Source organism: Apodemus sylvaticus, chromosome 10, assembly GCF_947179515.1.
Source record: "Apodemus sylvaticus chromosome 10, mApoSyl1.1, whole genome shotgun sequence".
Classification (NCBI taxonomy): Eukaryota; Metazoa; Chordata; class Mammalia; order Rodentia; family Muridae; genus Apodemus; species Apodemus sylvaticus.
In genome coordinates this window covers 57,366,929-57,509,940 of record NC_067481.1, presented here as the reverse complement: position 1 = coordinate 57,509,940, position 143,012 = coordinate 57,366,929, and the positions used below count along the sequence as shown (strand labels likewise).

Here is a 143,012-nt window from a genome sequence, read left to right as displayed (position 1 = left end):
CACACGGTTTTACAACCATGGGCTGGCCAGCAGCTGGTGGGAAGTCATAATAATTCTCACCGTACCACAGAATAGAATCAGGATTAAAAAGACCCAGAAACCTGCTCAAGGTCAAAGGTGACAGGATGATAGAACTAAGTGCTAAACCCCCTAGAGTCCAAGGTTAGGGCAATTTTCCTTAATTCCCAGTAAAATGCCTCGATCTTCACAAATACTCTGCTGCACAGCCCCAGCTGCAGTTCATCACCCGCAGGATCTCTCAAGCATACTGATGCTCTGATTCCATGTCCAGACTCACACTTAGCCACTGTGGGGGAAATGCTTGCACACCAGCCTTTTATGAAGGTCTCCTGGGAGGCTAATGTGCAGGTGAGGTTGAATACCAGTGCTATCAGAGAAATAAAATAGAAGAGCATGAGAAGTTATGCTTACATTTTAGAGAACTTTACAGCCATTAAAACCCGGGGGCACACCAGGGACTGCCTGTAATGTCACAGGGGAAGAACTCAGTCCCTTTTCCTCAACAGAGAGAGAGGGGGGGAAAGGGAGGGAGGGAGACTCTCAATACACAGTGCTTTTCTGAGCTGGACACCCCCCTCTTTTGTAACTAATCCATACCATACCTAAGCAGGAGATTACTGGGTCCCAGGATTACTGGATCTCCTGGACATTGCTCACAACCTTTTCTGCTGTCAGGACTCAAAAGGACATTGAGGACTATAAAGTTCAGAAAGTCCTAAATCAGCCAGCCAGAAAGCTGGAGCAACTGAATTTCAAGTTCCTTTTGTACAAGTTGTGGCACATTTTTTTTGAGCAATGCATTTTATTGATTGTGTTAAAATCAAGGCTACAGCCATACACCTGATGCACTCCCCAGACCTGGGTGGCAGAGCCCTGGTCCACTCGAGCCAAAGACGGCCACACTTGTACTGATAGCAACAACGCTGGAGTTAATGAAGGCAGCTGTATGCTCATGTTCACCTAGCAGGGTTTCAGGTCTCCTGGGCATGAATTCTGAGCAGTCATTCATTCCCTCAACATTCATCAAATATTCTGTGCCAGGTACTGGGTACATAGCAGTGGACTACACAGACAAAGTCATAGACCTGTCATTCCAGTTAGTGAAGAACAAGATGGCTGCTCATTTGAATATGAACACACACACACACACACAATTGATACTCAAGAAAAGACAAGTTAATGAAAGGGTGGCAGAAAGTGTTAGAATCTGAGAGTGGAAGAGACAATAACGACTAAAGTCAATGAGGGGGCAGCATGGAAATTTCTGGATGCAGGATGGGAACAGCAGGTGCAATGACCTTGTGGTAGCCATGAACCCAAGGCATTCAAGAAAGAACAATGAGATGAGATCAGAGGAGGAATAAATACAGGAGAACCTCTGAGGCCTTAGCTTTACTCTGAGTGCCATGAGCCACTTGGAGGAAGCATGTGGAAACAGGGAGAGACGAAAAGGAAGCAGGAAGACTGAGCACAGCCTGGAATGACATGGTGCCAGGTTTCCCACTCACAGCAACCGTATAACAAAACTCTGAGAGCTTATAACAATAACGGAAATCACTTGACACAGATTTGCCTTTTGCGTAGGGTTCAGCTGGAGTACCTCATCTCTGTTGCACACAGCCTGGAGAGTGTGGGCTGGAATCATCTGGACACTTACTCTCTCGCACTGCCGGGGCATGATGCTGGCGTCTGGCTCAGGCCCACGTCAGTGCATCTGCAGGTCACGAATGTGCAACGTGAGCTTCCTTACAATACGGCAGCAGTGTCAGAGTCAGCTGGCAGCTCTCCTGGCAAGTCATTCATTGAGGTGGTCTCAGGGAGCAAGCACGTAACCAACCAAGGAAGTGGTAACGTTCCAGGCCTTGGGGACATTTGGAAAGCCCAGCACCTACAGGTGAAGAAAATCTGTCAGGAGCCAAAGTGTGCACACACTGCACAAAGGTACATCTTTGAGAGATCAATAACCTAAGATGTCACTTTCCCAACAGGCCACATTGTAGAGAGCCAGAATCCCTCTAATTTCTTCTGTGCTGTGGAGAATGAATGTTGATTCTCTAGCAACATTCTCTAGCATGATCCCTGACACATGATCTGGTACTGTCTCAGAAGAATGGACATTGTAGAAACATATTGAAGACACATCTTGATACTTCCAAACTCTTTCAAAAGAGTCAGTCCAGGCAGGCTTAGAATCCAGTCGTGTGTGTGTGTGTGTGTGTGTGTGTGTATGTTTGGAAATGCTACCTGAAGACTCTGCCTCCATTTTCTTAGTCTGGGCATGTGGCCATATAGAACTGTTCACAGGTACAGTGCCTTGCACAAAGCCCTCAGGTGGCCAAATATGGCCCGGAGAAGGAGAGTCAGGTAGGACTTGGACTAACAGGAAGCCTAGTACCACCAAAGCTTCAGTCCTGAAACCTTCTATCCAGAAAGACTGTAGAGACTAACAGGACTCTATCAGGAAGGTCAAAGCCAGGCTGTCTGCCTGGTCCTGGGACAGCTGCTTTCTCTGGCTGGTGACTAAGAGGCAGGACTGCAGGACTCAGCTCTTCCTGTGTAATTGAATTTCCTCCCAGAGCCAGCGAAGACATGGGGAGGTTAACACCAGTCTCCAGATGACACAGCCACAGGCTGTCCTCTGGGCCCCTCAGAGACAGTAACACTAACAGAAGCTGCTTCTGCCAACTGCTAGTGGTCCCAGTAGCCTACTCAATGATGACAGCTGACATCCCACTCTCTTCTTCCCCATATCCACGATGGCCCACCCACAGGAGAGGCCTGTTGGGGGTTACAGAAGGAATCCTGGAAGTTGGGGAGAGGGTCTCAGTCTCTGATATTTTTAACCAGATGTTGTTGCTGTTCTGAGGAACTATATCACACATCATAAAATATTTAGCAACATCCTGATCTCTGATCAATAGATACAGGTTAAAACATACTTTCCTTCCCGCTGCCCAATGTTTCTTGGAGAGCAAAGTCCAAAGTAGCTAAGACCACCATACTAAGTGTGGTGTGTGTGTGTGTGTGTGTATGTGTGTGTGTGTGCATAGTTAGAGGTACATGTATGCACCTGTGCATGGAGGTGAAGCAAAGAAATACAGCCCTGTGAGAATTGACTCCACACATTCAAGAAAAATAAGAAAAATGTTTTTTAATAATAATGATATTATTATTGTTGCTGTTGTTATTATTTTCACTCCCAAACAGAAATTTTTGCTGACTTTTATAGACCTTGGACTTATGCATTCTACACACACTGCCATCCTTAAATCTCTTTCACATTTCATTTAGAACAATTTAAACAGTGACAGGAGACTTCGAGTCTGGCCACTTCGGCAGATGGGAGAATTATACAGCAAAGGTATCACCAAAGCTGTCCTTAAGTACACCAGGGTTGTTCTTTTCAAGCAGTTGTTACCCAGAGTCATCTTGCCCACCTGCTTTACTTAAGAAAAGAACCAGGGGGAGTGCTTTATGATAGGCCAGGAGTTAACAATGGTCATCACTCTGTGCTGCCCCTGGAGCTGTCCATTATAGACACTTGCAGAAGCTTTGTCCTTGGTAGCATCCTAAACTTCATTTGTATTTTTTGGTTACCAGGAAAATGCAAATTAAAACGATTACAATGTACCTTTGCATATGCGACTGTCAAAGATTGTCTTCAAATAGTAGTGTCTAATTGTGGGAAGAACTCGTACCAACTCAGCCATCTTCCCAATACTACACTGTGCAACATTTTAAGACTGTTCTAAGTTTTAGCCACTGCCATCAGATAAGAAAATGAATGGAGTTCATTGGTACCACATTGACTTTCAGATGGAGTAAGGAATTAAAAGTTTAGAAGGCTCAAAGGATTAAAAGATACAAATAAAAAATTTCCATGTGTAAAAGATAAAGTCCACACGAACATTTGTGACTAATGACCTAGACTACATTCTAAACGGCATATAAAGGATCCATAACTGTGTAGTACTAACTTTCATCTATACATAGTAAAAGACTACTACCCCAATTGAAGACAAGAATAGATATGACATGGTATGTACAAAATAAGGAAAGTAAGAAATTGATATGGTTTAAAATCAGATAGTTTTGATTACCAGGAAAATGCAAATTAAAATGATTAAATGTAACTTTGCATACGAAACTGTCAAAGACTAGCTTTAAATAATAATGTTTAATTGTGGGAAGAATGTGAAAAACCTGACACTGGAGATGAGAACTGATGTGGTTCAGGAGAGTCTGGTGTTAAAAAGTACAAAGATAACAGACATTTTTCATCAAGACCTAGAACACTGGACATTGCTACACACACCTGTAACCCCAGCTCTGGAGAGATGGAGGCAGGAAGACCGGGAGTTCAAGACCGGCCTTGATCAGATCCAGCCTGGGCTACATGAGACCCTATCTTAAAAAGCAAAACAAATGAACAAAAAATGTAGCAAGCCTCTCACAGCAAGAGATGCCAGTGGCATTAAAGATGCAAAGTCCACATCGGTGTGGCATTTGCTGAAGTGTGGCCCTGTTTGTCACTCTAAGCCCAGTGGGCTTTGTGGTTCCAATGATAGGAGAATCAATGACGGGGCAAGAAGGAATGAAACAGAGAGCTTCCCATCCCCCACTGCAGTGTACCCAGCACCACCTTCTTCTTTCTCCCTTAGGCCTCTGTAAAGTCTCCCTGCATATATCCCAGAACTAAAAGCAGTTTATAAAATATTGTGAGACAGAGTCACAGCAGCACAATCTGTCTGTTGCTGCTTCTTCTTCTTCTTCCTTCTTCTTCTTCTTCTTCTTCTTCTTCTTCTTCTTCTTCTTCTTCTTCTTCTTCTTCTTCTTCTCCTTCTCCTTCTCCTTCTCCTTCTCCTTCTCCTTCTCCTTCTCCTTCTCCTTCTCCTTCTCCTTCTCCTTCTCCTTCTCCTTCTCCTTTTTTGTACTCTGACCCTCAGGCCTGTAGCCACTTTGTTCTTTTATTTATTTATTTATTTATTTATTTATTTATTATTAAAAAACTCCACCAGAGAACTCCTACAGCTGATAAACTTCAGCAAAGTGGCAGGTTATAAAAGCAACTCAAGCAAATCAGTAGCCTTCCTATACTCTAAGGATAAACAGGCTGAGAAAGAAATTAGGGAAATGACATCCTTCACAATAGCCGCAAATAATATAAAGTATCTTGGGGTGACTCTAACCAATCAAGTGAAAGATCTGTATGACAAGAACTTCAGGTCTCTGAAGAAGGAAATCAAAGAAAACCTCAGAAAATGGAAAAATCTTCCATGCTTGTGGATTGGCAGGATTAATATAGTAAAAGTGGCCATCTTGCCAAAAGCAATATACAGATTCAATGCTATCACCATAAAAATCCCAACTCAGTGTCTGGTGCTTCTAAGTCCACTAAACCAGCTGTATGACTTTAGGCAAGACACTTGTGTTTCTACGCTTCTACGCTTTGGCTATCGGTAGGTTAGGAGGAATGGTGGTTCTTGCCTTACAGTTACTGTGTAAGAGTTGAGACAAGGCAGCGATGAAGGTTACTTATCCTTAGGTTTGCAACAAGATGCACAACGTTCACAGATAACATTGGACAAGAGCCAAGCACTTTGCAACCATGGATGTGGCAATGCACACACATGGACCACATGCAAGCCAGTGAATATTGGGGCTCGGAGAGATCACAGAGAGGTCAGAGACACTTATTGGTCTCTCTTCGAAATTGCTTTTCTAGATAGGTTCACCTGTACCTCTTCACCTGCAGAGACCATCTGATACAGACCACATTCCATTCTGCATGGTTCCTCCTACAGGCTACTCAGAGCTGGTCTTCACCTCTGGCCTATCTGATGGGTAGAACAGATATCATTTTCAGACACTTACAGGATGCCATATTGGTGTCAATGTGAAGTGTTTGGGGTCAATTAAATCCAGCTGAGAATGTTCTCTTTGAGGTTAATGTAGCACAGCGTGCCAGAATCTCATAAACTTTGAGGACACACAGTTCTGAAGCAGGACAGAGATGAGATTGCTACCTGTCCAGCCACCTCTCCTGACTCCTGGTATAAATGGATCTGTTTGTTATGGAATGTCCGTGGTATTATAATTTTATTTATTAGGGTTTTGTGTGTGTGTGTGTGTGTGTGTGTGTGTGTGTGTGTGTGTGTGTGTGTGTGTTTAAGACAGTCTTGCTATACAGTCCAGGCCATCTGTGAACTGAAGCCCTCCTCCTGCCTCAGACACAAATGCTAGGATAACGAAAGAGAACCAGCACATCTGTCTGTTGCTGCTGTTTTGAAACAGGGGTCTCCCTTATGTATCCCGGGATAGCCTTGAATTCACAACCCTCCTACTTCGGCTTCTCAAGTTTTGGAATTGCAGATGTGTGCCACGGTGCCCAGCCAGAAAGGGTGTGGCCCATCTGAACATAACTCAGGTCTCTCTCTTGAGATATATTCAAGGCCACTTTATCTGGCAACCATCAAGAGGGCAAATGGAAAGGACTTCTAAATCCATCTGACCTCTGACCTCCCCACTCCAACAACAACATAACCATTGGCAGATGTGTTCTGTGGGGAGTTAGGGGATTACAGGGCTGGGGTCCGGCATCCAGGACAGAGCTGTCCAATGGCAGCCCTTGGGAGCATTAGTGTGCTGTGTCCCTATGCAATAATGGTAGCCAACAACCAAAAGGAATGGGGGTTCGTGGGCCCAGTGGATTTATCTTCTTTAATTTTAGCTAGTTTGTATTTAAATGGCCACGTGTAGCTTGTGATGACCTTGTTGGGCCACTCACTGTAGGTAAGGACACAGTCTCTGGACCTAGGTTGCCTAGGTCTGAATCACAGCTGCTCTCCCAGTTACTCTGAATATTGGACAACCCCATGCCTCAGTTTCCAAAACCTATGGAATGGGTATACTCTTAGCACAGAGCTTCTTGGGAGGATTGCGTGTGAGCACTGCGCTCAGCACAGTCAGTGGGAGGTCTCTGCTGCTCTGCAGGATTCCCACCCCCACTCCCTTTCCTTCTTCATTATCCTGCTCTCCCCTCTGCCCAGGTCTGCTCTAGGAGACTGGCCTGGACAAGTCAGGTTAGTGCATCTGTCTCTCAGGTTTCTGTTTAGGTATAGCCCCTGAGAGGCCCTGACAGAGTTCAAAGCTGGTTGGTAAGTCTGGCTCTTTCTCTGCTCTCCTTGCCTGGCAGCCATGCTGTCCTCTCCCTTTGCCTCTGAGTTTAGGCTCCGCCTTCCTGCTGCTCGGTCTAAAGTTGGTAGTAATCAACTCCTGGCATGTTAGGCGTGATTTCTTGCCATCCTGCCCCACTGTGTTTGTCAGTACCTTTCCCGGACCTCCAGGTCTCAGCCTTAGAGTGCATTCTGATCAGTCACTCTCAGGGAGTTACTGCTACACTGTTGGCATCACCTCCTCTACATCCATGCCAGCATCCAAACAAACTGCTGGCTGCACTGGCTGTCTCTTCTTGATGTCTTAAGTCTTATCCACTGGCCCTAGTTGGCTGGCTCAGGGCTTGTAGAAGTGGGAAGATGATTGGCAGAGAAGACAAAAGTATCTTCTCCACAAAAATCCTTGTCCTTGCCCTATAGGAGGAACAATAATATGTACCAACCAGTACCCCCAGAGCTCCCAGGGACTAAACCACCAACCGAAGAGTACACATGGAGGGACCCATGGCTCCAACTTCATATGTAGCAGAGGATGGCCTTTTCAGACATCAGTGAGAGGAGAGGCCCTTGGTCCTGTGAAGGCTCGATGTCCCAGTGTAGGGGAATGCCAGGTGAGGAAAGTGGGAGTGGGTGGATTGGTGAGAAGGGGGAGGGGAAATGGGATAGGGGGTTTTCAGAGGGGTAATGAGGAAAGGGAATACCATTTGAAATGTAAATAAAGCAAATATCTAAGAAAATTACATTAAAAAAAAAGAATCTTTACCCTCTGGAAACAAGCTCACTCACATCCTTAGCAAACCTATGCCAGAGAACTTTTCTGCCGTGCCTTGTACCATGAAAATAAAACCCTGAATGTACCTTCTTTGCTCCAGCAGGAGCATCGTACTCAGCCCCTACGCACTCACCCCTCCCACCCCTAGAGTCAGCCAGGGATTGACTAGATCTCCCTAGTGAATGAACACCAGCTGTGTCTCTGCCAGTATTAGGTTTCCCTGGTGGAAAAGATGACCAAGATCAAGGGCTTGTTGCTAGGTGCCTGGGGTGGAGGCAAGGGTGGAATTAAAGATGGTTAAGGGAAAGCCAGAAGAGAAGATTTGGGACATAGAGTGACTGATCCTCCGTGTCAGCAAATATTTATTCTGCAAAGAGCTTTTGTGAGGATTTGTACCTGTGAGTGGCAAAGGAGTCAGCTTTGGTAGGTTTAAGGAGAAAGCAACTAATTCAAAGTATATTTAGAGAGGCCCCTAATAACCAGAAACACTGGGGAGCCATTTTCTGAACACAGAAAGCAAACAGGGAAGCTAAGCCAAGTTACAGCAATGATCTTGCCAGGAAACCCTTGGGTGCCCTCTCACTCCACTCACTGGTCTGCAGATGTCACTAGGAATGAGTCCTCAACTCTTCCACTTCTCTTAACTAGGTCCCACTTCAAAATCCCAGGCATGTACATCAGCTTGGCTGACACTGGGACACGTGCCTGAGTTCCCTGTCCCAGAGAAATGGAAAAGCAGTACCTCTGGACCTTTGGGTATCTATGGGCATCTATGGATAATGGACAATGGTTTCCATTAAGATGCTTGGCAGGGGCCAGTAAGATGGTTCAGCAGGTAAAGGCATTTATCATCAAGCCTGATAACCTGAATTTAAGTCCTAGGACCCACATACTGGAAAGAGATCACAGAGGGGGTAGGGGAAGAGAGAGAGAGAGAGAGAGAGAGAGAGAGAGAGAGAGAGAGAGAGAGAGAGAGAGAGAATGAATGCAATTTTTAAATTGTTTTAAGTTACATGGCAGGACTCCGAAGCACATCAATAGGAAACAAAGTCAGAATTCTACAGAGATGCTTGCACATCCATGTTTATTGTAGGTAATCTTATTTACAATAGTTAAGTGATGGAATCAGACTTTGTATTCAACAGGTAAATGAATAAGAAAAATATAAGATATATGCATGCACACATGCGCACTTGGGTGTCCATGCATGTGCACACACACACACATACACACACACAGTTTGTTTAGCTCTAAAGAACAAAATCATAAAATTTACAGCAAAGTGAATGTAACTGGAGATCATCACATTGAGTAAAATATCCCAGAAAGACATATATTACATATTTCTCAGTTTTTTTCATATATGGAATCTAGATTACTCTCTCTCTCTCTCTGTCTCTCTCTGTCTCTGTCTCTGTCTCTGTCTCTGTCTCTCTCTCTCTCTCTGTGTGTGTGTGTGTGTTTAATATATTGTGAACATATGGGAAATATCATAATGAATTCTGCTCTTTTACACAAATATACAGGAAAAACAGTCTAGAGATCACCGAGAATGAACTTCCACCATCATGGTCACTTCAGGTAACAGCAAATAGGCAGACATCAGCTTTGCTGCTCATTAGGATTGAAGTGGGAAGATGAAGGTGTCTGAGCTTTGGTGGAGCTCATTAAGAAGAAGCTACTTCTCACAAGTCGTGGTAGTGCACACCTTTGATCCCAGCAATTGAGAAGCAGAGGCAGGCAGATCTCTGAGTTTGAGGTCAACCTTGTCTACAGAGCAAGTTTCTGGACAGCCAGGGCTACAGACAGAAATCTTGTCTCAAAGAGAGAGAGAGAGAGAGAGAGAGAGAGAGAGAGAGAGAGAGAGAGAGAGAGAGAGAGAGAGAGATGGGGTAAGGAGGAGGAGGAAAAAGAAGAGGAGGAAGAGGAGGAGGAGGAAGGAGAGAAGGAGGAAAAGGAGGAGGAAAAGGAGGAGGGAGGAGGAGGAAGAAGAGGAGGAGGAGGAGGAGAAAGAGGAGGAAGAGGAAGAGGAGGAGGAGGAGGAAGAGGAGGAGGAGGAGGAGGAGGAGGAGGAGGAGGAGGAGGAGGAGGAGGAGGAGAAGGAGGAGGAAAAGCAGCAGCTAGAAGCTGCTACTGCTTGGTCGAAAAACTAGAATCTAAGTTCTACCTTTGGTCCTGGATAGACACTTGGCATTCTAAGCTACCCAAAACATTACTATTATCTCCTCTTTTATATTAACTCTTTATTTAAGTTATGTTTTTCCTCAATCACAAATTTGTCCCAAGCCTATTTCTCTTCTTAGTGTAGTTTATGAAAGCTCATTGTATTCCTTATTATGCAGTCTTTACTTACTATTCTATGAGGAAAGGGCACATTCTATTCTTCCTCATCCTTTACTTACTATTCTACGAGGAGTGGGCACATTCTATTTTTGATTCTTTAGCAAAACATCTAAGGCCATTTCCTTAAACTTTCTTCCTAAAATTATTTTAATCAAATCAGGAATTCTATTAAGTTATTAATTCATCTAAACAGCATTAATTTGTGAAGGTTCATTTTCATGTTGATCTGCAGGAAATTTGCCCAATAGGGTGGGAGATGCCCAGGAATCATTAGGCTATGTAATGGTGGCAGGAAAGGCACATCAGTAGTGAGAAGCAGTCCTAGGATGAAGTCTCTAGGGTTGTGCCTTTCCACAGCGCACCCATTGCAGCCATGTAAAATGGTGGGCCATTTCCAGAAAACTCACTTGCTTGCCATAGCCTTTTCTAGATGGCTTCTGTCAACTGAGATAATGTTCATATCCTTACAGAAGCCCCTCCACTGAGGCAGGAACTCACAGTATTTCTATGAAGTAGCATTGCAGGGCCTGTCCATGTTTATGACCAGTAAGTTTTCAATGCTAATGTTCATGTGCATTGACAGGTAAAGGTCAATTGGTGTCATAAAGTAAAACCACACCATTTCAAAGTCTGGTTTCAGAGGCTCTGATAGGCCTAGGAATACCCATGAATCTAATTCCCTGGTCTATAAACACCTAAGCAGACTCCAGCACTGCACAGAAGCTACCCTGGGGACATAAAGATGCTGCAACTTACATCATGGAGGTGAGCTAAGACTTGAAGGAAGTAAAGCAGAGGGAAAGGGGTTGACGTAAGCCAGCTCCCACTGTGAGATCTGGTGTGAACACTACACAGAGGAACCAGAGAAACAGATGGCAGGAGCTCACAACAGGAGCTCAGGTGAGCACAGGAGGTGGACAGGATTGTCTCCGTCATTCCAAGGAAACTCATCTTGATTCCTTGAATCAATATTTTTCAAACAGATGACTCACTAGCATTTTGTGAAATCAATATAGTGGATTCTGACAGGTAGCTCTCAAAAGTGATATAGACCAGAAATGCAGGTTTAGTATTGATTCATATAAATTGTCGCTTCCTTTATATAAATAAAAGCATTAGAAAACTCAACTTCAATCTTTGAAAAGACTTTGACAGTAGGCTAAGGTCTTGGGAAGTTGAGAGCATTGTCACTGGTGGCACCGAGCTGTTTGAAGCTGTTCAAGAAGTGTTTGGACAAGGATAGGATGGGATTCGCAGCAGGCAGCCCTCAGGGTGCTGCTGAATACATGGACAGACCCGGAGGATCAGCAGAAGACTGGGAATTAACAGGGGGATGAATTCCACTGATGCTCACATTGAGAAGAGTGGGGAGCTAGAAGCCAAGCAAATGAAAGGGGACACATCTACACTGAAGACTCAGAGGAAGAGGACAAAGAGGAAAAGACTCTGATCCCATTATGGCCAGGAGGAGCTGCCTGACCTGAGCTGGGCCCTGGAGGACATGTATATTTACCTGTGGGGAAAACAGAGCTGACATATACATACACATATACATATACACATACACATACACATACACATGCACATGCACATGCACATGTACATACACATACACATATACATATACACATGCACATGCACATACACATACATATACATCATATACATATACATACACATACATACACATACACAGACACAGACACATATACAGACACACATACACAGACACAGACACATACACAGATACAGACACATACACATACACATACACATACACATATACATGAGCAGACATGGTACCCAGGAACATCTCCAGGGCTCTATCCATTGGGCACAGTGCACCTACCCTAAACCAAGTCCATCCAGTACTGACCCCCAAAATGAAGCCTTGAGTAGAGAGGCCCAGGACCAATCCAGGACCAATCCCCCTGGTAAAGTGACCCTGACAAGTTGCTTCCCTTGTCTGGGACCTAAGGCTCTTCAGTCCTCATTGAATCTGTGAGCCTCCCTCTGCCTTTCCTCACAAGTCCTTTGGCTAAATTTCCATTTCCTTACTCCCAAAATGCAAAAGGTATTTTCTCAGCACCCAAGAACACCTGACTGATAAGCAGCATCCACTCGGTTGGCCTCATGAAGTTCTTGTGTTGGGATTCAGGAGGTAGTTTCAAACTGCTATGGAAACTACTAAGCACTGGACAGGTGTGAATTATAGGAGCTTGGCACCACCACCCTCACCTCTAGGCCCTTCAGGAACCATGCATCCATGTCCTCTTATGAAATGCACAATCTGGTGCTAAAGGCAGCTGCCTGCAGAACAACCATGCATTATACGCGACAATCACCCCAGCAGAGTGAGTGGGCACACGTGAAGGCTGAAGCAAATGGTGGTGAGTTTATATTGAGTCCCTCCAGAAGGCAGAAGGATGCTGACCACATTGAGGGCCCAGCATGAGCCACATCCAAAAGCAACTGCTCTGCTGGGCTATGGGGTCATTGTAAACAGCCTGGCATGAGCTGGTTTGTAGAAAAGAGATGGGGATGGCTGAAGCCCTTCCTAGGGACTTGGGTCTTAACTAGGGGATATGAAAACCAAAGGACAGATTTCAATGACAGAGAGCTGAAAAGTATTTATCTGGGGACTTCCAGGCTATCCAGCTAGAGCAAGAAGACCATAGACTTGGTGCTCATACATGGGCACAACGTGTCCTAGCTCAAAGCCTCTCTGACGTCTAACAAGGATAGGCAGGTCACCCTGCATGTTCCCATCCCCTTATCCTTCCTCAGGGTACTCATTCCTTCCCTGCCTGTCTCCCAAAACCTTATCAAACCTGAAAGGACAAGGACAGCATCTTGTTTCCTTTGTTCTTCCTATAGAACCCATCGGCTGCTCTGTCACTGCGGAATGAATGAATGAACAACAGTCTTCCTTCCTGTCCATCGCCCCTTCCTCTCTCCCCACTGGCAGGTCAGACTCAGATATTCTGTACTCTCTGCCACACTGCTGAGCCTGGCTCCTCCCGGGACTCTGTGTAGGGCATTTGTTTACCCTGGAGATAAGTAGAGCCTGGGACTGGTCAAGTGAGCTGGGCACAACTTGGCTAGGAGCCAGGCAGCAGTGGAAAATTCCACTGGCTCCAAGCCTGCTGGGCCACAGCACATGCAGGAAGCTACTGAGGGTGGAAGTGGAGAAAACCTACATTTTTCTTTTCCATGGGTCTGCATCTTCCCGCCCCAGCCCATCTTTCCTGACCCTTTTAAAAACAAAAGAGAGGACCCTGAATGTCTTTTTTTTTTATAACGCACCAGAAAGTATCCCCTTCAGACCTCATAAAACAGATGGTCTCTGTCACAGTCACTCAGCTCTGTCCCTTGTAGCAGAAATGCAGTGGGTGAAACACATCAGTGCATAGGCTGTGGGTTTTAACTAACTCAATTAGATTCTGGGGTGTCCGCTTCAGAACATAGTTAGAAGCCTGCCAAGCCTCTGGGAACTGTCCACCCTAAGCCTCCCCCCACCAACACAGACACCTTAGATCCCCAGCAATGGCTCTCAACCAGGGTGATTTTTGCCACCCCTTTGGTGGACATTTGGCAGCTTTTTCTAGTCCCTACACATCATGGAAGACTATTGCTGGCATCTAGTGGGTAGAATCTATTACTGAAGGTTTCAGGGTACAAGTCTGGTCTGTAGCAGTCTTAAAAAGATAGTTTCACTCACACCTCCTCAGAATGACAATTAACAAACCAAGTACCAATAAATTGGGGCGGGAGGGGGGATGGTTGATTTGATATGGTTACATTTGGGAAGAAGAGTCAACAAAGAGGTCCACGGGTCCAGTGCTGACACTTGAAAGAAAGGAGATGTGTGTAACTAAGCAGTTCTAGTCAAGGAATGCCCCTGCCCATTGCTGACCCGTCATTGTCTGGATTCCTGTAGGTCTTACAAGGTGGAACAAAGATGGAGGGAAAAGTTTATTGTAGACAAAAGGGAGAGCATAGCCAGAGGCAAGAACATCTGGGAGTCCAGAGTGAGCATAACCAGACTGAGTTAGGCCATGTGAACAGAATGGGGAGAGAAAGGGAAAGGGAAGAGAAGGGAGCCAGGTTCAGCATCCAGGAGGCCCAAAAGGAAGACAGGTAACCAAAATGGCCAGACTATTTAGGGAAGAGCATCTGGGAAAAGGGCAGCCTAGCCCCTGGACTGGATAAGTTTGAGGTTAGAAACAATGCCAGCCAGGGGGGCTCTGTAACAGTTAAGGACTGAGGGATTCTGGGAGCCAGCATCTGCTTTGATATAGTAAATAGGCACCTAAGCTATTTGTCCTGGGATTGAGACCTAACAGGTTGGGTGGACCATCACCTCCACATAATGAGGAAAACTAAAACTCAGAAAGATTAAGTAACTTAGCCAAGGCACACAGCAAAGTTTAGATTCAGAGTCCTCAGAAACAGGAACCTATGCCTCTTACTGAAACATGGAAGTATTTGAAATCAGGAGAGACCTCAGCAATATCTTTCATCTACAGGAGAGAATTTGTAGCTGACAGGGAGCATTTGTAGCAGTGACCATGGTGTCTCCAGCACCCCTACATTTGGTGTCCTCTCTGTCCATCTCCTCTCTCCATTCCTATAATTTCTCTTTGAGATCATCCAGCTGGAACAAACCCTCTTTGATCCAGGTTGCAGAGACCCCACCCTACATGTTGGAGCTCCTTACAAGTCTTTGCTTTTGCAAGGCTGTAACAGGATTTTCAAGATGACCCCTCTCCTTCCAAGCCATCCCTGCCCACTCATATTCACTCTCCAGACTAGAAAATACTCCCATCTTAAGCATCCTTCCTCTGCAAATACACTGATCTGTCCTGCTTTCTGTTAGACTGCAAGATTGTTATCTTCAGGACTCCATCAATGTGTTTGTTGGCTGATTAATAAGAAGGGCTTCACCACCAGTCACAGCCTTACCAAGGATCCCCTTTATGACCCCACTGTTCTGCCCTACCAGGAGGCAGGTATCCAGAAAGCCTCCCCACTGCCTGAATGATGACAGCATCCTAGCTTGGGACTCATTTAATAACAAATAAGGCCATATTGGATTAACTACAAATAAGGCTGTGTTGGGTTGGCAGGAAACAAGGTTGTATTGGATGCTAGTTGCCTGAATATCATTGTTTGCTTTCTTGGTAGAAGGAAATTGTCTCAGCAGGGCTGGCTTCCTTAATGGGTAGCTTTTTGCTCATGGGAGAATTAAGTGCCAAGTGTGTGCTGCTGATTGTTCAGACAGCCCCAACCTGGCCAGCTGCACAGGGAAAAAAAAAAAATCACACGTTCTCAGACAGAAGAATTGGTACATTTGATAGGGGACAAAGAGGATCTGAAAACAGAGGTCTATGTCCTGAAGCAGATCCTCTCTAACTTTTTTTTTCTAAGAAGACTCACATATCTTCAGCCAGCACCACCCACGCCAAGAGGTCAGCCTGCAAGTGTGAGGAAGATACAGCACATCTAGCATGGCCTGAATGAGCCCATCAGCCCCAAGTTTAAGTGCAACACTGACTCCAAACCCTGATACTGGGACCTACAAGCATGAGGTGGGGCCAGAGGCCATTTGCAGCCAGCCAGTGAGGAGAGGATAGAGAGGTGACTGAACCCTGAATTCATCCATGTTCTTTTCACCTTCAGCATTGGAAATACACACTTTTCATGTGTAAATGGGACAATTACAGATGCTAAATGGATCCCACATCGCATGTTAGAGGCACTGCCTTCTGTGTCCCAGCCCACATGGAAGGGGGCCTTGTAATTTCCTATGCACTTTCTGAAAGAAATCACTAGCTTTCCTGTGTGTGGTTTTCACAGCCAGGCTAAAAGACTCTTGGGAGTCAAGGTCTGTGTTTTCAAATCCTCACAGGAGGTGACAGGATGGAAGAGCTAGAGAGATGGGTGAAGAATGCATACTTCGTGAGGACCTGAGGATACTCCTTGCCCCCTTATCAGTGGCTTTCAAGTACCTAGTATCAGAGTGATCAAAGATCAACTCTAGTATCAGAGTGATCAAAGATCTCTGGCCTTCATGAGTACCTGCATGAAGGTTCACATTCACACCCTGACACACAATTTACATATAAACACATAACTAATAAAAATAAAATAAATCTTTTTTAAAATATAAAGAAATAAAATTAAATCCTCACCATTGCAGAGTATTGAATTATGTCTCAGCCACCCCAGCATTTTTACAAACACACACACACACACACACACACACACACACACACGTACAGTGTCCTAAAAACACAGAACCAAGGCACAAGATTTATCTGCTGAACGAGTAATTGGGTAAGTGGATAAATAAATTAATTCCATCTGCATGGAGCATATGCTGGAGAGGAGACCCAGACAAACCTCCCCTGGATTCTTTCTCAGGGCTGAGTCCAGAGCTCAGGCTAACGTTCTGTGAAGGGCACAAAGATCAGGGTAACCAGGGGTGGGAAAGGGGCCAGGAGATCATGAGTGCAAATACTTCATACAAAGCCTGCAAAGAGCAGGTCCCAACTCTTTGTTTCCTCTGCTCTTTGTCCACAGTTTGTACACCCTGGAGCTGCTGTGGGCCTGTGCTGTTGCTAGGCAACTGCCATTACCAGAAAGAAGAGTTTCTCCTTGATCTGAACGTATTTCTGCTCCCTGCTGTGGAGAACACCTGAAAGGGTTGTGAGGGGACCAGACACACCTCACCTGGGTGGTCTCTTAACTAAGGATTCCTTCTGATCCCTTGCATATATGCATATGCCAGAGGTTGATGAAATGAACCATCTTTAATCACTCTTCTGCCCTATTCAATGAGGTAGGATGCTCAATCCAAATCAAGGTCACCTACGTAGGTAATTTCCCCAACCAGTTTCCTCTGGGGAACCCTCAGTCTCTACCCTGTGAAGCTGGTTTAATGGAGAAAATAGATATAGATTTACATGGTGAGTTTTATGCCAAGTTTACACAAGTTAGAGTCCTCATAGAGGAGTGACCCTCAATTGAAAAAAATGTCTCCATAAGATCATGCTATAGGCAAATTAATAAAGCATAAGCCAAATAAACCTTCTACTCCCACAGTTGCTTTGGTCATGGTGTTTCATCACAACAGTATAGACACATTGGTTCTAGAGATCTAAGCTCTGGTCTTCACTGGCCTTCACACGTGTGCAGTAAGTACTTAACCACTAAGCAGTTTGTCCAGCCCACAAAAAAAAAAAAACAAAAAACTTTCTACATGACCATCCCACATGCTTGCAATTCTCACAACCTAAGGCATGGGGGCTTTAATATTCCTTTTCTGCAAGTCTGTGAGTCCAAGAGTAAATGTTTGGACAGTTACTAAAGGCCGCTGTGGCAGGTTAGCATCCCAGAAAGGTAGATATAAGCCAAGTATGTGTGTAGTATAGGATTGTTAGGTAAAGAGAAGGGAGCCACAGTGTATGTTTTAGGATATAGATAGATATAGATACAGATTAGATATAGATGATAGATATATATATAGATAGATAGATAGATAGAGATAGAGATAGATATGTATACCCTATGGAAAGCATGACCTCAGGCTAGGCACATAAAACAATTCAAGGCTGACTGCTGAGAGCCAACTGTGATATAGTACAGGAAGGCAAACAGCTTCTGTGTCTCTGAAGAGGAATCTTGATACAGGCTGTAGCATTTGGCAGCCACTCGCTTATAGAGAACAGAACAGGAAATGCCCCATTTCTGACCCTGATGCTTCAGCATAACCCATTCCCCGCCACCAAGTCTTAGTCTTCAAGTCAAATGGAAAGATTTGAATGGTCTCAGTATTGGAGTTTCAAGACACCTTAGAGTAACCTAGAAAACTACAGGAGCAAGGAATAGAGAAAGAAAAAAATAAAGAAAGGAAAGAAAGAGAGAAAGAGAGAAAGAAAGAAAGAAAGAAAGAAAGAAAGAAAGAAAGAAAGAAAGAAAGAAAGAAAGAAAGAAAGAAAGAAAGAAAGAAAGAAAGAAAGAAAGCCCCCACCATAGTGTACAGACCTGCCCTGTAAGGTCTGCAATAACAGAACTCACTACTCATGGTCATGGGTCGGGTCGCCCTGAACTTTATACCTGAACCTTGTAATCTAATTTGGCTTCCCTTCACCCTCTGTCCCAATCCAGAGCCTTGAAGTCATATCACAGCTACATCTTTCCTTTACAACCAGCGGTTGAAATCCTAGGGGTGAACTGGATGCTTCAGCTGCTACCAGTCTTGAGCTTAGTTGTTCCTTCACAGAATCCTTAGCTAAACAGGAGTTATGTGATTTACAGGTGTCTCATTCACACAGTCCTGGTAGTATTTTGTCTCTGAGCCTTAGCACTAGTTCTACTTTGTCTTGCACTTCCTGGGGCAGCCATATTTGCCACGGGTCAGTTTCTGAAGGTGATAGACCACACCTATCTGAAGGTGCAGCCACAGTGTGATGTAATGTGGGTGTGCTGTGGGGATGCTTTCAAATAGTAACACTCCCACCAACATCTTGCTTCCTCCACCATGTTAAAAGAGGCCGGAAGAGAAGGCATATCTGCAATTTATTTTACATACTAGAATGTTAAAGAGCTGAAACAGGTGTTGAGAGTCAAACAGACAAAATGGGGATCTTCAGTGTTGCATAGTATCCTGTCCAGCAAGGCAAAGCTAAGGACAGAAAGATGGGCCTGAACCCCAATCTCCTTGGGAGTCTCCTGACTCCTGGCCTTGGGCACATCTGGCAATGAGGCAGGAAAATGGCCCTCCCAGCCTTGTCTTGTACAAGAAGCCTCCCCATGTCCTCCAGCAGTTGCAATCTTTCCTTCAGCCTTCCAGGTCCCTTCTCCCCCTGGATGCTCACCCCTGCTCAGTGCTCACTTATCTCCCTTAGAAAGCTTTTCTAGACTCCCAGACTAGAAAATGTACAAGCCCTATCCTCTTAGTCCCAAGAAGAGAGCAGACACCCTGAAGACAAACACTCGTGACTTTCCTGTAGCTATCAGACTGTTGAAGCAAGGAGCCTGAAATGGCGCCATTTCCCCAGGAATTTTATGCTAAAGGGAAAAAGAGCTGAAGACCTGGTGCAAACCAGAGGAGGGACATGTCTTCTGAGATACCAACAGTCCCAAAGACACTCCAGATGTCATTAACCTCTCAGAACCACCACCACCCTCCTCAAACCTAAGTCCAAAGCGATGGTGGCATGATGGCTGTCCTTCCTAAACTTCCTGTGCCCAACAAGGGAATGTGGGTTTTTTGAGCTTCTGTCAAGCTGAAGGAAGGGCAGAGACCTAAGACAGTTCTGGCTTCGGCCCCAGGCAGTGGGAGGGAAGGAGCACAAATCGCATTAGCACGGTGCTCAGCTGCTGAATTAGAGGTTGCAGCCTGCTCAGCGGCTCTTCCTAATAGGACATTAATGTTCATTCTGAGCAATTACTGTATTTGCAACGGTTTCTTAATGTCTGGCTTCTGGAGCCTCAGAGCAAAGGGCGGTGTGTTTCCGGTAACCAGCTCTCCTCTAGGGTGGAGGGTGAGCTTCAGAAATGCTCTGCCCAGCTGGATCTTGAAAGTTAAGCAGCTGGCAGATGCTAAACCTGGCTTCCCTGACCCGATCACACCCTACAGACTTTCAAGGGTCTGTCTGGGCAGACAGACAGAGGCAGGTAGGTCTGTAGACACACACACACACACACACACCAGGTGCCTTCTCTGCAGGTGCTCCCTGCAGTCACACCCTGCCTAGTGCTCCTAGCAGCATCCAGTCTCCAGCATCCCACTACGGTGCTTACCATTTTTATTTTAATATCATCTCCCCTCTTGATCGTTAGCATAATTAAGATTCCATTGCAGAAGTAGAGCACAGTGTAGCACTGGGCAGACGGCACTACCTCTGCACCCACAGGTCACAGTCCCTAGACACTGTCCCATACCCAGGCATGCACGAAGATGAGGAACGGCCAGCATTAGAAACACAGAGCACAGTGTCCCAGCAGCCTCCTGTGGTAGGATGGCTGCGGTGTATCGCCATTGCATCTATAGCTCCTTTCCCAGTGAGATGCAGCCTCCAGATGGGGGCATTCAACCAAGCTCACTATTGATCTGGGGCAGGGCATCTGGCACAGAGCATTCACCCTTTAGATGTTCGCTGGCTGGCTGCTGTCTCAGAATTCCTTGGGGTGTGAGTGACCTAATTGGGGTGCCCAATTAAAGCTTGCCCCCACTTAAAACTGGCTAACAATTAAAACTGGCTAACAATTAAAACTGGCTAACAATTAGAACTGGCTAGCAAAAGGTAATGCTGAAAATCTTAGGGGATTGAAATTGTTCCATCTGTAAGTGAAAATTAATATTCTCTTTCTCTCTCTCTCTCTCTCTCTCTCTCTCTCTCTCTCTCTCTCTCTCTCTCTCATCTCATTAGTGTAACAGTCATCCCCAGGCTCCTCTGGGTAGACAAGACCCTGGTCTGGTCTTCCAAGACTTGTGTCCATCTCTCTATGGCATTCCTACCTAACCACCCCACCATTGGATTTGGTAGTTTGGTCAGAGAGATGAAAGGAGGTGGGGTTTCTCCACTTTCTACTGCCAGGGGAACTCTGTGCTCTAGTGTCCCCTCAGCTGTCAGAGTTCAGCCCTACCTGGAAGAGGACAAGACTCTCTTTACACACCCCAGTCTGCTCCTTGTGGGTTGGACCAGGTCTGTAGGTCTGTGATAAAATGATCTCTGGCAGGTGAACCCGGAAGCTACAGAAAGAAAAGAGACAGGAAGGAAGCAGCAAGCCTTGCCGACAGCAAGTAGAAGCAGACTGCGGAGACTACATATGTTATGGGCTTAAATCTCGGGGTCACTCTCGCTGGTGTAGGGTGTTACTTGAGTTCTCCCTTACTTCTCTGTCTGTCTGTCTGTTTGCCTGCCTGTCTGTCTCTCCCATCTCTGTCTGTCTGTGCTTGTCTATCTCTGACCCTTCTTCTCTCCTTCCTGCCTCTCTCTCACTCCCTTTTTCCCCTTTTTCTTTCTCCCTCTCTCTTTCTCTCTCCTTTTCTTCTCTCCCCACATTCCCCTCTTTCTCCCTCTCCTTTCCTATCTTTTTCTCTCCCCTCTCCCTTTCTCTCTCCTTTTCTCCTGTCCCCCTTCCCCTCTCTCCCCTTCTCCTTTTATCATGCTGTTCCCTCAGTGTGCTTTCTCTTTCCCCCTTCTCCATCCTCCCCCTCTCTCCCTCACTCTTCACCCTCCCCCTCTCCCCCCCCCCACATCTCCTTTCCTCACCCCTGCAACCCTCACCACATACATTTCCAGGTTTGCATTCTCCAGGATTTGTTAATCTCTTGTCTGCGTGCCTCCTTCCCATCAGATATTTAAACGGTACCAAATGCAGTCTGTCTTTTATCAGTGTACCTTTGATGCTGTATTACTGTGAGACAGTGCAGTCTCTCTCTGATAAGGGAATCCTGCTTCCTTCTACTGACCACCGTGTCTCAGAAAAACGCACTCACACTGAATGTAATTTGAGTTTTTAGAGGAGCATAAAGTCTGTGTTCAGCAGAGATGAAAGGCCTCGTTTCCTGCCAGTGGCGGACAGGGCTGCATCTGTTTGTCTGCAGCTGCAGGAGGAGCCAGGATCTCAGCAGCACTGGCTTCAGGGCAGGCCCAGTGGACAGAACTGGCAAATGTCTTTCAATAGCCTTCGGAGAACTTTGTGCAGTGCTTTCTAGAAACAAACAGAAGCTGTGTCAGGCATGTAATCTCCAACTAGTGCTACCTTTGGGGGTCTTTAAGAAGAAACATGTTCCAGGCAGCAGCAGGGGACCAGGCACAAATGAAGAGGATTTTGATAGAAGAACAGTACGATTGGTCAGAAATCAGGGGCAGTAATTCCCAGACCATGGGACACTCCAGTTTCCAAAGCCAAAAGGAACCTGTGAGTAAACTGCCCAAGGATTGTCCTTTCATTCAAGAGCCAGCCTTGGGTCAAGACTCTAGTGCCCCGCCCCCTGCCCAGCACTGCCCACGTTCTTCACAAAGGACTGTGCATACGCCTGGCCCCTGTCTGCCTGGTCCCTGTCATCAGTTTGCTGGGAGCATTTTCCAGGTTCTACACAGAGCTTCTCCCTCATTCATTCTCCCTCCAGACCTTTATGTAACTGAATACACATCAAGCAGTGGGGGCTCTAGAAAGAAACATATCACAAAGCCAGGAGACAGAGTATGGACTGCAGAGAGTCAGGGAATGTCCTTCCTTTGAAGCACAATTTCATCAGAAACCCAATGAAGTGTGACTCTGCCAGACTTTCGAATGAAAGTCAGGGCTAGGGAAATATCTCACTGCTGAAGTATATGCTTAGCATGTTACAAGCCCTCGACTTGACCCTCAGCCCCATCCAAACAAAATAACAAACAAACACACCAACAAATGAGAGTTACAGGGTAGGAGAAGGCCTGGCTGGATCTGAAGGCACACACCTGTAAGCTCTAATCCCAGCACTTGGGAGCAGAGGCAGGCAGATCTCTGTGAATTTGAGGCCAGTCTACATATTGAATTTCAAGCTAGCCACGTTACAGGATTAGACCATATCGAAAACAACAAAACAAAGCAAATACCCCCAAAACATTAGACGTCTTGAGCCCTACAGAAATCTTCAGGACAGGGTTTTTTTTTTTCTCTCTCTAACAAGTACTGAGGAATGAACCTAGGGCCCTGTGCATGCTAGGCACTGAACTACAACACCAGGCCTTTTTTCTTGTAGAAGAAAGAGGCACATTTTTAAAAATTGACAGAGAGTCTCACTCAATTACTCATGCTGTCCTCGAACCTGGGCCTGTCTTGAACATGAGACCCATCTTCCTCTGTCTCCCTGCTACCCGGGGATGACTGCCTGCATCACCAGGTGTGGCTAAAGGCATGGGCTTTTATTATGAAAAGATTAAAGAGCTTTGAAATGAAGAGAGTGGAGAGTTGGTTTTGGCTTTTATTTATTTAGGGAGGGGGTGACATGGTGTCCATATGAGATCGAAGGACAACTTTTGGGAGTCAGGTCTCGCCTTCAACCCTGCCGGTCCTGAGGGTCAGCCTCAGGCTGTGCAGCCAGGCAGCACATGTTTTTACCCACTGAACTTTTTGGTTGGCTGACCCTGTTGCTTTGTCTGTTTGCTTGTTTGTTTATTTTGAACAAATGTGGCCACTGTAAGGGGAAAATTAGAATCTCACAAGAGTGGAGGCTAAGAGACGAATTTGTTGGGATGTACTATGTAGCCCAGGTGGGAAGGGCTGGTGGTTCTGGTTGGGCTACTAATCCTGAGGGTGGAGAGGAAACAGGTACCCAAATATGAACAGATATTTGAAGGAATAAAAGGCATTAGCGTCAGAAGAGAAAAATGGGTCAAAGATGACATCAGTGATTTGAAACTGAGCATCTGGTGATGCTGGTGGTGCCAGTTACAGACAAAGGAGGACTTGGGGGGAGGCCAATATGACTTTGGATACATTAAAATAATGGGCGAGGGCAGTGGGGAGAAGGCAGAAGATGCACTAGGGTGGCCCAGTGGGAGGTGAGAACCAATGGGAGGTAGGAACCAGTAAGAGGTGGGAACCAGTGGGAGGAAGGAACCAGTGGGAGGTGGGAACCAGTGAGAGGTGGGAAGCAGTGGGAGGTAGGAACCAGTGGGAGGTAGGGACCATTGGGAGGTAGGAACCAGTGAGAGGTGGGAACCAATGGGAGGTAGCGACCAGTGGGAGGTGGGAACCAGTGGGAGGTAGGGACCAGTGGGAGGTGGGAACCAGTGGGAGGTAGGGACCAGTGGGAGGTGCAAACAAAAGGAGGATTTAGCAAAACAATGTGGGAGAGACTCAAGAGAGAGCCAGTCTCTGTTAAGAAAAGCACACACATGGTGTCCCAATGGACAACTAGGTCCTTGGATGTGTAAGTTCCTTACATAAAAATCATAGAAAATAATAATAATCATTATAATAAAATAAGTTAAAAGTGTTTTTAGATCCCTGTTCCCCTGAGAAAAAAGCTCTAGAAAAACAAAAAACAAAACAAATAAGTGTTTTAAGAGATTGGAGAGATGACCTCACAAACAAACTTTGCTGTTTAAACATGAGGAACACGCCCAGCACCTATGTAAAAGCCAGGTACGATGGCCTGTAACCCCAGTGCTGAGCAGACAGGAGAAACCAGGAACTTGTCCTTCTGACTAGAGTAGCTGGCTGGGGAGTTCCCAGTGAGAGACAGACGCTCCTTCAACCTGTGAGCCTCCACACGCAGAAGCACAGGTGAACACACCTCTATGCGCGCGCGTGTGTGTGTGTGTGTGTGTGTGTGCGCGCGTGCGCGTACAAATACTTAATAAATAAAAACAACAAAGGGCATAGTATTTACTTGGATATATGCACATCCTCCTGTGTGCTTTAAAATGTATTTGATCACCGATCTGGTACAGCATACAGTACATTGTATGTTTGGGGCATAAGCCAGTCTGTGTATAATCAACATAAAAGCATTTTTTTTTAGATATTTCTATATCCACTTGGTTCAGTCAACCACTGCAGAAGCTGAGGATAGAGGCCAAGTATAATTCAAGTCGGAGAGCCTGTGTAACTCTGTCCTGGGCCATTAATAATTAGAGCAACAGGATCCCGAGGCAAACCTTGGATCTGAGAAAGCACGGCTGAACTTGAACCAGTCGTGACATATAACTGCCATACAACTCTGCCGGCCAAATACCACTGTCCCCATTTAACTGATAAGTCGTTTGAGGATGTGCCAGGACCATATGCCCAGGAGTGTTAGGGAAAGCTCAGATGGTAGATGTTTGAGGCACCATCTCCCACCAAACCACCACACCCTGGCTATGGGGTACCTCACCGGCCAGGCATCAGGCTGTGAGCTTACAGCCCCTATCAAGTAGGGAATATCAGCCTGTAGTGTGAAAGCCAAAGTTATGTCTTAAGTTTCAACTCTTTGTGCCTAAGATATCCATGAAACAAAAATGCCTCTAACCTGTAAGCCCCTTGCCCAAGGACAGATACTTCCTGAAGTGCTGGAGGCTATTGTTCATAGGAGATAAAAGCCTTGTGGTTTTAACTCCTTTAAACAAGTTCATTTGGCCCAACAATGGATGTACTTGATCACACATGGACAAGAGGTAAGTGGGCAGGAAATATGTCAGGATGTATGTTTGGCCCTGTACTGGGCCTGTTAAGAAATTCAGTGGGTTGTGGGTTTTACCTTTAAAAGCCCCTGCAGAACATGACTCATGACTATTCTCTGGAAACTCATAGATAGCCCTGGCCAGAGAGTCCATCAACCTGGCCAGAATTTAATAAAAGCTTTCTTCAAATTTGGCTTTAAACTGTGGTAGTGGTCTTATTCTCTTTGAGTAGGATTAACAGCAGTCCTCCTAGAAAGAGTGCAATCCAACTTAAAAGAAAAGGCTATTTTGTTTTGTTTTGCTTTGCTTTTTTCGAGACAGGGTTTCTCTGTGTAGCCCTGGTTGTCCTGGAACTCTGTAGACCAGGCTGGCCTCGAACTCAGAAATCTGCCTGCCTCTGCCTCCCAAGTGCTGGGATTAAAGGCATGTACCACCACTGCCTGGCTACATTCTGTTTCCTTTTTCTTTTCTTTTCTTTTTAAAGATTTATTTATTATTATATGTAAGTACACTGTAGCTGTGTTCAGACACTCCAGAAGAGGGTATCAGATCTCATTATAGATGGTTGTGAGTCGCCATGTGGTTGCTGGGATTTGAACTCAGGACCTGTCCAGATCCTGGAAAGGCTTGATCTAGCATTGTAGGGGAGTACCAGGACAGAGAAAAAGGAGGGAAGTGATTGGAGAATGGGTGGAGAGAAGAAGGCATATGGGACATATGGGGAGGGGGGAACTGGGAAAGGGGAAATCATTTGGAATGTAAACAAAGAATATAGAAAAAAAAGAAAAGAAAAGGCTAGCATTTCTCTCTCACCGTCTTTACTCCTAACATTATCCGACTTGGGATCACAACCACGTCAGGTTTGGCAACCCATCCTCAAAAAGCCAATTTGAAAAGCCAAATTAAAAGTGGAAAGCAGAAGGGAAGATGTACACAACGTGGCCACACCGAGGAGAGGAGAAAATGAATCCAGCGAAGACCCTCCAGTCAGTCTTAAGAGTTCAGAAATAAGAACAAGTTTTAAAGAGAAAGCTAAGGATGTGAATATCTAAGCAGTCCCAGTCAAGACGTCGTCCTGCCATACATTAGTATCTGGGTTTTATGTCTCACTCCATAAGGTGTCCTGCCAAGTTCTTAAAGGGGTGTGTGTGTGTGTGTGTGTGTGTGTGTGTCTGGCTGGCCTGGTGCTCTTTCCCTCTCAGAGCATGAGACTCCTGGGGAAATTCCCATTTCTCTGTGGGGCCATTGTTTCAACAATTTAATGGTGAATTGAGAGACACAGTTTCTCTTTAGAATATCTTTGTTTCTGGCAGGCTGTGTTACACTAGCAATTGGTAGAAGATTGCTGTCTGTAGAGTAAAACAAGTTTGGAGGCCCAATTCCACTAGCCAGGACCACAGAGGAACAGGAGGCTGCTTTCCATTGTACAGGCCCCCACCATGCTGAAGAGGATCTACTGCCTGCCTCTCCCCCAGGTCCTGCTGAGACTGTCAACCTCTAGCCCTGCTCAGCATCCACCCTGCCTATCACCCCCTCCTCCCTCAGCAGTCTCCTTTAACTGCCTTCACTTCCCAGAGTTTCAGTTACCAATGATGAATGACAGTTCATGGAAAAGATGAATATGTGTTCTGACCAAATTCATGTAACTGCTCTGCCCCACAGTTACCTGGCAACAGCCAGGTGTGCCTCACTCACTATTAAAGGGGCTGCTCGCCCCCTCCTCACTCTCTTGCTCTCCTCTCCTCTTGCCCCTGCCCCTGCCCCTTACCCTCTTCTCTCTCTCTCTCTCTCTCTCTCTCTCTCTCTCTCTCTCTCTCTCTCTCTCTCTCTCTTTCTCTCTCTCTCTCTCTCTCCTTTCCCCTCCCCCATTCTCTTCACATGATCATGGACAGCCTCTACTCCTCTACAAATAAACTCTATTCTATACTATGCCATCGTGTGTGGCTGGTACCTCAGGGGGAAGGGATGCCTCAGCATGGGCCCAAAGAGGCAGCTCCTTCCCACCACACCATACCGTGCCTCCCTCAAACATACTCCTTCCTTCTTATTTTTTTTTTTTGTTTATAAAACACAAGTATAGTATTGTTGTACATGCTGTAGTTTATTACTAGTTGTTATTCTCTGTACCTAATTTATATCCTAAACCCCATCATAGGTACAAATGCAGAGGGAAAGTGTAGTGTACAAGGATGGGTTTGGTACTATTCACAGCTCCAGGCATCTGCCAAAGGACTTGGGGCTCCCTGTGATGGATAGGGGAACCACTGTGATGTAAAGAACAAGTGCACAGATACAGTGATGCAGGCCTGAATTCCCAGTACTTGAAAGAAGAAGCGGAGTCCCCAAGGTACAGGTAAGCTCGAGGCTAGCCTGGGCTACATAGGAAACTACTGAGCCACAGACTAAAACAAAACAAACAACTGAAAGAAATGAGTGGTCTTCTACCCATACATCTCTGCGTTGTCTTACTGATCACAGTGAATTTGAGCTACTTTAAAACACTTCTTTTTTTTTTTAACCTTGCTGCATTGTGGTTTGTTTTTGCTTCTTTCAACATTTTATTATGACACTGTACAAACACAAGCACTGTGCAGGGAACCATTATCGGTTCACCATCTCTAGTTTATAGGGAGAACTTACTCCGACTCCTTGGTCACACCACCGTCCATCCATCCTTCCACCTCCCAGCGTCAGCCCATCATACGTTTAAGCCAGTGTACAGTTCACCCCCTAGACACTTCAGCATGGGGTCTCATGAGCCCCAGTTCAGTATTTGCTCAGGGGTTTATTTTTGGTGACACAGTTTGCAAACAGAGACATTGGCAACTCTGATGTGTACAAATGCTAAAGCGTTGACAGGTACATGGATAACAACCCCTCCCTTAAGATACAGAGCTCTTGGTCACTAGTAACAAGCTCTCTCCTCGTCTCTCCCAGTCCGACCCCACCCATCCCAGGGGAACTGCTGACAGGATGCACTTCACCAGAAAAGGCTTTACCTGGTGAAGACTTTCTCATAAATAGCCTCTCTTCCAAGTTTCCCTCCTCTCTCTCAGCATGGCTGCCTCTCAAGGATGCCAGGGAGTTCCTTCCCTTATGTTTCTATCAGCAATCCATTATGTAACCATGTCACAGTATGACTGTTCTCCTCTTGACTGCAACAATTATTTAATAAAGAAAATTATTATTCATTAGCAAATTTCCCTTAAGGGTGTTGTTGAGGGTCTGAGAGACAGCTCAGATGGAAAAAAAAAAAAAGCACTCGCTGTACAAGCCTCACACCTGAGTGTTATCCCCAGAACTCACTGTGGAAGGAGAGAGCCAACCCTGAGAATTGTCCCATGACCTCTGACACACGCGCTGTGGCATTCACACACACACACACACACACACACACACACACACACACACACACACACACTAAGGACTAATATCTGAACTGAAAAGACAATCCTGTTAAGAAGTCTAGCGGGATGTCTTAGCAGATAAAGGCACTTGCCTCCTAGTCTGAGGACCAGAGTTCAAACCCAAGACCCATGGTGGACGCAGAGAACTGACACTCACAAATTTATCCTCTGACCTCCATATATGCATGCATGTATGCACACATACCCAGATACATGCACATACAAGTACAAATAAAAATATTAAATACTAAAGTTAGCACATCCACCAACTGGGACTGAAACATCTAAAGGCAGTAATTGCAAGTAGGGCATAAGGCAGGCCACTATTGTCTCTTGATAGGATGCCTGTTGGTTTGCTCCAGGATTTTGGTCTTAGTGACTTATAGGTAACCAAGCCTTCTGTTTTTTGTCATTAAAAAAAAAAAAGGTTTTTTTTCCTAGGTAACTGTTTAGGTGAGTGTCAAGAATCACTTTGAACTCATAAACGCCATAAAAAGATCTAAAGGATGGCAGGTGTTCATCGGGACGGTTCCTTAATTCTGCAGCTCCTTCTCACCACAATGGCTTAGCACCAGCTATGTGCTAACTGTACAGGGCCTGGGAAAGCAACTGGAAGGAAAAAATAAAATAGATATAGATGCAGATATTGCCCTCGTGGGGCTGGAAGTCTGGTGAGCCACACAGACACCAAGCAACTCATTGTTTAATTGCCAGTGTGGTCATACTACCAAAGGCAGCTGCCGAGGGTGTGGCCGGGTTGCTCCTGGAGACCTAAGTGCAAACAGGAAGGAGAGTTAAACAGGGGAAGGAGAAGGAACCATGTGGAGCCCTTGTCTGCAGGAGAGAGGGTTGTATAGTAGGAAGCTGTGTAACCAAAGGGTTACACAGGACACAGGTGAACCACGTGTGAAGCTGTGGAGAAGGAAGTCTGGCGGGGAGCAATCCCAGCCTGCTGGCCCCAGCTTTGCAGGGTCTTACAGACCGCTCCAACTTTTGGCCTTTGGCCTTGGAGTTTCCTATTCAAAGATTAGGTGAGGTTGTCTGTTCTGTTCACTCAAAGTTTCTGGTGCTCAGAAAAGCAGTGTCCTGCATCAATCTGGAGAAGGGGCAAGGGAGAGGGGGCAGGGGCGGAGGAGAGGCGCAGCCCAGGAGGGAGGCAGGGAGGGATGGAGGGGGTGGTTTTAGGTAGACGTTTGAGATTTGTAGCTGGCAGAGGTCACCAGTTGCAAAGTGTGTGGGAGCAAGCTCAGAGCATGGATCTTGGCTTGGCTACCCTCACTGCAGGTCCTCCACTGCAAGGGGCGGGCAGTTTAAACAACAGAAGTCGCGAGTCCACCATGCCATCAGGGTTGTTTCCTGCCTGGCTTGTATACAGCTTCCTGCTTATAGTTCCTCCTGCAGCTTTGCCTGGGTACACCCAGGAGGGGAGAAAGATGTGTAGAGATGTATATTGAATCCTTTTCCTATAAGAACACCAGTCCTATCTGGTTAGGGTCCCAGCCTAATGACCTCACTTAACTATCTCCTTAAAAGCCCTGTCTCCATAAAGTCAGCATAAGACAATGAGGGTAACTCAGCTCTGTCCACAATAGGACAGATGCGGGAAAACCAGCCAGGAGGCCTAGGCGAGCACAGGGGCAGCTGGGGCAGGCAGCGCAGGAGCAGCCTGTTCAAGGAGTAGCAGTAAGAGGGGACGATGCAGTGCAGAAAGGTCTACAAGATTCACAGGTGGGCTGCCCGAGAGGGGAAAGGAAGGAAGACATTGATAGGTTGCTACAGTTAACCTGCTGAACAATAGCACCCCTAACATAAGCCTACACCCCAACCCTAGAAGTCTGTGCACATGACCACATGACCTTACTTGGGGAAAAAAATTCATTGAAAATGTAATTAACCTGAGAATCAGAAACTTCAGATCAATCTGAATCATGTGGGTGGGTCTTAAACGCCATGATTAGTCTCGCTCGCTGTGAGACAGAAAGGAGAAAACACGCGCGCGCGCGCGCGCACACACACACACACACACACAAACACACAACTTTAAAAAACGAAGACAGAGAAGAAAGTGAATAAAAATGAGCACAACAAAGAAGCCAAAATGGCCACTGTGGGCGAAAAGGGAAAAGGTTTATTCCAAACTGTCAAGGCCGTTTGTCACCACAATCGTGTGCCTCTAGCCAGAGATAAGGAGAATGACTCCCTTTTTGGCAAGCAGAAAATGTCTTCAAGCCCCTAAGTGAATGGGGACTTTTTTCTAAATGTCTGACCTTGGCAAAAGGACTTTCTTGGGGGATGGGGAGATCAGACAGGTACCTACACATAGAAAGCTAAGTCAAGACGTCCACAGGAGAGACTTGGCCAGTCGGGGACTCCAAAAAGCTAGAAAAAAACAAGGCAGACGCTCTCCTTTTCAGGGGAGTGTGGTCCTGATGAGAGGACTTCCAGACTCTAGAACTATGAGATAGTCAATTCTCTGCTTTCAGGATAATTTGCTAAGGCACCCTTACCCAACTAACAAAAAGAACAACTGTGTAGTGATCTCGTCATCTGGGAAGAGAGGGATGCCAGAGAAGTTCAGGTCTCCTAGTTTAGTTTTACAAATGCAGACTTTGAGATGCTGTTAAGACGCCAGAGCTACCTTGGACTTGCATAAAGACTCCGCTCTTATTATTGTTTGCTGGGGCGTTAAGCCTCGCAAACGCGTGTGATTTTCCTGGGTAGTAAATGGGTTTAAGCTCTGCCGATGGCGCAGCAAAACTCAGCTCCCTCTTCGCGGCGCCTCAGCTCAAACGTCAAAGTTCCTGGTACAAAGTTCTATTTGTATTTCGTCACCTCGGACTGATTCCAAGTTCATATCCACCCTGAAAGTCTACATGCATCAGGCCTATCCAGGGATATTCAAGGCGCCTCACAAGCCTCTCCTTGCCCAGCCTCTCCCCACCCTACACAGGAATCGGTTCAAAGAGGAAGTCCGCCACCTTGTGGACACTCACAGTTCCAACAGCCTAATCCTTAAACACCCCACCCCCACCCCCGCCCCACCACCCGAAGTCAAGATTAAGAGAGAAGTGGTTTTTTAATTTTCTTTCTTCCTACGTCCTTTATCTTATTAGTGCAAAAGTACAGAGCTACGGGCGGGAAAAAAATCCTTCTGTCTTCAAGAAAGCTAAGAGGCGAGCAAAGTGATGTCAAACAGGTCCCGTGGGATCCGCTCTTTGGGCCACGCCTACAGATGACCCCCTAAGGCCTCCCCCAGGCCTTGGAAGGAAAGCAGTTTTTCTTGTGTGTGTGTGTGTGTGTGTGTGTGTGTTTTGTTTGGTTTTTTGAATTTGTTTTTTTCGAGACAGAGTTTCTCTGTATAGCCCTGGCTGTCCTGGAACTCACTCTGTAGACCAGGCTGGCCTCGAACTCAGAAATCTGCCTGCCTCTGCCTCCCAGAGTTCTGGGATTACAGGTGTGTGCCACCACCGCCCGGCTGAAAGCAGTATTTCTTGAAAAGCTTTACTATGTGTCTCAAAACTCTGTAGGAGGCTTCTCCGTGGCCTTGGAAAAGCCCAAATTCAGGCACACTCTCTCTTGTTTTCCCGCCTTCCAACAAGTGTTTTCACTATATTCTGTCACCACTAGGGGTGGCCTGGTGGCCTTGGGGACCAGGGCCTTCTCGGGCATGCTCTTCCCTGCCTTGAGCATGGGTCCATGTAGTCCACACCACTTGTACTCATTCACATTTTAGTAAGGATCCTTGGTAAAGGTTGGAGTCCTGGCTGTGCGCATTTCCAAGTGACCATCCTCGCTCTGTCCCCGATACCCTGCCTGCTGAGATCGCCCTAACTGTGTTTAGTTCTCAGACTACACGGGGCTCACGCCTGTGTCCATATCACATCTGCAGTATCAGCACAGCGCCAAACACGTGGGACGTCCTGTATACTTAGTAAATGGATGAAGAAAACGGTCCAGTACGCTTCATACCCACGGCCAGCTTTGTAAAGATGGATAGACATACGCAAAGAGGAGGGGCGTTAAAATGTCTTCCCTTTCCAGTAGCATGTGGGGGCATCTGAGGAGCATTCTTTAGGTCAGATACCTTTCATTGGCAATCAGTTTTAACTTGCCTTCAGGTGCTCACAATGGGAGCTAAATTTTGCAAACACTCAAAACCAGAGTCTAGACCAACTTAGCAGGAGAATGCCAGGCTCGCTGGAGTGTGTTGTTCCTTGCTGGTTTCAGGCACTTCAGGAGAAGCCCATGTGATTCAATGTAGACGTGTAGTCTTCCCCAACCATCCTCTCTCCATAACCTGTTCTTTGCCCAGCAACAGCAGTTTCTTCCGGTCCTCTCTCCTCTGCTTATAGATGGAGCCTTCTCTGGTGGCCTCACAGAGTCCTTCTTCTCCACCTGTGTCCTGAGCCACCTCTTCCCACAGTCTATTGGAATAAAGTCCACCCTTGTGGCCTCGTTAAAAAAAAAATGTTCTTTTTAGCTGGAGAGATGGCTCAGAGGTTGAGAGCACTGACTGCTCTTCAGAGGTCTTGAGTTCAGTTCCCAACAACCACATGGGTGGCTCACAACTATCTGTAATGGGATCTGGGGCCCTCTTCTGGCCTGCAGGTAGAATGCTGTGTGCATAAATTTAAAAAATGTTCTTTCACTATTAAAATTGTTAATTAGTATTATCATCATCAGTGTGTGTGTGTGTGTGTGTGTGTGTGTGTGTGTGTGTGTGTTTGAGGGCACACCAAGGCTGTGGGGGTGGGGGTAGGGGAGTAGTCAGATCTCTCCTGTCTTCACGGGGAGCAAACTGAGGTTGCTAGTCTTGTGTTGCAGCTGCCTTACTGGGTAATCCATTTTACTAGCTGATGACGTCATTTTATCTTAACCACCTATTTAGAGACTGTTAACTCCAAAAATAGGTTTGCAGGGATGGAGGCAGGAAGTGGGGTGCGGAGGTAATCCATCCCAAAACACTGAGGTGATCTTGGCTGGTCCCCAGTCATTCAAGGCTGGCTCGTGGGGGAGACCTGAAGAGGAGCCACACCAACAGAGTGGTTGATGCTGCCCTCACACACCTCAGAAAATGGTTGTGCCTGCTTCTCCAAGGACCCCAAGCTCCCTTTTCTGAGGAAGGAATTCCATTCCTGTGCTATGTCAGGAGATGCCAACAGATGACATCCCTTAACAAGGGGTTTCTTCAGTTTAAACCAGAGATTCTCAGCCTTCCAAATGCTGCGACCCTTTAGTACAGATTATACAGAGTACACGCATGCTATGGTGCCTCCCAACCATATTATTATTGTTGCTATTTCATAACTGTAGTTTTGCTACTGCTATAAGTCGTAATGCAAATCTCTGCTTTCTGATGGTCTTAGGGGAACTCTGTTGAAGGGTCCTTTGGCCCCCGAAGGGGTTGCGACCCACAGGTTGAAAAATTGTTCTAAAGGCTGAACCTGAAGGGAAAACCCTTCTAAGAAGCTTACACTTTTTTTTAGTTAAAAGAAAAGGGGAACAGTCAAGCACCCAAATGCAGAATATGAGGTGACAAAGGCTACTTAGAATAACAATGATTCGGTTTATGCGCGTGTAAATGAGCACAGTGAAGAGCTTTCAACAGTAGCTTACACAACAGGAAACCACTGAAGCCCATGAGCAGAGAGCTACCAATACTTCCAAGGCTTTCCTTCTAAGAAAAACGCATAACAAACGAGGATTAGAAACGGTTTTGCAGGTGGGAGAGAAATATAAATATGTATAATATGTAAATGTCGTATATGATAAGAGCGAGTGAAGGTAAAGGAAGCTGCTGTTGGAACTCTGGGTTGCGTCACTCACTTCAGAAATGTCACAATGTTTTCCTCGCCCTGGAAGAAGCACAGGAGCTTTGGAAAGAAGCAAATAAATACTAATCCCAGCACTATTTAGAATAAAAAACGGATAAGGACTATGGATGGGTAAATGAGCCCAGACTCTGAGTTTGCAGCCAGTCTGTTTTATATAGAGAGTTCCAGGACAGCCACTGGACCCTATTTCAGAAAGAAGGGTAAAAAAAAAAAAAATCCTCCAAAACTAACCGGAACACACACATGCATGGGCCTCTTTTTTCTTTCTCTTTTTCATTTGCATTTCTGGTTTGTGATATTTTGTTTTGTTTCCCTCATTTGCTTTTTTAATGAGAGAAAGAACAAGGGGGAAAGACTGTACAGCAATGCCAACTCCATACTCCATCCACTAGAGGGCGCCGCACGACCGTCCTAGAACTGAGGAGGGTAGGGAGGGAAGAAGGGCTCGCCACGCCCCTTTAACCCCGCCCCGTTGTCTGAGCCCTGCCCCGCAAGCCTCGCCCCCATCCGCCGCGCCCCTCCCCTCAGTGTGGGCCCTCCCGGCTAGACAGGCCTTGCCCTCTGACCACGCCCCTCTATGCCCGGCCTGCTCCTCCGGCTTCCGGGCCATGGCGCCAGCTGTGGGTCCTTGGGCTCCTCGCTTGTGGCGGGCCTGCAACGCTCTCATGGCAGCTTTCTTCGCTCTGGCCGCTGTGGTGCAGGTCAGGGGGGCTGAGGAAGGCTGGCAGAGGGACTGCGAAGCCCGGGCAGCCAGTTCTCAGGGTGGAGCAGAATTGGGACCCACAGAGTCGTCTCAAGCAGAACAGGATGAGTTCATGTGGTTAGGCAGCACGCTGAGAGCCTGACCTAGCAGCCCCGCGGCAAGTGCATGCATGCAGCTGGTCACCTAGAAAGGGATCCAGACCGCAGGGATCGAAAAGGATCTGACACCTTTTCTAACCTTCAGCTCCCGAGAGATTGAGAGGGTTTCAGCGCCTGGGAGGAAGGAGGAAACAGAATAGGCAGCATCCTAGACCTCTTCCTGATCATCCTCAAGATAACTTCCTTCTTAACTTGAGACCTAAAGTCTTAAAATATACCATAGTAGTTCTTAGGACATCCCCAACAATTATTTTCAAAAGATCAATGGCTGAGCGTGAGATCTACGTGTTGTGTTCAACCGAGAGTCCCTTCAGACATCCTGATGTGCAGACTGCTAGACTAGCTTACTGGTCTTATGTATCTCGAGCCCATTGTAATGCCTAGTTCTTCGCAATGAATAGAAGATCAGACCAAAGAATACAGGGGTCTAATGTGAGCTAACATCTTGATGTTTTGACATTCTAGGTGAACGATCCAGATGCAGAGTTGTGGGTGGTGAGTATGAGCTACTTCCAAAATGTTCCTCCATTTGACACAACGATGCCTCCGCTCCTGGGGCACTTGCCTAAAACCTGGAAATGGACACCTTTGTGAGCTTATTTTCCTAATTTTTTTTCATTGGAGGGGGAAGTCACTCTGATCATATAACTGATGGGGGTGTGAATTCTTTTTTTGTTGTTTTGTTTTGGTTTTTGGTTTTTTGGATTTGGTTTTTGGAGACAGGGTTTCTCTGTATAGTCCTGGCTGTCCTGGAACTCACTCTGTAGATCAGGCTGGCCTCAAACTCAGAAATCCTCCTGCCTCTGCCTCCCAGAGTGCTGGAATTACAGGCATGCACTACCACTGCCCGACTGGGGGTGTGAATTCTTAACTTTCTGGAGACACAGAAGTCTTTCCATGGAGAGAGTTTATACCAGTAACTCCATTTCCCCAGGATTGCACCAGGCATCACAATAGGCGTTCGTATCATTTGCTGAGGACCTACGACATGCTAGTCACTCGATACACATTATGCTAACCTTTGTGACAGCCATAACAAGGATGTGTATTGCTTATATCCATGCGTGACTTTTGTTCTCAGAAGACACTAGACAGTCTTGGAGGGAGATTGTACAACATCACTGAGGAACTCATGCTTGGGTTTGGGGACAGCGCTCACCGTATAGTGCAAGGAGTGAAACACCAGGAATGCAGAGCTGGGCTCTAGTCTGGTCTGAATGTTTGTGAGGTAGAACCACAGTCTGAAACTGCTTGTTATCCAGAGTGCCCTGTCCCCAAATCAAATGACCTCCTCAGCACTTTGCTCCATAGCCTGAGTTCAAAATCATATATCCTCGCAGGAAGCGTCATGTTGATTCTCCAAAAGACTGCAGCAAATATCTGCTCCTGCGCTACCATGAGACCTGCCTGGGATCCCACAGAACAACCTTCCTTCCTAAGCCCCTTCCACCTCCTGACCCAGCAGTTTCTGTTTTCCGCAGAGCTACCTAGGCGTCTTCACTCAAAACCTGTCACCTTTAACATCATTGCCTTGAGATACTTGTTACGGGAAATATTAAAAAAGGTCATCCCGCCAACTTTCCTGCCCCGCCAAGGCCCAACACCATGTCCCGGCGGTGTCCCGCTCCCACGTGACCCCAGATCCCCCGCAGCCTGACCATATCTCAGGCGGGGTCCCATGAGCTCATCTGGCTCCCACACAATGCCCACACATCCCTGGTCTGTCAGCTCACCATCCAATTACCCGGTAGAAGCATGACTCTTAAAGCTTGATTGGTTAGCCAATTAGATTTATGTATATTTAAAATCACAATTACAAGATGCCAATACAGTAATTTCAGAGCCAATTGGTTATAATAAAAAGCTTTAACCAGATTTCTAACCTTTGGATAACACCCCGTATGACTCCATTTTGGTTCCTTCCTTCTTCTCCTGCAGCCTCTGAGACTCCCCAACTCCTAGCTCCGCCTCCCCTTTCCTGTCCAATCACTGGCCTTCCACTGCCCTAATCTGATTGGACATGGAAAATCTTGCCACAGATGCGGTCAAAAGTTAAAATAAAAAAGAACTCAACAACATCCATTCTAGGTATAGGTCCATGCACAGTGCCTGAGCACCCTACCTTTCAACATTCTGATGCGTGTCCTCCCTCGTTCTCTCTCAGTCCTCCGCTGCTTCCTCTGAAGACAGCCTTATAATTCCTCTGACTGCCTCTCGGCTACCTGTACATCACCACTTTCAAACCCCTTGTTATTTCCAAAGCTAAGTTGGATCTCCTCCATTTGGTCTTTAGGCCCGTCATAGCATGGCCCATCCACCTTTCCAGCACTGTCTTTGAAGTCTAGTCCAAAAATGATGGCTACTGTGCCTTGCCCCTAGCATGCCACCGTGTGCCCAGGCTCCCGGGACCATCTCAGATGTCATATGTTGTCTCAATCACCCTGCCTTCTTCCAGGAGGATCTGACCATCCTTGAACTCTCATTGTAGCAACAGCTTGTTTGGTCGCTACTCTGTGTAGCCAGCTTCCAGGAGGACAAGGACATGTTCCCCCTCCTAAAGATCCTCCTGAGGGATGTGCAGAAGGAATGGATGCACAAATGGACAATACTATGTTGCTTTCTGCACTTTGGAGACTAGGACTTCACGCAGCTCCTTTCCACGGTCCCTGCTGTATCTTGTTCATGGAGGCTACTTGCATCACAGAGACAAACAATGGGATATGGATTATGACAGCAGGTTATAAAAACACAGACCATATCACTTAAGAGACTCTGGTGGTCGCTTGATGGTCAACGGTGACATGAAGGGCTCGGCTGTCTCTTCTCAGCCATCCTCGTGTTTATTGAATAGCTGCTGCAGCTGCAGACCTCTCTACCCCCAGAGAAGCATAGCCAATGTGTGAAGGGCGAAAGCGGGAGCAAGATAGGCTTCCTCCTGTGCTTCCATCCCTCCAGTTACGGAGAAAATGGCTCCCAGGAAGCCCCTTGGACAGGTGGTATTTGGTTTGCACAAATCAGCTTGCCATGTTGGTATTAGGGCCTCGGTGTGATTCGTAAGCAACTAAACCTTGTTAAATGCCTTGTATGGCATTATCTTGGACCCTAGAAGACACCACCTTACCTTATATTCCTGGACATGACCACCTCTAGGTGCTAAAGAAATTGAAAAAACAGTTTTGCAGTGGATGAGAATTAAGGACAAGTCCTAGGTACTCGGTGACTCCACGAATTAAATTCTGTTAAGTGGATACTATGATACCTTTAGTTTTTCCATTGGTTAAAAAAAAGTCAATGAAGGACTGGCAAGATGGCTCAGTGGGTAAAGTTGCTTGCCCAGAAGCCTAAAGCCTGATTTTGGTCCTGGTAACCCAGGAAAACCTAAAAGGAGAAACTCCACAGAGGTGTCCTCTGACCACCAGCACTTAGAGCATACACACATGCATATACACAGACACACATGCATTCACTCATGAAATAATAAACTAATTGCATTTATTAAACCCCAAAAGTAACAATAGAAGAGAACATTATAAGTGAATTTTCTGGGTTCATTTTTTTGCTGAGCATACTTTTTTGTTTTGTTTCATTTTAGTTTTCCTGAGACAGGGTTTCTCTGTGCAGCCCTGGCTGTCCTGGAACTCACTCTGTAGACCAGGCTGGCCTCAAACTCAGAGATTTGCCTCCTTCTGCCTCCCAAGTGCCAGGATTTAAGGCTTGCACCATCATTGTTCCAACTTGTGTACCAGAAGCAATTCTTTTCTGTCTCTCTACCCCCAGATTATTGACGGGGAAAAGCATTTTTATAAGGGTTATTAATCACCGTTGCTGTGAGAGACTTAAAGGACCGATTTGTTCATGTGTGTATAAAGTCATAGAGTAAGACTGTGTAATATGCTGAGACAGACTTCCAGGCATTTGAGTGCACATTTAAAAAACCTATGCAGAACATTTCTCACAGAGCACAACTGGGTGTTTATTGTATGGTGTGTGCTCATTTAGGGTCTTCTGTCTCTGTCTCACTCTGAGTAGCTGAGTCACACAGTTATCCGTGTGGAACGGGACTGACCCCTCACCCCTTAAGTGTGCCCTTGGAGAAGCAGCAGTGTTCCATCCAGGGACTTGTCAGGAAGGCAGAATGCTGAAACCCACTGCAAGGTGAAAACCAGTCACTTGAAACAACAGTTCTGGCCATTTCTAAAGAGACTGGAGGTTTGTGCTGTAAACACTGAAAATCAAAACTGATATGGTGAAGTAGCCCCCTCTCTTGGAAAGTCTCCAAAGTTTATGAGCCTATTCTCCCTTCTTGCCTTCTCTCTCTCTCTCTCTCTCTCTCTCTCTCTCTCTCTCTCTCTCTCTCTCTCTCTCTCTCTCTCTCTCTCTCTCTCTCTCTCTGCCAGAGTCTGTTTGTTACAATGAATCTTGGGAATGGTACTTTTTCAGGGCCAGTCTTTTTTTTTTTTTTTTTTTTTAGCCCTGGCTGTCCTGGAACTCACTCTGTAGACCAGGCTGGCCTCAAATTCAGAAATCCACCTGCCTTTGCCTCCCAAGTGCTGGGATTAAAGGTGTGTGCCACCACTGCCCGGCAGGGCCAGTCTTTCCAACTCCTTTTCCCAAATGAACAGCCTTGTCCCGGTACTGGGCACGTCTGGGCATGGCAGACCCCACACATCATTTGGCTGCTTTCTGTGACCTTACTTGCACAACTGGAACACTGAGCCACATGGTCCATGGGGGTTTAGCCTAGTAGGACCATCTGGCCATTCATGAGTGTATTTTCAGAGGATGTTTTTTTATGTAAGTAGGGAAAGTGATTCTGGGTCTGCAAGTTGGGAGCAACTGGGAGGCCAACATTGACAAAACACTGCTTAGAGCTACAGTTTGGTGGTCAAAAGCATCCCCTGGAAAGCTAATTGAGGGAGATAAAATTACAGCCTGATGCGGTGATGAGGTCGTACTAGCAGAACCACCACATCCTCGGTGACTTACTGAAACAGAGGGAATTCCCTCAGCTTGGTGACTGCTGATCCCAGTTTTATTTGCTAGATGGTCTGGAACATACCACATGTTGAGTGTGCTCCTGTTTTCAGTGCACACTATAGACGGTCTACACTGGACTAACGCCTCACGTTTGAGCACCCTTCCTAACCCTCACATTTCCTTTTTGCTAACAGGTGGTGTACATGATCCCAGCAGTACTCACCCTGCTTGTTGGGTTTAATCCTCTTGTCACAGGTATGAATAGTGGATTCTACATGGAGGTTCAACAAATCGGAGCTCTTAGAATGATGGGAACCTACCTGACCAACTCCCAAGAGAAAAGCAGGATCTTGGGCATTTCACCTTGCTTCTGATAATGAGTAGCTCCTTCTCATCTCAGGCCCAGGTCCTAGACCATCCTGGGGAGACTTCCCCAGCTCTGGGCATTCTAGTCTTTATCAGACTTTATGAGACTTGAGACCTCTTGCACCAATTGCTATTTATGAGATTTGGCTCCTAAGGGAGGGGTTTGATCACTGCACTGACTTCTTAAACCTCTAGCTAGTGTTAGATCAGATGGCAACAATCACTGTGGTAACTGTGTCTTCTCAGACTCAGGGGCAATCATTGCCTGTTGTGTAATTTTTTTCTTTTTGATCCATATTAGCATTTTACATATATTTTAGAGAAACACCACTCTTGCTGTTAACTATTTTCTTCCTTGAAATACAGTCAAAATGTATATATACAAATTGCCACTTGTGTATAGAAAGTGTTTATCATGTCTGTAACACACTTCTACATTTTTCAATAGTATGTGCTGCTCCTTCCAATCTCCCTGTGCTTAGTTCTTACAGCAATGTGTGACGTGCTTTTATGTGTTCTCCTATTTGGTGCAAGCTAATCTTACACGCAAGCTCATGCTTTATGCCTCTTTGCATAAGCCTACATGTTTTATTCCACCAAGCTAAGCAACAGAAAGTGGGGAGGCCAGGAGCCAGTGACAGGGGCAAGTGGTGTGGGGAGGGTAGCTCTCCAAAGAAAAGTATTATAAAGCCAGCTAAAGAGAGCGCCTCCTTCTGGATTCGACCTGATTAACTGCCGCAGGGCATCTGTTTGTAGGCAACTTCATCTGGAAAAGTGTGTCTGCGATACACATGCTGTTCTGCGTGCTGTGGGCTGGTGGCTTGGGGTACCACTTCTTGCTTCATGCAAAGCAGAGCATCCTAAATGAGGAAGAAGGCAGGTGAGCAGGAGCTTTTGCTCTTTGGAGGGGTGGGGCAGACCTGAGTCATTCTTTACAACAAACAGCAGCTTCTTGGTGCACAATGATACTATAACTCCTTTAACCATACTAGAAGGAGCAGGGACAGTAACACAGCCATTATCAGATAAAGAAAGTGTGGATTCAAATCTGGCATTGCCTCTTGGACTCTATCATACTGGCTCTCAGAGCAGCACCTGCGTCACTTTCAAACAGGTGAACCTTGACCTTCCTGTAAACAGGTGAACCTTGACCTTCTTGTAACTGGCAAGAGCATATAGTACAGTAATGCTCCAGTCTGATAAGCTGGGGACAGCATCCTGAGTCATTCAGCAGTCTCTGCCAGCCTTGCTTAATGTGTCACATGCCATCCCCTCCCTTGGTCAGAACCATTTACTCTTAGTTTATTATCCTTCCTTTTTCTGGCTCCCAGCCTTACTAAGGAACCTTTTCTGTTTTTTTCTACCCCGTTGCTGGTGTCTGCTGGCACATGCTCCAGAGACTTGTATGTTAGGTGCCACTGACAGGGTGTGGTTCATTCTGGACCCTAACCTTTGCACTCTGGAGAGATGGCCAAGCTTGATCTGCAGATGGGGGTGTATACTAAATGACTTGAGCCACCTCCCGCTTGAAGTCCAGGAATCAGGGTGGACCAGAAGTGGAGCCTCCAGTGACAGTGACAATAGGCCTGCTCTTCAGCTGATGCACAAGGCACACATACCTGACACACAACTCCACAAGTCTGATTAGCACCACAAACAGCTCTTCTCCCTGCCATCTCCCTCAACTCTCAGAGTGTGTGTTTAGATTTCGCATTTGTTTGAGCCAATGCAAAGCACCAACTCCCTTTAAAAACACGAACTAACGGTGAATGAACCCCCAGTCTGTTTGGGGGGGGTGAATGTTCAGAGGAGGAGCAGCATCCACTTCATGATGTGAAACACGGTGTTTTCCAGGGAGCTGTCTGGTCTGGTGATTGTCACAGCATGGATGGCACTGTGCCACAGCTCATCCAAGTAAGTTCAACTTATCAGTAAAAACCAAGGGATCAGGGGCTGGTGAGATGGCTTAGAAGTTAGGAGCACTGGCTGCTTTTCCAGAGGAACTGAGTTCAATTCCCAGGATCCACAAAGTGGATCATAGACATCTTCTAGCTTCATTCTCAGGAGATCTGATCTCCTCTTGTGGCCTCCACTGGTACCAGGCACACAAGTGGCACACAGATAAATATGTAGGCAAAACACTCCCACACATAAAATAAATAATTTTTGACCCAAATGTATTTGAAAGTTAATGTCCTATTTTACAAATGTACATCGTTGTTAATGGATTCCATGTTGATCACACTATGTTCAGAGAATATACTTAGTAGGACATAAGTTCTTTGAAAAATATGGGGGAGAATTTTATGGCTGAAACTATAGGACACGAGATATACATGTGATGCTCTTACATACATGTGATGCTCTTACATACATGTGATGCTCTTACATACATGTAAGCTAATACTCATACACATAAAGTAAAAATAAATCTTAAAGCAACTGTAGACTGATAATACAGTCAATGTCAACCTCTGTTGACACACACACACACCTGATAGAATCCACTTTCTTTTCACATACACACTATTTCAAAAACACTATAAGTTCTGCTCTAAGACTCCCTACATATTTCAAAGAACTTATATCCTACAAAGAATATTCTCTGAACATGGTATAGTTAAAACATACAAACCATTAACAACAATATAATTTGGGCAATTGCTGTACAGTGGGAAATTAGGACATTACTTTCAAGTACATTTGGGCTAAAAAAGAAAACACTACAGAGATCAGAGCTATCTGGAATTGAATCAGGGTAACACTAACATTTATGAAATGTAGCTTAAAAAATCATGCGTAGAAATAAATTGGAATATATTTGATGTGAGGGCGAAGGGGCTGGGACAAATGAGCTGAGCTTCAGGCTTAGGAGAACATCAAACTATGGGAAAATAAACATTAAAGCAAAAACCAATTAAATGAAAATTCGACATGTATATATAAGAGAACCAATAAGGTCAAATATGTATGCTCTAAAATTATCACATTAAAAACCCTTGTAAGATCTAAGAGAAAAAATTACATGTCTAAGAACAAGATCCACAGAGGCACAAATAAAAAGAAACCTTAGGGGTAAACACAAACACAGCCCAGCTAGCGAATCAAGTCCTTAGACACAACTTTGTTCAATAGACTTAAAATCCTAGATTAAATCAACAAGTTCATTGAAACATTCAATTGACTTGAAGAGTTTACCATCAATGCATTGATGTAATAGGTCACTTTCAGGAATTCCTCTTTTGGACTTGTTGACTCTAAAGGGTTATTCATTGTTGTGATGCTGGAGACAGAATGGAAGCCTTGTACGTGGTAAGACATTTGTTCAACCAGTGAGATACATCCCCAGATCTCTTTATATTTTAGCTGAGACAAGGTCTCAGTTGCCCTGTCTGCCCTTGAATTCACTCTCTACCAGGCAAGTCTTGGATTTTCAATCCTTCTGCCTCTAAAGAACTAAGTTGTGTCTTCAAGACCCTCAGAAAAGTTGATCATGGTGCTACATTTTCTTATCCCAGCACTTGGGTGAGGCAGGGGGATTGCTACAAGTTAAAGGCCAGCCTGAGCTACATAACAAATATGAGGTCAACAAGAACCACACAGCAAGACACTGTCTCAGAAATACTTCTTACAAGGCTACCAAAGGGGGGGGGGGAGCTGATTAGAGAAAGATCAATTTTAGCACAGTCTAATTAATCAGTATTCCTCAAAACAGAGTGGGAGAAGACATTTGCAACATATATCAAGTATATACATATATAAAAGTATATACAGATTTTGTACAAATAATGTTAATTTCAATAAAGAGAAACTATTAAAATGTCATGTTTTACTAATTCAAACTTTATGCGTATTTCCAAAGCAATTTATTTTCTTAGACTTCAATTTATAATACTTTTTATTTTTATAGGAATCCAGGTGGTGGAAGAATGCACTTGGCTATTGCCGTTGTAATCACCCTATTCCCACTCCTGTCGTGGGTCTATGTATACATGAACAAGGAAATCCGATCCTCCTGGCCAACTCACTGCAAGACAGTCATTTAAATGAAGCTAATAATGTTTAAATTAGTAGTTTCAACATGTTATACATATTGGGGTAATGGGGCAGTTTCCCAGCTTATTTCAAGAAATCTGAGTGGACACTAAAGATGATTTAAGGTCCACTTAAGAGAATGTAACAAGGCCACCCACAATGTGATGGGAGATTGACTAGGACAGATAAGAACTGGGAACTGTGTCTCCAGAGGTCTCTCCTGTGACAGAAGTGGACCAGGCAATGAGCAGAAACTTGAGTTTGATCCAGCTTTAGCACCATGTGAAGGGGCAGGCCCACGAATCTCCTGGCAAATATTTCCTCACATATAAAGTAGGATGTCAGATCTCTTCAGTTACCACAACCAAATGAATGCAAAGGCACTCTGAGAAGGGGAAGCTCAATTGAGAGTTCCAAAGGGAGTAGAGAGGGGGCTGGGACTGGGTAGCATGCTCACATGGAGGGAGGTGCAAGAAAATCTTGATCCCAGACAATCTCAATGTACTTAATTGCTTCAGCTGCACTGAACCCAGAAAAATCACAGGACAGGTGAGCTGAATGAAAGTAGGAGAAAAAAAAAAAAGTAGAAATTGAAGAAAATATAGTAAAGATAAATTTGGAGTTAAGCAAGCATAGGAGATATTAATCATAATTTATTCTCAGTGAAAACTAATAAGATAATCTATACATCATTTTAATGAATGTTGAAGTGACCAAGGTGGAAGGGAACTGTGTAGGGTGACACAGTCCAGCAGGGCAGATGCAGGCTGTTCTTGAGCACTTGATTTGAGGGCAGGATGAACAAAGAAGTAAAATTTTAACTTTCCTACCTTTAAACTCAGAGAGTCAACTGCCAGGAAGTGTGCATGGAATGGTGTGTGTGTGTGTGTATCTCTTCAACTTCAAATTTTGGCATGGACTGTTGGGGTTGGTCTGGTGCTTCTATGTATTCAAATACTAAATACAGGCCCCTGAGATCTGGTTTTGTGTGTGTGTGTGTGTGTGTGTGTGTGTGTGTGTGTGTGTGTATACACTAAATACTGGCCCCTGAGATCTGGTTGCCTCATTTCATGTACAGCAAATGATGTCATGTAAACTTTGCTTGCCAATCTTTTGTGACTGGTTAAAGAAAACTGGCTGACAGCCAATTGCTGGGGAGAATAGAGGTGGGAGGGCTTGCCATTGGTCTGGGAGTTGAAGAAGTGGGGAGAAGAAGAGAAAGAAGGAGAAGTAAAGGAGGAGGAGGGGAGAGCAGGTTACTATGATGGGATGGATCAGAAGCACCGGACAACTACTGGCAAGTAACCTGGGGAGCACAGCTGGGAAATAGCCAGTCTAGCATTGAAAAATAGTTTAGGGGTAATTGCCCAGTAATTGTGCTGAAGCTGATTAAGTAAATTCTTTGGACTCTGTCTTTGATTATTAGGGGGCTGACAGGGTCACAGTAATTAATAGTTATTAAATACCTTACAGCAACAATCAACAGGTGAAATATTTGCAAGAGTGTAGCGTTCAGAGGGATGTGCTCCAGTGCAAAACACAATAGGCCTTAGAGACACAACACAGAACAACGTATTTAAAGTAGAACAATGTATTTTATACTAAGTGTATGCTGAAAAGATATTTTGAGATAAATCGGGCTAGATAAAATATATTGAATTTATTTTTAAAGGTGTGATTGGTTGAGTATTAATTATTTAAGGTAGCTCACATCATGTGTCAGATATCTGTATGGGGAGCTTATCAGGCTGGAATCAAACTCTGTAACCAGAGGAGTGGTAGTTAGCATGAGAATGCCCCAAGGCCCATGTCTGACTACTGGGTCCCCAGTTGGCAGTGATGCTTGGGTAGCTTAGAGTGTGTGGCTTTGCTGGAGGAAGCAGTCGCTGGGGATGAGATTTGAGGCTTCAAAAGGTGCAGGGCATTCAGTGTCTCTCTCTGCCTCCCACTTCAGATCACGATGTGAGCGCTCAGCTGTTCCTGCCACCATGCCTTTGTCCTGCCATCATGGACTGTAACCCTCTGGAACAGCAGTCTCTCCACCTGAGGGTCACAACGCTCTGGGAGTCAAACAACCCTTTCACAGAGGCCACCTAGGGCCTCTGCATATCAGATATTTACATTAAGATTTATAACAGTAGCAAAATTACAGTTGTAAAGTAGTAACAGAAATAACCTTACAGTTGGGGGTCACCACAACATGAGGAGCTCTATTAGGGTAGAGACATTAGGAAAGTTGAGAACCAATGTTCCAGAACCATAAATCCCAAATCAAATACTTTCTTTTCTAAGTTGCCTTGGTCATGGTGTTTTGTCACAGCAATAGGAAAGTAATCAAGCCAAGATGTCATTTCAGAAGATTTAAGAAATGCTTCTTCAGAATGCATCCTCACTATGCCGAGAGTAAAAATGAGTCAGATACAGTTTTATATAAGACAAGAGTGCTCTGTAAATATTAAAGGGATACTTATTTTGGAAAACAGGCTACTGAAGTCAGATTGTCACAGACAAAATGAAATTGATATTAAAGCAATTACAGTACAGGTTGAGTCAATAAAACACAGGATAAGAATCAGAGTTGTCCAATGTCCCTTTAGCCTCCATGGTCTTTATGGCCTTTGTAACGTCTTTAGAACTGAGTCATAATGAATCTAATCCATTTGGAAACTCCACACGGGACCTACCGATCCTCTCATCATGCTTGATTTCAGTGTGTAAAGGAGTCATGTTCAGAACATATATTCAGTATTTTAATTCCCTGGATCAAGACTAGTCTGGCCGGCATATTCATTGTACCCTTTGCACGCTCATAGGAGCATGGAAGTCACTAACTTCCAGAGTATAGTTGCCTTGGGTCCTTACCAATGGAATGAAATAATTTATATTTTTACTTTTTGAAGGCATTGTCTACATAGTTTCAGACTGCCAACATATCAGCCTAAACTTCCTTTTCCTTCAGTGTTTCTGGTTTTATTTCAGTACAAATGAGATGTGCATGTATACTATCAGTTCATTTTCTTTGCTGGCAGCCTGGGGTTGCGCTTGGTGACCTTACTGGCCAGCTATTGCTCTTTCCATGACGGTCTTGAGGTTCATGGAGGCAAGTCTGAATGATCTCAGCACCTGAAATGAGTTCTCAGCTGTTTTTCACAGAATGGGAATGTCACCTATGTCTAAGTTTGAGTACTTTGAAACAAATGACCAAAGTCCACTCATACAGCAGGGTAAGCAGGTAAGCCCTGGCTTTTGGCTTTCATGTGCTAAGCTGAAAAGCTAATAGGAGATAAATTATCATTGTACAAAAAGAAAAAAAAGAAGGAAAAGCAAAGCAAAGAATATAAAGAAAGAAAAGGAAAGGAAAGAAAGGAAAGGGAAAGAAAAGTAAAGAAAAGGAAAGGAAAGAAAAGAAAACAAAAGAAAAAACAAATCAATTTAGGCCAAAAATAGTCCCTTCTCAGGACTGTATGCCCACATGAGTCTCCTTCCTGGTTTAATACTTTTAGTCCTAGCTTTCAGTACCTGGATGTATGATCCAAAAATAACATTTCTGAGTTTTATCTTCACTCACACCTTCTCAAGGCGCAAATATATTTTGTATACAAACAAAATACTTAACAGTGCGACTGAGAATTTAACTTTTATGGAAAGGATCAAAACCTAAAACAATGTCATTCTCTTTCTACAAAGCAGACAGGATAATGACACTAAAAACACAAAGCTTCTTCCCTTTTGTAATTCATAATTCTGTCTGGAACTCTGCCTCTCCCTTTCAGTAGCATTTTGTCAGGGTAGACATGAACTGTGCCGAAGGCCTGGCTGTCCGGAGCTGTTTCAATAACTCCTTCAAGGTTGACGTGGTGCACACCGAAAGGATCTTCAGAGTAGCCACCGTCATGTGTGTGACCAGCAAGGAAACACACCACACACTTGTGAGACCATATGATTGACAGAGCATCCATGTAGTTCCATGCCAGGCACACAGTGTCAGGAGATGCGTCTGGGTAAATGGGAATATGGCCTGTTAAGGAAAAATTAGGAGCCAATTAAGTCTCTTTACATCAAGAAAAAAGACCAAAACTAGTATTCAAGAAACCAAACCTAAGCACATAAAGATAGGTGACAATGAGCTCTGTAATCTCAGCACTTGAGAAGTGGCAAGAGGAGGATCATGAGTTCAAGGCCAACCTGAGTTATAGAGAGAGAATCTATAGCCACATCTTTGATACACAGAACAGACAGATGGGTAGATGGTTCAAATACAAGGTGGGAGATATATTTGTATAGGAAAACGATCTCTGAGGCCTACACAATCCCAAAGACATCCTGTGCATGGAACTTGTAGAGGCCCAGGAGTCACCCAGATTCTATGCCAGGATCCAATCTCACTGGTTTCCATAAATAGGAATGTTACATATAAGGAAAGATGTAGCTAAAGAACAGTTTACCAGCTGCTCAGGGGTTGTGCTATATAAAAATGTCACTGAACAAACACAGTTCAGGAGACTTTAAAGAACCTCTTGAGATCAAAGCTGCCAGATCCAACTTGCACCCAGGAATCTGATTAAGGTGGGGAAGGTTGTCCTTGGGCCAAGGAGATATGAGGGCACAGAGGCAGGACTCTGAATTGCAGTGCACACACATTTGTCAGGCTAAGGCCCCACATCGGGCCCGAGCCTGCCTCTCTTGCTCCTACCCAGTAACTTAGCTCTGGTCTGCTACTGTTCGTTTGCATCAACAAGTTCCACTTCATACCCACTGATTCTAAATGAAAACTAGTTTCTGTGGAACTTGGGACTTGCAGAGAACCACAAGTGTGACTGTCACATCTCATACCAGCTCTGCCTCAGCTGGGAAGCAGTGACCCAATCCTGGCAATTTGACTGCCAGCCAGGGCTAAGGATAAGACTTAGTGGAGCCATAATTTCTTCATAATTTGATTCCAGTTGGGAAAAGTCCACTTTGAAACCTATAAGGGAAACTCAGAGACACTAACAAATGAGAAAATGTTTTTTTTTTCTTTCTTTCTTTTTTTTAAAAATTTTTTCTTTTTGGTTTTTTGGATTTGGTTTTTAGAGACAGGGTTTCTCTATGTAGCTCTGGCTGTCCTGGAACTCACTCTGTAGACCAGGCTGGCCTCAAACTCAGAAATCCACCTGCCTCTGCCTCCCAGAGTGCTGGGATTACAGGCTTGGGCCACCACCACCCGGCTATCCTGACTCATTTTTAAATGTTAAGCTTTAGGTTTCAATGAAAACTAGTAAGTGGGGCTGGAGAGGTGGCTCAGCAGTTACAAGTACTGGCTGCTCTTCCAGAGACCCTGAGTTCAATTCCTAGCCCACCTACAAGTTAGCTCACAAGTATCTGGAATTACAGAAGAAATCTGATATCCTCTTCAGGTACTGCAAGCACACAGTACACAAAGATATATTCAGGCAAACATTCATACACTAGCACAGTTATTTTATAATCTCAAGAAATAGAAGTATCGCTTTTACAGAAAGAAGGTATCAAAACACAAATATTATTGATATTTCATGAATTAACTTCCCAATTTCTAAACTGGCCATGTAACCAAAGGATCAATTTACATACTTACTCACAATCACCACCTTTTCTTGGTTCGTGTCAGAGAATGTAAGCACTTTGTCCAACCAGTTCAGCTGTTCTTGGCTGAATCCTCCATTAAACTGGACATACTGGGGCTCAGAAAGTCCTGAATGAATTCAGCAAGTTAGACCTGTCACATGTCATCCTTCTCTCATTTGGGCATTCAAGTTTAGCTAATGCAAGGATATACATTCTTTAGGGATCAGCATCTTAAGAGTGTAGAACAAGATACAAATACAGCGATGTAAACTCTTGTCTTGGCTCCCTGTGTATTTCACTTATTTCCGCTAAGTGAAAGCTCCTTTCTGTCCTCCGAGCCCTACTACATATTCGTGTCCCTCTTACCTTCTCCCTAGATGATCCTGTGCTGTGCTGTGCCACTTGGAGACTGAGCATCTGTTTCTTGTGCCTGCCAGCATCCTGCCCAACTCTTTCTAAGGATAGCTCCTGACATCTGGACAATGGTTTGGATTTTTGTGCCATTGGAATGATTTTGTCTGCTCATCTAATTGAAAATGACACCCCTAGATCTTTGTTGTGACACCACACTCCACTTTTCTCAGTGACCCTATTGCCCAGGAGAGAATCTGGCTTTTGATTCATTTTCTGCTATGGTATAGATATGAAATGTCTTTATGGCTCGAGTGTTGAAGACATGGTCACCAACTGTTGAGTTACTGGGAGGTGACACCATCTTTTAGAGCTGAGAACTAGGGAGGGAAGTCAAGTCACGGAAGGATGCCCTGGATGGGAAGACCACAAGCTCTGCCCTCTTCTCTGACTTTGCTTTCAGGCTCTGATATGTAGGCAGCTTGCTCTGGTATACATTGCCTGTCACCACATGCTGCTTTACCACAGGCCCCAGTGCAACACAGCCAAGGGACTCTGAACTAAACGCCTCCAAACCATAAGCCTGGACAGACCTTTCCTCCATGTAAGTTGATTATTATAGGTATTGACCAGTAATGGAAAGCTAACAAATTTATGTATTCTTATCTGCCCTACACACCTAATGCCATGGTTCTCTCCATTACAAAAAGCATTCCAACAGCCCATTCCAGAATGGATACTCAGTATCTGCTCAATGTCTGAAGTTTGAATTACTTGTAACCAATTTATGTGACTTCAAGGTATAAGGATCCTGACCCTGAACAATGACAATAAACTTTTACCTTAATCATCCATCTTTCTGCTGAATAAAAGGTAGCTGAAGAATTTAAAGACAAAGTATTAGATTCTCAGCTCAAAGCAATAATTCACCTTGGGGACTATTCAACTCCACATTGGGGTTGTGTTCCCGCAGCATCTTCATGCACTGCTCATATTTTGGAGAAGACTGGTCTATGCCCAAAACACTCAGGTCATAAGAGTCAAGTAAAATGAACCGGAATTTAGGGAATGGGACAAAGTGATAGGCATAGTAGTCCTCTGATGGCGTGGTCTCAGGATGCTGTAAGATCTGGTCTTGTAGAGACTTGCTGTTAAGTTTAGAGTTTGCTAAGTAGTCTCTGCTGAAGTTATAGAATTCATGGTTTCCCCATGTGTGGTGCACTGGAACTTTAAGCATTTGGAATGTGTTCATGACAACCTCTAGAGATTTTTCTGATACTTTGTACTGTGCATTGTAGCCATCAATGATGTCTCCCAGCTGCAGGACACAACAGGGCATGCTGCTTTCTTTGTTCCAGTCCTCAATGGCACCCTGTAAGTGAGTAAGACTGTGTCGGTAGTACCTCCGCCTGCTTCTTTGATAATTGTATCCATCTTCTAAATCAGCATACTGAATATCTGCTATAACTCCAAAGGAAAACAGTGGCTCTGAAGCATCAGTCGGGGAACTGGGGTTCAGGATATCAGCCATAACCTCGAGGCAGGCTTCTAAAAAAGCTAGGGAGAGGGAGAAGACACCCATGTTAAAATACTGCAGCCTTCCAATGGACAGAAGAAAATGACAAAACAGGATAATCCACTAGATAGCAAGACAGAAAGACAAGTGTGAAGGCTCTAGAGGTTAATGTCTTAGCTCTGAAATGTTTCAGTTCTCATCTGATAACTCTCATGATAACCTCTCTCATTCAGAAGGCTGACCATTTATAAAGGGGCACTACCATACTGACAAAAGGAATTCCAACCACATTGGCCAAATTCAAATTTGGAAACATTTCTTAGTTTCCATCCATTTTAAACATGAGTGATATAAATCCTCTCCCAATTCAAAACTGACGGGAATTCGTCTGTTGTTATGTCTAAAAATGCTAAATTCTGAACCCCAAGAGCTGCTGCCATCCAGACATGTGCATCCTCACACACACCAGCCTTTGGTATGTAAACCTTGCTCCCCACTTTAAAGCCATTGGTTAATAAAAGGATAGAACCTGTGACTGAGCAGTAGAGAACGGTGGGAGCTGAGAATTGAGTGAGGGGTCTCAGGAGATACTGGGGTAGGGGAAAGAAGGAGCAAAATTAAGGAGAAAGAAGGTCGCCAAGAAGCAGGATGGACCAAGACATGTGGCCAAAAGAAGCTTGTCCTGAGGACACATATGCAACAGTTAGCCCAATGAGACTAGAATTGCTAGTAACACACACAGGGCCTATGGTTTGGATATAGGTTAGAATAACTCAGAGCCTGCCCAGTCTAGGGGGGCAGCTGGTAATAAACAGCAGGGTTTTGTGTCTTTTAATGGCTACCGAGAATAAATATTTCATTTTCACAAAACAGCAGCCATCCCTCGGACCCGTCACGGGCACTCGGCCACCCCCGTTCCCACAGCAGAGTCTACTCTGGGATGCTCAGGCCAGGCCTGGGCTTTTCCCTTAGTTGATGAGCAGCCTACAGAAAGAAGTCTTTCCCTTTTTAGTATCTGAGGGAAGACAGTGATGATATGAAAAGAAGGTAGTTTAACAACAAATGTCCCCAGAGGTTCTGGAGTTTGGTGTCCCGCCCCCAGTTGTTTGCAGTTATGAGTAGGTGTAGCCTTGTTGGATTAAGTAAGCCACTGAGAGCGGGCTTCTACATGTCAAAGCCCCGAGCTACTTCCAGTCCCCTCTCTGCTTCATACTGCTGTTGAACATGTTCTCTCTCAGCTTCCTGTGGTGCTATCATGCCTGCCTGATATAGCAGACTCAAAGAGCGGGGTTGGGGTGCTATTGTTGGGGACAGGGTCTCTCTATGAAGCCCTGCCTTTCCTAGTACTCCCTGTATAGATCAGGTTGGCCTAGAACTCACAGAGATCCATCTGCCTGTTTCCAAAAGGTATGTGTTACCTCACCTGGATAAAAAAGATTCTAATCTCTCTGAATTATAAGGCAAAATAAACTCTATCTTAAGCTATTTTGGTCATTTTTTTAAATCACAAAACAAAAGTAACTGATTGGAAAATAATTTTAAATTTAAAATAGCCCGGTGTAGGGGCTGGAGAGATGCCCAGAGGTTGAAAGACCTTCCTCCAGGGTGCCTGAATTCCCAGCATCCATATCAGAAAGCTCACAACCACTTGTAATTCCATCTACAAACACAGGGACCTGATATCATTTTTGAGCTTCCTGGGGCTCTCAAACTGACAGATGGATGGGTGTGTACTCACACAGAAATATATAAATAAAAATACAAACACTATGACATCTCTGTACCCACTGTCCTTTCTATGAGCAGCTGAAATCCAATTTGAACCAGTTCTGCTAATCTTAGAACCATCCCCTGATTCTGAGACAGAACAGAAAACAAAATCTTTTCATCCCACGCATAATCTCCACTTAAACTCTAGAAAGTATCTCATTAGGTTATTTATAAACAGAATATGTAATGATAAAAGAACCAAGAATACTAAGGTTTATGACAAACGTAAAAGGCCAAGGTGCTAAATTATCAACTATTCTTATTATGAAAAATAAACCTCTATAGCTCTATCTGAATTGATCAAAACCTGTTTCTAAAAATTTCTGACTTTCTGAAATCCTTCTGATTCCTGGTCACCTGCTCTGCCTAGCCAAGTTCCTATTTAAATCTCCAAAGAAACATGAAATTGAATTCTAAGCTTCTGAGCTACTCCTAACAGAGAGGCTCCAACTCCATATTCAGCACAGGGCCAGACTCCAGCTAGACATGAGAATGGGGCTCTCCTCACTCTGACACTGTTGTCACTGGATGGGTCAGTGGGTAAAGAAAGGGGGCTGCCTGCCAAACCTGATGACCTGAGGTCAATTTCTTTTTTCTTTTTCTTTTTTCTTTTTTTGTTTAAGATTTATTTATTTATTTATTTATTTATTTATTTATTTATTTATTTATTCATTCATTTATTATATGTAAGTACACTGTAGCTGTCTTCAGACACACCAGAAGAGGGCATCAGATCTCATTACATATGGTTGCGAGCCACCATGTGGTTGCTGGGATTTGAACTCAGGACCTCCTGAAGAGCAGTGCTCTTAACCACTGAGCTATCTCTCCAGTGCCCTCCAAGTTCTATTTCTGAGACCCACAAGGTGCAAACAATGAACTCCAGCCCCCAAGCAGTCCTCTGACCTCCACACATGCACTGTGGCACACATGTATCTTGTACACAGTTATTTTCCTTAACGTTTTTTACAGTGATTAAATATGTTCTCTTCTGCCACAGTCTCCACTTGAAAACCCTACCAGACATCATGTCTATAACATTTGTGATGGGACAGTATTTCCCTAACCTTCCTGCGAGCAAAAGACACTCTTCCTGGTAAGGTGGAAAACTCAAGATAAAATTATAAGAAAAACAAACTTCATCAAATCAGTTGATCAAAACACTTGATCTAATTAGTTTCCGATATTTGAGATTTCAAGTCCAGACAAATGGGATTAAAGGAAAGTCCAGAGAGCAAGGTCTCTAGTGAGCACCCTCCCCAAAGCTCAAGACAAAATTATCCGAAAATACCCTCCAGGGCGTGACATGTGAGCCTGCTCAGATATTAAGCCCAGACCCTTTAGGTGATCTTAGAGGTTTAGTCTCAGTGATCTTACCTTCTCTCCAGAAAGCAGCTATTATTTTTTGCTCTCAAGACACTCATTTCCTATTTTCCCTCTCTTTCTGTCTCTGTCTCTCTCTCTCTCTCTCTGTGTATGTGTGTATGTGTGTGTGTGTGTGTGTATGTGTGTACATACACTAAATACTGGCCCCTGAGATCTGGTTGCCTCATTTCATGTACAGCAAATGATGTCATGTAAACTTTGCTTGCCAATCTTTTGTGACTGGTTAAAGAAAACTGGCTGACAGCCAATTACTGGGGAAAATAGAGGTGGAAGGGCTTGCCATTGGTCTGGGAGTTGAGGAAGTGGGGAGAAGAAGACAAAGGAGAAGTAAAGGAGGAGGAGGGGAGAGCAGGTTACTATGATGGGATGGATCAGAAGCACAGGACAACTACTGGCAAGTAACCTGGGGAGCACAGCTGGGAAATAGCCAGTCTAGCATTGAAAAATAGTTTAGGGGTAACTGCCCAGTAATTGTGCTGAAGCTGATTAAGTAAATTCTTTGGACTCTGTCTTTGATTATTAGGGGGCTGACAGGGTCACAGTAATTAATAGTTATTAAATACCTTACAGCAACAATCAACAGGTGAAATATTTGCAAGAGTGTAGCGTTCAGAGGGATGTGCTCCAATGCAAAACACAATAGGCCTTAGAGACACAACACAGAACAACGTATTTAAAGTAGAACAATGTATTTTATACTAAGTGTATGCTGAAAAGATATTTTGAGATAAATCGGGCTAGATAAAATATATTGAATTTATTTTTAAAGGTGTGATTGGTTGAGTATTAATTATTTAAGGTAGCTCACATCATGTGTCAGATATCTGTATGGGGAGCTTATCAGGCTGGAATCAAACTCTGTAACCAGAGGAGTGGTAGTTAGCATGAGAATGCCCCAAGGCCCATGTCTGACTACTGGGTCCCCAGTTGGCAGTGATGCTTGGGTAGCTTAGAGTGTGTGGCTTTGCTGGAGGAAGCAGTCGCTGGGAATGAGATTTGAGGCTTCAAAAGGTGCAGGGCATTCAGTGTCTCTCTCTGCCTCCCACTTCAGATCACGATGTGAGCGCTCAGCTGTTCCTGCCACCAGGCCTTTGTCCTGCCATCATGGACTGTAACCCTCTGGAACAGCAGGCTCTTCACCTGAGGGTCACAACGCTCTGGGAGTCAAACAACCCTTTCACAGAGGCCACCTAGGGCCTCTGCATATCAGATATTTACATTAAGATTTATAACAGTAGCAAAATTACAGTTGTAAAGTAGTAACAGAAATAACCTTACAGTTGGGGGTCACCACAACATGAGGAGCTCTATTAGGATAGAGGCATTAGGAAAGTTGAGAACCAATGTTCCAGAACCATAAATCCCAAATCAAATACTTTCTTTTCTAAGTTGCCTTGGTCATGGTGTTTTGTCACAGCAATAGGAAAGTAACCAAGCCAAGATGTCATTTCAGAAGATTTAAGAAATGCTTCTTCAGAATTCATTCTCACTATGCCGAGAGTAAAAATGAGTCAGATACAGTTTTATATAAGACAAGAGTGCTCTGTAAATATTAAAGGGATAGTTATTTTGGAAAACGGGCTACTGAAGTCAGATTGTCACAGACAGGATGAAATTGATATTAAGCAATTACAGTGCAGTTTGAGTCAATAAAATACAGGATAAGAATCAGAGTTGTCCAGTGTCCCTTTAGCCTCCATGGTCTTTATGGCCTTTGTAATGTCTTTAGAACTGAGTCATAATGAATCTAATCCATTTGGAAACTCCACACGGGACCTAGCGATCCTCTCATCGTGCTTGATTTCAGTGTGTAAAGGAGTCATGTTCAGAACATATATTCAGTATTTTAATTCCCTGGATCAAGATAGTCTGGCCGGCATATTCATTGTACCCTTTGCACGCTCATAGGAGCATGGAAGTCACTAACTTCCAGAGTATAGTTGCCTTGGGTCCTTACCAATAGAATGAAATAATTTGTATTTTTACTTTTTGAAGGCATTGTCTACATAGTTTCAGACTGCCAACATACCAGCCTAAACTTCCTTTTCCTTCAGTGTTTCTGGTTTTATTTCAGTACAAATGAGATGTGCATGTATACTATCAGTTTATTTTCTTTGCTGGCAGCCTGGGGTTGCGCTTGGTGACCTTACTGGCCAGCTATTGCTCTTCCCATGACGGTCTTGAGGTTCATGGAGGCAAGTCTGAATGATCTCAGCACCTGAAATGAGTTCTCAGCTGTTTTTCACAGAATGGGAATGTCACCTATGTCTAAGTATAGGTGCTCTGAAAGAAACGACCAGAGTCCTCTGATACAGCTGGGTAAGCAGGTAAGCCTCGGCTTGGCTTTTGGCTTTCATGTGCTAAACTTTAGAGTTAACATGAGAGTAATTTTCCTTGTACAAAAAGAAAAGAACAAAAAAGAATAGAAGAAAAGAAAATCAAAGAATATAAAGAAAAGAAATAAAAAAAGAATAGAATAGAATAAAATTGAATAGAATACAAAAGGAAAAGAAAAAAGAAAATCAATTTAGGCCAAATACAGTCCCTTCTAAAGATTGTATGCCGATATGAGTCTCCTTCCTGGTTTATTTATTACTTTTAGTCCTAGCTTTCAGTACCTGGATGTATTATCCAGAAAGTAACATTTCTGAGTATTATCTTCACTCTCGCATTCTCAAGGTGCAAATATATTCTGTACACAAACAGAATATTTAACAGTGCGACTGAGAATTTAACTTTTATGGGAAAGAGTCAAACCTAAAACAATGTCATTCCCTTTCTACAAAGCAGACAAGATAATGACACTAAAAATACAAACCTTGTTCCCTTTTGTAATTCATAATTCTGTCTGGAACTCTGCCTCTCCCTTTCAGTAGCATTTTGTCAGGGTAGACATGAACTGTGCCGAAGGCCTGGCTGTCCGGAGCTGTTTCAATAACTCCTTCAAGGTTGACGTGGTGCACACCGAAAGGATCTTCAGAGTAGCCACCGTCATGTGTGTGACCAGCAAGGAAACACACCACACACTTGTGAGACCATATGATTGACAGAGCATCCATGTAGTTCCATGCCAGGCACACAGTGTCAGGAGATGCGTCTGGGTAAATGGGAATATGGCCTGTTAAGGAAAAATTAGGAGCCAATTAAGTCTCTTTACATCAAGAAAAAAGACCAAAACTAGTATTCAAGAAACCAAACCTAAGCACATAAAGATAGGTGACAATGAGCTCTGTAATCTCAGCACTTGGGAAGTGGCAAGAGGAGAATCATGAGTTAACGCCAACCTGAGTTATGGAGAGAGAATCTATAGTCACACCTTTGATACACAGAACAGACAGATGGGTAGATGGTTCAAATACAAGGTGGAAGATATATCTGTATAGGAAAACAATCTCTGAGGCCTACACAATCCCAAAGACATCCTGTGCATGGAACTTGTAGAGGCCCAGGAGTCACCCAGATTCTATGCCAGGATCCAATCTCACTGATTTCCATAAATAGGAATGTTACAAATAAAGAAAGATGTAGCTAAAGAACAGCTTAGGAGCTGCTCAGGGGTTGTGCTATATAAAAATGTCACTGAACAAACACAGTTCAGGAGACTTTAAAGAACCTCTGGAGATCAAAGCTGCCAGATCCAACTTGCTGCTGAGAAAACTGATTAGGGTGGGGAAGGTTGTCCTGGGGCCGAGGAGATATGTGGGCACAGAGGCAGGACTCTCTTGCTCCTTCCCAGCCACTGAGCTCTGCTTTGCTACTTTTCGTTTGCACTGACAAGTTCCACTTCATACCCACTCATTTATAAGCAAGTAAGAAAGGGTCTGGGTAACAGGCCCTTAAAGTAGGACATGTGCCCAAGCACTTGTGTGTTTTCTTCCCTGCTTCCTTCGCTGACATGAGCTGCTAGAAAGCTAAGACATGCTTAATGGGCAGTTAAAGGGCAGCGGACACAGCCCCGTTCAATCGATTTTCATTCATAATCTCATGTGTGTGAGAAAAGTTCAGTTCACAGGTTTTGTTTGTCAACTCTCACAGTGTTCCTAAAACCAAGAGGCAGATGACATACCAACATCATGTAAGAGTAGGCAACCTTCCAAACTGCCCGCTGTCTCTAATGGCAGTGTGTCTCAAAACTGATTCTAAATGAAAACTAGTTTCTGTGGAACTTTGGGACTGGCAGAGAACCACAAGTGTGACTGTCACATCTCATACCAGCTCTGCCTCAGCTGGGAAGCAGTGACCCAATCCTGGCAATTTCACTGCCAGCCAGGGCTAAGGCTAAGACTTAGTGGAGCCATAATTTGTTCATAATTTGATTCAAGTTGGGAAAAGTCCACTTTGAAACCTACAAGGGAAACTCAGAGACACTAATAGATAATAAGATGTTTTTTGTTATTTTATACTTCTTTCCTGACTCATTTTTAAATGTTAAGATTTAGGTTTCAATGAAAACTAGTAAGTGGGGCTGGAGAGATGGTTCAGCAATTATGAGTACTGGCTGCTCTTTCAGAGGCCCTGAGTTCAATTCCCAGCAGCACCTACAAGTTAGCTCACAATTACCTAGAATTACAGAAGATATCTGATACCCTCTTCTGACCTCCTCAGGTACTGCAAGCACACAGTACACAAAGATATATTCAGGCAAACATTCATACACTAGCACAGTTATTTTATAATCTCAAGAAATAGAAGTATCGCTTTTACAGAAAGAAGGTATCAAAACACAATATTATTGATCTTTCATGAATTAACTTCCCAATTTCTAAACTGGCCATGTAACCAAAGGATCAATTTACATACTTACTCACAATCACCACCTTTTCTTGGTTCGTGTCAGAGAATGTAAGCACTTTGTCCAACCAGTTCAGCTGTTCTTGGCTGAATCCTCCATTAAACTGGACATACTGGGGCTCAGAAAGTCCTGAATGAATTCAGCAAGTTAGACCTGTTACATGTCATCCTTCTCTCATTTGGGCATTCAAGTTTAGCTAATGCAAGGATATACATTCTTTAGGGATCAGCATCTTAAGAGTGTAGAACAAGATACAAATACAACGATGTAAACTCTTGTCTTGGCTCCCTGTGTATTTCACTTATTTCCGCTAAGTGAAACCTCCTTTCTGTCCTCCGAGCCCTACTACATATTCTTGTCCCTCTTACCTTCTCCCTAGATGATCCTGTGCTGTGCTGTGACACTTGGAGACTTAGCATCTGTTTCCTGTGCCTGCCAGCATCCTGCCCAACTCTTTCTAAGTATAGCTCCTGTCATTTGGACAATGGTTGGGATTTTTGTGCCATTGGAATGCTTTCGTCTGCTCAACTAATCTAAAATGACAGCCGTAGCTCTTTGCTGTAACCTACAGTCCACTTTTCTCAGTGCAACTATCACCCAGGAGAAAATCTGGCTTTTGATTCATTTTCTGCTATGGTATGGATATGAAATGTCTTTATGGCTCGAGTGTTGAAGACATGGTCACCAACTGTTGAGTTACTGGGAGGTGACACCATCTTTTAGAGCTGAGAACTAGGGAGGAAAGCCAAGTCACGGAAGGATGCCCTGGATGGGAAGACCACAAGCTCTGCCCTCTTCTCTGACTTTGCTTTCAAGCTCTGATATGTAGGCAGCTTGCTCTGGTATACATTGCCTGTCACCACATGCTGCTTTACCACAGGCCCCAGTGCAACACAGCCAAGGGACTCTGAACTAAACGCCTCCAAACCATAAGCCTGGACAGACCTTTCCTCCATGTAAGTTGATTATTATAGGTATTGACCAGTAATGGAAAGCTAACAAATATATGTATTCTTATCTGCCCTACACACCTAATGCCATGGTTCTCTCCATTACAAAAAGCATTCCAACAGCCCATTCCAGAATGGATACTCAGTATCTGCTCAATGTCTGAAGTTTGAATTACTTGTAACCAATTTATGTGACTTCAAGGTATAAGGATCCTGACCCTGAACAATGACAATAAACTTTTACCTTAATCATCCATCTTCCTGCTGAATAAAAGGTAGCTGAAGAATTTAAAGACAAAGTATTAGATTCTCAGCTCAAAGCAATAATTCACCTTGGGGACTATTCAACTCCACATTTGGGTTGTGTTCCCGCAGCATCTTCATGCACTGCTCATATTTTGGAGAAGACTGATCTATGCCCAAAACACTCAGGTCATAAGAGTCAAGTAAAATGAACCGGAATTTAGGGAATGGGACAAAGTGATAGGCATAGTAGTCCTCTGATGGTGTGGTCTCAGGATGCTGTAAGATCTGGTCTTGTAGAGACTTGCTGTTAAGTTTAGAGTTTGCTAAGTAGTCTCTGCTGAAGTTATAGAATTCATGGTTTCCCCATGTGTGGTGCACTGGAACTTTAAGCATTTGGAATGTGTTCATGACAACCTCTAGAGATTTTTCTGATACTTTGTACTGTGCATTGTAGCCATCAATGATGTCTCCCAGCTGCAGGACACAACAGGGCATGCTGCTTTCTTTGTTCCAGTCCTCAATGGCACCCTGTAAGTGAGTAAGACTGTGTCGGTAGTACCTCCGCCTGCTTCTTTGATAATTGTATCCATCTTCTAAATCAGCATACTGAATATCTGCTATAACTCCAAAGGAAAACAGTGGCTCTGAAGCATCAGTCGGGGAACTGGGGTTCAGGATATCAGCCATAACCTCGAGGCAGGCTTCTAAAAAAGCTAGGGAGAGGGAGAAGACATCCATGTTAAAATACTGCAGCCTTCCAATGGACAGAAGAAAATGACAAAACAGGATAATCCACTAGATAGCAAGACAGAAAGACAAGTGTGAAGGCTCTAGAGGTTAATGTCTTAGCTCTGAAATGTTTCAGTTCTCATCTGATAACTCTCATGATAACCTCTCTCATTCAGAAGGCTGACCATTTATAAAGGGGCACTACCATACTGACAAAAGGAATTCCAACCACATTAGCTAAATTCAAATCTGGAAACATTTCTTAGTTTCCATCCATTTTAAACATGAGTGATATAAATCCTCTCCCAATTCAAAACTGACGGGAATTCGTCTGTTGTTATGTCTACAAATGCTAAATTCTGAACCCCAAGAGCTGCTGCCATCCAAACATGTGCATCCTCACACACACCAGCCTTTGGTATGTAAACCTTGCTCCCCACTTTAAAGCCATTGGTTAATAAAAGGATAGAACCTGTGACTGAGCAGTAGAGAACGGTGGGAGCTGAGAATTGAGTGAGGGGTCTCAGGAGATACTGGGGTAGGGGAAGGAAGGAGTGAAATAATGGAGAAAGAAGGTCGCCAAGAAGCAGGATGGACCAAGACATGTGGCCAAAAGAAGCTTGTCCTGAGGACACATATGCAACAGTTAGCCCAATGAGACTAGAATTGCTAGTAACACACACGGGGCCTATGGTTTGGATATAGGTTAGAATAACTCAGAGCCTGCCCAGTCTAGGGGGGCAGCTGGTAATAAACAGCAGGGTTTTGTGTCTTTTAATGGCTACCGAGAATAAATATTTCATTTTCACAAAACAGCAGCCATCCCTCGGACCCGTCACGGGCACTCGGCCACCCCCTTCCCACAGCAGAGTCCACTCTGGGATGCTCAGGCCAGGCCTGGGCTTTTGCCTTAGTTGATGAGCAGCCTACAGAAAGAAGTCTTTCCCTTTTTAGTATCTGAGGGAAGACAGTGATGATATGAAAAGAAGGTAGTTTAACAACAAATGTCCCCAGAGGTTCTGGAGTTTGGTGTCCCGCCCCCAGTTGTTTGCAGTTATGAGTAGGTGTAGCCTTGTTGGATTAAGTAAGCCACTGAGAGCGGGCTTCTACATGTCAAAGCCCCGAGCTACTTCCAGTCCCCTCTCTGCTTCATACTGCTGTTGAACATGTTCTCTCTCAGCTTCCTATGGTGCTATCATGCCTGCCTGATATAGCAGACTCAAAGAGCAGGGCTGGGGTGCTATTGTTGGGGACAGGGTCTCTCTATGAAGCCCTGCCTTTCCTAGTACTCCCTGTATAGATCAGGTTGGCCTAGAACTCACAGAGATCCATCTGCCTGTTTCCAAAAGGTATGTGCTACCTCACCTGGATAAAAAAGATTCTAATCTCTCTGAATTATAAGGCAAAATAAACTCTACCTTAAGCTATTTTGGTCATTTTTTTAAATCACAAAACAAAAGTAACTGATTGAAAAATAATTTTAAATTTAAAATAGCCCGGTGTAGGGGCTGGAGAGATGCCCAGAGGTTGAAAGACCTTCCTTCAGGGTGCCTGAATTCCCAGCACCCATGTCAAAAAGCTCACAACCACCGGTAATTCCATCTACAAACACAGGGACCTGATATCATTTTTGGGCTATTTGGGGCTCTCAAACTGACAGATGGATGGGTGTGTACTCACACAGAAATATATAAATGAAAAATACAAATGCTATGACATCACTGTACCCTATGAACTGCTGAAATCTAATTTGAACCAGTTCTGCTAATCTTAGAACCATCCCCTGATTCTGAGACAGAACAGAAAACAAAATCTTTTCATCCCACGCATAATCTCCACTTAAACTCTAGAAAGTATCTCATTAAGTTATTTATAAACAGAATATGTAATGCTAAAAAAACCAAGAAAACTAAGGTTTATGACAAACATAAAAGGCCAAGGTGCTAAATTATCAACTATTCTTATTATGAAAAATAAACCTCTATAGCTCTATCTGAATTGATCAAAACCTAGCTGTTTCTAAAAATTCCTGACTTTCAGAAATCCTTCTGACTCCTGGTCACCAACCACCTGCTCTGTCTAGCCAAGTTCCTATTTAAATCTCCAAAGAATCTTGAAATCACAGTCTAAGCTTCTGAGCTACTCCTAACAGAGAGGCTCCAACTCCATATTCAGCACAGGGCCAGACTCCAGCTAGACATGAGAATGGGGCTCTCCTCACTCTGACACTGTTGTCACTGGATGGGTCAGTGGGTAAAGAAAGGGGGCTGCCTGCCAAACCTGATGACCTGAGGTCAATTTCTTTTTTCTTTTTCTTTTCTCTTTTTTTGTTTAAGATTTATTTATTTATTTATTTATTCATTTATTATATGTAAGTACACTGTAGCTGTCTTCAGACACACCAGAAGAGGGCATCAGATCTCATTACATATGGTTGTGAGCCATCATGTGGTTGCTGGGATTTGCACTCAGGACCTTCTGAAGAGCAGTCAGTGTTCTTAATCACTTAGCCATCTCTCCAGCTCCGCCCCCGCCCTGCCCCCAGTTCAATTTCTAAGGCCCACAAAGTGAAAACAGTGAACTCTAGTCCCCAAGCAGTCCTCTGACCTCCACACATGCACTGTGGCACACATGTATCTTCTATACAATTATTTTCCTTAATGTTTTTTAAAGAGTGATTAAATATGGTCTCTTCTTCCACAGTCTCCACTTGGAAACCCTACCAGACATCATGTCTAAATATTTGTGATAGGACATATTTCTTTAATCTTCCTGTGAGCAAAAGACACTCTTCCTGGTAAGGTGGAAAACTGAAGATAAAATGACTTCATCAAAGAAAAACAAACTTCATCAAAGTCAGCTGAAAATACTTGATCTAATTAGTTTCCAATATTTGAGATTCCAAGTCCAGTCGGATGGGATTAAAGCAAAGTCCAGAGAGCAAGGTCTCTAGTGAGCACCCTCCCCAAAGCTCAAGACAAAACTGTCCCGAGAATACCCTCCAGGGCGTGACATGTGAGCCTGCTTACATATTAAACTCAGAACCTTTAGGTGATCTCTTAGAGAAGGTTTAGTCTCTGTGATCTTATGTTCTCCAGAAAGCAGTTGATATTTTCTTGCTGTCAAAATAGTCATTTCCCGTTGATTGTGTAACCACATCCCCTTTCTTTCAGGCCAGTTTCTGTCTGCGGTCAGGTACACAGCCCAAGCTGGGTCAATAAACTTCAGCTTAGCAACATATGCAGGAGCTGGAGCTCGGCTGTTGAGGCTACTCCTTAATGCTACAAAGGAAGTGACTATAGCAACACTGTTTGGTCCCGGCTCCATTTTCTGTCTGTTTAGGCATTCTGCAGCCCAATCCCCTCCACAGCACATCTATCTTAGCAACACAATTGGGACTTTCCATGACCCTTACCATGGTCCAAATGAACTAACCAAGATAATTAATGTTTGAACAAACTAAAGATAAACTTAAATGACCAATAAAGCTATAAATCAAAATAAATTATCATGCTGTGATATTACTGGAACACTTCCTATGTTTTGCTGAAATAGATGTTGCCAGGTTATCCTGAACCTCATCCAAGATTGATATGACTGTAGTCTGTGTGGTCTTTTACCTTTAAAAATGCTGTATTCCCAAGCTTTTGTTTAATAGTTTTCCTGAGGTGCTAGCCCACTCTTGGTCATGGCCAAATGTTAAAGACTCTAATTTGGCCTTACATGCATGATGGGCTATAACTTTTTCATTAATCCTATCTATAAAACAATCCGAGTTTCTGGGGGGAAATTAGCAGAGATGAATCTAACCTAGAAAGAAGCAAGTGTGAACGATGAAAGAGTCCTGGAAACTACCAAATGCCTGTACCCAGTGGTCCCTGCTTCAGGTACCGTCGTCACTCACTGTATCCCCACTCTGTGAGTCTGCCGTATCAGGCAGGCATGGTGGCACCACAGCAAGCTGAGGGAGAATGTGTTCAACAGCAGTAAGAAGCAGAGAGAGGAATGGAAGTAGCTCAGGGCTTTAAACGAAGAAAGCCTTAATGGGTAATGCAGGCAGAGCAGGATCTTACTTCCTGAATCCCTTGACTATCTTCTATAGACCCACCTCCTCACACCAGCTACTCTGAGTTCTACAGCCATTGCTAAGAGCAGCCTCAGCTAACATGAGCTGACTAGCAAAACAGCGGAGCCTCTGAAGAGAAATATAGGTGTCAATTCCCAACAAGTCTTGGGTTAATTCTGACTTTGAAAAAAAAAGACTGCCCAGCATGGGGGAGCTATACATTCTCTCATTGTAATTCCTTGCATCCATGCTACCTTTGCAAGGGCTCTATAGAATCAGGCTTAAAGCCCACCACCTAACTGACAATCCCCTCACCCCTCATACAGATCCATTTCCTTCTACCAGCTTCTGCCTCCTGGTTTACCAGTAGATCTGAAACCAACAGAAAGCTCAGATTCCAGTGACAATGATGGCATTTGCAAAAATGTCTGATGTCCTTGGAGATTTCTCCTTGAATAAGACACAGATCAATGCCCAGTTCGTCTCTAAAGACATCATAGTATCACCCTGCACCTGCTGGGTGACAGAATGGGAAGGGGCTGGGGATAAGGGACAGGTAGAGTCCACACACCACTAACGAGATCTGGAACATTTCTACTAGGTAACAAGGAAATGTGTAGAGGCCTGAGAATCTCTCTTACCCTTAGGAGGGTCTCTGTTCTACCTCACTCAGACCTGTCATGGGAAAGTTAGTCCAGAAAGACAGACCAGGGTACATTCAGGGACAGATGGTTAGGATCACAATGGGTAAGGCTGGGGTTAGTTCCAGGCTGAACTTTATGGTTCAGGGAAATAGACAAAAAAAAAAAAAAAAAAAAAAAAAAAAAAGGAACTTTTGAGAAGCCAGCCCTAGTGGACAGAGGCCAGAGGCCAGAAACTCAATCTCCATCCGGGAAATGAAGAATAAGCAACCAATTGACAGGGATTTTTCCAAAATACCCATCTCCATAAAATACCACACACAGAGAGAAAAGTATTTCACAATGTTAGTCCTAATAAGAGGAAGTGTGAAGCATGCTCATGATTAGGCACTGGAGTCTGGTCCTATGAAGCAAGCATGTGCTAGGAAATTCACAAAACTTCCAGTTTAGTCTGTCCCACTTAAGCCAGCCTACTCTCTCATCCAGGACCGAACTTAGCTAGCCTCATCAACTAGTGATAGGATAAGCATTGAATGGTACTGTGTGTGCCCTGTCACTCTCAAGAAACGTACTTAAAGAAAACCCATCAGATACCTTGGTGGCTTCTGTTAATAATAGAAGTTCCAGACTTATACTATACAACATGCTACCTTTGCAAGGGCTCTATAAAATCAGGCTTAAAGGTATTACTAGCAATTCACTCAATATTTGGTTACAATTAAAATTTAGTATTTTATCCAATAGATAAACTGTTACAGGATATTTGATCATACAATGAACCCCAGTATTATTTACTGGAAAAAAAATTGTTTTTAGTTGTGGTATGGCTCAGCCTTAGCCTTTAATTCAAGAGCTTTCTATGTAAATACCATAAACAGGATTAAATAAAGTCAGCCATGGTTCAAGAGGCAGAGCAAGCAACCAGTTGACAGACGTGAATATAGGATTATTAAGGGAAAAAACCATAAAGAGTAAGAGGGAGTCAGGAGGATGATACAGAGATACACAGGCAGTAGAAGGGAGGGACATTCAGTTGCAAGGAGCCTGGAGAGTGGGGCATTCCTGGTGGGACAACTGGCTGAGGAGGAAGGTCAGCTGGGTGCTTTCTCTGCCTCTCTGAGTTAGCTGACTTTCACCCCAGCATCTGACTCATAAGTCTTAATTGGCAAAATCAAATGATTAAGATTTTGTTAATAAAAAACGATAACAATAAACAATACGAAAAAGTTGTAAGACACTTTAATAGACAAAGAAAATGAGAGTAGAGCTACAGTAAAATATCAGGCTAATAGAATCTAATAGATGGGTTGAATACAACACCAAACCCAACTTTAATCTGCCATGTGAGTCTGATCAGGTTCCCTACAGTTGAGTACAAAAGATTTTGCCCTAGCCAGAGACTTGTGGAAATAGAAGGAGAGTCTTGCTGAGTCTTCTTCAGGAGGGAAACTGCGTATGGAAAGATGTGATTTGAAAAGCTGAATAGAAATCTAAGACTTCTCTAAGATAATCTAACATAGCTACTCTCTCAAGAAGTCACACCCATTGGGGGGCTGGAGAGATGGCTCAGTGGTTAAGAGTACCGACTGCTCTTCCAGAGGTCCCAAGTTCAAATCCCAGCAACCACATGGTGTCTCACAACCATGTGTAATGGGATCCGATGCCCTCTTCTGGTGTGTCTGAAGACAGTGATGGTGTACTCACATGCATACAATAAAAGAAGCCACACCCATGCCCTTGTGGCTCTCCTTCCCTAAGCATCCCTTTCAGATAAACTCTCACATCTGTAAAATCTTTTTTTTTTTTTTTGGCTTTTTGGATTTGGTTTTTTTAAGACAGGGTTTCTCTGTATAGCCCTGGCTATTCTAGAACTCACTCTGTAAACCAGGCTGGCATTGAACTCAGAAATCCACCTGTCTCTGCCTCCCAGAGTGTTGGGATTATAGGCATATGCCACCACCACCCAGCTCACATCTGTAAAATCTTGTCGTAAACTCCAAATGTGTCATTCTGATTCATCCTGAAACTCCTTTCGGCACTGACAACCCTAGCTTGACCCAAGCAGAGGCCTCTGCAATGAGTGCCTGAGACTGCTGTCGGCAGCAGCCTGAGGCTGTGCTCCCGCTTCTGTCCCACCAGGGCTGCCATCTTACCTGGCATTTAGGAGAGGACAGTCCCTGATATAGCACTGCTTCAAGAGTGCCCCATGATAAGATCTCTTGTACCTGAAAACAGAAAAAAATCCTTACCTTCCTAAAACCAAAGCTAAGCCTCCCTTAAAGACCTCTCAGTAGCTGAAGCCTGACTTTCTGTTCTGCTTGGCTTCACTGTTTTCCTTGTAGGTGCTGTTAAAATACATACTCAATGGCTAACGCTTTACACTATTGCTTTTTTTTTTTTTTAATCTACTTAACCATTAAAATGTGTCTTGGGGAGATGGCTCAGCAGTTAGGTATGTTTGCTGTTCTCTCATGAAACACGGGGTTCAGACTCCAGCACACATAGTGGGTAGTTCACAACTACCTGTGACTCCACTTCCAAGGGACCTAAAGCTCTCCTCTGGCATCAGAGGGCAACACACACACCTGCAAATGCCTGTGCACACACACACAAACACACACACAAAATAAATCTTTAAAAAAAAATCCATAGGCTCAAAAATCAAAAGTGTTCTTGCAAAGAATCTGAGTTCAGTTCCCATCACCCATCTCAGGTGGCTCACAGACACCTATAGCTCCAACTTCACGGGATCCATCACCTCTGGCCTCCTTAGGCACCTGCACTCTCATATATACAAACAATTTATTTAAAAAAAAAAACAACAAATAATTCTTCTCATAGTTGTTCTTTGTATTTTCCCACACTCAGTATATAACCAGGTGTCTATTTCTTTTAAATCCTATATCCAAAAATTCAGATGAGAACAGCCCCACTTACAAAGGCTAACAGCCCCTGAGAGTCTGTTCAACAACCCAAAGAGAACCTGTGCCACCAATAAGGTGCTGGGAATATACACATGACAACTGGGATATGAGTCCTCAGTTCTCCAAGTATACACCACAATTTACTAACATCACAGGTCTTAGTTACCACATGATAAAAAGGCCTGGTTACTTTGGTGTTAATCTTAGCACCTGGCGTGCCAATCTGCTGTATGCGTCAATGCTTATGCGGTTTGATGCGGTGAGTGATTGCATTCCCATAGAATGATGATCCTGCAGTCTCCAAACTCAGATTCTCTCACTTCTGGAAAACTTTCATTCTCTTGTACTAATTATTGTCTTGGAGGCTTACTGCTAAACTAGGCCTAGTCCTGGAAGCCTCCATATAATCTAACCTAGGCCTAGAATGTTTTCAGCCTCTGAGACTTGCTCCTAAATAAGCTCACTCCTTCTTAGTTCTTTCTGTTCCCTAGCTGGCTGATTTTGGCTCAAACGCCTCACTGAGCTGACTGATTCAGTCTGGTTTCTCAGCCTCTCCTGAACTGCTCTGCTTGGCCTCAAACCAACTCTAGCAATCTATTCTAATCTTCTAGGTCCTTCTCATTCTCTGGATTGTTTTGTCTTCACCCGTGTCTAGCTTGTTCTCTCTCTTTCTGCAACCTGTCTCTGCACAACTGTCCTGGTAAAGCTGTCTTCTTTCTTTCTCTGTGCTGCACCCTTAAGTAGCTTCCTCTTCCTTTCTGTTCTCTTGAGAGTTGGGCATATCCTATTTTGTCAAATCTTTCTCTGATTCATCACTTTGTCTGCCACTCAATTAGACATCACTTTCAAACATGGCCGCTTTCTTCTAAAAGCTAACTTTACCTTCATAGTTTAGGATTACAGGTGTATACTAAGATCAGAGCATTTTTCAGTAAATAACACAATCCTGAGGCTCATGATGTGATCAAATAGTCTGCAACACATCCTACTTAGAGGAGACAGCCCGAGACAGTTGATGGCTGGATAGACAGGGTATACATCCTTGTTCGGCAAATAGTTATAGGAAACAGATCTCCCACCACCATCAACTCTTAAGATAAAGGAAGGAATCGGTATTAGTGGGTAAATGAGGCAGGAAACATGGGAAGGAAAAGAAAGCCCCAGAGTCTGGTTGGAGTCAGTCTCTTACCACCTGAGAATCAAGATTTTTTCCCACTGTTAATAATGTTTGTTGTGAAGGCTGCCTACAAAGAAACAATAGTCCCTTTATGTAGATTTCAAATAAGAATGTTAAAATAGCAATGAACTATACTTAAGGCCTAAGCACACATCACCTTGGAGTATGGTTCTGTTCCTTTCCCAAATGTAAAGTTATAGTTTTCTGGAAATTTTACAAATACGACTATAAACTTTATTGCACTAAGCATACCCCAAGGCTCTTGTGTAATCCTACCCAGCGTACCCCAGGAGCCAGTGTATAATTTATCACTCAGAAAAATGAGATTAAAAGGAAAAGTTGTCTGACAATCTTTTGAGATGTACCTTCAGAAGCCACCCAAATATAACACACACACACACACACACACACACACTCACACTGTTATAAAAACATTAAAGTATGACTCTCCTGAAAGGCCCATAACCATGTTTTTGAGTGAGTGCCCTCCTTCGAAGCATCACTCTATTAATCCATGTTCTTAAATTTGTGTTAAAATCTTTTCATAAGCTTCAACAATGTTTTGTTTTGTTTAAAAAAAAAAAAAAAAAAGACTTCTACCAGATCAACCCGAGAAGAAACAAGTACCATTAAACTACACTACTTCCGGTGTTAGAAAGCAGCACAATAGGTCAGAAAAGCCAAACACGGAGAAAAACAGTATCATACTCCAATGCAACAATCACTGAAGCAATGCTGGGATTCCCCTGGAGTTTAAAAAGGGGGGAGGGGGGCGGCCTTTAATTAAAGGGCGGAAGTTGTTTTACACACCACCACAGGGCGGGGTGGGGACAGAGGAGAGAGGGGCAGAGGTGAGATAGCAACAAGTCGGGGATCATTTATTTGCCCAGTATGTGCACAGCAAAAGATAATAAGCAAACGAAACGAATACGAGTTAGAATTTCTCAAGGAACGAAAAATGAAGTGTGTGGCTGTAGCCAACTAAGCAGTCCCAGATGAGGAAACCTTCAAGAAACTTTAAAATCTGAGACCAGTGGGTGGGTGGGAGACCTTTTAAAAGAATGAGCCACTGGAGACTAAATGACAGACGGGTATGACGCAGCACACACCTTTGCAGTGCCTTGCTACCAGGCGGCTCGTACCGCAGTTAGAAGCGCCGGCACTTTGGTCTTAAGTCATCTTATTACCGTAGACACTCAAAGTCTTATTTATTATTTTTTCTAAGTCATAGATTATTATGATTATTTCAAAACTTATGGGATGACTTCTACTTTGGGGTCTGAGACCTCGCAGCTCCACCAGGCCGGTTTTTAGACTGGGCAGTAGGAGGGGACCCCCAGTCTCTTGCAGCTGGGAGAAGCGAACCTGGCTACAAGACGCAGGGCCACCTAGTCCCACCGTCTGGTCTAGCGATGTTTGTGTTTTCCAGCCGCCCGCCAGGTCCAGCCCAGGATTCCAGGGAACCAAGCCCCAAGGCTCGCCGCCCACAACCCGCCCCACCCTTCTCCAACCCAGAGAACCACCTACCACTAGCAGCTGCACGACCCAGGACTCCACAACCTGAGGGTAAACAGCGTCACCACCGAGGCAGGAGCAAAGAGCGGCCTCACTGGGCTTCCGGCGGAAGCGGAAGCGCGAGCGGAAGTGGAGAGGCAGCCCAAAGGAGGCGCGGTCTCCTAAACTCATGGCGGCTCTTGTACGGGCAGCGGTGGTGCGTTCGCAGTGTCGCCAGCTCTGGTGTCTGTTCCCTCGCGGCCGTGGGCTCAGGGATGTGGCGGAGACGCCGAGAACGGAGGAGGCGCGCTGCTGCCTGGGGAGCCGAGCCTTCAGCGCCGGACCGCCACCGCCGGGGGCCGGACCGGAACCCAAGGGCAGCCAAGCCAGGTCTCACCGCCCGAAGCCTGGGGTGAGTGTCCGCCTGGAGCCTTTGGGGCTCGACGTTTTCTGCAGTCATCCATCTCCGCATCCTGCAAGGTCACACCTCAGGAACTCCCTGGTGTGAAAGGACTATGGAATCCTTCCCTTGCTTCCTGGTCAGCGATAGTTCCAACCTTGACAGATCTGTTTCCTGGTCCCAGCCTTTACAGAATTTGAGAACCGACTCCCCAACCCGCGCGGTTACAACTTGGGCTTTTGTTCCAAAAAAGAAAAAAAAGAAAAACCATTTCTGGACTTTAAAGATAACAGAGAAATAACTCAGTGTTAATTTTTAGGAAGCCCCACTTTTTGGTTTCTTTTGATGTCATTTTGGAAGCCAGTTGGGTAACCTTCCCAGATTTATTTTTATCCTCAGTATCAACATAAACCGGCCATCAATTACTTTTTTTGTTTGTTTATTGAGACAACAGGTCTTACGTCTTAGGTTGGCCTAGAACTCTATATGTAGCAAGAATGACTTTGGGCTTAATCCCCCTCCCAGGGTGCTAAGACTACAGGTGTGCATCACCACACCCACTTTTATACAGTGCTTGGCATGGAACCCAGAGCCTTGGTTCAATCAAGCACTCACCCAATTAAGTGAGCTTCATCTACAGCCCTTAATTGGTTTGTAAATTAACTTAGGTAACTTTTTCTTGGAAACGAATGCTTTTGTAATAGATATAACTGTATTCACAAACATTTGCATTATTTATCCCCAAATAACCTTAAGCATTCGGTGTATATAACAGTGTTTTGTGTGTATGTACTTGCTGTGAAAACGAAGGTAAGGGGTTGGGGATTTAGCTCAGTGGTAGAGCACTTGCCTAATAAGCGCAAGGCCCTGGGTTCAGTCCTCAGCTCTGGAAAGAGAAAAAGAAAAAAGAAAAAAAACTTAAGGTAGTAAATACAGTGTGGTTATGTGTTTGCATCTTACTTGTTTTGTTGTTTTAATCTCTGCCCCAGTAGCCTGTTTCTTGGAAGTCTTTAGCACTCACTTTTGCCATCGGAGGATCTTTATTGGCAGGAATGAAGTACTTCAAGAAAGAAAAGATAGAAAGTAAGTGGTTACCCTTTGGGGTTTTGTTTTGTTTTGTTTTAAATTAGTGTGCCGCGCATATGTGTGCACGCCATGGTGGAGGCCAGAGAAGTTTTGGGAGTTGGTGCTAGTATATTCTTTCACAGTGGGTTCCTGGGATTGAGCTTGGGTAATCAGGCTTTTGTATCAAGCACTTCTATCTGCTTGGCTATTGGCCAACCCTGTGCTTAAACCTTTGTTTTAAAATAAGACATGGATTTCCCTAGATGCTGTTTTTCCAGGCCATAGGGCAGTGCAGGGGTCTGTGAGGGCCTGAAGAAGTCTTGATCATGGGATCTGAGAAGACATCCTAGGGGTCAGGCATGTAGAGCAGTGGGGATAGGTACGGCGAATGAGTAGAGGTGGCAGCTTTGGGCAAGATCAGGCTGGCTGTAATGGAGGGAAAGCCAGGAACTGCTGTGAAATACCATTGTGAAGTGCTGAAGGCACTCTAAAAAATTATTTCTTAGTGGATATTCTAAGGACTTTAAGATTTGTTTCAAAGGATTAAGATAAATATTGTTTGAATCTCTTGATGCTGTTAAATAAAGAGAAACGTTAAAATCTGGGAATGAGAATGCACAAATATTAGAACTTTTATAGTAATAGAAATTCTGTATTGATATGATAGAGATCTCCTTTTAGCAGAGCAGAGATTTTAATTGATACAGTTTTCATGTTTGTTTTGTCTGTGTTTGCATGTATGTGAATTATGTGAGTGCCTTGCTCAGGTGGAGGTCAGAAGAGAACTTTTAGATTTTCAAAAGCTGGAGTTATAGGTGTTTGTGAGCTGTCCTTGGTATTGGGAATTGAACGCAGGTACTATGCAAGAACAAGTGCTCTTAACTGCCAAGTCATCTCTCCAGCTTCTAATTTTCATATTTTAACAGGCATTCCATTAATTTCCAAACCATACTGAAGGAAATGAGTTTTCAAATGTTGAGAAGTTAAGAAGGTAGTGACAAATTATTCTAAATGTAAGCTGCTTTTGCTTTGAAATTCACATATAATAAATTTGTTTTAGTTAGAAATTTTCTATGAGCCCAACCTAAAGTGTTCCAAAATTATTTGGTTATTTGTTGACATGGTGCCCCATGCATTGTGTACTTCCTTCAACATAATTAGAACCATCAACATTAGAAAACTAACCCTTATGGAGCCATTGTTCTAAGGCGTCTCAGGTTCAGTTGAGGTTGATACTGTATTGCTTTTGCAATAAAAGCATCAGTTCAGACCCATTCCTTGTTCCTGGTTGTCACTTCAGCTTCTGCAAATTTTAAGTTTCTCTGGCCTCACCTGACTTGGCTGACCTTGATGACTTTGAAAACCAGTTATTTAGGAAATTGTTTCTCAGCCTGGCCCATCCTGGTCTTCTCTTGGGACTTTGTTGAGGCCCTGCATCCTTTGACAGGGTTGTCACAGAAATGATACCACATGTAGTTGGGTGCATCCTGGTTTTTCCTTGTCCCGTTATTGGTAATGCTGCATCATCTAGACAGCTCAGCCTTCTCTGATGCATTGTCTGTTTTATCATGCGTGCTTGTGTGTTCTCATCCCTCTGGGTTTATTCACTTGATAGATATTCAGGGATTGTGATCTGTTCTCTTTGTTTTAATACTCAAAGTACCTCTAGGGAGCTTATGATAGTTGTTTTTTGTTTGTTTCTTTGTTTTAATTGTTAACTTGACACAACCTAGTGTCACCTGGGAATAGTCTGAGTGAGGGGTGTCTGGACAGGCTGGCCTGTGGATACACTCAACCCTAGGGATTCTCTGATTCTCTGATTGCCCTTATTAATGTGGGAAGACCCAGCCTGAAAGTGGCAGGCAGCCCTACTTCCTGGAGTGGGTCCTGTACTTTAGAAGAGTAGAGAAAGCTTGCTAAAGTATGCATGCATAGGTTATTTCTCCTCTAGTCTGCAGGTGTGATGTGACTAGTGCTGCAGGCTCCTCCTACTGTGACTTCCTCACAGATGGGTTATTACCAGGAATTGTAAGATAAAATAAACCCTTTCTCATCTTAAGTTTCTTTTTGATAGAATACTTTATCACAGCATCAGAAATGAAACCAGAAGAGTTTGTGTTGGTTTCAGTAGCCTTAGGGTTTTCCTTCTACCACTGGCTCTACTGGCTTTGTTTTATCTTATGTCAGCGTTCCTCACCAGGACCTCCGGTTGTCTTAGCGCTATAGAGAGCATCCCTGTTCTCTCCTGTCCACTGTTCTGGCTTCCTTTCCATTAGTAACACTCTTATCCCAGTTTGTTTGTTTAATTAATGGTTTTAAAACTAAGGTCCCACCCATCCCTGCTGCTTCTCCTCATGAAGCTGCCTCTTGCACACTCAGCCTCAAGGCTCTCACCCCCACACTGAGCGGTGTAAGACTAGATTGTTCTGGGTGAACACTTTACCACTTCATTACAGAGCTTGCATGTGTGATAGCATTCAGTTTTCTTATTTTATGCTTATTTTTCTGAAACTTCTTCTGTATTTTATTCCCCACCCCACCTCCCACATACAACTGTTTCTAGTATTATGTAACTATGACAAATATTTCAGTGACTCTGGTTACAATGACTTGTTTTGTTGGTGCATCCTTTAGAGCTGGAGAAACAACGGCATCGCAGCATTGGGAAGCCTTTACTAGGGGGACCATTTTCCCTCACAACTCACGATGGAGAGCCCAAAACTGACAAGGACTACCTGGGTCAATGGGTATTGATTTATTTTGGCTTCACTCATTGCCCTGATATCTGTCCAGAAGAACTAGAAAAAATGATTGAAGTCGTGGAGGAAATAGGTAAGAGACCATTCATAATCTGCACTAGTGATTCACTAGTACTGGTTTCACATTCTATAGTATGTTGTAATGTATTTAGTCTTTATTGATATCGTACCTTGCCCTCGATATGGTAGGGAAAACTACAGTGACTGGGTTACATTAGGAAGTAAGATGACAATGAGAGATGATCTGGAGCACAGCATCTATGTAGCAAAGTGTGTGATAGCACATTTGCCTGGCTCCTCCACACAGTAATAGCATCTATGTATCAAAAGTGTGTGATAGCACATCTGTCTGACACCTCTACAGACAGAAACATCTCCCCTCCACTTCAGATAATCTAATCTGTCCTCTGTGTAACCCTGACTGACACTTTGCTGTAGAACCACTTTCTCCAGGTATTGCTAGGTCTGTCTTTTCTCTTATGGTGACTGTTGACTAATTGGACCTTTCTTTCAGACAGCATTCCATCCCTGCCGAATTTAACTCCACTTTTCATCACCATTGACCCAGAAAGGGACACAAAAGAAGCCATTGCGACTTATGTGAAAGGTGTGTTTTACTGATAATTTATACATAGGCGCTTCTTAACAGTTTGCAGTAGCAAACCATCTGAGACCTAACAGTGTTTCCTAAGATAGACCTAGGGTGGTATTGTCAGTTGTTTTGCAGGCTGATAAAACAATGAAGCTCAGTTCAGCTTCAGTGTGTTGGCATACAAGAAGCAGGTTCCCCATCATGGTGCTCTGGTCTTTACTTTTATCACAGGAACGATTGTGTATAACCTAAGGCAAGTGGGGAATAAGGGTATGTTGCTTCTCACTCTGTCTTCGTTTTTGTTAGAATGGAGAAACATACTTCAGGAGTGTATGCAATGGGAGATTAAAGATAGATTTTGTAGCATAAACAAATTTTGACCTCAGGCTTTATGTTGTTTTTGTTTGTTTGTTTACTTATATATTGAGGCTGGTTTTAACTACTGTTGGCTTTCCTGGAACTCACTGTAGATTAGGCTACCTTGAACTCACAGAGACCCACCTGCCTGTGTCTCCAGATTTCTGGGATTAAAAGTATGAACCATTCTCTTCTTAATTCAGTCATTTTAAGAAACTTTCAAGATTATGTAAATTCTCAAAAACATGACAGCACATACTTTCTATGACTGATTTACCCATAGCCATGAGGTTTTGGGTTTTGCTTTGTTTTGTTTTTTTGGGGTTTTTTGTTTGTTTGTTTTTTTAATTGTAGCATAAATTTTCTTACAGGCACCCTTTGAGCCATCTTTTGTTTTTGTTGTTAATTTTTTTTTAACTCAGCACTGGAGAGCTGTGAGTTCTAGGCCAACCTGGTCTACACAGTTTTAAGATAGCCAGGGCTATAGAGAGAGACCCTGTCTCAAAATCTCAGAAAAAAAATGTTTTTTTCATACAATATGTTTTAATCATGTCCCCCCACCAACTCCAACTAAGTCTTCCCTACCTATCCACCTCTGTGTTTCTCCCACATCCAAAACGAAACAGAATGGATTTTAAAAACCAGAAAGAAGGCAGAGTACAGTTTGTGTTGGCTACCAACTCCTAGGCGTGTGGCCCGCTCTGGAAGGTGGCTGCTCCTCAGGGAGAGAGCTGCTTCCCTTTCCCGCCTGTATCAGCTCCTTGGCTAGGTGGGATGCTTCGTGCGCTTCCCCTTCTCAGTGCTCAGATTCAGGCAGGCCCTGTGCGTGCTGTCACAGAGTCTGAGTTCATGTGTACATCAGCCCTGTTGTCTTGAGGAGTCACCCCCCTGTCTCCTACCGTTCCACCTCCTCTTCCGTGTAGTTCCCTGTGCCTTGAGGGGAGGGGAACATGGAGACGTCCCATTTCAGGTTCAGTTCTCCCAGACCTCACTCCACTAAGCCATGGTACAACCTCTTGAACTTTCTTTCCATATGATGCAGTGAAAAACCTACAACTAAATCAGCTTAAAACATGATTTAAATAACTAGAATACATTTCCTTCAGATCCCTATAATAGTCACAGAAGATCCGTCATATGCCATGGGCATGCAGAAAAGTGTTTGGAGACTCAGGAACACAGTGGCCTCAAAGCTGCTTTATAGTGGCATTAGGGCTTTGATCTGTGCATGCCCTTTTATTGTTACTTTCATTTTGAGTAGAGACTATTATGTCTCGTGTCTTATTCTCACTGTCTTGTTTTTATATTTAGAATTTTCTCCCAAACTGGTTGGTTTGACTGGCACAAAAGAAGAGATTGATGGAGTGGCCAGAGCATACAGGGTGTATTACAGCCCTGGCCCTAAGGATGAGGATGAGGACTACATAGTAAGTAAATGCTCAGCTTTGAACGCCGGGCCTGGCCGGGATCCCGGTTCTCACAAACTTTACATGCCTGACTGGCTTCTGAGATAAAGGAAAACTGGGAAGGCTGAGGGATGGCTCAGTGATTAAGGGACTTGCTGCTCTTCCAAAGAATCCAGGTTCAATTCCCAGCACCCGCCTGTGGCTCACGAACGACTGTAACTTCAGTTCCAGGGAATCCAGTGTCCTCTTCTGGACTCTACAGACACCAGGCACAAATGTGGTACACATACACACATGCAGGCAAGCACTCAAACATACGACACAAATCTCTTTTAAAAAAGAAGAAAGAAAACTGAAGCTATTGTAAATTCCTTGAGAATTTTGGATAATTTGAAAATCTAGTAGGCACATATATTTGAAAGATGACTGCTTAATGTTTATATTTATTCTTCTTATACTCTGTTTGACTTCCTTCCCTAGTTATATATACAATTACATGGTATCCATTCTATTTCCAGTTTTAGTTTATAAACATTCTGTTTTTTTCTCGTGTCTTTGATAAGGGGGGGAAAGCGCTTCTTTTCACATTTGTGAGTTGTAAGCCTTAGGGAGTCATTTATTTCATTGAAAAGCAAGAGAAAATAAGAGACTGACTATCTGCAAGCTTTACTGGCTCTGGACTTAGTTCGGTTCAACATGGGCTTCTGCAATGAGAGATGGACTGCCTGCCTAGTTTACCCTTGTGGTTCTTCCATGAATTATCTAATTACTTATGAGTCATCGTCGTCTGAGAGGTCCTGAGCAACTGGGCCAGTTTCTGATTGGTGGTTTCATGGTATGCACAGGGCTGACTCTCCCCTCTTAACCCAGGTGTTTGTTTCTTAGCACATTCAGAATTAACATGGTGCTATAGTAGCAGTTTTTAGCCTCAGGGTTGCTACCCCTTTGGAGGTTGACCAACCCTTTCCAGCGGTCACCTAAGATGATTGAAAACTGAAAATATTACATCATAATTCATAAGAGTAGCAGAATTACAGTTATGAAGTAGTAACAAAGCTAGTTTTATGGCTGGGGTCACTACACGGAACTGTATCAGAGGATCTCAACATTAGGAAGGTGGAGAACTGCTGTACAGTAGTATCGTTATAGGTTTTTTTTTTTTTTCCTGTTGTCATACTCTGGGTTTTCTATGTCAGTTAAGTACAATGATTAATCATAAAAGATTTCCTTATAGCTATAAAGCTGGTTGGTGTCGGGGGAGATGAGTAGGATGCTAAGATGTTGACAGCTCCCTGTGGCCTGCCCCTAGAGCCATATGCAGGGTTTGTTTTCTCCACTGCCCGCTGTGGCTTGTACCTTTTTCTTTCTATTCTTTCTCCTGAATGTGTATATAACATGTTGGCTAGGATGGCTGATAAAGGTGCTCCCAGCATCTGCCTATCTCTACTTCCTTGTACTATACTTACAGGCATATGTAACCACACTTGACTTTTACCTGGATTCCGGTGACTCGAATGCTTGTGCTTTTACAGTAAGCACTGGGACACTAGGCTTCAGTCACTCTAGCTCTTTGAGCTTGTAGCCTCTTGTGTACCCTTGAGGATCCTCTGACCAAAATTAAAACTCGAGGCTCTTGACACCACAGTGCCTCAAGTACAACACAGTATCATACCTTCCAGACCTGATGCCTCATAACATTGGGAAAACTTGGGGTTCATGGAAGAAAGGGACAAGAGAAAAATGAATATTTTTTTCCTGAAGTCCTGTTTGAGAGAAGTAGTCAGGCTCACCTGTGGCTTTGTCTTGCTGCATTTGCAACTATGAGAAATAGACAAGTGCACAAGTGCCAAAAGAGGAGACCTGTAGGGGCGTGGGACCCTCAGGGACATGGGACCCACAGGGATATGGGCCTTTTCAAGAGTGCCATAAACATGTTGGAGTAGGAGGGTCTAATCATCCCGCCATAAACAAGTTTTGTTAAATTCTATATCAGTCCTGTTCTGAAGTAAAAAGGAAATTTTGCAGATAACCAAATGGCTAGTTTTATTTGTAGCATTTTAGTTTAGCCAGGCATGGTGGCACACTGACTTTGAGGTCAGCATGGTATACATACCAAATTTCAGGCCAGCTAATGCCACATAGTGAGACCCTTGTCTCAAAAATAAAAGTAAAACATTCCATTCAAATCACAAGTATTTTACTGAAACCAAAGCTCCTCTTACTATAGGAATGGGGCAAGGCTGCTAGCCCATGTGGTCCCACAGTACTGTCAACTACCCTTCATTGTATAGTCTACCTCAATTGGTTGCCCTTGGTGTAGTAAGAGTTACCATTTCCTTGTTGTCAGTAAGTCACCATGGTGTGCAGGCTTGAGCTAGTGAGTACATTAGCAGACCAAGCACATGTTAGGCCTTGAAATTTGTACTTGTGATACAGTTAATCTGAAGTGTAGTTGATATTTTTGTCTTAAAGATTAAAGTAGAGCTATATAAATCTTATAGAGGCTTTCTTGACCTCCTGGGAGGCATCCTAGATCCCATTTTCCACATATTATTCTGCTGCCCTAAGACTGCTCTGATTCATTGCTGTATATTTGCTAAGTCAGCCAACGGGGGATACTCTATGGCTTCTTAGAGTTTTTCTTAAGTGACTCCTTATGTCTTGAAACATTAAAGATTAGCCTTGAGGTATAATAGGATGATATTTTCATAATCTCAGACAAAAGTGATAAAAGTAGCATCTTTTCTTAAGTGCTTAAGTTTTTCTTAAGTGACTCTTTATGTCTTGAAACATTAAAGATTAGCCTTAAGGTATAATAGGATGATATTTTCATAATCTCAGACAAAAGTGATAAAAGTAGCATCTTTAGACATTATATACAAATTGAGCATACAAAGTTAACATGTAAAGCTAAATTTACATGTTATACACATAGTTATATGCATAAGAGCACATTACTACATATAAATCTTAGCTAGAAAATAGTTTGGGGAGAATAAAAATAATTTTTAAATCTAAATGAAGACCATCAAATTCATAACAAAAATGTGAATTATTTAATGATATATCTCTTTTTAAGCCTGTTAAGTTTAGCTGTGATTGGAAAGTTTAAAAATACTGTTGTCAGTCAAGGAAAAATGGGAAGTGTGTTGTTGGAGTGAACTTGAAACAACAGGGGTCTCGTCTCCGTGCATTGTTACTGGAAATGAATCTGATAAGTCCTCTTTGGAAGATAGTGTATGTGAAGTTAGCCTTTGCTTTGCTGCCATTGTTACTATGTGGAAATTAGCTTCCAGGTGAATCTTACAGCATTGTTGGTAAAAACTAAGGACTGAAACCCAAGCAACCCTTTTTGAAGAGTTACTTTATCTGTCCTGATGTAGAACAGTGTTGTTTTGTGTTGCCAGACAAGGGACTGTCATAAAATGTAAGTTGTGTGACAGTAATAGGTAGTGCTGGGTATAATGCATAGTAAATACAAAGAATTTCTCTGAGAATACTGTAGGAACCAGTGACAGTGGTTCCTTGGGAGAAGAACCAAGGGACTCTGGGAGTCTAGAAGATTAGTAAGCATGCAATTCCTTTTTAGGCAGCTAAAATGTATATTTAAGAAATATGAGTTGCCACCTCTATAGTTGAATTGGAAAGAGTGGGAGCATGTTGATAAGAAAAGGATGCATACTTGAAATTAGACAGATGCTAAATCTTAATGTTAGATCAGGCATTTAGCAGTATATATAACTTCCTCTATCCAGCCCACTTGTACTTTATAGAGGACTCCTGTCTCAGGATGAAATGAAGTGAGGGGCTTGGAGACGGCTCAGTAGGTATCAGTGCCTATTACACTGAGTTCAAACTCCCAGCAACCACATGAAAAGCCAGGCATGGTCATGTGCTCCTGAAACGCCACACTGTTGGTACTGCTAGAGGAGGTTTGCTGAGGCTACTGGCCTAGCTCCAGGTTTACTGAGAGACCTTGTCTCAAGGGAATCCTGCAGAGACTGACAAAGGTGACACGAACATTACCTTCTGTCCTCCGTGTGTGTGTGTGTGTGTATGCTCATATCTACACGTGCACATGTACCACACTAAAGAAAAAGGATATATAATTGCTAGTTTGTTTTTCTATATTACAAACTACTAGAATTGTAGAATTCTCTATTAGAACAAGCATTGATTGCTGCAACAATAAACATGTGAATACTGAAAAGTGACCACAGAGAAGTTTGACAAGGGCAGAGAATGTCTTTTACTATATATGAGTTGGTTGGTAAGTTATATTAAGAACCCTTTGAAGTAAGTCCAAAATACTCCACTTCTGTTCTTTAAAGAGGAAAGTGACCAGAGGAAAAGGGAAAGGGAATCTATATTGTGTGTGTATATGAAATTGTCAAAGAAATTTTCTACGAAAGGAAGCAGTGAAGGAAAGAAGGTATATGCTACTGAGAAAGGCTTGATGGGAAAGCCAGAGTTTTAATTCTGATTCTGACAAATGTGAGGAGAAATTCCAGGCCCTTTCTGGCTCCTGCAGTAAATTCTCCACATGAAGTCACCAGCTGTCGGAGGAACTCTTGGTGGCATTCTTTCCCGGTGGCAGGAGAGTGGCTCTTTCCATTTGCTCTCTCCTTATGAATGTGTGTGTATAAAAAGGTAACAGCCTCACAGCCATATAATGTGGGTTGGGTATATTCAGGGGTGTCTCCTCTTTGGTATGTGTGATGGCATACCTATCTTTCTGTCTTGCCAAACGAGCCTCCAACAAATTCCAAGGACTTAGGATGGCAGATCTACTCTTAAAATATTACAGAAATGAATATCCAAAGAGTGATGTCTAGTCTGAACTTACGTTGGAACTGAGACACGTTAAGAGGAAATGAATGGGAGAATTGTGATGGGTTGAAGAGGCTCCTAGAGAGTGGCATTTGTAGCCGGTGGGGAGTGTCCAAGCAGTTTGCTTCAGAGCGTAAGCTCAGTATAGCAAGTGCAGATTTCCCAAGGCAGAAAAACATCTTACAGTTTTTGATGGGATCACAAATATCAGATTAAATCACTATTAGGGTTTGTATCACATGCCTCAGCTAGTGGTTGGTTTTTTGGCTTCTCATAAAGTGCAGCAAGCAGAGTTTCGGCAGTTCCTTAAACATGAGGGTGGGCACCTAAGCACACACACTGACCATTGCATCAACTCCTGTGTGACAACTCTGTATGAGTGGAGAAGGGCTCAGATGAGAGACAGAACAGTCAGAAGTGGAAAATGTTTCAAAATAGTGTTGCTGTTCCACAGCATAGGCTACTTAGAAGGCTAGTAGAAGGTGAATTCTTCTCTCAGAGACTGTACAGTGGGTATGTGAAGAATGGTACCAGAAGAATCCCAAACTGAACCACAGCAGCAGCCATCTAGAACATGGCTGTGCATGCACTGGAGCTGGTGCATGCCCAGATGGTAGACCACGCATTGGTGACTAGGTACTGCTTTGGTTACTTGTGTACTGATGCTAACTTCTCTTATCCTGCAGAATTTTTCAAGTTGGTAAAATAAGATTATAATCTTTATTCACACGTTCCTCCGCCTCTGCTTTACAGGTGGATCATACAATAATAATGTACTTGATTGGACCGGATGGACAATTTCTTGATTATTTTGGACAAAACAAGAAGAAGGCAGAAATAGCTGGCTCAATTGCTGCACACATGAGGTCACACATGAAGAAGAGGTAGCCAGGGATGCGTTGCCAGATACGGGATTGACTCGCTGAAGAGGAAGCTTTGTCTCCCAGAGGAACCTCTGTATAATGTTACGTACAGCATGGACTTCATACCCTGAGAACATCATTCTACATGAGCTGTTACCCTGGGGCTCAGCCAACCCAGTCTGCCGCAAAGCTATCATGAGTCCAAAGGACCAGGGTAGGCAGAGCCAGTGGAGAACAGACGTCCAGAACCATCAGAGAGGCACACAAATGCACATCTGTAGGCACTGGAGTAACATTGCCGCCTCGCCAGTGTCTGCTTGCTCAGGTGTGTGGGGCCAAATTCTACAGGAAAGAGGGTCACTTCCGTAATGCTCTCACTGTTTCAACTTGTGTACCTGTTTGCTCATAGTCAGCATTGGTGTTCAAGTCATCTTTATACTTGAGAATAGAAGCTCAGCTTCTTTAAAAAGGAATGTCACCGTCAAGTCTGCACCTCATTCCCACTGCAGGTGCTGCGTTGGAGGAGAAAACTTACTGTTTGCACAGAACTGTTGGTTCAGTCCCCGCCTTGTTATTTTTTTAATAGCTGAGTGATTTGACTGGTTTTCAGTGGTAGACCAAATGGAAATGAGAATATTTATCATGACTATGATCTGGTATTTTTATGTATCAGATTGCACAATGTATGAAATAAAAGATGTGGTCAGTCTAGCAACTTGGACAAGCATGGCTTTGCTTCTGTGAAGAATGGGTGCCTAGCACACCATTGTAGGGGCAGAGGTCACAGACTGAAGTGGGTGGGCAGATAAGTGCTTGTTAAAATGCAGATTCACATGCCAGGAACTGGCCTCTCTTGAGTCAGAGCGGGATACAGAGGCCTGGGTTTCCAGGGGCAAGTGGCTGATATCCCATGACCCAAGTCCACACCTGGATCATCCATTCCATGGAGAAGTAACAAGCATAACCATCTCTTAGAGGTGTCGGCAGCTGTTCCAGGGAATGTTGTCAGGTTGGGGGTGGTGTACGCATATTAGTCCCAGCACGCAGGAGGCAGAGGCAGGTGCTTCTTCAGAGTTTGAGACCAGCCTGATCTAATAGAGTTTGGGGCCAGCCAGGCTACCTAATAAGACCCTGCCTCCAAAATAAGCAAAGAAGATTCCTGTTGCCTATTGAATGTTGGCTTTGTTTCTAAATTCAAATTCCCTGATGCCTGGGTTTGGCTATCACCTTTCCAATGAATCCAAAGATGCTACAAATAAGCCTTGCTGGAAACCATTCTTCCCAAACACAGGTTAAGTTTATATGCAAGTGATAAAGGCTTATCGTCTGCTTTTTAACTTCTCAGTACTTACATGAAGCCTAATGTAAGTACTTATGTCACCATGAAAGAACACCTGTACTTGTTATAGGCCAAATCATGTCATTTACAATTTATATATTCAAGTCCTGAATCAGTCACTTCAGAATGTGACTGAATGTAGAATGTAAGTTATTCCCCCCTCCCCCACCGAGGCAGGGTTTCTCTGTAATTCTGGCTGTCCCAGAGCTTGGTGCGAGGACCAGACTGGCCTTGAACTGAGATCCACTTCCATTGCTTCCCGAGTGCTGGGACTAAAGATGTGCACCACCACTGCCCAGTTGGAGAGTAAGGCTTTCAGGAGGTAATTAAGTTTATATGAAGCTGTTCGTTTTGTTCTTCCTTAAAGCAATACTACTGGTGTCCTTAAAAGTGTAGGAAATTAGGACACAGGAGAACAGGTAAGAAAGCACAGTTGTCCATCCCTGGCCTCAGAAGAAACCAGCTCCTGACATCCCTATCTTTGATTGCCAGTCTCCAGAACCTTAAGGAAACAAATATTTTCTGTTAAATCAGCTGCAGTGAGCCAGTACAGTTCATTCCTTAGTTGTGAGCTACCATGTGGTTGCTGGGAATTGAATTCAGGGCTTTGGAAAGAGCAGTCAGTGCTCTTAACTGCTCTGCCATCTCTCCAGCCTCTTTAGAGAGACGTTTAAGATTCAATAGCCGTTTAATGTCTTCAAATATCCAGTTAATGATGTCAGGGTTATACATTGTTTCCCAGTGATTCCCAAGAGCCATGACACTCAATATCATACTGTAACTGCATATTGCAGTGAAAGTGCAAGGATAGTCGTGTGCAGTATAGACCAGAACAAAGGCAACAACCTACTTGTTAGGATTTTCATTTGTAAAACCAGGATTGCTTTAGGAAGACATCAGATGGTGGGAGCACAAACCAGAAGAGCTCACAGCTCCAGCAGGACTTGGTGTGATTCGTTGCGATTGAAACCCTTCCACAGTGAGATGCCTTCAGCTGTGTGGTGGCTTACATATGCGGAAGTGTAAGATTTATCCTGCCACTGTACAATCTACACCTCAAAACAGTGGAAGAAGAGTTCCTGTGAATGGCCTTGAAAGACAGCATGTCTGGGATGTAAGACTTCAACTCTTAGCGACTTGTTCTAGCTTAGCACAGTAGAATTGATTAATGCAAAGGCAGGCTACCCCAGGTGAGAGAGAGACAGACTGAAGAAGGTAGAGCTCTTGGCAAAGTTTAACCCAGAGGGAAGAGAATGGTCAGGCGGCTTGGTACTATGTTGCAGTTGGGGTCCATTTGCAGGGTCTTTCCATTCCCATTTTTGTGGCATAGAAAATCAATGGCTCCAGAGACCCCCTATCTACCCTAGACAGGAGGACAGCAACTAAAGCTGTCGTGGCACTGAGAGGCAGTGAGTTTGCTGAGAGGACTTTGGGGAGTCTCAGGAAAGAACATAGGGAAAGAGACAGCTGGTCAGTGTCAGCCTAGCAGTGAGACCATTCCAATGATCCTTGTTCCCCATTTAAATTCCTTTTTGTGGAATGGGCCGGAAACACTACCCTTATAGTCCAGCCATCTGAAGTATTCTGGGGTGGGTCTGCAGTTGGCAGCTCATTATCCATTTTCCATGCGAGGATGGTGCAAATTTAACAGCCCAGGCGAAGTAAAAAAGAAAGCCTTCCCCTCTGCTGCTCTGCGCTGAGGGTCTGCTGATGGTCTTGAGGTTGTCCTACCATGACAGTATCAGGTTCATCATTGTGGTATTGGGAGGAAGGGCCCATGTGGGTCCCTTTGGGCTTGTTGAAAAGCTAATAAAGTGTGGATATTGCAAATGTAAACGATAACATGGTATCAGTTTATTACTCCATAAATAGGATGTATATACTTTTGCATAGTCTTATATATGTTTACTCTTTCTGTCTAAAAATTTAAATGTATAGGCAGCCTAATATTTTCCTCCCACACTGCTGTGCTGTGGTCCTGACTTTGGGAGCCAATGCTCTGGCGTTCTTGAACATCTGGTTTTAGGTCCAGTCTACACAATGCTTTTAGTTCTTCCCTTTATGTTCTTTTTCTAGCGCTTCAAATAGTGAGCCTTTGTTTCTTACAACCATAATACCCAGAAATGCAGTTATGATATGATAGCAAAGGCAGAATGCATAAAGTAAGTCATCACAATCTTCATCAAAAACATAATTACTAACACCAATGGGTGAGAAATGTTTATGGGTCCATAAAGAAATACATATGAATATGTATTTCTTTGTACATATGAATAACTTCAGAAAACCCAGGCAAAGAACATAAGTGTATAGTTCCCAAAAGAAGAATAACAAGTGAATTATAGATGGAAAACATGGCATTACTAGTGATCAATAATAAAAATTAAAACAGTGGAATTTTGTCTCAGAATGATATCATTAATGATGACTCCTGCATAGAACTGGTAGAGAAATGAAAAATTCTAGATGGTGGGTTTTGCAATAGGTAATAAACCTGGTATTCTGCTTTGTCCACAGAAATAACTGGAACAAATACAAGCGTGCTTATTGCAACATTTTTGTATTAAATAATGTAAATTAGTGTGAAATGCAGAGCTACCAAGATGGGTGACTGCAGCTGGTAAACAGTAGTACATTCATAAGTGGAATGCCACAGGATCGCTAAAAATGGAGCTGTAGGGTGGTAAGCATATCTCAGTGATAAAGCACTTAGCTAGCGTGTGTGAGGCACAGGACCACAAAATAACCACTTTTAAGTAAGTTTAAAAGAGGAGTTGTTGATTAATATTTGAGGGTATGAAAAGATATTCAGTATGTACTTTGAATCAGTAAACTACAAAAGTTTGATCTCATTTTTTTGCATAAACACAAAAAAATACACACCAAAATCTCAACAGTTGTCCAACAATGGAAGTACATTCATGAACTTTATTTTCTTATTTTTGATCGTCTGTTTTCTTAGCTTTTCCAAGAAAACATACATTATAAGAATGATGATATTATGTAATAAGAATGAGTCATTGGGACTGAAGAGATGGCTGCATGGGCAAGAGCACTCACCATAAATACTAAGACCTGAATTCAAATCCCCAGCACGCACATAAAGCCAGGCAGGAGGCTAGCTGGAGCTTGCTGAGTGCCAGCCTTACTCTAGATTCAGAGAAAGACTCTGTCTCAAGGGAATAAAGCAGAAGAGATAAAGCAAGACACCAGTGACCTCTGGCCTTTACATGTGTACATGGAATATGCATCTTCACATATACACACGCCACATACATAAAGTACATTTTTAAAAATTACAGGAAAAGTGGTCAAGTCTAAGGAAGACAAGTAGTTGATCTCTGTTGACTTCAATCACATTGTAGTTGCTTCTAACAGTATGGTGCTGAGAGAGATTGTGGTGATAATGGCAGGATCAGGTCTTGTGCTGTGATCCACTGGTAATATCTGTAGGGGTTGTAGGAGTAGCCATTTTGATCTAATTCCCACCAGCCATGAAAGTGAGCTGCTGGGTTTGCTGTTGCCCTGTGTGCTCAGTTGCTTTTGACTAGGGAGAGGCATAATATGACAGGTTCCTCATGCACAGCTTGGGAAGACCCTAGGAGAAATGCCTTTGGTGACAGGCTGTCATGTCACCCCAGAGAATGTAATATATTGTGACAGGCAACACTTCCCCTCAACATAACCTACAGACATGTGTCTCTCTTGTACTCATTAAGTCAGAGTGACAGACTAGAGATGAAGATTTATAGTTATTTATTTGCCTCCCCTCTGTCTTAATTTTACATAGAAAGTAAGGTCAATTTAGCAAGTTTAAACTTTACAGGGGAAATTTTGTGTCTTCCAGAATCCAAGACTATTCTCAGTGTCTCAACACTGAGGTAGCTACTCGAGCCAGGTGCAGAGCAAGGACCAGGACCTCCCCACAGCCCCATCCCCCTGTGCAGCACTCCTGCTGAGTCACAGCTTCCCCATCAATTAAGTGAGGATATGGCCACCTGCTCTGCCTATTCCCTGGGATTGAGGCAAGGCTCAAATAAGATCAGGAACAAATGAGTGAAGCATTGGTAACACGAACACAAGATTGCTAAGACATTTGACATATGAAAGTTCCAAAAATAGAAAAAGGACAAGGGATATGGAGATAAGAATGTGAGTGCCCAGCAAATACAAGACATCCAACTTTACAAGGAAGCAGCACCCCTGAACCTTGACAATACAGTTGCCTAAACAAAACGTGAACAATAGCAATAGGCATGCTAACACAGAAGGGGAAGTTTCATGGTGTCCCGACTCTAGTAGACAGAAACTCACAAGCAACTAAGGACTGTTGAGGGCAGGAAAATTGGTCTCTCTCAGAGAAGAGCCCCTAAATTGGTTACCCATTGCAGAGTGGTCAGCCTTGAAGCCATGTACACACAAGCAACACCAAATGGACTCAGCAGGTTGTGTTTATATATTTATACATTTATATATGTAACAATAGTAAAAAAAAAATGTCAAGATAGGGTGAAGGTGGACTTGGGGGTGGTTAAAAAAGGAAATAGAAGTGGGGAAAGTAGCAATCGGATTTTAAGTAAAATTTAAAATGTTAAATAACAATCTTTAAAAAAAAAAAAAAGACTTGTGATGGTTTGTATATGCTTGACCCAGGGAGTGGCACTATTAGAAGGTGTGGCCCTGTTGGAGAAGGTGTGGCCTTGTTGGAGTAGGTATGTCACTGTAGGTGTGGGCTTTAACCTAGCTGCCTGGAAGTCAGTATTCTGCTAGCAGCCTTCAGATGAAGATCTGAACTCTCAGTTCCTCCTGCACCACGTCTGCCTGGGTGTTTCCATGTTCCCACCTTGATGATGATGGATTGAGCCTCTGAGCCTGTAAGCCAGCCCCAATTAAATGTCCATATAAGAGTTGCCTTGGTCATGGTGTCTGTTCACAGCAGTAAAACTCTAAGACAAGACTCAAATTAAATACACTATGAATATTTTGTTGTATTTTGTCATTTGTGGTTTGACTATGTCAATTTTGTTTGCTTTCAATCTTAAAATTGTCATGATGCTGATTTTAACATCTCTCTTTCTGGCTTCCCTTATCCTGTAGGGAAAGCTCTTGAGATTATGGGGCTCTAGAGATTCCAACCAGCCCTAGGCCCCCACAGGTAAACCTGAGCATGGGGTCCCCAAGCTCTACATGCTCCCTTCTTTTCAAGAACCCTCTCTGGGGGATTCACCACCTCAACCCACTCAAAGGTCAGAACTTGAGAAGAGTATTCCAGTCCTAAATCTGGACCTGTCTTTTAGAATAAAATGTATGATTGTTTTCTTTAAAAAAAAAAATGTAGGTGTTTTGAGACAGGGTCTCTACATAGCCCTGGCTGTCCTGGAACTCACTGTGTAGGACTAGGCTGGCCTAGAACTCAATGGATCTGCCCGCCTCTGCCTCCTGAATGTTGGGATTAAAAATGTGCACCACCACGCTTAGCCTTGGTCTCATCACCCAAGGTGCTAGAGAACTGTAGGACGGAGGAGGCTGAAAGAATTTAAGGACACTGAGGACTCAGCTGTGGGAGGTGACGTGAGCAGGTGATTCGTAAAGAATCACCTTCTCCCTAGGTTTGTATCTGCGTCCCTCACCGTCCCTCCTCACCATCAGGAGACTTCCTGAGTTCCAGTGACCCAGCAGACTGGAAGAAGGCATATGGGGAAACACATTTCCATTCTTTACCGGGGTCTGGCTGTTAAGCATTTGGCTCCGATGACTGGAGGAGAGGGAGAAGTGGGAGAAAGGGGAGAAGCTAGTGGCTGGAAGTAAACCTGAGAAACCCACGGAAGGAAGGTCTCAGAACAAGGAGGAGATGGAATCTGACCTGTTTCCCCTCTCTGATTCAGGGCAGACTGGTGAGGCCCCAAGTCTGCCTCCCTAGGCCACGGCAGCTGCTCTTTTAGAACACACCTGTGGTGAATCTGCTCTGAGTATCGAGATGGCAGAGACTAAGAAGGAATTTACCCGGTTTCCCTAAGTACTTGTTTCATCATGATTGGACTGGCACGTTTAACCCGATGTGTGCCGGCAGGCATGCTTCCCATTTCCCTTTACCCGAATAGTGCACTGCTTATCCGAGTCCATCTTGGACCTGAGATGTTGCTGCCTTCACTGTCAGTTGTCCGTTTGTGTTCCACAGATGTCTCCAGGGATTTTGTCTGAACTTTCTGTCATGCGCCTTTGTCCTCATGCATGGTATGACTCCATTATGTGTGGACTGTGGCATGTTTCGCTTGCTTCATTTTAACTATTTATTGATTATTTATGAGAGACAGGGTCTCACAGTGTACACCTGGTGGCCTGGAACTCACTACTCACTATATAGATCAGAATGGCCTCCAACTCACAGAGACATAGAGACATAGAGAACCTATCTCTACCTCTCAAGCTCTGGGATTAAAGGCAAGTGTTGTCTTTAAGGCTGTGGAATATGTTATAATCATTGAAATGACATTCCTGTGGCTTGTCTCTCTTGTTTGTGTGTTTATTTCTTGTTTATCATTCATGTCTGAAATTCAGCATTGACTTTTCCCCCTTGAGGTTTCAAATCTTGCAATATTAGCCTGGGAATGGCTGGAGTCTTTATGGTGTGGAGTCATTTTCCTGAACACTCATAGGTTGTTGCAGATACCTGTTCATCTGTTTAGGTTCTTTTCTTTACATTTTTTAAAAATCACATCCATTGCCCTGGGTCGTCTCTTCCCTATGGAGTTCTATCATTGAGTTGGCCATGCAAGTGTTGCCCCCTCCACAGCTCCTTGGGTGCAGTTCTAAGGTCTGTTATCCTTCAAACCCATGCTCTCCTTCAAATTAAGGGCTGTATGAGGATTGCTATTTCTGCGATCATGATCAAGGCAACTTACAAGAAAAGAGCATTTAATTGGGGGCTCGCTTATACTTTCAGAGGGTGAGTGCATGATCATGACGGCCAGAAGCATGGCAGCAGGCAGCCATTCATGGTGCTGGAGCAGTAACTGGGAGCTTAGTTCTGGTCTAAAGGCAAAAGACAGGGAGAAACTAGCCTGGTGTGGACGGTTGAAGCCTGAAAGCCCACTCCCAGTGGCATTCCTACTCTGCACCAAAAAAGCCACGCCTCCTGTCCTCACACAGTTTCTCTAGTGGGAGACCAAGCATCCAAACATGCAAGCCAATAGGGAGCCGTTCTCACTCAAACCCCCACAAGGAGCATAATTGAAATCATAACTGACACCCTCTACCTCACGACCTTTCTTCCTGACTTCTGCTGTCTCAGTGCCATTTGTTCTCCAGCTCATGGCATTGGAAACCCGATGACGCCTTTGATCTCTGTCCTCCATGCTTACCTATTGTTGGGGGAGAGACACAGGAGGGGGGGATGCTGATGTCTTCCTCCTGTGGCACTGCCCGTAACTTTCATTGTTATTAGCGAATCTCCTGGCAAGGCCTTACCTTTGCAAGTTCCTTGTCTTTTCTCCTGTCCCATTAGAGCAGTGGTTCTCAACCTTCCTAATTGCTGCGACCCCCTTAATACAGTTCCTTATGTTGTTGTGACCTCCAACTATAAAAATAACAAAACCATTTTTGTTGAAACTCTCATAACTGTAACTTTTCTACTGTTAGGAATTGTAAATATTTGATATGCAGGATATATGATATGCGGCCCCTTCAAAAGAGTCATTCAACCCCTCAAAAGGGGTCGTGACCCACAGGTTGAGAACCACTGTATTAGCGCATGCTCATCCACTTCCATCAGGATCCTCCATGCTTCCAACCACAAGAGTCCATCAATCATCTCAGTCCAGTGCAGACTTGTGACAGTAGCTGTCATCTCCTCTGAGCCAACTGAGTGTCCCAAACCAGATGAACACCCTCCCTTCCAGTCTTTTCCTTCTGTTTTACCAGAGTGTGGCATTGTCCTTATGTGGTCACTTTTCAACGCCAGCGCTGTCTCTGACAGATTAAGAGGTGACATTTCCCAGAAGCTTCTTCTGATTAATCTTGCAGATATCCTAGTTTGTGGCATAATCTCCGAATCAACTGTCTCAGCTCTCTGCTCATCTAGTTAATGAGGTGCTTCAGAGCCTGGCTCCAGCATTCTGACTCTAACCTGAGATTTGCTGGCTGGAAATCCGTGCTTCTGTTCCTTCCCCGTGTTTCAGCTTTCTCTCCACGAATCAAAGCTCATCCTGTGTCTCCCGAACAGTGTTTCTATAACAGTACACCAACTGTGCTTGCAAAATCTTCAGAACAGTGCCCCAAGGAGATTGAAAATGCTACTAATTTTTACTCGTGTATTCATAGTTAGTACTTATAATAGGTTACACAATGGAATGCAGATAGATTAACTTTTATTCCATTGGCAGAATAGGGAGCCCTTTTAAGACTGTGTTTTGAATGTATTAATTTTTAGAATAGGTAACACATATGCCAGTTCAAAAGTATAAAAAGGCAAACCATGTCTCTCCTCCATCTCTTCAACCATGTGCTTGTTCTTCCAAAGGAAAGGAGAATTCTGAGGCGTCAGAAGCTGCCTACTGACAGGTGATGATTTTCACTGGGCTGCCCCTTACTGAGGTCTGGTTTTTCAATATCCCTGAAAATTTCCTCTTTCTGCCCTTTTTGGAACTGCTGTTCCCCTCAAAAGACCTTTCCCAAACCTCTTCTTCACTAATTCTAGTTTTGCCCCTCATTGATACCTATGGGATATGTTCTAAGATCCCAGGGGATGCCTAAAGCCACAGATAGTGCCAAATCTGACACAATTTTCTCCTATACAAACATACCGTGATCAGTTGGATTTATAAACTTGGCATAAGCAAACATTAATAGTAGAATGAATAAAGTCAAATCATACCAATAAACTGTAATAGTGACTTGTGTGGATGTAGTCTCTGTCTTTTGAAAAATCCAGACAAGATCAGGTGAGATAACAGGCCGTAAGCGTAGGCGTCTGAGGCAGGAGGGTGGTGAGTTAGAATAGAAGCCAAATTAAACAACATAGAGAGCTCCTGGTTCAAAAGGGTGAATGGGGGAGAGTCAGCCAAACACTGTAATAATATTTTCAGACAGTGGCCTACTTAGAGTAACAGAAAGCATGGGGAATAGGGGTAGGGTGCAGGCTGATGCCACTCACCATCTTGTCCTACATTATCTAGGGTTAATTTCCTATCTTCTTTCCACCCCTAGAGATAAAGACCTACTTGAAGCAGAGATTTCTTTTCACAGGTTTTCCCCTTGCACTATTTGGTCCTACGCCTTGTGTGTAAATCATGCTCAATGTATGTTTCCATCACTCAAAAATGGATTTAAAAATCAGAAGGAAGAATGTTCTATAAAACTATAAAGAAGATGCAGCCTCAAAGTCCTCTAAGTAGATTCACTCCTAATATTGGGAAGAAGAGATCTACAGTGGGACAAATTTAAATATGGAGTAAAAGAAATGCGATAGAACTTAGTGTTCACTGTATTACGTGGAGAAATGGCTTCAGGAGATGCATAATGAGGAGTAAAGCTTCCTGTCTGCTGCTACTTATTCACAAGTACACAGCAAAATGGCAGAAAGGGAGAAAGAAGATGAAGAAAAGAAGGAAAAGAGAAGAAAAGGAGGGGAAGAGGAAGAAGAGGAGGAAGAGGAGGAGAAGGAAGAGAGACAGAAGAACTGAGCAGATTGGCTAAGCACTGTGTTGCTTTGCACACAGATTGTGATGCTTTGAATTTATCTGTACATTGAAAAGCATTTCAGGACTAGAAACTAAAAGGAAAACCGTGTGTTGCTGACTCGAACTGAAGGAAGAGCTTTGGCCTCTCTCTGCTTGAATTCCTTCCTAGCTCAGGGCCCCTACGCTTCGTCTCAGAACCAGGGAATGGTTTCAGACTAGAAAAATGGAGTCCCTCATTTCCAGTGACACCTAATTCCCCTCACCATGGGACGTGGAGAAGGCACTTGATCCAGGTGGCATGTGCTCACTGAAGCTGACTTCATCCTCTGGCACACAGTGGTCCTGGGAATGCTGCTTCGTGGCTGGGAGCCCCAGTATCCAATTGTGGGTACAGACATCAAACAGGAGGCAGATATCCAGGGAGGAAGCAGCTAGGCCTTGCAGAACGGGTGGGGAGCACCTGGCCTCCTGACCCTGCCTGCATTCCTGAGACACAGTCCATTTTTTTCCAGCTCCTGAGGGATAAATGAAGCCCTGGGCTCCGGCTGTGGGGATTAGCTCTGCCTGTGTGATAGCTCAAAGAACAAGGGTTCCTCTGTTCCCCAGAGATGGCTAATAATATACGATATGTCATCTGTCCCCTGTTTATCAGAGGAAGAATTCCATGCCAAAAGAGCATCCAGTTTGCCTCTGAAAGCTGCCTCTTCTGGTGGCAAGAAAATAGATTTTCTCTTTAAATACCTTAGAATATATTATATGATCTCTTTCCTTGTCTGCAATTCAGTAAACACATATTTAGAATAATCTACTAAGGATTGCCCCTTAGGAAGGTAGTCATACCATAGTGCATTCAATGGAGAAAACAGCCTACAGTTGATAAACATTGGGGTGCTGAACACCTACAGTGTGCCAAATACTTGAATACCCTATGGAATGCACCTAACTAGTCCACAATATACACATACCACTCTCATCTGGCAGATGAAGGAAAAGGTCCCTGGAGCACAACATCCTAACCGATGTTTTAGGAGTAGGTAACTAGGGTATATCTTAATCTCAGCCCCACATTCTTTCTATAGCAAGCCATGCCCTCCACTGCTTTGAGCACATCTTCCCCTTTCTACAGATGAATTCCCAAAGGACCAGCCTCTTGGTTCCTTACACACACTCTTTTTACTGCTTTTCTGGTCATAGTTATTGCTGCCACCCATGTTTCTCAGAACTTTCAAAGAGCTATCCTCTGTTTCCAATGCTGCTCTCTTCACAGTCCACTGAACCTTCTTCTTTCTCCCACCTTCAAATCTTTACATGTAAAGAAGGGTAGTTGGCAAGTGACTTCTTGGATCCCTCAATGGGGCATTTTTTTGACTCCACCGTGCTTTCTGCTGGGCTTGGATCTACTCGGATCTACTTGATGACAACAGATGAGTCTGACGGCAAGAAGAAAGGATGACTTTAGAAGGGTAGTAGGTACAAGAAACTTGTGCGTAGTATCTCTCTTCTGAGTCCTGGGCATGTGAATGGCTCTGGTTATACAGATGACAGATGGCTACGTAGAACAAGTGCCTTCCAATAAGGACTGCCGATGAGGAAGAAACTGGAGGCAGCCATCTTTCCTGCATGGGTGTATGAGGCACCTGTGTGTGCTTAATGTCAAAGACATAGCCGCAGCCTCTTGCATTGTCCTTGGGGGTCTGTTGATGTCTGCTCCCTTGATGATGCCTAGCCGATCCATGTCTGTCTTGCCCATGTCTTCCGCAGGATCTGAACAGGAGATACCATGGAAGCTTGCGACAATGTGCCACTGGGCAAGAAACTCAGTGGCAGGAGACTATACTCTTCCAGATGATAGATGGACACTTCAGGATTCATGGTGCCAGAAGGAAGATGGACGTTTCAGTCCAAACTAGAGCAAGAGGAGCAATGAGAAGGCATGACTTCACTGTGGCCCGATGGCTAGCTAAGCACAGGCCTCAGCGAGCCTCAGCACACTCTCCAGGCACTTCCTTTGCCTGGCCTCTCTGCTATGAAATTGCCTAAATCTTGGAAGGGAATATCTGAAGGCTCTATGACTAATCGCCTATAACATGGCTTATGCTGGGGAAAGACTTTCTTCTGATTCCACTGTATCTCCTTGAAGTGTCCTAGATAGGAAAGAACATACAGAGGATGTTTAATAATGGTCCCTATGAAGACTTTGGTCCTGTTTCTCCCTTCTTCCCCTGCCAGTGTATGGATAGGCTGTGAAGGGACAGTCCTTATTCTCCAATGGGATATATTGGCATGAAGTTCTCTATTAAACGAACAACTATGGCCTGGGCCAGGAAACAAAACAGAGGAATGGAAATGGACAAAAATTTCAACTATACCTTAATTCTCTTATTAAGGCTTAATTTTCCAATCCTGATTTAGAAATGACAGCATCTGTTAGGCGATACCCATCCCTCTGTCTCTTCAGGCTGATACCACCCCCCTCCCCTCCTCCCTCCCCATCTAGGCTGGCAGCTGGCCTTTCCTAATTGGTAATATGTCTTGATAACCACAGGCCCCTAAACAGCTGTCACCATGAACATGGGCCGGTGGCATAGCTCCCTGTCATTAACTTGCTTGTTGGTCCTGCTAGTGCTTAAGAAAGGATTAAGTAAATAATGATAGTAATGAGACAGAAAGTAATGGGGGAAAGGAGAGAGATGGAGAAGGAGAAAAAACTATAATGCAACAGCACAAGCTTTACAGTCGAACTGCCCGCCACAGCCTTGGGTTGTGCTGAGTCTGGGTCCTGACCCCGATGGGGTTTCCACAGGTTCAATCCCATTTTATCCATTTTCTCATCAATGAGCTTTCTAAGCAAATAGCACAACTGTGTGTCCCGTTCCCAAGTGGTAGTGGCTCTGGCTGATTTCAGGGTGTGATGGCCTGCAGGGTGGATTCAGGCGGGGCTCCTAATGCATTGCATTAGGTGAGGAAGCAACAGCCCCGAGTCCAGAGCAAGGCATCTCAAATTCCCAGCTTTCCACAGTTGGAAAAATGGTTTCGGACCCTGCTCATTTCTATATATACTTTTCCCTTGGCAACGGTGAAAAATACGTGTGGAGGGGGCCAGTTCTCAGCCTGTGGTGTCAGTCATTCTCTTTCCAAATATAGAGGAAGAATGAGCCCAGGGGGTTAGTGGTGGCCTATAAAAGCCCAGGGGGCGGCTCTCCTCTGTGCTTCACTCTGTCGCAGTCAGAGGTAAGTCTTACACTCTCCTTGGATCTCTTTGGCCTTTGCTGCTTCTGACCTGCTTCGGCCACTGCCCTGGATTGTGGCCCTCCGGGGCTTTGTTATAGCAGGCACGCTTCCTTTCCCTTCCCAAGGCGTTCTCAAGGAATACAGTGGCGTGAGGTGAGAGGCTCAGGACCCAGGAGCCCCCTGTCTCTAGCAAGTCATCAAAGCTGGGGTCCTGCACACCCTTTCTTTCCTCTGCTTGGGAAGGATCCTGTTGGACATGCACGGGCCTGTCCACCATGGCCCCATGTTCTCCTGTTACCTCTCTGATCCACAGAGTGAACAGGGGACTCTGTTTCCTACCTGGACTGCACCTGTTGGGTGTTTGGTCTCCTTGAGATCACATGCTTGCTCACCGGGTTTAATCTCAACATTGTCTCCAGTTTCAGAGAACCAGGAGGCCTATCCCCACCCCCTGACAGAAGCTTTTCTTGTTGGGGACTCAGTCCGTTTAGAATCCTTGCCCTGTTCACAATGAAGGATCTTGCAGTCTGAAGAAATTGTCAGAGTGGCCTGGAGGAACCAACCTGCCTGGCAGTTGGTAGCAATGCCTAGCTGTAGACCAAGAGCTGTCTGCGGTTCTAGGGCTAGCCTCAAGCCTAAGGCTCGTTCTAACTGTCTAGTCCTTTGTGTGTCTTAGTTGAGCCTCACCAAGGTCTGGTTCATCACAGAAGCACACATCACGGCGATGGCTAAACTTCTCTGTGTGTGTGTGTGTGTGTGCTCTTGCAGGTCCCATAGCTCCACAGCTGCTGCTGCTCTCTGCTGTCCTACAGGTGTGAATCAGGTGAGTATTGGAACCACATCCCAGAGCTTCAGGATGTCTTCAGGTAAACCCAGATCACCCATTGCCCCCTCATGCCTGCTTCCCTGAGGAGTTACAGAGCTCAAGCACAGAAGAATAGGCATCCTCCCCAGGGCTGCAGCTAGAAGTTCCCATCTCTTCTTTGTAGTAGTTGTTGGTTGTTTGTTCAGACAGGATCTCACTGCGTAGTCCTGGATGGTATAGAACTCACGAGGTAGACCAGGCTGGCTTCAGACTCACAGAAATCCAACTGCCTCTGCTTCCAAAGTACTGGGATTAAAGGCGTAGACCACCAAGCCTGGCCTTCAGTCTATTCTTAGCATGGGAGGAAGAAGCCATGTCGATTCAAAACAATTCAAAACTGTCTGTGCCATTTTCTGCTTAGCATTCTCTCTCTGAGGAATGCCTTTACTTCTTTTCTTTCCCCCATGGTATTTGATTTTGAATGTTCTGTTTGCCCTCTACCCATGACTCTCAGAAAAGGAAAACAAAGTGTTGAAAGTGGCATTTCAAAGGGCCCTCCACCAGACTGAAAGAATGGAGATACTTGGATTAAACAGATTCAATCTAAGTCCCTAGCGCACAGTAGCAACTCAGCAAATATGAGCGGATTACATTTTCCCAGTGCTGAATCCTGTGTGAAGGCCCACTGGGCATGGAGGAGGCCAGATCTCCTTGTCTGAGAGGCTTCCATCCACTGCAGGGTGGCAGGATGGTACTAGGATGGGCAGGGGGCTGCCAGCTGTCAGCCCGGGGAACAGCTGGGCTGACTGGTGGTTTGTTTTGCAGCTGGCACCATGAGTAGCGACACCGAGATGGAAGTGTTTGGCATAGCTGCACCTTTCCTCCGCAAGTCGGAGAAGGAGAGGATCGAAGCTCAGAACCAGCCCTTTGATGCCAAAACCTATTGCTTTGTGGTTGACTCAAAGGAAGAATATGCCAAGGGGAAAATTAAGAGTAGCCAGGATGGCAAAGTCACTGTGGAGACAGAAGACAGCAGGGTAAGGCATTTGCTCTTTCTCAGCACTGGCCCAAGATCCCCACATGGCTTTGCGTACGCATACACCCCTCCTCCACCCACTTCTGGAGCCAGAGCCTGGATCAGGAATTCAGCACCTGAAACAGCGCTTGGCATCGCAGACTCTAGGAGAAAGCAGAATGTCCTAGCCTCTGGGAGGATGGGAGATGGATCCCTAGAGACTGACTAAAGCATTTAATGTTGGGTGTCTGCTATCACTGTTTGCAATGTTCTGGGTCTGAGAACCAGCCTCACTGTCTAAGGGTGAGTGCTTTTAGAACACCCACCCTTTGTAAGTCTGCCTAGCTCTGTCAGTGGTCACCTAACCAAGGAAGGAAGGGTGGATGTATAAGGGATCCTAAAGGACAACCAGGTCAAAGAACCAGGCTCTCTGTATCTGGAATGGGAAGGACAACTGGGTTCACTATATTCTGAGTGGGAGGAAGGGAGGAATTTGGGGCTTTAGAAAATCCCAAATCTGGAAATATTACAAGGAAGAAAACAAAAGAGCTGTGGGTATGGCTCAGGGATAGAACATTGGGCTGGCATACGCAAAGTCCTGTATTCAATCACCACGTGTGTGAGGGTGTGTGTGAAGGTGGAGGCAGAAGCAGAGGCAGGAGTGGAGGAAACCCAAGAGACAAAATGGCGTCATTCGGTGGAGCAGGGAGGAAATGGGCAGCACCAGCGTGGAAAATCCCAGAAGGAAGGCATCTCTTCATATCTCAGATTAAAAATCTGAAAATGGGCTTCCAGAGCAGGACAGAAGGCAGGAGTTAGACTCAGCGTAGGATTTTCACGGGCTCTAGAGAGAACATGATTGAGACGCGTCAAGAGAACCCACGGCCCAAGTGGATTAAGGGAGGGAAGGAAGGTAGCTCTGTGACCCACAGTGCTCAAGGACCGACTATTTCCAGAGTCACTCCTAAAGAGAAAGGAGGGCAGGGGCTGACAGGCCCACCTGCAGGGCCTCAGGCTCTCCACAGAGGACAGCCCCGGGTGGAAGTCTTCCTCTCAACACAGAGCTCTAGGGATACTGCAGAAATGGAAGGGTGGGCCAGTGGCTCTTTCCCAAGAGCAGGGAAGGTGGTTAAGGAAGTAGGATGGGGCATGATTCTCAGGGCTGGACAGCAGCTTCTAAGTAGACGGGGGCGTGTTTCTCAGGGCTGAACAGCTGCTTCTGCATAGAGGGGGCCGTGGTTCTCAGGGTTGGACAGCTGTTTCTGGGGGGGGGAGCTGAAGTTAGCAGACTCTGTAGGCACTAGGCAGGGCTACAGTACCTCTTCTCTCATTCTCTGTTGTCTCTGATCAGGCCTGCTGCTGACATGCCCTTTTCTCTGAGCAGGTAGGAGAGCTATAGGGACAACCAACACCATAGCCAAGCAGATTCCTTTGGCTCCAATTCTGTGTCACAGCCTCCCCACCCCCACCCCTACCTCTACTTAATCCTCAGAAGTCTTTGATCACATCCGTTTCCATCCCCCAAACCCAGGTCCAAGAGAAAGACACCCTACACACACACACACACACACACACACACACACACACACACAGAAACAGAGAGAGAGACAGCCAGACAAAGAGACACAAAGAGAGTCAGAAAGACACAGAGAGACACAAAAGGAGACAGAGAGAAACACACATGGAGAGAGACAGAGAGACACAAAGACAAAGAGGAAGACACACACACAGAGACAGAGAGACAGAGAGACAGAATCAATAGGCCCCAATGGACTTCATTCATCAGTAGAAATCACTTCTTTATGAGTTATCAAAATAAATCTGGGATGATAGTAAAGGCAACACACACACACATTTTACATATATAATACTTGTCTTATGTATTTTTTTTTCTCCCATCGACCTATGTGGGAGCAGACCACATGCTTCCCCACTGCCACCTACCCTCGTGACCTTGCTTTCCCTCACTGTCACCTCAATGTCAACCTGGCATTTCCTCTGCTCAGCTGGACTGCAGTCTCTCCTAGGGTGCCAGACACCCCCAGCAGTTCGATGACTGGGGAACGTTAGATAAACCTCATGACTCTTCCCTTTCAGACCCTGGTGGTTAAACCAGAGGACGTGTATGCCATGAACCCCCCCAAGTTTGACAAGATCGAGGACATGGCCATGCTGACCCACCTGAACGAGCCCGCTGTGCTCTACAACCTCAAAGACCGATACACATCCTGGATGATCTACGTCAGTGGCTACTCACCAACAGGCTATGCTGGGACAGCAGGGGGGGTGGGGGGTTGGAGGGTGGGGGTGGGAGGTGGGGGGGGGTGAGGGGGTGGGGGGGTGGGGGGGTGGGTGGAGGGTGGGGGTGGGAGGTGGGGGGGTGAGGGAGTGGGGGGTGGGGGGTGGGGGGGGTGGGGGGTGGGGGTGGGAGGTGGGGGGGTGAGGGGGTGGGGGTGGGAGGTGGGGGGGGTGAGGGGGTGGGGGGGTGGGGGGGTGGGGGCCGCTTTGAAAGATTCCTGTTCTCCGGGCCAAAACAGAGTAGACGAAGTAGAGAAGTGAATGACTAGAAAAGCCGGGGATGGATGGGATGGGGGAGGGGCTGGAGGAAGGGAGGTAGGAAGAGGAAAGTGGAGGAGGAGCAAAGGTTGGGAGGAGGAGCCCCAAAGAGCAAGAAAGCCGAGGTCATGAGCATGGTATTAGCTGTGGGAGGACTGGCTACTTTACCACTTAAATTACAGTTACTTCACTCATCAATAGAAATTATGATTTCTTAATGAGCTATCAAAAGAAGCCTGGGATGTTGGTAAAGGCAAAACATATACGCATATTATTATATGTGTATTATATATGTAAATTGTGCATATAATACATGTATATACATATGTATGTATGTATGTATGTATGTATGTATGTATTTTTTGCCTCCCACAGACCTACTCAGGACTCTTCTGTGTCACCGTCAACCCCTACAAGTGGCTGCCGGTGTACAACCCTGAGGTGGTGGATGGCTACCGAGGCAAAAAGCGCCAGGAGGCCCCGCCCCACATCTTCTCCATCTCGGACAATGCCTACCAGTTCATGCTGACGGGTATGTTTTCAAGAAGAAAATATGGGTGTAGGGAGTCGGCACTAGACGGGCTCGGGGCACTCTGGTGCAAGGCCCTGGGAAGGAGGGGCAAGAGGAAGAGAGGCTTTAGGTCCTTGGGGGGCGGAGCTTGCATTTAGCATCAGTATTGGTTAGGCCTTAGGAAAGAGCGTTCTTACAGAGCAGAAGCAAAGACTGACCATCTTTGAGGTCAGAGGTTGAGAAGAAACCTCAGTTTTCAGCAAGGGCTTGACTTCTTGAGTCTCATTCTCTGGAAAGATGCTTTTTGAATCCCCATCTATGACTAAGCAGACATAGGAACAAGTAAATACATAAAGGGAAAAGGAACTCAGTGGTTGAAACCCGCCGCTTGCGTGACGGCTAAGAACCTCTTTGGATATAGCCATCAGCTCTGCTTTCTTGCCCTTTCACAGATCGTGAGAACCAGTCCATCCTGATCACGTGAGTATCTCCGCTTAGAGAGCTCTCTCATCTGGGGCCACGGATGTATCCCTCGGCTCTGATCATTAGACAGTACTTGGAGCAAAGCCCATGGTGAAAAGACAGGTTGGGGGTGGGTACAAAACGCCTCAGAGAACTAAGTAATACCATGCTCAGATCAACTAAGGCTGTAGCCCAGGTCCTCTGCCCCTCTCTGTGGCGGTTCATATCCATTTGATGTGTGTGCCAGATGTGTTGAAGACCACTGGATGACAACTTAGGGTGCTACGAATTTCTCTTTTCATCCTTCTAAACAGCGGAGAATCCGGGGCCGGGAAGACGGTGAACACCAAACGGGTCATCCAGTACTTTGCAACAATTGCAGCCACTGGGGACCTTGCCAAGAAGAAGGACTCCAAAATGAAGGTGGGGACAGGAGCAAGGAAAGAGCGTGGGCTAGGGCAGAAGAGCATGAGGGATAGTGTGGGGCTGACCGTGGGCTGTGGGTCGATTGGTCTTTACGTCATCAAGTCCCCGGAGCAGCCAGGAAGCGAGGCAGGCAGGAAAAGCAGAGCAGGTGACAATTTTTTTTAAACAAAGATTTTGCGCTTTCCCTTCCTCCTGGATTTCTTGCTTAGGGGACGCTGGAGGATCAAATCATCAGCGCCAACCCCCTGCTGGAGGCCTTTGGGAACGCCAAGACCGTGAGGAACGACAACTCGTCTCGCTTTGTGAGTCTACCCTTCAGTGTGATAGGCTCTTCTTTTCAGCCTGCTGGACAATCCTAGTGTGGGAACTTGGGGAACTTACAGCCCAGTGGGAAGAGACCGTGAAAGAAGCAAAGGCACAGGCCACGTGTATGTGAGGTTCAAAAACCCACGGCTGGGCCAGGCAGTGATGGCGCATGCCTTTAATCCCAGCACTTGGGAGGCAGAGGCTGGCAGATTTCTGAGTTCGAGGCCAGCCTAGTCTACAGAGATAGTTCCAGGACAGCCAGGGCTACACAGAGAAACCCCGGCCCCTAAAAACAAAACAATAGCAGCAGCAACAACAACAACAACAAAAACCCACAGCTGTAACTGAGAAACCGGGAACCAGGTCCCCAACAGATAGGGTTGGCTGGTAAGGGCTTTCTGGGGGTTGGGTACATGAGCCAAAGCTTCAGGGTAAGGAAGGGTTGAGGGGAAGTGTGGCTTCAGGCTCCCCAGGGTGGGATGGTGTGTGGAGCACTCCTGCAGAGGCTCCACGTGGCAAGTGGGGATGCAGAAGATGGAGAAGAGACTCGTCACTAACAAGGACATTAGCGCTGAGAGACTTTGGGTTTTGTCTTAAGCACAGTAGGAAGGATTCTGTAATCAGGGAAGTGACCTGGTTCAGCACCCCGGTTATTTCATTAATGAGATATGGTAAGTCCAGGCAGGGGCAGACATACCAAATGGAAGAGGAAGGAACGAGAGGGAAGATTACCGAGGGAAAGGCTGCTAGGGGCAGTGCTCAGAGGAAGTTCCTCAGTCATGGAAGGATCCTGTCGCCTTCTCCCTCTATGCAGGGTAAGTTCATCCGCATCCATTTCGGCACCACTGGGAAGCTGGCCTCTGCAGATATTGAAACCTGTGAGTATGCCCACTGGGATGGGAGATGCCTCTGGGCCTCGGGGAGCCTTGTGAACCCTGACGGGCCCTGTGCTTCTGTTCCAGATCTGCTGGAAAAGTCCAGAGTCACCTTCCAGCTGAAGGCCGAGAGAAGCTACCACATCTTCTACCAGATTCTTTCCAACAAGAAGCCTGAGCTGATTGGTGAGCTGATGGGAGAGGGTGGGGCAGAGGGAATGAAGTCACCCTTTGGGCATTTAGATCATCAGACCCTGGAGAGTTAGTTGCACCTGTAGATGACTCTGCATTTATATAATTTTTATAATGCAGATTTATATCAGCCATGGGGTGTGGCTCTTTGGGCAGCAACTGCATCACTTTTTAACATTATGTAGTATTTATGTGAGTATGTGTATGGAGGTGTGTGTGTTGTCTGCTGGTGTATGTGTGTGCACATAGGTGCATGCAGAGGCCTGGAAATGATACTGGGTGTCTCCCTTGACTTCTCTCAACCCTATTGTACTAAGGCAAGGGCTCTCACCAAGCCTGGAGCTACTGTAGTGTGCCAGAATGCTGCTAGGACCCATGTCTCTGCCTTCTGAGCGCTGGGGATTTCAAGCAGACCCCTGCATCCACCTGACTTTCATACACGGTTTGGGGATTTGAACTGAAGTCCTTATGCTTTTATGGCAAGCACTTTATCTGATGAGCCATCTCCCCAGGATCACTGCACCAATTTGAAAAATCTGATCAGATGTGCTATAACAAGGCAAAATTATTATTGGTTCCATGGCAGGCTTTTATTTTTGAACGTGGGACTGAGGCTTCACCCATCCCACTGAGCACTTAATGGTCCTTGAGCTCCCCCTTGTGTTCAAAATAGGAACCAATGTCAACTCACAGTAGGCCGGTGCAAACTGATTAACAACCCAGGCAGGGAGGGTCATTCTGTTTATATTTTTTCAGACGATAGAGGCCTGTGTGTTCACTACTTTCCTTACTTTTTGTCTAGCATAGCTTAGCCTTCTGAGCTCCATCCTGCAAACATGCTCCACGTTTCCAGTCAACGTTAGAAAAGCTATCCCAAACAGTCTATGCTTTCCCTAGCCTGGGCTCCTGTCCTGACACACAGTCATCCAGTTTCTCTTATTCACTGTCCCCAACATCCACTGGCATGCAAAATCCACTTGCAGAGCAAAAACACAATTTTTTTTTCTAGGGTTTTCAACTTACATGGCACGGGAGACTGCCATTTTCCGTAGACTGGTGGTTCTCAACCTTGCAAATGCTGGAACCCTTTAATACAGCTTCTTATGTTGGCGGTGACCCCAACCATAACATTATTTTTGTTATGGCTTAATAACTATAATTTTGCCACGCTTAAGAAAATATCTGTGCTTTCCAATGGTCTTAGGTGACCCTTATGAAAAAGTCATTTAACCTCCGGAAGGGGTCGAGACCCACAGGTTGAGACCCACTGCTCTAGAGAGTTCTACTTCTGCGTTTAATTTTGACCCCAATGGTTGAAGTCCCAGGCTGGGGCTCGGGAGCACACTTCCACCTGGTGGAGTTTTCATTGCACATGTATGAATTCCTCATTTCAGAGTTGTTGCTGATTACAACCAACCCTTACGACTACCCGTTCATCAGCCAGGGTGAGATCCTGGTGGCCAGCATCGACGATGCCGAGGAACTGTTGGCTACGGACGTAAGAAGGACCACAGAAAGGTGGGAGAGCCTCCACATGGTGAGGGCCACGGGCAGACAAGCTGCTCTTTCTGTTGCAGAGTGCCATTGACATCCTGGGCTTCACCCCAGAGGAGAAATCTGGACTTTACAAACTGACAGGGGCCGTGATGCATTATGGGAACATGAAGTTCAAACAGAAGCAGCGGGAGGAGCAGGCTGAGCCGGATGGCACCGAAGGTACAGTGTTACCACAGCAGGCTACAGAGTGGAAGCAGAGAGGTCACTCTCCTGGGGCCATCCAGCGCCTCTGTGGAAAATGATTAATCTGTCTCTCCCTCTGGAGAGGTGGATGAATCTTTTCTGGGCCTGCAATGAATATGAGGAACCATCATCATCTTGTTAAAAAATAAACAGGTAGTCTTAGTTGTGTGTGTGTGTGTGTGTGTGTGTGTGTGTGAGGACTCTATACCTCATGTGTTGAAGTCAGAGTACAACTTTAAGAGTCAGTTCTCTCCTTCCCGGGGATCAGCCTCAGTTCAGCTGTGGCGCCCCGTGCCTCTAACAGCCGAGCCATCTCTCTGCTCCCTCCACCCACTTTTGCTGAATTTCTAGAAAGGTCTTATTCCAGATGCAATGTGAAGTGGCCAGGGCTTTCTGCAGCCCAGTCCTGCTGCCCCATGAAGTCTGCCACACTCTCTGGATGGTGTAGTGTCGAAGGGCCCCACAGAGACATTTAAGGGACGAGGAATATGAAAATGGCTTCCTTCCTGCCTCGCTGAACATGATCTTTCCTTTCTGACCAGTGGCTGACAAAACAGCCTACTTGATGGGCCTGAACTCTTCAGACCTCCTCAAGGCCTTGTGCTTTCCCAGAGTGAAAGTCGGGAATGAGTATGTTACCAAAGGCCAGACTGTGGACCAGGTAAGGACCACCTCATGTGCAGGAGGGGCGTAGGACCCTGATGCCCGCGGCCTTCTTACTAGTTTGCTGGCCTTTTCTCCGACAGGTTCACCACGCTGTGAATGCTCTCTCCAAGTCCGTCTATGAGAAACTGTTCCTGTGGATGGTCACCCGGATCAACCAGCAGCTGGACACCAAGCTGCCCAGACAGCACTTCATCGGGGTTCTGGATATTGCTGGTTTTGAGATTTTTGAGGTATGGATTATTTACGTTTTCTTATACCTTCATACAGGAGTTTTCATAACCCTAAAAAGAGGGCACTAGGATGGTTTCTTGTAGGAAGGATAGAAAGAGTGAGTTGGATAGTTGGAGAGAGAGATAGCCCATCAGGACGGTTTGTGTTATTTTAAGACAGCTGGAGAGGCCAGAGAGATGGTTGACTCAGTAAACTGCCTGCTTCGGAAGTAGCGGGAGCTCAGTATGATATCTGGAATACTCAAATTAGAAAACAAACCAGCCGGGCACGGTGATGTGCTCTCAGAAGTGGAGATGCAGAGACAAACAGATCCTTGGGGTTCACTGGCCAGTCAGCCTCCCCTACTCACAAATTTCCAGGCTAACAGATCCTGTCAAAAAAAGATGGGTGGTAGATGTTGCTTGAGGAATGACACCCAAAGTTGTCATCTGACTTCTGTAGACACACACACACACACACACACACACACGCACACGCACACGCGCACACATGCATCCACACATATTTGTGCACGCACATATACACATACATCTTGATACAGGGCTGTAGACTTCCTTCAAGTGGAACTTTCCAAATAGTTAAAATTAAGAAAAATCAAATAGAAGAGAAGTTGATACCGTCAATCATATACTAGTTGATATAATTATCTGACTGGTTCTGAGTTAGAAGCAAATGTGTTTTCAGTGTTTACCTGGCGGCAGCCACGCAGGAGAGGAGACAGGAAGCTTGTAGTCTAGTTGAGAAGAAACAGAAGCCTGTCGGGCACACAGAAGCATAAACACAAAATAAATGCACAAGAGGGGCCCAGAGGCGGGAGAACAACGTGGGTGGAAGACTCGTGATTGGCTCTGAAAAGAGCCGAGCAGGGGGGACCTGGCCCACGAGGAGGAATGCTGACGGCGTTTCCAACTTTGTAAGAGGTCTAATTTTTTTTCACATGAACGTTATGTTTTTGGCATCAGTATAACAGCCTGGAGCAGCTGTGCATCAACTTCACCAACGAGAAACTGCAACAGTTTTTCAACCACCACATGTTCGTGCTGGAGCAGGAGGAGTACAAGAAGGAAGGCATCGAGTGGACCTTCATCGACTTCGGCATGGACCTGGCGGCCTGCATCGAGCTCATCGAGAAGGTATCCCACCCACTGCGCTGCCCTGTGGCCCGGTCCCGTGTAGTTTCCGCTCTTGTTTACTCGGCTGCTTTGCCCCGCCTTCCATCCAGCCGATGGGCATCTTCTCCATCCTGGAAGAGGAGTGCATGTTCCCCAAGGCGACAGACACCTCCTTCAAGAACAAGCTGTATGACCAGCACCTGGGAAAATCCAACAACTTCCAGAAGCCCAAGGTGGTGAAAGGCAAGGCCGAGGCCCACTTCTCCCTGGTGCACTATGCGGGCACCGTGGACTACAGTGTCTCAGGCTGGCTGGAGAAGAACAAGGACCCGCTGAATGAGACCGTGGTGGGGCTGTACCAGAAGTCCTCCAACAGACTCCTGGCACATCTCTATGCCACCTTCGCTACAACAGATGGTAACTAACGGACCTCAGACGTAGGAGCTTTGTCCTCACATAATCTCCCTTTCCCACAGCACACACAAGTCTCCATATATCCACTCAGAGTGCCTGGGCCCTTTTGTGTTTTGCAGCTGATGGCGGGAAGAAGAAAGTCGCTAAGAAGAAAGGCTCTTCCTTCCAAACAGTCTCTGCACTATTCAGGGTAGGGCAAATTTGAGTTAATCCACTTCCAATTCACCTGAGTCACAACAGAATGAGCAATGTTGAAATCCCAGGCTTGATTTATTCAAGGGTAGTAATGCTGCCTGATGGCTCTCTCGGAGTGAGATCAATGGACAGTCTGACCACATACAGATGAGGTGTAACAACCTTGGGGCCAGGGTTTGTTCCATTGTGTACTGTAACTAGCAGATCTGGCTGGCTGGGGCAGTGAGTTCTCAGTTCCAATTAATTAGCTGCCTTCAGTATGCCTGCAGCAGCACCCAGGTCCTTGGGAAGGACAGACACATTTTCTGTGTTAATTTTGGAAATCATTTTGTAGTTGGTGCTCATCTTGCAACCTGGGAGAAGGATGACTGAGGCAGGTCACATTTCCCTGTTTATGGGACCAAAAATCAGACTTCGGTATTTTTTCTTTTTTTGATTAATCCATATATAATGAGATTTCTCAAGTATGGGACCTAAATCTAAACATAAAATTCATCTGTGTTTCATATATACCTTGTACAGGAAGGATGTAGATCATTTTACATGATATTTGAAGTATACTGCTGTTTTGCCCACCTAAGGTGGGATTGTTCTATTTGATACTCAAAACATGTTTGGTCATGTTGGTACTAAAAAAAAATTTCAGATTTATAGAAGAAAAATTTTAGATTTTAGAGCATTTTAAATTTTAGATTTTCAAGATGGGAATGTCCAAGTTATGTGAGTTATCTATGTCTCTGGGTTTGGGACACTTCAAGGACAGAGTTAATTTCACAATTTTTTTTTTTTTTTTTTTTTTTTTTTTTTGGTTTTTTGGGTTTTGGTTTTTTCAAGACATGGTTTCTTTGTATAGCCTTGGCTATCCTGGAACTCACTCTGTAGACCAGGCTGGCCTTGAACTCAGAAATCTGCCTGCCTCTGCCTCCCAGAGTGCTGGGATTACAGGCATGTTCCACCACCACCTGGCTAATTTCACAATTCTTAAGTTGAAGCCATACAGTTTAGTTTTCACTATCATGCAACTGTTTATCTCTGTGGAAGTTAACAGTAGACTGTCAAAAGAAATGTTTTATTTTCCTTTTAGGAAAATTTGAACAAGCTGATGTCCAACTTAAGAACCACTCACCCACACTTTGTGCGCTGTATAATCCCCAACGAAACCAAGACCCCAGGTGAGACACCTGCCAGCCCGGACGTTGCTGCTCAGATTTTTAGTACTTCTGGGTGAAGCTCAGGTGTCTTGCCTGTGTTCTTAGGGGCCATGGAACACAGCCTGGTCCTACACCAGCTCCGGTGTAACGGGGTCCTGGAAGGCATCCGCATCTGCAGGAAGGGATTCCCCAACAGGATCCTGTATGGGGACTTTAAACAGAGGTACATCGTCAAAATGTTGTCTGTCCTTTGACATGGATAAGGGCTGGGACTTGAGGGAAGAAATGCCACATGAAGAGACCCATTTCAAAAGAGCAGTTGTGGTTGGTCTTCTACGGTCAAGATTCATGCTCTTGTGTCATCTACATTTCTTTAGAACTTGTCTGATATATAACAGGGAGGGAAAGAAAGCCCTGGCCCAAGAGTCCCAAGGCCTAGATTCCAGCAAAGTGACTATGGGCAAGTTTCTTTACTTCCTGGGAACTAGGCTTTCTGGTTTGTAGGAGAGACCTGCAACCACTGATCTTTGCCAACAGCCTGATCATTTCTGTGTCCACAATGGCAGATACCGCGTGCTGAATGCCAGCGCCATCCCAGAGGGCCAGTTCATTGACAGCAAGAAGGCCTGCGAGAAGCTCTTGGCTTCCATCGACATCGACCACACACAGTACAAATTTGGACACACCAAGGTAATGCATCGGTTCCGCCCCATGCTGTTGCCCTTTGTCTCCTCTTAACCCGATGAGCCGGGCGGCTCACTCTGCTTATCCATCCTTCTGAAGGTGTTCTTTAAGGCTGGCTTGCTGGGAACCCTGGAGGAGATGAGGGATGAGCGTCTGGCCAAACTGATCACTCGGACACAAGCCGTGTGCAGAGGGTTTCTCATGCGTGTGGAATTCCAGAAGATGATGCAGAGGAGGTTGAGCAGGGTCTTGGTTTAAGCATGAGCTCTTTGGGAGAAGGTGGAAAGGGGAAGGGAGAATCCCCTGTAGGAATGAGTAATGCTGAAACAGGGTTTCTCTGTGTAGCCCTATGCGGTCCTGGAACTCAGTCTGTAGACCAAAGTGGGTCTGTCTCTGTTTCCCAAGCATGAGGAGACCACCACTGCCAGGCTGCTTTTTAAAAAAAAATTATTATGCCTCATCTATCTATGTATCTATGTATCTATGTTTCTATTTATCTATCTGTGTATCTATCTATCTATCTATCTATCTATCTATCTATCTATCTATCTACCTATCTATCTATCTATCTATCCATTTATCTGTGTGTTTATGTGTGTGAGTATGTATGCCAAGGCTCACTTGTATCGGTCAGAGGACAACTTGCAGGAGTCAGTTCTTGGCCTCTACTATGTAGGGCCTAGGAATCTACCTCAAGCTGTCAGGCATGGCATTGGGCAGCTTTCCCTGCTGACCCATCTTGTTTGTTTGCAGGGAGTCCATCTTCTGCATCCAGTACAACATCCGTGCCTTCATGAATGTCAAGCACTGGCCCTGGATGAAACTCTTCTTCAAGATCAAGCCCCTACTGAAGAGCGCGGAGACCGAGAAGGAGATGGCCACCATGAAGGAGGAGTTCCAGAAAACCAAAGATGAGCTGGCCAAGTCCGAGGCAAAGAGGAAGGAGCTGGAGGAGAAGCTGGTCACTCTGGTGCAAGAGAAGAATGACCTGCAACTTCAAGTACAGGCTGTATGTCTTTAGGAATCTTGCTTTTTCCGAATCCTAGATTTGATTACGATTTTAGGAAATTGGATTAATTGAGGGTGGGGCTTGGGCGGGTGTTGGGTTTTCCTTGGAGTGCTTCCTGAAGGATTTCACGAAGAAAGATGGCTGTGTCTCAAACTTTCGCTCCTAAAAGGGACTTGTGATTTCTTTTTAAAGGAGAGTGAGAATTTGTTGGATGCTGAGGAACGATGTGACCAGCTGATCAAAGCCAAGTTCCAACTGGAAGCCAAAATCAAAGAGGTGACTGAGAGAGCCGAGGACGAGGAGGAGATCAACGCTGAGCTCACGGCCAAGAAGAGGAAGCTGGAGGACGAGTGCTCAGAGCTGAAGAAGGACATAGATGACCTTGAGCTGACATTGGCCAAGGTCGAGAAGGAGAAGCATGCCACGGAGAACAAGGTACTCGCTCTTCTTGCGTTTTCTCCTCCCCAGCTCGATGTACGCATTGCCAACCAAGCTCCGCTTCTTCTTCTAACTGCTGCGGCTTCTTTTAGGTAAAAAACCTTACCGAAGAACTGGCCGGCCTGGATGAAACTATTGCAAAGCTAACACGGGAGAAGAAGGCCCTCCAAGAGGCCCACCAGCAGACCCTGGACGACCTCCAGGCTGAGGAAGACAAGGTCAATTCTCTGAGCAAGCTCAAGAGCAAGTTGGAGCAGCAAGTGGATGACGTAAGCACTGGGCGACAGAAGTCTTGAGGCTTCAGGGTGGAAGAGCCCTGGGCATGGGCGGGGCTGGGGTTATCCAATCAGAAATCATCTGATCCTAAAGTGGGAAATGATGCTCCTTGCAGCTGGAGAGCTCCCTCGAACAAGAAAAGAAGCTGCGTGTGGACCTAGAAAGGAACAAAAGGAAGCTGGAGGGAGACCTGAAGCTTGCCCAAGAGTCCATATTAGACTTGGAGAACGACAAGCAACAGCTGGACGAGAGGCTCAAAAAGTATGTACCCCACCAAACACAGCTTCCGTTCTGTGAGTGGCTGGAGATCCTGTCTGCACACGTTCTCTATGTTCTGCTGCAGGAAGGACTTTGAATATAGTCAGCTGCAAAGCAAAGTGGAAGATGAGCAGACACTGAGCCTCCAGCTTCAGAAGAAAATCAAAGAGTTACAGGTAGGAGGAGGCGGTCAGCTCTCGCTTACCCCCGTGGGTCACTCAGAAAGCTGAGTGGTGGTGTCTGCTAAAGTCAGAGTAGGTAGGGTAAGACCGTGTGGCTGCCTCATGGGACCTCACTCTGACATAGCATTGGTGACGGTGATGACCACGTCCCCTGAACTTGCAACAGAATGCATGGAGGTGGATGGAGAAATTTCCAGGGTAGTGACTATATTGGTGCAGGAAAAGATTCATTTGGACGAAAATCAGCAGCATTTATGTGTGTGTTCTCTGGGGGAACATCCATGAGCAGATTCATCTGGTGGGAACAAAACCTCCTCCTCCTCCTCCTCCTCCTCCTCCTCCTCATCCTCCTCCTCCTCCTCATCATCATCATCTAATTTTATATATTAACAGACTTCCATGTGCTAGTTCATCATGTGCTTATAGTGCTCACTGACCCAGCCCCATCTTAACCACCGTCCCCACCTCCTTCACCTTTAGCAATCACCGTTTCATATTCAGATTGCCTTAAACAAATTCTTCACATGAAAACATGCACTACTTGTTTTTCCAGTGTCTGGCATCCTCCATTTTGCTGCAAACGTTAGAGCTTCATTCTTTTCCTAGATGAGTCATGGTGCCACCATTTAAGTAAAGAATGTCTTCTTGAAGCATTCGTGGGATGCTGGCACGTATTCAGATACCATGTTAGCTGTTGTGACCCTGAGAGTCTCTTGGGCATCTGGCTGCTCTCTATAGGCCCGCACCGAGGAACTGGAGGAAGAGATCGAGGCAGAGAGGGCCACCCGGGCCAAGACGGAGAAGCAGCGCAGCGACTATGCGCGTGAGCTGGAGGAGCTGAGTGAGCGGCTGGAGGAGGCGGGCGGTGTCACCTCTACCCAGATTGAACTGAACAAGAAGCGTGAGGCTGAGTTCTTGAAGCTGCGCAGGGACCTGGAGGAGGCCACCCTGCAGCACGAGGCCACGGTGGCCACCCTGCGGAAGAAGCACGCGGACAGCGCCGCCGAGCTGGCGGAGCAGATCGACAACCTGCAGCGAGTCAAGCAGAAGCTGGAGAAGGAGAAGAGCGAGTTCAAGCTGGAGATTGACGACCTCTCCAGCAGTGTGGAGAGCGTGTCCAAATCCAAGGTGAGGGGCCGACTGAGCAGACCTGGAGGGGCACCTGCAGTGGGTTAGCCTAGGGCCACACGCAGACCTCCCTCCTCTTTCCAATCTGCAGGCCAATCTGGAGAAGATATGCCGTACTCTAGAGGACCAGTTAAGTGAGGCCAGGGGCAAGAATGAGGAGACGCAGAGGAGCTTGAGTGAGCTGACCACACAGAAGTCCCGGCTGCAGACAGAGGCCGGTGAGCCACGCTTGGTTTAGTTCAAGTGCCAGATTCTCTGTTCGACGCCAAGCTGGAATGCCAGAAGGCTTTCCCTCCAGAGGCAGCATCCTTTGCAGGGAGAGAATGTTTTGTTTTGCTTTGGTTTATTTTAAAGGCAGGGTCCCATTCTATAACCCTGGTTGGCCTGGAATCCTTGTGTAGACCAGGCTGGCCTAGAAGTTAACAGAGATCTGCCTGCCTCTGCTGCCCAGCCCTGTTTTTAAAGGCCTGCATCACCACACCTGGTGAGGGAGGATTTCTAAAAACAACCTTTCAGAAAAAAGTAAATGGAAGTAACACACAAAAGAGGCCGTCCCAAACTTCCTGGAGAATACCGAGTCTCCTCAGTGAAAACGGGAATCGAGCAGATGGCCGAGCCTCCATGAGTAACTTCCATACGAACTTGTACCTGACATACCTGGACGGGACCAGGAGGAGCCTAGCCATTCTCCTTCCTGCCCGCCTTCCCCGCTGACTTCTGCATACACCCCAGCTGACCCAATTCACCCAAGAGTCTAATTTGAAATTTCCAGAGAGGCGAAGTCCTAAGTGTTTTCCTTAATGGCACAGCTGGAATCATCAGCCAGTGGGGAGATGCTTTGGGAGTGGAGAGGTACCCTGGCGATGTTCAAACTCATGGTGGTTCTCTCAGCCTTCACTGGCAGAAGTCACACTTGGCTTCATAGGGTTTACAGCAGTATTTCATTAGGCTGTTAGTTCTTTTTCATGGACACACCCCTACGCTCCAGAGGGTGTGTGTGTGTGTGTTTGTGTCTCACCTTTATTACTTTTTTTTTTTTTTTTTTTGGTTTTTAGAGACAGGATTTCTCTGTGTAGCCCTGGCTATCCTGGAACTCACTCTGTAGACCAGGCTGGTCTCAAACTCAGAAATCCGCCTGCCTCTGCCTCCCAAGTGCTGGGATTAAAGGCATGCACCACCACTGCCCGGCTCACCTTTATTACTTGCCTCCCAAATTTGTCACAATGTCTTACACTTGGTCGTCGAGTGAATGAATGAATGAATGAATGAATAATGGATGGATGATCTGTTTCCTTCCTGACACAGGTGAGCTGAGCCGCCAACTGGAAGAAAAGGAAAGCATAGTGTCTCAGCTTTCCAGGAGCAAGCAAGCCTTCACCCAGCAGATAGAGGAGCTCAAGAGACAGCTGGAGGAGGAGAACAAGGTACCGCTCTGAAGGAGGCTCGCTCGCTCTCGGTTTCAGATGGCATCTGCGAAATAGAAGCAAGATTGGGAAAAAGTGACGATTCAGCCAGTGCTGAGAACAGGGCGCATCTGGCTAGTGTGCTGCACACACTGACTCCACTGGGGTGTCTTTTGATTTTTTTGTTTTAGGCCAAGAACGCGCTGGCCCACGCCCTGCAGTCCTCCCGCCATGACTGTGACCTGCTGCGGGAACAGTACGAGGAGGAGCAGGAAGGCAAAGCCGAGCTGCAGAGGGCGCTGTCCAAGGCCAACAGCGAGGTGGCCCAGTGGAGGACCAAATATGAGACAGATGCCATCCAGCGCACGGAGGAGCTGGAGGAGGCCAAGTATGTGTCTCGGATTAGAACCCTTAAGGGATCTCGTGGCTTAGCACACTGCCTCTAGAGTGACTCAGGGATGCATCTAATGAATGAATTTGTTTAGTTACTGAGGATTTCTCCATCACCCACGTCTTGAAATGTAACATTGGCTGAAGTGTCAAATGTAACTGAATGATCTTAGTTCATTCAGACACCAGCTTTGATACTGATTATCCCTGAGAAAGGCCATTGATCACAGACTCTTAGCAGATGGGGGTTTCTCTTAAGGTCTATGTGCAGAGGCGTGCGAGCCACATAATTAGTATCTCCAGCTTGGTCGAGCAGTGATGCTTGAGGAGAAGATCGAAACTGAATGGTGTCGGCTTTCTTCTTGTTTTCTTGAAGGAAAAAGCTTGCTCAGCGCCTTCAGGATTCAGAGGAGCAGGTTGAGGCTGTGAACGCAAAATGTGCTTCCTTGGAAAAGACCAAGCAAAGGCTGCAAGGGGAGGTGGAGGATCTGATGGTGGATGTGGAGAGAGCCAACTCTCTGGCTGCCGCTCTGGACAAGAAGCAGAGGAACTTCGACAAGGTGCGGGGACGCTCCACGCTGGCTGATCTCCACAGTGTGGGCGTGTTGTGGGGCCTGTAGGAGGCAGGGCTAGGCTCCTGGCTCTGCCCTTCTTTAGCATGGTGGCCTTAAAAAAATTCCTCGAACTTCACTAGTAATTTGTTTCTCCATCTGTGACATGGCCTGGGGATGGGATGGGGCAGAAGTCCCTTCAGAGGATTGTTGTTACAGTGAAACAGTTTCCACTAGGGCCCGATCTTTTCCATCGCTTATACCTGTGCCTTTAGGTGGCTGAGACTCTAGATCCCTCCCTGTGACAGACAAGCATGATTTGAATCAGTGCTTTAATGAAATACTTCTGTTCAGGGCCATTTTTCTTTTTTTGTTCTAGGAAAAGGGTAATCACATCTAGCTAATTCCTTAAGAATTCATTCGCCTTCTGGCTATGACAGTAGTTACTGATTGATTGTCTTGAGTAAGCTGATGGAATGGGGGTCTTTGCTCCTTCAGTAATCTAGACCAGGCAATGGTAGTGAGCCCTCACTCTGAGAGAAGCCACTTCAAGGGTGACATTGTGTTAGATGCTTGGCGGAGAGCTCACTCATAGAACCTCTCCGTGCTGCTGCTGCAGGTGTTAGCTGAGTGGAAGACAAAGTGTGAGGAGAGCCAAGCGGAGCTGGAGGCGGCTCTCAAGGAATCCCGCTCCTTGAGCACTGAGCTCTTCAAACTGAGAAATGCCTACGAGGAGGCCTTGGATCAACTTGAGACTGTGAAACGGGAGAATAAGAACCTAGAACGTAAGCCATTCCAAACTGTCTGAGGTCGTGGGAAGCCCGTCTCTCCACCCATCATGGCCAGAGTGTGTGAGGGTGGGGGAGACTCCATTACTCAGGCTCCTCCACACGGGTCGGCTGATGCACCTGTAGGGACTGTTCACTGTTGACAAGCTGTTGTTTTGAGACTCTATATACTGTCTTATCTCTGAGAAGCAGAGGTCTTTAGAGTTACAGAGAGCTATCAACAGGCATTTAGTGGGGGCTTCGCCTTCCCAGGAGCCTGTGCAGAGGCGTCCAAATGCAATGCGAATTTATTTCATTGCAGAAGAGATAGCAGATCTCACTGAACAGATTGCTGAGAACGGTAAAAGCATTCACGAGCTAGAGAAATCCAGAAAGCAGATGGAGCTGGAGAAGGCTGACATCCAGATGGCGCTGGAGGAAGCAGAGGTGGGTTGGGAGGCAGAAGCTAGAACAGAGGCAGCGGCATGTGCCTGAGACGGTCACACTTCACACTCCTGGAATCATGACCCTAATGCTTGCTCCTTCCCTGTAACCGTGTGGCTGAGCGAGATAATGTCTGTGAGTTACTGTAAGTTTATTGGAGAAAATCATTATGTTAAAATAGGTTTGCACCTGAAAATCCACAAATAATTAGCTGAAGTTAGAATAGCTGTAAGGTGCTTCTTTCCCTTAATAAATAGAAGATTGTACATGCCTTTTGTGTTTGAGTGCACAACTGGAAATGAATAACTGTAAAATGTTTCACTTCTGCACTAAAGGTACGTTAGCTTAATTAAAGGTAGTTTTGACTATTATGGAGTTTGATTTAGGACTATCTCCTCAGAGCTTTGCTGACCCGAGGTCGAGCGGTCTGCTCTAGAGCAGCTTGGAAACAGTTTGGTTTTTTTTTGTTCTGTCTTTTAAAGGCAGCTCTTGAGCACGAAGAAGCCAAGATCCTCCGGATCCAGCTTGAACTGACCCAGGTGAAATCAGAGATTGATAGAAAGATTGCAGAGAAGGACGAAGAGATCGAGCAGCTGAAGAGGAACTATCAGAGAACGGTGGAGACCATGCAAGGCGCCCTGGACGCTGAGGTGCGCAGCCGCAATGAGGCCATCCGGCTGAAAAAGAAGATGGAGGGTGACCTCAATGAGATCGAGATCCAGCTGAGCCATGCCAACCGCCAGGCCGCGGAGACCGTCAAGCACCTCCGGAGTGTCCAGGGACAGCTAAAGGTGGAGGGAGCTTCCTGGGATCGGGGGCACTTTTCCAGTGTCCAGATATGAAAAGACGAGGCAAACTTTGTGGTTCCTGGCTCTCTGGTTCACTCTGTCTTCTGCCTAGGACACCCAGCTGCACCTGGATGACGCTCTCCGGGGCCAGGAGGACCTGAAGGAGCAGCTGGCGATTGTGGAGCGCAGGGCTAACTTGCTGCAGGCGGAGGTGGAGGAGCTGCGGGCCACGCTGGAGCAGACAGAAAGGGCCCGGAAGCTGGCGGAGCAAGAGCTGCTGGATTCCAATGAGAGGGTCCAGCTGCTGCACACCCAGGTGAGGGCAGGAGGATTGGGGTTTGAGGGTCCACCCCAGACGCACCGTATGACAGACACTCCCTTCTCCTCCCCAGAACACCAGCCTCATCCACACCAAGAAGAAGTTGGAGACTGACCTCACACAGCTCCAGAGTGAGGTGGAGGATGCCAGCAGGGACGCAAGGAACGCAGAGGAGAAGGCCAAAAAGGCCATCACTGACGTGAGGCTCCTGCTTCCTCCCCACTGTGGCCACTCATAGCGTATCTCATTAATGCCCTTCTTTCTCCTAACCCCACACATGGCCGGTGGACGTCTACCCTCTCAGGACACACGTGGGGTCCAAGCTGACCCCAGATCATTCCCATCTCCCCTCAAACTCGCCTGTTCCCTCTTGTGCTGTTAAAAGCCACAGATGGGAGAAAGGCAGGATAGAAGTATACTTTTTTCTGCCCCTAGAGAGGTGTTTATTCCACTTGCGTCTAGAAATGAGACCCTCGGAGGGTGTTAGTCCATCATGTCACTACTCTCCTCTCTAACGTCCCTGGGTCTCTAGGCTTTCTGGTTCCGTAGCTATAATGGCGCCACCTACTGCCTTCTATGGGAATGTCACCCCAGTGCTATTTACTTTCCTGTAGGCATTACTTCTTGAGTCCCTCCCTGATGGGATTCTACTGTCTTAGGTTAATCTCCTCTAAGCCTTAGGTGCTTTTGAAACTGTGTGTTGGTGATGATTAAAAAACCAAAACCAAACATACCATAACAAAACCAAACCTGAGCTTTGGACAGGTCCCAAGGAGACCAGTTTCAGGATACAGCTTCTCACTCAGTCCTTGTAGAGTTTATTTTATAAAATGTATATCCCAGGGGTAGCTCTTGTCCTCTTTCAGCGTGCAAAGTGTGCTCATTCACGTTCTTACCCGCTGTCCTCTGTGTAAAGCATGTCTCTGCTCACCATGGAATGCTGGCTTCCAGAGCCGCAAGATCTTTGAGCCTTGCCCACACACTTTGCCTTTCAGGCCGCCATGATGGCGGAGGAGCTGAAGAAGGAGCAGGACACCAGCGCCCACCTGGAGCGGATGAAGAAGAACATGGAGCAGACGGTGAAGGACCTGCAGCACCGTCTGGATGAGGCTGAGCAGCTGGCGCTGAAGGGCGGCAAGAAGCAGATCCAGAAACTGGAGACGCGGGTACTTGCCGGGAGGGAGCCCTCTGCCTGGCCAAGCCCAGCTTCCCAGCCTACCCCCTCCCAGCCCCACCCCACCCCACCCCACCCCACCCGCCCCCCGCCATTCAGGGTTCAGCGCTAGAATAACATCCAAAGCATCTCTCCAGATCAGAGAGCTGGAGTTTGAGCTGGAAGGGGAGCAGAAGAGGAACACAGAGTCTGTGAAGGGTCTGAGGAAGTATGAGCGGCGCGTCAAGGAGCTCACCTATCAGGTAGGTGGAAAGCTTGGAATTGGACGGAAGACTTGTGCACCCCCAGACTGGCTAGGCCCTGCTCCAACACTGCCCACCCCCTGCTCCTTTAATGACATCCCCACGTTCATTTGCAGAGTGAGGAGGACAGGAAGAATGTGCTGAGACTGCAGGATCTGGTGGATAAACTTCAAGTGAAAGTCAAGTCCTACAAGAGGCAGGCTGAGGAGGCTGTAAGTCAGACGCATGTGTGGCCTGGCCCATTTCCCACGGGGAGACCCCAGAGAGGATCTTGCAGATTTCACCCACTGGACTCTTTGCCTTTAGGATGAACAAGCCAATGTTCATCTCACCAAGTTCCGGAAAGCACAGCATGAGCTAGAGGAGGCCGAGGAACGTGCTGATATCGCAGAATCGCAAGTCAATAAGCTGCGGGCTAAGACCCGGGACTTCACCTCTAGCCGGGTAAGCTGACCTGGGGAATGCCCAAAGAGATGCAGACACTTCAGAGCTGCAAGTTGCAGTAGGGGATCCTCTACTTCCCAGTCAAAGATTCTCAAGCTCAGAGAAAGAACGCTCTTTATAGTCATTTACCTGGGTGGAGCTCCACTAGAAACACATTTATAATGGAAAAAAAAGCGCTGTGGTTCTTCCGCGCCCCCTGCTGGTATGAGAGAAGCTGTTTAGGAGCGCCCTCTAGAGGTGGCTGAAGGAGTCTGCGATTACTGTACCCACAGGCCCATTGTGGCTCCTAGAGAGGAACTCTCCCTGAGGACCAATTTCTCAGGCTATGGAGCGACTTCAGACTTCATGTGGGCCATTATGCATTCTCCCAAAGGACCCCCAAATTCCTTGCATATATAAACAAGTCCTTGATGCTTGCGGGAAGAGGGGTTCAGGGAGTGTCTCTGTTGCCTGACTTGACTGAGAGCATCCGCATTCTCTCTAGATGGTGGTCCACGAAAGTGAAGAGTGAGCAAACCCTCCTGGTGCAGGGCAGAAGATATGCAGAATGTATGTTTTCATCGCTCCTGACAATCATACTTAACTCCCATGTAACCTTTCCCACATGCAATAAAGTTTGCCTTGTTTCAAGTTGGGTTGTTTTGTCTTGTGCTTCCTCTTATTCCTAAAAGTGGAATGGTGATTTTTATGCTGAATACTGAAATATTAGTAAGCGGATGTCTTGGTAGATTTAAATCGGTGTGTATGTGGTGTGTGTGTGTGTGTGTGGTGTGGTGTGTGTATGTGGTGTGTGTGTATGTGGGGTGGTGTGTGTGTGTGCACACGTGCACACAGAGGGGGTGGCTAAGCATTGCTTCAGTGGGGTAAGGAGGGAGAGTTTATGAAAGTCATCTATTGATATCATATAAGAGAGACACAAAGTTTGGCTTCAGGAACACCTTATTTCAAACTGGGGAGGATTCTTCTTCTGCACATTTCACTGGGGAAATGTATCTCAAAGCTACTAAATAATGGTTGGGCTCCATCAAGATATGAATGAATGCCATAGTGTCTGGTCCTGCCAAGAGCTCAGGGACCAGTGGCAGAGCTCTCGTCTCAGATACACAAGGCTCTGGGTTCAACTCTCAGCACTGCAAACAAACAAACAAACAAACAAACAAGGGATTTTAAAATGTAAGGAAAGAAAAAGAACCCAGTCTGTATCCCTTGCTAAGCCTTGCTATCCTGGGTGCAATCCACCTTATTTTGGAGCCAAATAAACAGACCCCTCACACATCCCCAAGCTGAAGAGGACAAATGTGGAGAAAGGCAGACTAACCGCCATGTTGACTAGCCAGCAGGACAGAATCCGCCATCCAAGATCAGTAGATTGCCAAGAGCACACTCGTCAGAGGGGACTGCCATGTCCCTTTCCCTCCTGAGGTCTGGAAGATTCTGGATGACCCAGGTTGACTCAGGTGGGAGTAAAGTCCAAGGGGCTTTTGACAGTGCTGGGAACCGAGTTGGCATCTCTAGGGGTTGAGGCTATGGAAGGAAGGGGGGCAAACGTTCTGGCCAGGTTTGCCGTTTTGGTGACTCCCCAGTCACTTTCAACCTAAGAACATGTTGCTTTGATTTGCCTTTAAGGCTTCAGGGCAACGCCATGGCTGACGCTGATGCTGAGCAGAAATCACGGCACTGGGAAGAGGTTTGATCCAAGTTGAGGCGGGGCTGGAAGAGCGATGGTCACCCCGCTCCTCTCGGAGGTTAGGAGGGCTGCTATGCACCGACTTCTGTGGGACGTGGCGGTGGGGAAGGCAAAGCAAGCCTCGTTCCCAGGAATTCCAGGCAGTGAGAGAAGAAACAAGAGACCTGGGCTGTCGCGGTTTTCATACAAAGTAGGAGCCCTTAATGAACTGCTATCAGAAGTAGGAAAAGATAAGCTTGCCAGGCATTCTCTGCCCCCAGATAAGGGCATACACTCTGCTGCTGGCATAGGATTCTTGATCAACACCCTACACTGGGCCTGACCAGGCCTCCAGATGGGACTGCTACTCAATCAGGGATATAAGATGCAACCAATACATCCATAATATGAGGAGCTCAGCTGAACAAATTATAGAGTTAAAAATATATTGTATGAGGTCTGGAGAGATGGCTCAGTGGTTAAGAGCACTGACTGCTCTTCCAGAGGTCCTGAGTTCAAATCCCAGCAACCACATGGTGGCTCACAACTCTCTGTAATAAGATCTGATGCCCTCTTCTGGTGTGTTTAAAGACAGCTACAGTGTACTTATATATAATAAATACATAAATCTTAAAAAATACATTGTATATAAAAATACAGAATAGTAAAAAGACATATATTATGCAAGATATAACATACTTTATAAGCCAATTGCATTGTATGGATTAAAAAACATGCTCTATTTAAAAATGTGTGTGTGTGTGTGTGTGTACATGCTCAGAGCATGTATGTGAAGGTCAGAAGCCAGCTTGTGGGAATCAGTTTCCTTCCGCTATGTGTGCCTTGGGGACTGAACTCAGGTCATCAGGCTTGGCAGCAAGTGCCTTCACCCACTGAGCCGTCTTGACGATCCAAGGAGTCTGTATGACAATTTGTTAAAATATAGAGACATACCACTGAATAGTCACTTCATCCGTAGGCAAGAGTCTGACGCTGTGATTCTGTTTTGGAACCAGTCCTTATAGTTTACAAGCCTATGCTGCATTTACAGAAGAGACAGGAAAGAGAGCAAGCTACGCTTGAAGTCGGTGTGCTGACAGAGCTTACGAATTCACCAAAGAAGCTCCTGATGTGCATGATGCAGAATGCACACACACACACACACACACACACACACACACACGTGCACACATACATACACACTCACACACTCACACACATACACACTTACACTCACACACACATTCATACACACACTCACATACACAAATACACATACACACACACTCTCACATACACATACATGCACACAACTCCTGAAAGTCTCTGAGGCTGTGGGCTGTATCTCGTCCACTTACCAGTGAGATACGGCATCACACACAAAAACAGTTCTGGAGGCTACCCTAGTGCTAGGCAGCGATTTTGTGAGGGATATAGGTAGAAAAAAAAAATCATTTTTCTAAGAGTTACGAGTACCATGAATTTTACAAGTTTATTTATTCCATAAAGCAAGGGATACCCTCCGTTATAGAAGACATCAGCCCTGTTAGCGAACAGAGAAAAATGAGATCTGACATCTCCTTCCAAGCGAGGCTCAGCCATGCCGCATGAGGCTCAGCCATGCCTGGCAAGGGCGGGCAGGATGAACTCAGAGCTATGCCTGGACTCTTACAGTGTACACTCTCACATCATCGTGTAAAGATTCAATGGTGACGAGGCAGGCCTTTTACACTTGCTCACTGCAGACAAAGGAGAGACACCGAGTAACTTGCCCAAGGTCAAAATGGCAGAGCTGGGGTCATTTTTAGATTCGCAGACTACATTTACCTTGCAAAGTCTGTCTACAGGAGCAGCAGCCAGATCTTCAGGGGAATCGCCCTAAGGAGGAGGGGTTGATGGGACCAGAAATGTGCTTTTTCTCTTCTGATTACTGTTTCTGTCTCTCCTTGAGGCACTGCATCATAAGCCTTCTGTGGTCCACCCGCATGCAGCACTGCAGCCTTGGGACTTTGCCTCACACTGATCATTCATTGGCACATGATGACCTTTAGCCCATCTGTGACATTTGCTGATGCTTCTGCACGTAAACCCCAGATCAAGACGAGGAGGAGGCTGACCGTATTTTCTTTGCTACCTTTTCTTTCCAGTTCTAAAAAAAAAAAAAAAAAAAAAAAAAAAAAAAAAAAAAAAAACAATTCTCTCTTTCAATATTATTTTTTTCTGCTATCTGGGTAAAGAATTGATTTATTTTTCTCCCTGTAATCCTCATATGATCCAGAATCTTCTGACTTACTGAGTTCTTTATTGCGTCTCAAGTCTCAGGGCTGTAGATTTCTTCTATTTTTATTACCTTTTGTATTCTTTTAATTATAAAAGAAATATATGTTCAAGAATAGGATTTTTAAAAGACCTGTCAAGTATAAAGGAACTGTCAGCTGAGTTCTTTATTTGGAGGGGCCGCAAGCTTGATTTATGATTGGCAGATGGCCCCCATCTGAAGGAACCAGGGGACCGGTTTCTAATAGGAGTAACATGTCCTTATGTGGAGAGTTGCGGCAGCTTGCAGCCACTGGCAGCTGCTGAGGGTAGCTTTTCATTTCTTCACGCCTGGGTCACTTCAACAGCTGAGTTTTAATAAAGCAAATGTACCTCAGACTATGAGGGGGAGCAGGCCTCCCAGAACACTAAGGCCGATTTGCACCCCTCCCACTAATCTCACTGCTAAAAACAGCTGAGGCTGAGAGGCCCTCAGAGTGCTTGCTGGATCTGAGCAGTGATCCAGTTACCCCGAGTTATGCTGAGACATTCCAGAGGCTCTTGTGTCCTCGGCTGCAGGCCACCAGGAGTCAGAAGCCCAAGATGGTACTATTTTTACTCAAGATGGTCATGTTATTTATCTATGACACACAGGAGCAAGAAGCCCCTTCTTTAGGGCATGTTCTAACAACTGAAACATAGCCCTCTGTGGGGGATAAGAAGAAATGAAAAAACAAAACAGAAAACTCTTAGTGCAGTGGAGAATTGAGGAAGGAGGCAGTTTTCCAATACCAAACAGAAAGCTTTAGCCACAAGCAGGGTGCTTTGTACGAAGCAGGCATGTCATACCCGTGCCGAATCCAGTTCTTAGTAGGAAAGGTCAAAAAAGAAAACGGGGAGCATATGTTGCCCTTGGGAAAAACCTAGTCTCTCTACTCCCACTTCTTGCCTCCTTATTCCGAACTCCCAAATCAGTAAGGAAGAGACAGTACAATTCAGAAGTGATTCCTTATAAATTTTCAGACAGTCATGGACTCCATTTTGTTGGCTTCTCAAGCAACAGGCACCTGAAAGCCAGGCTCAAGTATGACAGAGGACGCCTAGGGGCTGAGGTGCTACCTGTGAGAACCCGAGACCCAGCCAGAGTCTCCATCCCACACATTGGTTGTCTAAGAGGCACTTCCGGCCCGTGTTTTCATACAGCAGTCATTTACGAAGTGCCTACTTTTACCCAGAACTGGGAAATAGGGGCAGAAATCTCTTGGAAAGTGAGATAGAAGAGAGGGAGAGGAGAAATCATTGTCATAAATCCTTGGATTGGGAAGGGCAGGAGAGTGGGAAGAGAGGCATCCATTTCCAAATGTGGTTCAGCCTCTGCCCTGGGTGACATGTGTCATGTAGAGCAGCTGCACCTATTTTGGGCCTGAGGTCTCTGTCTCTGTCCCTGGGCAACAGGTGTGACGACCTAAGATTTCCTGGCACATTCCCAGGGTACAGTCCAGCCTTTTAAACGACTTGTTTTAAGCTAGAAACATAGGAGTCTTCCTTTTCTGTTTTCTCCAGCCGGTCTCAGGGATCTAGGCCTCAGTACCATAGGTGGTGCTTGTGGTTTCTGGGTCTTGCTCGCTCGCTCGCTTGCTCGCTCTTATTCATGCACATGCACGTACCCACGTTAATGCGCATGCACGCACCTACGCACGCACTCACTCATGTACGCACCCACGCAGGCACGCAGGTGCGCAGGTACACAGGCACGCATGCACGCAGGCATGCGCACACTCTACTTTTCCTGAGCTAATGAGGAGTGAAGTATGCATCAGTCACAGTCCATGCCCAGGAGGCCACGGAAGGGAGTCAAGTAAGTGCGCAGATAGGGAGCAGAGATGAACGCACCCGATTTGTTGTACAGCTCCAGGCTTAGCATCCCTATCCTAACAGGACCTTCCCTGGGCTATGTCGTCCATAAGTTCCCACTGACAAGATCTGACACTATCATTGGTCAGCAGGAGCAAAAGCACACAGTCCTTTGTGTCTAAAACACTGCAGAATAAAGAACTAATCTTTTAGGGAAAAATCAGCACTTTGTGACTTCATCCTTATGATCCGGGGCAGCTTTTGCTAGGATGCTTTCCAGTTACCTATGTCCTTTGCACTTATCTTAGGAGGGATCAGACAGCAATGCCAGCCCAGCTACCTGGACAGTGGAACAGGCACCAGCCGCAAGAGTCCTTGACTTTGGTAGACAGTCTTCTAGCCCGTCATCAGAACAGTTCCCTAAGTTGAGATTCCAACCCCTGACCCCTCAGTGCTTGGTGCTGAGCACAGCGTTACCGTCCTTGCTTCCTCTTTTGGTTCTGTCTTGTCTCATAATACCGTAGTAATCTATAGATAAGAAACACACACAGGCTTTTTGTAACTCTTGACATCTTGTATTGTAAGAAAATATTAATAGTGGTTCTGTGGCTTAAGCAATCCTGAGCTAGCTCCAGAGATTAAAAAGACAGTTCAAATATTAATCACTACTCTACAGGAAAAGAGCAATTTTGACCAGTTTTTCTGTATTTCATGACTTCACTGAATTCCCACTTTGGATTTTAAAGGCTGGTGAGAAGAGGAACCCATGATCTTTTGTAATATGAAAATAGGAAAGAAAGGGGCCAGGGATTAAAGATTCAAGTGAGGATAGGGTTGAGGGGGAGGAAGAGAAGGGGTAGGTGGTGTGGGTTAATAAAATACTAAAGGTGTTATATGGAAATACACTACTTTGTAGCTAAATTGCAAAAAACAAAAATTTTAAAGGAGTTTGAACACAAGTACTCTTCATGGGTAAACTGCTTCCCCAGGCATGGGTTATTAAATTAAAATATGTCAGGCTTTGGGATACTTCTTTAGGAGTTACTGGTCAAGGAGGCTGTAGAGACTCCTTCCCCAAACAACACAAACTCTTGGTTTCCCACTATAACTATGGTAAGATCCTATTGCTGAAGACACAATACACTCTGGTTGTGAGAACTCAGGCTGGACCTGACCTGAAGATTTCCTCCCTGATAGATAGCGTCCACAGTGCCGGAGGTGCTGTGATGACAGCTGGAGGAGAGAAGCCATTAGTAGTATTGCCCAGATGTGAACCCCGACTACTGCAACACTTCCCTGATGGGCAAAGGTGTGTACCCACAGGTGTAAGTAGCATAAAGGTTATGAGGCTAACCAACCCATTTTTGAGGAGATTTGAGGAAAGCCCATGTCTTAGAAGGTTCTAGGCCCTGGGGGAAATCCACTACTGTTGCTCCGTAGATTGGATGTACTGTCAAGCTGATATATATATATATATCAGCATGGTATGATATATATGATATATATATATCAGCATGGTATGCTGATATATATATATATATATCTATATATATCTATATCTATATATATATATATATATATATATATCAGCATGGTATGATATATATGATATATATATATATATCAACATGGGCCAGAGAACTTTGCCTATATTGGGTAGCAGTTAATGCAAAGACTCCTAAATGAACAAAGCTCAGAGAATAAGTAACCTTTTTGAGCTCTAAGTAGGGGTTTCAATATTAACCCCAGTTCCCTTAGTCTCAAGGAACATCAGACCTCTCCCCAAGGGTGGGGGAGTGGGAAGACTTTAAGAGCCCAAGAACAGAGCAGAGTGCTGTGAACTTTTGGTTTCTGAACACGATATGGCTGTTGTCCCCATACTGACTGCAGCTATAGTTACTCAAGCCAACAGGACCGGCCAGTGTTCCACCAAGCAGCGCTAACCGGACACAATGAGTGACAAGCAGAAAAGGAAGAAAGACAAGGAAAGAACAGGGGGTGGGAAGGAGACAGGCTTCCCCAGCCGTCCGTTTCGATTGCTATTTCACACCTTCTTACTGAGGTGCTCAGGCTGGCTTGCTTACCAGGCCTTGACTTTTCCATCCCCCTACTTCAAGTTTGCTAAATATAATCAAGATATGTTGTAAACATGTGTAAAATGTCAAAGAATAAATAAAAAATGTTCAGAATAAAAAATCCCATGCTCTGAGATGTACACAGCCCTACTAGCTGTTTGGTTCAAGAGCACCCGGGGCCACACTCAGCAGAAAGTGAAAATGGCCGCCATTGAGTGTGCATTTAACAACCCAATCTGGAAAACACCGTGGCTCACTTACCCGGCACACAGTAGGACCAGTCACTTCCTCCATGGTCCTGGGGCTCACTGGGAACAGCTTGCTGCGGCTACCCCATGTGGAAAGGCATCAAAGGTCATGCTGCCAGCCCAGGAAAGAATCAAACTCTCAAAGTTCAAGTATGATTTCTACGGAATGCATCTTCTTTTCCCAGTAGAATAAACTGAACCATAGTCAACTGGGAACTACGTACGGTGTCCAAGATAATCACGTCACAGCTCAGTCTGTGCAGAGCAACAGAGGTCTCCTTAGAGGCCTGCTTGAAACCTGTAGCTCCCACAGTTCTGCCCAAACACTCATGGCCTCTGTTACAGTGGGACAGGCACCCCAGTCTCAGAATGACACTCACTGGGTCCCGTCTGTGACGGAAGAAAGTACACTCGTGTGATTCCCCAAAAACATGGTCACTTTTCATTTGCTGACATTCTAGCATTTCTGGGTTGCCTTTTCACACCAGCTCAGCCACCAGTGCCCATTCCGACATGTTTCTCGAAGCAGCCCCTGCCTTCCATCACGAAGGCCAAACCTGGGACCTCATGCAAGTCACGCAGATACTTTACAACTAAGTTATATCCCCAATCAGAGGGGCTTTTATATATGGATGGCGATGTGGTCACAGGTAAAGGTGGGAGGTGAACCAAGTGGATTCTGGGAATATGGTGGCTGTTGCTTTGGCAATAGGTGTGTGGGTTGCGCCTATGCGATGTCATGGGTTTCGAGGTCCTGATACCAACAACAAGGTCTCACTGAGTTACCCAAGCTGGCTTTGAACTCACTCTGTAGCTTACCAAGCCTTGACTTCTCCCCGCTTCCCCCTTAGCCACTTTAGAACCCAGGTCACTTTCAGTAGTGCAGAACTTTCCATCTTATGGATCCTTGTGTTTCCAGTGTCTACCCAGATACCCTGTGTTTTCAAAGGCTCTTAGGTCTTGATTTTTTCATATTTGTCCCAAGTAGGTGAAGTGAAGAGTGTGGAGATTAGAGACCCGGTCTCCATCATCTCTCGCTCACTTCACTGATGGGAAAGTAAGGGGCAAGAGTTTGCCTCAGGGTCACCCAACCTGTATGGCAGGGCTAAGTGTGTTACGAGACTTTTCTATCCTGGGGACACCCCATCTACCTACCCCCTTACTCCTGGCCCATCTGTCCATGCAGTCTCCCATCTGCTTCATCTCAACTACCACAGCGCACGTTCCTAAGCATTGCCTCCCATCCGGGAGACCTGCTCGACCTGCTCAGAAGCCAGAGGCTCCAGGACGTCATGTTGTGCTTCCAGTCATCTTTGAGTGCTCAGTACCAGATTCTCCCACTAGGTGGCACCACTGCTCTGCAGGAGCACAGTTCCAACAGATCTGTGATAACATTCCTCAGGTGCCAAGGGCTGTAGGTGGCTCTTGCAAGATGTGGGTGGACAGTGAAGGGCTCCCCTCCACCTCAGCCTGAATTCGTTAGAAAATGCCACAGCAATACTGTTGGATATTCAAGCTGAGATAAAAGGAAAAACTGGCAATAGGGATCCTGTCTCAAATTAAAATTCTGTTTGTCATGGAGTTTTAAGTATTAAGTATGATCTTTTTTTGGGGGGGGGAGGGATGCTCAAAGATGGAGGCTATACCCAAAGATGAGCCTTGGGCCATGACAGTGGGGTTGTGCCTGATGAGTTGCTATGGTAACAGATGCCCTTGCTGTTGTTCATGGCCCTTCCTCTTTGTGAAGGCACTGGGCTAGGGAGGATTTCAGGTCAGCCACCATTCCTGTGCACGGGGTGGGTCGTTGGGAAGCGTGGACCACTGGTAGCAGCTAATGTCTCTCAGGATATATGTCCACATGGGAAGATCTCACTTTCCCTGTAAAGCCACAGCTGTCCACACCCATCTGCCACCCGCTGTCACTTCCCTGCCTGACCAGGTTCTCCCCAGAGCCTTGAAATCCAGTGTCCCACCAGGATTCATGCTAAAGCTCTAGTTAGTAGAGGGACAGGTTTTCTTGCTTTCTGGAAGGATCCCTTGTCTCCCACATGCCTTCATTCTTTTCAGTAAGGAATGAAATGCATTTTAATCACTCCTTTAGGCTCCTTCCTCTCTCAGCCTGAGAAGAGCCTCTGTTATGGCCTCTCCTGTCTGAACTGTATTCTCCATCCCTCCATAAGATGCCCCTTCCATGGTCCTCCCTTCTTTCTGTAGATCCAGGCTCCACTGCAGAGGTGGAACAAGGAGAAGATGTCAAATAAGCTGCCCACCAAACCCACGGGAACCAAGGGGCCCTGTGTGCGAACGTTCGCTCCTAACCTTGATGGAGAAGCAGCTGGGGAGCTCTGTAAAACACTGATGTTTACGGTCAGGCACTGTGGAATAAATACATTCTTTCTTCCGGCTACCTGGGAGGCTGAGGTAGGAGGATTACTTGATTCCAGGATTTAGACACCAGCAGAAGCAACACAGCAAATACCTGTCTCAGCAAGCAAGCAAGCAAGCAAGCAAGCAAGCAAGCAAGCAAGCAATACTCAATAACAACAACCAATTGCCCAGGTCGCCCCCAAGATTATCGAAATTAGAGCCTCTGAGGAGAGCCTCCATACATCAGTATGCCCTTTATAAAGTCCCCAAACCTCCAGCTGAAAATGATTCCCATTTGGTGGGAACTAGGATACCAAAAAACCCCACAAAAAACAAACAAACAAACAACAACAAAAGCAGGCTTGGGTTCTATTTAGCGTAAGCTGCCACCTACAGGCCAAAGCGGGTACTGCTTTCAGCTGCAGGAAGAGAGGGCAGGGTGACACCGAAGCTTTGAGACTCTGGTATCTGCCTTTTGCCTTCTCCAACGCCCATCAGACAGCCGCATCATCCCTAGAAACTATGTCTTTTCAAGGTTAGAGAGTTTCCATGCCTGTGTCCCGCTCCCTCCATCCCAGAATCTCCTTCTCTGCATGCCATGTTAAGAGCACATCTAGAATTTAGTCCCAAACTTCAAAAACATACAGAAAATATGTGTTTGTTTAAACACTACTTTAAAACCACATTTCCCTGTCCATTCTGCAGGACTGGGTACTGAGTTACATCTTAACAGGTTGGTGTCACTGGGGGCTGAATGAGCGAGACGTCTTCTGTGCACCTCTATTTCTTCATTTGTAGCACGGATAATTATTGCACCCACCCTAGAGGATCAATGCTACAGCTCAGATAAAAGGCCCCTCACAATAATGTCTGATAGAAACGGCAGTTCCCAAGAGGCAGCTGAATTGTCTGACAGCGGCAGAGCCAGACAGAGGCATGAGATACTCTGACTTCTGCTCGTTTTACTCTCACCACAGCGTGACTTGGTTCATACAGGTGAATCAAACCGGTCCTGAGATCCACCTACTGAGGGTATGCGCTCAAACAAATCACCAAACAGGTTAAGTCAGACTCGCTAGCCCCATCCTTTAAAACCAAGTTGCATTTTTAGAGAGTGCCACCAGAGGGCAGTGGTGGGCCACAAATGAATAGCCACGTTCATGGACCAAGCACAGGTTGCTTTGCTTTTAACCCCCTGGGTTTTCTTAAGTCTGGACTATTATGTCCGCTAGTTTGCCCAGGTCTGAGTCTAAACTCGCTTCTGGCATTCACCTACAACTTGGGACCTCAGTGACATCTTCAAGGTGGGTTTGGCTTTTATGTCCATAATGGGTCTTCCATGCAACCGTGTTCTCTCCTCACTCACTCACCTGTAAACATGACAGATAGATCACAAAGTACATCCCCTCTGCTGAGTCTAGCTTGAGAACCCATCTCCAGGTCCTCACCAACAAACAGCTCACACTCACAATGGGGGGTATTGCCACTCAGGAGATTCTCACTGGTGCCTGTTGAGTACGGTTTGACCCACCACCCTTACCTTAGCTCAAGGCAAGTCCTACAAAAGGTTTCTCTCACAGAGACAGTGAACTACTGTGACTGCTCCAGATTCGTGATGACCCAAGTGTTGAGCAAGAGAGAGCACAACCCCAGGTCTCTCTAGAGGACATTCCCCAAATCTCAAATCCCCAGAGCTCAGTCCATGCTCCCTTAGTGACAGTGATGCTTCCTCCCTGACAAGCTGACTCAAACCTCAAAGCATCCTGTAAGAACTGTGCCAAGAACCCAGAATCGTGGCAATGCCCACAATTCAACTCTTCTGTCTTCAACCCACCCTAAGAGACAGATAAAGCAAAGATACTTACTTTCCAACTCAGTTAAAAAAGGGATATTAAACATCCCTTCAATCTAGCAAGCACTCATATGATCCTGGCAGCAATGTGCCCCACTGACCTCATGGCTGCCTGAACACCCTACCTACGGGTTCTCGTGGGAGCACGTTTTGATTATGTGTGCTCCTTATAGAGAATAGGAGAAAGGGTTCTTGCGGGAAGGATTATGCAATGTTAGAAGCAGGGAAGTCGATAGGATGCTCCACTTGAGTGCTGCGGACTATTTTAAGAAATGGGAGAGGAAGGATATGAGGACTCAAAGGATCTAATGTCGATTAAATCAGAGATCACAACATCCTTGTGGGGGATTTATTGCTAAGATGGAAGTGGGCTGAGTGAATGGACACAAGGTGCTCAAGACAGCGAGAGAAGAGGGTATGGCATCTTCTTGTCCAGTTTGATCGCCCTAGAAGAAAGAGAGAAACACAGAAGAAATCCATGGTGGAATCACACTGTGAGCCTCGGGCTTGATCTAGTTTATGCCCTACCAGAAAAGAAAACAAAATCCCAGCAAAGAAACCCAAAGGGAAACTGATGGTTAAAATGAGAGTTTAGGAGCACAGGGTCGTATTCAAGAAGTCACTTGGTGGCCTAGCCACAGATTCCTGACAAGGGAATCTGGAAGCTGAGAGACAGTGTCCTGTCTGAATACTCCTGGAGGTTGTCATGAGCAGGACTGCCTATCAAGACCAAAGAGCTGTGGCATCCAGGACAGGCACACACTACTATTTGTACTGTTTAGAAGCAGCTTTGTAGACCAGGCTGGCCTCAGACTCACATAGATCCATTTGCCTCTGCCTCTGCCTCTGCCTCTGCCTCTGCCTCTGCCTGTCTTCCTAGTGCTGGGATTAAGGGTGTGTGCCACCGTTGCCCAATGATACCTTCAGCTTCTTATAGGCCCTAAGAATAGATTCTGCACAGGTGTGAAAACCTGTGAAAACTGTTGCCCTACATCATCTGGTTTATTTCTCTTTACATGATGACCTGGGGTTTTCTCAGCCTCGGTGTGTGCGGTAGCTTCTCAATCACACCCCCAAAGGTGGAAGGATCCCATTAGCTGTGGCTACATTACCATGGGGAAGATGCATGCTCGCCTGATGTCTATGAAGTTGCTGTTCCTGCACATGGTGGCTAAGTCGTGATGGAATCATCTTGAAAATCACTAGTGGGTACCATTTTTGGGGAAAGAGACATACACATGGCCTCCATGAATTCTGAAGTGCAATGTCTTACTGGCGATGTGCGACTCAGCAATAGCAAGGGTGCAGCCTTAAGACATAGCACCAAAATAGGAACCGTGTAGTCCAGGCGCCAAGTCCCCTTGAAGACTCTCCTCACTCTGAAGTATTTTTAGTCGTGGTAATTGTAGGTGGTGAGCAGAACACTACGGACCTCAAAATAGGTGGCTCTCAAACACGCAAGGTCAGCAGGTGTCACCTCCGTAAGCAGACCTACAAGAAGGAAGGGATTAGCTGTGCACAGGACAGCTTTCCAGAAGAGGCCGTCTCGCAGAGTGATCTGGAGTGACCTTACCCAGGAGATTAACGTGCTTCTCCTCTTGTGCCATTAGCAAGCAGCAAAATATCTGACACTTGGGATACTGTGTGTTGTGGTAACAGGGAGAGTAAACGCAGGGGCATGGTGGTCGCTTGGGTGAATATCCATCTGGAAAGAGAAGTTGGGAAGTGAAGCGTATCACTGTGTCCCCGGAGGTCCACCCGACTGTTCTGTCTCCTGATGGATGACTTGGGCCCTTGGTGTGGAAATGGCCAACAGATCTTCAGAGCTTGATCAAAATGTCCACTAAGAATAGCTAGCTTCTGTTCTGTGCTTCCTCAGGGACACAGTTTGGATTGTCCCTAATGGCCACGTAGTAAAGGATTGCTGTCCAGCAGAGTAGCCACTGGGAGGTGGGAAAATCTTGAAAAGGTGGAACCCAGGGGGAAGTCTTACAGTCACTGGGGTTGCACCAGCCCCTTTCTCTGTCACATTCTACACCCCAGCCACATGGTGAGATGCTTGACTATGCCATGTGCTCCTGCCAGGATGTGAGGTCCCTCCCCCATCAAAGGCCCAAAGGCAATGGGTGTTCTAATCCTGGACCAAAACCTCTAACCTCTGAACTCAAATCAGCTGCTCTTCTTTATTTCAGCTTGCTACTTGGGGTATGTGTGAGCAGAAAGCTCATGGACGTGTTAAGTAACCTTCTGACTTCATGTGCCAGGAAAGGAATGCTCTAGAATGGAGATTAATTTTACTTCATGAACCTAGGTATGGCCCCTTTTATAGATGAGTACATAAATGGCTTGTGAACTTGGTGACCATCAACAAAATTTTGATCACTTGATTACTTCAATGTGCTCTGGCAAAACACATCCTCACAGAGCAATGTGGAACCTTTTCATTGGGTACTTACTGTCTAGCAAATGACATAGCAGGAGCTCGCAAAACAGTCTCTACCACTAGGAGGCTTCCAAACCGGTCATGATCCAGGCCTGATCCACAGGTAAATGTCCGTCTTGTTCTGGCTGCATCTGACAGGGCCACCCACCCCCTCCATTGTCACCAAGTCTTGTTTGTAGTCAATCTTCTGCCTGTGAGAAACCTCAGATACCATCTGGCCAGGGCCTTTCAGTTCTTTCTGCACATCACAGCCATGGAAGGAGCTTTGGAAAGGTGTCAAAACTGGAGCCTGGGCTCATCCCCTCGACTGTTCATTGATCTGTTTGGAAGAAGACCCCGGGTCATCAGTAATTTGCAGATCTACCCAGATTCAAAGGTGAAGGTGGGGCTCACACTCCCTGGCCAGGCTCAACTGTTCTAGCTTCTAGGGAGGTAACGTAAGACCCACAGAATTAAAGGGACAATTCCAAAGTTAACCCTCCCATAAGGCAGTGATTTCTAGCAGTCAATGACTGTCTCCCAAGCCCTCCCTTCCACATGTAATCTTCATAATATTTCCATACTTACACGAACCTCTCTACATCCTGAACATTTTTTAAATGACTCCTCACAATACTATTTAAGCCATGCCTCTCCTCAGCAATAAACCCTGTGAAGTTTAAATTGAATTGCTATGGATTTAGTAGCAGATCAGATTACTTAAGCTGTCAATCACAGTGAGGGCTTGTATCTCCTCTGGAGACATCCAGGGCTCTTGGGAAGGTCTGGGGCAGATGCTGTAGACCTTTGGTAGGCGTGGTTTGCACAAGTAGTGGGAGAAAGTGCAGTGGCCACAGGAAGTGGGCAGGCACTGATCCTCATGGGGTCTGTTTAGCTTTGGTGACACTCACCTCAGCAAGGAAGGAAGGAGGACACAAGGGCCAGGCGATTTATTTCACCTCTTCTGGAAAGACTACAGGTCAACCTAACTGAAGATTTTTAAAATGAGGCTGCCCATCTGTTACCTGGAATCTGCTGACATGACACTGAAGTTGATGTAGAAGAGGAGGAAAAAATAATGCCACCGAGTGCCCAGAAAGTGACACCAGAGGGCACAGTTTAGATTAAATGCCACATTTAGCTCTCTGGGTTCATAAGGACTCAGGATTTTTCCATCCATCTCTCTACTTACTGAGATTTTTTTTTTCTTTTTGTGGAGTAAGACCGTTAATTTTGCTCTCTTTATAAATACAGTCTAAATTGACAGGTAGTGTTCTTAAATGAGGCAGGGGCAAAGATGAATTCCCTGGCTTCTCAGTTTAGCCTCAGCATGAGAAAGGTCCTCAAGATGTGACCAATAAATCATCCATAATTACGGTTTTGATGAAGAGGTTTTTTGGTTTTTAAATTTGGGAGAAAAGATATGAAAGGGGTTGCCCGGGTGATGAGATGCCTTGGAGGGCGGAGCACACAGGCTACCTACCTCTTTTCCAGCCTCAGAGCCTGCGGTGGAGGTGGAGGACAGATACCTGGGGGGCTGACCTCTGACCTTCACACATACTGTGCCACAGTGTTCCTGCTCAGACTCATAAGCATAACACATACACACACACACACACACACACACACACACACACACACACACACGGAAACACATGCACGTACACATTAAATTTAAAAAAAAATGGATTTGAGGACCCTTTGATGAAGTGAGAGGACCTTCAAACCGGCTCTTCTGAACAAAACCCAAGACTGTGTGCTTCTTCTTCACTTACACATAGATTAAAGGCATAAAGCATTGGGCAAGAATGTACACAGCAGCTCGAAGGTAAGGCTGCTCCCCCTACCACCCAGGAAGAAAGCAAGGGAGAATTGTAGCATTTATTATCGTGATTAATCTTAAAGATTTGAAGTCAGTAAAAATGCTTGTTAACTCTGGCTGGTAGGTTATGGATACTTATTAAATTATTTATCTACCTTTCCTGTCAGCTTGTCTCATAGACAAAAATAAGAGCTGTTTTAAGGGATTGCGGTTCTAATTCAGATGTCCGATGTGTGCGTGTGAATTCATTGGCTATGCACTTCCCCGTGACGCAAAGGCTTGCATTGTTCATATGGGGAGGCGATGTAGTTCTCAGCTATCCCCCCATAAATCAACACATGCACACACATTTGGCAGGAAGGGTTTGTTAAAGAGTTAAGAGAGAAAGGGCTGGCAAGATGGCTCATCAGATAGAAGCTCTTGTTCTGCAAACCTGATTATCTGAGTTCAAACCTGGAATACATGGACAGGCGAAAGGGTCTTCTGACTTCTACACACAAGCTTTAGTACATAGACAGCCACACATATACATCCCACGCCCACTTCTGACACAGAGCCCACAAATACACATCACACACCCATACATACACATTACACACATACATATACACATAACACACTCCACAAAAGCACATTACACACTTGCACACACATACACACTATACTCACAACGAATATAAGATTTTTAAAGGGTTGAGAAGAGAAATTCAATTAAAATAGTTACACGAGTAAAACATGTTAAGAAAGTGTTTAGTTTAATAAAACAGCCTTGTTTTTTTTTTAAATAATGATGCTTTAAAAAAACTTTTTATTTCTTGAATTTACTTGAAAATGTAATGACGTGTGTAGCCTACATTCATTGGACAGCTGAGCAGTATTAAAGAATCTGATGATCTCCTATCTCTTCAATCCTTCCAACCCCACAAGTTAGCCAAGGCGAATAGCTCCGTGACTTGATTCTTCTGTCTCTTTCTCTACAAAAATTTTTAAAACTAGTTCTTGGAAATTTTCAAGCCAGTTAAAACGTTGTTTGTAAGAATAACTGTTTTTATAGTACACCAGTCATTTTTTTGAAAAATGCACAAGGGAATACAATCAAAATAAAATAAGATCAGCTAAGTGGGCATGAGTTTCTAATTCAGCTTGAGTGGACCTTATAGCTCTCAAATCCTGATTCAAAGATTTAGGCTAGACTCAACTTGCTGGCATATGTGTGTGTATCTTCCCTTCAGTCGCTTTTCGTGAGTGTGTCCTGATGACCCTAGGGGAATCAATAATTTCAGGAGGCAATCACCAAGGATGCCTGAGATTCAACGTGGGAACTGCTCCTTGTTTCCTAGGGCATAGCAGGGATATAGTCAGAGACCAGGAAGATCCACTGCTTTCCCACAGACTTCTGATAGTCACCGCTCATCACGCCCCCCCCCTCATTTCCCTTTCCCCCTCTCCTATCCCCCCCCACCCACTCTCTACGTCCCCCACCCCGCCTTGCCCTTTCTCCCCTGTCCTTCCCTGCACTACCTTCCTTACCCCCTTCATCTCTGCCTCCAACTGGCAGAAGTGTTGATAGCACTGGCACTCACCTCTTGGGTAACTGGAGCTTCTCAGCTGTTTGGGTCCTGGTTTGGAAGGACATTCCAGTGTTGTCCTGGCTCCTGGAACAGCCAGCCTCCCAGAGGGCTTCACCTGTCAAAGCTGGGGGTTGACTTAGATTTCCTTATGAGCATTCTGTAAGAGAAATTGAAATAAAATAAACCACCATAAGTGCTAGAGAAAGGTTCAGCAGAGCAGCCACAGCCCTTTGCTGAGATCCCCATTTCAAAATCAAACTTTCCCCTACATCTATAGGTGGGCAGGCAGGCTGGTGGGTGGGTGGCTCATCATGAGGTTTTGGAAGTTATGCAGGGGAAAAGCCACAAGAGAAAGATCCAGAGGCAGGATGGGAGGTGACAATCTCGGGAGATGGGACATTTTAGTTAAGAATTGCTATTAATCTCCACAGAGCTTTAGCGATGGGAGTGGGGCTTGCCTGGACAAATAATCAGTCCTTTCTCTGCTCTCTCCTCCCTTTCTCCATTCCTCTCTTTCTTTTGCTCTTCTCCCCAACCTTAGACACTCGTTTATAAAATAGGCTATTTGAAACCTTCAGTGTCACAATCTTTGCCCAGGCTCTGCCTGTGCTCCCTAGGGGACAATGAGCGGTGGAACCAGCCAGCAGCTCTCAGGGTCTAGTCATGGCTGCCAGCGAGCCCTGATATAAAGCAAGGGCTTAGGGTGCAGGCTGGCTGTGACAAATATTACCTCCTGACACTGATATTGGGGACAATGGGTATGGGATTGGATGCTAGTTTTGATGTGAACCCAAAAGTACTCTGAAAAAGTGCATTTAAACTTCTTTTTATTTTTTTTTTTTAAAAATCATGTCAAACACTCCCAGAGGCAGAATTATATGCTCTATGAACTTGTACAACACTGCTGTTAAACAAAAACAAGCAGGAGATACAAGGACTTTAAAGACAGTCCCCAGGGTCTAATACCAGCAAGCACTTAGTGATCTTATGTGGGGACAAGGAGCCTTGGACAGGCTGCATTCCTGTGCCTGGTGCCAGGGTCCTTTGGCATTATCGTCTTACACAGGGAGAAGCAAGAATGTCTTTATAATCCGAGGCCTGGGCTCCCTTTCCTTGATCCCTCTGGGGTAAGAAATCTGAGGACAGGATGAACCTGCCAGGCATGACCTCTTGACTCGGAATCTGGCTGAGAGATGGGGCTGAAGCTACAGCTCCTGCTGGGAATGCTCTCAGAAACTCTATCAGGTCAAGCGACCTCAGCTGATCTGCCCGACCCTGGGTTTCTCTGTCGACCCTCATCAAGGAAACCGTATTCCATCATGTTATTTTTCGTTGCTTATTCTTACAAACTCACTCCACTTCTGAGTACTTCCCTATGTTCTGAGTCCCTCACACATTCTCCCGTTCCCCATTTCACGCTCAAGAGATAGGCGCTAGTCTTACCTGTTTTATGAATAAAGAGTCTTTAGAGGAAGGAAGGTTTTCTTTGCTAAAATCACAAATTAGTTTTAGGGGCTCAGGAAAACTCTCTGCAGGCATGCATCAAAGCCCATGTCTGCCTCCCACATGCTGTTCTTCATAGCTCAGGCTACCGCCAATGGCAAGATGAGTAGGAAGGCATTGAGGTTTTCTGATGAACCACATCTGTCCCATAGCATCCCAAGTTGGGATGTTAAAGACCCTTTATCCCCCATCTTTCCCTGTTGCTCTGGAGCAGTGGTTCTCAAACTTCCTAATGCATTTAATACAGTTCCTCATGTTGTAGTGACTCCTCCCCCAAACCATAAAATTATTTTCATTGCTTTTTCTATAACTGTAATTTTTCTATTGATATGAATCATACAGTAAATATCTGATGTGTAGCATGTCTGATATGTGATGGCTGTGGGGGTCTTGACCCACAGGTTGAGAGCCTAGAATGTGCTAGAGCATTCTGGGTTCATTTTTCTTTCCTTGTCCCATCCGATGGTCACCTTGGACAATTGTCTCTTCTCAAGACTCACCAAGCTTTCTTAGACCATGTGGCAAACATGCTTTTGTGTGCTACATGCTGAGATGACTACTACTTCAGGAAAACCTATCATTTAGAAATAGGCTGTAGGGGCAGTGTAGATGGCTGAGCAGTTCAGGCATGTGCTGCAATTGCGGAGGATGAGAATTCATTTCCCAGTACCCATTTCAGGCGGGTCACAAATAACAGCGACTCTAGTTTCCTATGCCCTGTTCTGGCTTCTGTGGGCCCACACACATAAATAAAAAATTAAATCTTTAAAAATGTAAACAAAAGTTTGTTATCATCTCCACCCAGGGGAAGTATTTTCCAACCTTGAGTGACTTTTCTCCCACCACTATGACCGTGCCACGCTGTGAGAGTCTCAAGCCTTACCCCTTCCATATTGGAGTTCTTAACTGGCCTTCCATCGGCTCTGTAGAAGCACAGCTGTCCACTTTTGTCTGGTCCTCCCCGCTTCACAGTGGATGCTGACATCATGATTCTAAGTGTGTGTTGGATGCTCAAAGGTACCTAACGTACAGATCAAGCTTAATGAACAACATGCATTTAGATCTCACTTGCAGACTCTATGGCTCATGGTCATCAAAAAGAAGGCACATTACC

At 45.3% G+C, this 143,012-nt stretch overlaps 4 protein-coding genes across 13 annotated transcripts; 3 read left to right on the top strand and 1 right to left on the bottom strand.

The window, feature by feature from the left end:
- Window positions 1-35,307: 35,307 nt before the first annotated feature.
- Tmem220 (transmembrane protein 220) lies at window positions 35,308-51,750 on the top strand. 2 transcript variants are annotated; one of them, XM_052197449.1, is made up of 6 exons: window positions 35,308-35,423; window positions 36,049-36,078; window positions 40,755-40,815; window positions 41,683-41,806; window positions 42,781-42,840; window positions 50,925-51,750. In XM_052197449.1, the coding sequence occupies exons 1-6, from the start codon at window positions 35,331-35,333 to the stop codon at window positions 50,926-50,928; spliced, it is 372 nt and encodes a 123-aa protein (XP_052053409.1). In that variant the 5' UTR covers window positions 35,308-35,330; the 3' UTR covers window positions 50,929-51,750. The 2 variants fall into 2 exon arrangements, with proteins under 2 accessions (XP_052053409.1, XP_052053407.1); XM_052197447.1 differs by lacking the exon at window positions 50,925-51,750 and adding an exon at window positions 44,837-44,993.
- On the bottom strand, window positions 45,961-72,717 carry Adprm (ADP-ribose/CDP-alcohol diphosphatase, manganese dependent). 9 transcript variants are annotated; one of them, XM_052197439.1, is made up of 8 exons: window positions 72,623-72,717; window positions 69,148-69,219; window positions 61,645-62,271; window positions 60,375-60,491; window positions 58,389-58,688; window positions 51,829-52,455; window positions 50,562-50,674; window positions 45,961-48,979 (listed from the first exon to the last, which is right to left on the bottom strand). In XM_052197439.1, the coding sequence occupies exons 2-8, from the start codon at window positions 69,152-69,154 to the stop codon at window positions 48,731-48,733; spliced, it is 2,040 nt and encodes a 679-aa protein (XP_052053399.1). In that variant the 5' UTR covers window positions 69,155-69,219; window positions 72,623-72,717; the 3' UTR covers window positions 45,961-48,730. The 9 variants fall into 9 exon arrangements, with proteins under 9 accessions (XP_052053399.1, XP_052053396.1, XP_052053397.1 ...); XM_052197436.1 differs by having other exon boundaries at window positions 48,583-48,979; window positions 50,558-50,674; XM_052197437.1 differs by lacking the exon at window positions 69,148-69,219 and having other exon boundaries at window positions 48,583-48,979; window positions 50,558-50,674.
- Window positions 72,718-72,727: 10 nt separating this feature from the next.
- Window positions 72,728-85,572, top strand: LOC127695359 (protein SCO1 homolog, mitochondrial). The gene is made up of 6 exons (XM_052197446.1): window positions 72,728-73,001; window positions 73,982-74,072; window positions 76,689-76,886; window positions 77,328-77,420; window positions 79,074-79,189; window positions 84,752-85,572. The coding sequence occupies exons 1-6, from the start codon at window positions 72,780-72,782 to the stop codon at window positions 84,884-84,886; spliced, it is 855 nt and encodes a 284-aa protein (XP_052053406.1). The 5' UTR covers window positions 72,728-72,779; the 3' UTR covers window positions 84,887-85,572.
- A 15,174-nt stretch (window positions 85,573-100,746) lies between these two features.
- On the top strand, window positions 100,747-122,892 carry LOC127694085 (myosin-3). Its single transcript, XM_052195484.1, has 39 exons — window positions 100,747-100,950; window positions 103,026-103,169; window positions 103,860-104,016; window positions 104,448-104,475; window positions 104,772-104,880; window positions 105,093-105,185; window positions 106,004-106,067; window positions 106,152-106,250; window positions 107,651-107,754; window positions 107,834-107,972; window positions 108,539-108,657; window positions 108,743-108,892; window positions 109,856-110,026; window positions 110,116-110,422; window positions 110,539-110,609; window positions 111,699-111,786; window positions 111,871-111,988; window positions 112,332-112,455; window positions 112,549-112,685; window positions 113,203-113,458; window positions 113,651-113,893; window positions 113,989-114,165; window positions 114,288-114,433; window positions 114,516-114,606; window positions 115,351-115,740; window positions 115,832-115,958; window positions 117,046-117,164; window positions 117,335-117,531; window positions 117,910-118,093; window positions 118,704-118,869; window positions 119,174-119,298; window positions 119,778-120,086; window positions 120,196-120,399; window positions 120,476-120,601; window positions 121,398-121,568; window positions 121,714-121,818; window positions 121,935-122,030; window positions 122,125-122,262; window positions 122,747-122,892. The coding sequence occupies exons 1-39, from the start codon at window positions 100,747-100,749 to the stop codon at window positions 122,771-122,773; spliced, it is 5,823 nt and encodes a 1,940-aa protein (XP_052051444.1). The 3' UTR covers window positions 122,774-122,892.
- The last annotated feature ends 20,120 nt before the right edge of the window (window positions 122,893-143,012 follow it).

Bases quoted from the DNA above. Each gene is read 5' to 3' on its own strand.
- Adprm (XM_052197436.1), bottom strand. The intron at 60,492-61,644 runs GTGAATTATTGC...GAATTCATTCAG, and splicing joins GGAGTTGAATAGTCCCCAAG to GACTTTCTGAGCCCCAGTAT. The intron at 48,980-50,557 runs GTAAGTATGTAA...TTTCCTTAACAG, and splicing joins AGAAAAGGTGGTGATTGTGA to GCCATATTCCCATTTACCCA.
- Tmem220 (XM_052197447.1), top strand. From the start codon at position 35,331: ATGGCGCCAGCTGTGGGTCCTTGGGCTCCTCGCTTGTGGCGGGCCTGC. The intron at 41,807-42,780 runs GTGAGCAGGAGC...GGTGTTTTCCAG, and splicing joins CTAAATGAGGAAGAAGGCAG to GGAGCTGTCTGGTCTGGTGA. The intron at 42,841-44,836 runs GTAAGTTCAACT...TTATTTTTATAG, and splicing joins CTGTGCCACAGCTCATCCAA to GAATCCAGGTGGTGGAAGAA.
- LOC127694085 (XM_052195484.1), top strand. From the start codon at position 100,747: ATGAGTAGCGACACCGAGATGGAAGTGTTTGGCATAGCTGCACCTTTC. The intron at 106,251-107,650 runs GTGAGCTGATGG...TCCTCATTTCAG, and splicing joins CAAGAAGCCTGAGCTGATTG to AGTTGTTGCTGATTACAACC. The intron at 120,602-121,397 runs GTGAGGCTCCTG...TTTGCCTTTCAG, and splicing joins CCAAAAAGGCCATCACTGAC to GCCGCCATGATGGCGGAGGA.
- LOC127695359 (XM_052197446.1), top strand. From the start codon at position 72,780: ATGGCGGCTCTTGTACGGGCAGCGGTGGTGCGTTCGCAGTGTCGCCAG. The intron at 73,002-73,981 runs GTGAGTGTCCGC...CTGCCCCAGTAG, and splicing joins CTCACCGCCCGAAGCCTGGG to CCTGTTTCTTGGAAGTCTTT. The intron at 74,073-76,688 runs GTAAGTGGTTAC...TGCATCCTTTAG, and splicing joins CAAGAAAGAAAAGATAGAAA to AGCTGGAGAAACAACGGCAT.